The sequence below is a fragment of the Zingiber officinale genome, chromosome 6A (assembly GCF_018446385.1).
Source record: "Zingiber officinale cultivar Zhangliang chromosome 6A, Zo_v1.1, whole genome shotgun sequence".
Classification (NCBI taxonomy): domain Eukaryota; kingdom Viridiplantae; phylum Streptophyta; class Magnoliopsida; order Zingiberales; family Zingiberaceae; genus Zingiber; species Zingiber officinale.
The window spans coordinates 92,557,038-92,701,216 of NC_055997.1; the positions used below are offsets into that span (position 1 = coordinate 92,557,038).

General features: G+C 38.6%; 9 protein-coding genes and 1 long non-coding RNA gene across 15 annotated transcripts; 5 read left to right on the forward strand and 5 right to left on the reverse strand.

The window, feature by feature from the left end:
- Positions 1 to 24,133: 24,133 nt before the first annotated feature.
- LOC121995043 (bidirectional sugar transporter SWEET5-like) lies at positions 24,134 to 25,285 on the reverse strand. Its single transcript, XM_042548888.1, has 6 exons — positions 25,240 to 25,285; positions 25,116 to 25,152; positions 24,806 to 25,022; positions 24,551 to 24,712; positions 24,331 to 24,450; positions 24,134 to 24,247 (listed from the first exon to the last, which is right to left on the reverse strand). Exons 1-6 carry the CDS (start codon positions 25,283 to 25,285, stop codon positions 24,134 to 24,136), a joined length of 696 nt encoding a protein of 231 aa, XP_042404822.1.
- A 6,354-nt stretch (positions 25,286 to 31,639) lies between these two features.
- On the reverse strand, positions 31,640 to 32,790 carry LOC121995044 (bidirectional sugar transporter SWEET5-like). The gene is made up of 6 exons (XM_042548889.1): positions 32,745 to 32,790; positions 32,623 to 32,659; positions 32,311 to 32,527; positions 32,056 to 32,217; positions 31,837 to 31,956; positions 31,640 to 31,753 (listed from the first exon to the last, which is right to left on the reverse strand). Exons 1-6 carry the CDS (start codon positions 32,788 to 32,790, stop codon positions 31,640 to 31,642), a joined length of 696 nt encoding a protein of 231 aa, XP_042404823.1.
- Positions 32,791 to 37,591: 4,801 nt separating this feature from the next.
- LOC121995045 (bidirectional sugar transporter SWEET6b-like) lies at positions 37,592 to 38,719 on the reverse strand. The gene is made up of 5 exons (XM_042548890.1): positions 38,604 to 38,719; positions 38,294 to 38,510; positions 38,039 to 38,200; positions 37,792 to 37,911; positions 37,592 to 37,708 (listed from the first exon to the last, which is right to left on the reverse strand). The coding sequence occupies exons 1-5, from the start codon at positions 38,651 to 38,653 to the stop codon at positions 37,592 to 37,594; spliced, it is 666 nt and encodes a 221-aa protein (XP_042404824.1). The 5' UTR covers positions 38,654 to 38,719.
- A 5,126-nt stretch (positions 38,720 to 43,845) lies between these two features.
- On the forward strand, positions 43,846 to 52,740 carry LOC121995047 (receptor-like protein EIX1). The gene is made up of 3 exons (XM_042548891.1): positions 43,846 to 44,110; positions 44,210 to 46,738; positions 52,439 to 52,740. The coding sequence occupies exons 1-3, from the start codon at positions 43,846 to 43,848 to the stop codon at positions 52,738 to 52,740; spliced, it is 3,096 nt and encodes a 1,031-aa protein (XP_042404825.1).
- A 7,272-nt stretch (positions 52,741 to 60,012) lies between these two features.
- Positions 60,013 to 60,965, forward strand: LOC121995048. The gene is made up of 3 exons (XM_042548892.1): positions 60,013 to 60,541; positions 60,604 to 60,752; positions 60,840 to 60,965. Exons 1-3 carry the CDS (start codon positions 60,013 to 60,015, stop codon positions 60,963 to 60,965), a joined length of 804 nt encoding a protein of 267 aa, XP_042404826.1.
- A 15,235-nt stretch (positions 60,966 to 76,200) lies between these two features.
- LOC121994188 lies at positions 76,201 to 77,469 on the reverse strand. The gene is made up of 3 exons (XR_006115629.1): positions 77,031 to 77,469; positions 76,680 to 76,897; positions 76,201 to 76,260 (listed from the first exon to the last, which is right to left on the reverse strand). It is a non-coding gene; the product is annotated as an uncharacterized LOC121994188 (long non-coding RNA).
- Positions 77,470 to 91,552: 14,083 nt separating this feature from the next.
- Positions 91,553 to 92,191, reverse strand: LOC121995049 (glutathione S-transferase T3-like). The gene has a single exon (XM_042548893.1). The coding sequence runs from the start codon at positions 92,189 to 92,191 to the stop codon at positions 91,553 to 91,555; it is 639 nt and encodes a 212-aa protein (XP_042404827.1).
- A 1,301-nt stretch (positions 92,192 to 93,492) lies between these two features.
- LOC121994189 (piriformospora indica-insensitive protein 2-like) lies at positions 93,493 to 95,201 on the forward strand. Its single transcript, XM_042548308.1, has 2 exons — positions 93,493 to 93,709; positions 93,785 to 95,201. The coding sequence occupies exons 1-2, from the start codon at positions 93,509 to 93,511 to the stop codon at positions 94,970 to 94,972; spliced, it is 1,389 nt and encodes a 462-aa protein (XP_042404242.1). The 5' UTR covers positions 93,493 to 93,508; the 3' UTR covers positions 94,973 to 95,201.
- A 12,356-nt stretch (positions 95,202 to 107,557) lies between these two features.
- On the forward strand, positions 107,558 to 110,392 carry LOC121995050 (receptor-like protein EIX1). The gene has a single exon (XM_042548895.1). The coding sequence runs from the start codon at positions 107,558 to 107,560 to the stop codon at positions 110,390 to 110,392; it is 2,835 nt and encodes a 944-aa protein (XP_042404829.1).
- Positions 110,393 to 116,715: 6,323 nt separating this feature from the next.
- On the forward strand, positions 116,716 to 119,692 carry LOC121996941 (zinc finger CCCH domain-containing protein 1-like). Of its 6 annotated transcripts, XR_006116195.1 has the most exons (4): positions 116,716 to 116,865; positions 116,947 to 117,331; positions 119,264 to 119,358; positions 119,447 to 119,692. XR_006116195.1 is itself a non-coding variant. In XM_042551111.1 (2 exons), the coding sequence occupies exons 1-2, from the start codon at positions 116,832 to 116,834 to the stop codon at positions 117,285 to 117,287; spliced, it is 381 nt and encodes a 126-aa protein (XP_042407045.1). In that variant the 5' UTR covers positions 116,716 to 116,831; the 3' UTR covers positions 117,288 to 119,692. The 6 variants fall into 6 exon arrangements, 2 of the variants coding, with proteins under 2 accessions (XP_042407045.1, XP_042407046.1); XR_006116192.1 differs by having other exon boundaries at positions 116,947 to 119,358; XR_006116194.1 differs by having other exon boundaries at positions 118,279 to 119,692.
- Positions 119,693 to 144,179: the final 24,487 nt, after the last annotated feature.

Below are 144,179 nucleotides of genomic sequence, written 5' to 3' on the forward strand. Positions count from 1 at the left end.
TTAGATTAAATTACGACGGAAAGAAACTTCCAAAAAGGCAATAATACCAGTTTGGATCTTTACGAAAAACTGAAATCTGAAAAGAAATTAAAAAGCAAATCACCCCCTTGTCTGATTGGTGGTTGCACCAAATCAGAGCGGTACCTACTCTGATACCACTTGTTGGATCGTGATGTTTAGATAGTGGGGTGAATATCGATTACGAAAATTTTGATAAGAGTGAGCGCAGCGGAAAAGAAAATCAATGCTAACACAGAACCAATTTTACTTGGTTCAGAGCCTGTGTCGACTCCTACTCCAAGGCCCGCACACGAGGGTGCTTTCGATGGGCAATTCACTAGCAATTCGATAACTATTACAAACTAATACAGGAATGCTAATGAAAAACAAAGTAAAGCTATACCGACAGAAGAAGACATTAAAAGAATAGCGTTGTCGGAACTTCGCAGCGTTGCAGGAGCGTAGGAAAGCAGATTCTGAGTTGTTGTTGAAGCTCTGCCTCTGCCCCTTCTTTTATATGAAGCTCGGGGCGCCCTGGTGAGGCGTGGCAGGTCCAACCAGTGAGCTCCACGTGGTGACATCGCGTTTGGATAAATTTTGCCTCTGGGCGCCCGGACCACCTTTTTCCAGGGAACACCTTTCCTACAAAACAAGGTTAGTCCGAGGAAAATAGATAATGTATATCCTGCAAAACAGAGTGTTAGCACAGTTCATAAGTTTAACATAAAAGTTATGACTTAGATTCCGTCTTTCCGAGACCGGAATCTAGTCACGATCTCGACTTAGATATCTGAAATGGATCTAAGCCGGATCGACACCTAATGTTCCCTTCTCGGGAACGTGTCCTCACAATCACTCCCTTCCAGTGACTTACCTTTACTCACCAGCCAGACGTCCGGTCAGCCCTTCGACCCGTCTGGACTTCTCGCCAAGTGTCCGGTCAGCCCGTTGACCCGCTTGGACTTCTCGCCAGCTATCCGGTCAGCCCATCGACCTAGCTGGACTTCTCGCCAAGCGTCCGGTCAGCCCGTCGACCCGCTTGGACTTCGTGCCAGACATCCAGTCAGCCCATCGACCTATCTGGACTTATCCTGCACATTTGGTCAGAGTGTTAGATCACGACAAACCTAACTTAACCTGATTTGTCATTCATCAAAACCTGAGTTAGACCGTTAGTGCTAACCGCACCAACATATTTCACTTTGTTACTATATTTTGTAGTTAGAACAGATTTATTTTGGTGTTTGTTATGTTCTTATCACTGCAATTTAGCATTTCCTTATCATGTTTAGTAGTATAATTTCATTGAAGCTTAGTTTAAGTCTTATTTGATGCTTGGTTAATTGTTTAGTGTTTAAAGTTCTAAGTTAGGGTTACATCTTGTTGTAGATCAGATTTAATTTCGTCTCATTATTTCATATTTAGTTTAAGTGTGTTGATGGTTTAATTATGAGGTACAGTGACAATGCGTTATGGTTTGATCATTGGCACCTAGTTAGGTTTCATTTATGCATTAGATCAGTTTCTTATTTACTTGCTTGTCAATTGTTAGATTTAGATTCAAAGTTTAAATCCCCCCGTTTTCATATTAAAACCCCCAAAAATAGGAATAAAATACAATCCTAGATTACATCCTACTATTGGTTCCTCGAGAGATCGATCATGGGCTCGTTATTACAACATGATTATGTAGATAAGGGGTTCAGTGAATATACATTGTTAATTTGATTTACGAGGAGTAGCACTAATTTCTCCTTCAGGCGGAGAAGCCTCTTTACAGCAGTGTAAGCACAGAACATGAGAAGCTTAATGAAAACTATGATATGTACAAATGTTGATGCAAGGATGCTTGTTCTTTAGCTTCTGGACCAAGGTTGTATTTATAGCCTTGGTCGGGGCACCTAGAAGGGTTCTAGGCACTTGGAGTGGGATAGAATTCTATCCTCGATGCGTCGGTCAAAGTCCTCGTCGATTATGATAAATTTTGGGTTCCGGAAGCCCGGAAGAGTTCCAAGCGCTCGAACCCTAAAAGTCACCATGGTTGGCTTTTTTGGTCCAGGCCCTCTACTCTAGCTCTGCTCGCCTCGGTCTGGTTCTTCCACTCTGGCTCCGCTCGCTTAGGTGATTTCGGCCTTCTGGAATAGGGTTCACCCGAACCCAACTTCCGGCCTTCGAGCAAACTTTCGCTCTGGCTTCTCGTCCGCCCACGTACTCTTTCGCAGCACCTCATCCCTCAGACGCACTGAGCCTGACGACTCTCTCCCGTGTCGTCCTTCTCGCCAACTGCGTCTTTTGTTCAACTTCCTGTACTCCTAAGCTCCTACACACTTAGACATAAGGTTATGTTGGATCGTAAAGAATCGATAAAGGGGGGGTGAATATCGAAAAAAAAATCATCATAAAGAGTTAAGCAGCGGAAAAAGAGTAAGGAAAGGAAGAGCAAGGCTAACACAAGTTCTTTTACGTGGTTCGGAGCCTGTGTCGACTCCTACTCCAAGGCCTACATACAAGGGTGCTTTCGGTGGGCAATTACTAATAATTCAAAATCAGAGTTACAATGAAATTACAGGAATTATTAGTAAAATAAAATACCGACAATTATGAAAACTAAGACAGGAAGAAATAAAACTTGTCGGTGAGCTTTTGGCAGCGTCGCAGGAGCACTGAAGATCTGATCGTGAGTTGTGTTTTGAGCTTCAGCCTTGACCCTCCTTATATAAGAGGTTCGAGGCGCCTGGAACTCAGCTAAGCATAGATACTTGCACCAACTTCCCTTGAAATCCAGCGCACAAGCTCTGAGCATATCTTCTAAAACCTGATTTACTCGCTCTGTCTGTCCATCAGTCTGAGGATGAAAAGCTGTGCTGAACTTGAGTCTGGTGCCTAATGCATTCTGAACGCACTCCCAAAAGTGTGAGGTGAAGCGCTCATCCCTATCATAAACGATAGATTTAGGAACTCCGTGAAGTCTGATTACCTCCTTAACATATAGCTGGGACAACTGCTCTATAGAGTGGGACACCTTGATGACTAGGAAATGAGCAGACTTGGTCAATCGGTCTACTATTACCCATATGCCATCATATCCATTTGTGGTTCTTGGGTGACCTGTTATGAAATCCATGGATATGTCTTCCCACTTCCACTCTGGTATTGGAAGAGGCTGAAGAACTCCTCCTGGTCTCTGGTGTTCTGCTTTGACTCTCTGGCATGTCAGGCAGGTACTGACATATTTAGCAACGTCTCTTTTGAGTCCGGACCACCAGAACCTTTGTTTCACGTCTTGGTACATTTTGATAGAACCAGGATGCATGGAGTATGGTGTGCTATGAGCTTCTTCTAAAATCTTCTTTCTCAGTTCTTTATCATTGGGCACACAAATGCGACTTCCCTGACAAAGAATTCCGCTATCTGTTACTCGAAACTCTGATTTGTCTTCTTTCTGTAACCCTTGCTTGATTTTATGGATGTTTGGATCTTCACTTTACTTTCTCTGTATCTCCTCAAGCAATGTGGACTCTAAGGTCAATGCAGAGAGTTGCCCTTCAATAATTTCAAGTCCAAAATCTGACAACTCCTTCTGCAGTGGCAGGGCTAATGATGACAAAGACATCAGGGATGCACTGGATTTTCTGCTGAGTGCATCTACCACTTTGTTAGCTTTGCCTAGGTGGTAGAGGATTTCACAGTCGTAATCTTTGACCAACTCCAGCCACCTGCGATGTCTCATGTTTAAGTCCTTCTGAGTGAATAAGTACTTAAGACTTTGATGATCTGTGAAGATTCTACACTGAACTCCATACAAATAATGTCGCCAGAGTTTAAGTGCAAAAACCACAGCTGGCAGCTCAAGATCATGAGTAGGGTAGTTCTTCTCATAATCTTTGAGTTGTCTGGAAGCATAAGCTATGACTTTTCCTTCTTGCATGAGTACAACTCCTAAGCCCATCTTGGAAGCATCACTGTAGATGTTGAAACTCTTGTCGCTCTATGGAACAGTCAGAATGGGAGCACTGATCAATCTCTTCTTTAGCTCTTGGAAACTCTGCTCACATTTATCTGACCATTCGAATCTCTTGTTCTTTCTGGTGAGGGTTGTTAGTGGAGAGGTTATCCTGGAAAAGTCCTCCACGAATTTCCTGTAGTACCTAGCTAAACCAAGGAAGCTTCTGATCTCCCTGGCGTTCTTTGGGTCTACTCCAATTGCTGACCGCTTCTATTTTGGCAGGGTCCACTTGGATGCCTTCTTTAGAAATTATGTGACCTAGAAATGCTACCTGATCTAACCAGAACTCGCACTTTGAGAATTTAGCATAAAGCTGCTTTTGCTGAAGGGTCTACAATACTATCCTCAAGTGCGTGTCATGCTCCTCTGGAGTCCTTGAATAGACCAGAATGTCATCGATGAATACGATGACAAATTTGTCAAGGTGTTCTCTGAACACTCTGTTCATTAAGTCCATGAAGGCTGCAGGCGCATTAGTCACGCCAAAAGGCATGACTACGAACTCATGGTGTCCGTATCTGGTCCTGAAAGCTGTTCTGGGTATATCACTTTCCTTCACTTTTAACTGATGGTACCCAGAGCGCAGGTCTATCTTCGAGAATATTGTTGCCCCTCTCAACTGATCAAATAAGTCGTCGATCCTGGGAAGGGGGTACTTGTTCTTGATCGTCACTTGATTCAGAGCTCTGTAATCTATGCACATCCGCATAGATTCGTCCTTCTTCTTGACAAACAACACAGGAGCTCCCCAAGGTGAGTGACTAGGGCGGATGAAGCCTTTGTCAAGTAGCTCCTGGAGTTGTTCTTGTAACTCTTTTAGCTCTGCTAGAGAAATTTGGTACAGAGCTTTTGAAATTGGGCTGGCGTCATGAACCAATTCAATTTCAAACTCCGCTTCTCTGTTGGGAGGTAGTCCAGGTAGCTCTTCTAGAAATACCTCTGGATATACACAGACTACCTGAACATCTTCCTGCTTGGGTCTTTCTTGTTATCTTTGTCCTTCCAGTTCTGATTTCTTGACTGGGGTCCCTGTTTCCCCACTGTCTTGTCTTCGATCTTGACTAACTTGTGTTGCGTTTGTTGTGTCTTGATGCTATTCAGACAGTACTCACTAATACCCTGCTGACCAGCTCTTCACCAACCTATGGTTGGTGAGTTTCACTACTCACATTAGGTGTTATTTCTGGTCTCAGCGTTAGGAGCATCAGTCTGACTCGTTCTTTCACTGTACTTACTAACTATAGGCAAAGGTGAGCTAGCTTGTTAAATCTTTTAACCGCTTCTTCTACTGGTAGGTCATCTTGTCTGAATTCCATAAGCTCCTCATACTGTTTATTGTTGATCCGTTGACGAAAGACTTCTTCGTAAAACTCTGTCTCGAAGTCAACCCAGCTCATCTGGTTGACTGCTCTCTTACTCTTAACTCGCTCCCATCCCATACAAGCACCTCCAAATAGGCAGAAAGAGGCACACTTACCCTTCTCGACTTCTGGTCAGTCAAGAAGCTCCATTGTGCTTTCAAGTGTCTTGAACTAAGCCTGGGCACCCCAGGGCTCAGTCGTGCCTGAGAAGCTTTCTGGTTTCATCTTCAACCACTGGATGAGATATGCTTCTTGTCTTCTAGGTGTTGTGGCGACTTCCAGGGCAATTGATGGGACTTCAGTCACCACTGGGGTCTCCACATTAATGGTTGGGGGAGTGGGAGGAGCTGGCTTCTGATTGGCCATTAGATTGGCAATCACTTGCTGCTGCTCGCTACTTGTCTCTGAAGTTGAGCAACAACTTCAGAGAGAATAGGCCCAGGGGTTCTGTGCTCTTCATTCTCCTGATCTTGGTTCTCAGTACGAATGGTACAGGGATGTTCTCTTCTTGCCATCTAATTATGCAAAGAAAGAGACTTGCTATCTTCTCTATCCTTCCTAAACATACATATATATGGATCAAGAAAGGAGAAACAATAACTTCTATCATACTTAAGTACTCATAAGCAATTACTCTGTACTGCAATTAATAATAAGAAAAGCAGAATAAAGAAAGGATTTAAATACTTTCTTACTTGGAGACGGCGAGGATGATGCTGATGTGTGTGTGATGCTGGAGAATGGAACACTGCTCTGATACCAACTGTAACAACCCACCCTTCTTACTACTACTCTCTAAGGGCGACCGTTACCTAACTACTACTCTACTTACTAGTGTCACTGACGCTACTATTAGAGTCAGTTAGATTTATCACAGCCCAGAGGAATTCCTACCGAAAAATTTCGGCAGAGTCACCCTTGTACCGGTGACCAAATCATTAATACATACAATATATACGCAGCCACATGCGGCTGGAACACATTTTATTCACAACCACGCAGTAATAAATCAACAGTAAAAGAAAGAAACTACTCTAGCAAAGCAACCAACTACATCACTCCACCAATAATACAAGTGAACTACTTACAAGTGCGGAATAAACTTAAATACAGTTTCAACTCAAAATAACACTTAAGGAAATCTAAAAGAATTAAACAGAAAGTCTTGACAATTTTGCCAGCTAATTCTGGATCTCTCCACAGTCCAGACATCACACACCTTCATCACCACCACCATCCTGTCGCCTCCCTTTCATATCTTAGCTTTTCCTTTATCTACAGTAGGAGGAAAGAAAACAAAACTATAAGCGAAAACGCTTAGTAAGTACTAATCTATCTCACAAAAACATCGAAGTGCATAAAAGTAATGCAATAATACTGAAACTGTAATGCTAAAGCAAAGCTGCATGTACTCATGGTATACAAAAATAAAACTGAATACTAAACATGCTCACTAACTGACAGGAAAGTAATGAAACTACTATTGTAGGCTTAGGATTAAAGAACTAAACTTTTATTGATTCTAAGCATAAACTTGTTTTATTTTCTTATATCCTTATACTAGAAATTAATCTTTTAATTTCTCTTTCACTTTCTTCTTCTTACTTTTCTTATACTAGAAATTAATCTTTTAATTTCTCTTTCACTTTCTTCTTCTTGTTCTTCTTTTCTTTTCTTTTCTTCTTTGGGCTCAGGCTTAGTACCATCTTTGTTTTGCGCGCTCTCTAATAGTGACTGAGGTAGCGAGCCTCTAGTCCTATGAGGTAAAGACCTTGGTCATACCAGGGCCAAGACCTTGGAATTGGTCACTTGGATTTGTTTAACGACAACCTTGGAAGTCGGGTACTAGCCTCTTACTTTAGTTTACTTGTTATCTCTTTTTAACTAGACCTTGGTCTTTTTCTTTACTCACATTTCTCATAATCCTTTATTAGAGCTTATTAGAATCCTGTAGATATATCTAACAAGTGTAGGATTACAACTAAGCAAGCATGCTACATGAAAATAACACAAGGGAAGCAGATCTGAACTCTCTAAGCACGTTATAAAACAAGGCAAAGGAAAGCAAATCTGAACTTACTAATCATGCTATAAAATAGAGCAAAAGAAAGCAACTTTAAGCTTACTAATCATGCTATAAAATAGAGCAAAGAAAGCAACTTTAAGCTTACTAATCATGCTATAAAATAGAGCAAAAGAAAGTAACTTTAAGCTTTCTATACATGCTGTAAAATAGGGCAAAAGAATGCAACTTTGAGCTTTCTATACATGCTGTAAAATAGGTCAAAAGAATGCAACTTTGAGCTTTCTATACATGCTGTAAAATAGGGCAAAAGAATGCATGCTGTAAAATAGGGCAAAAGAATGCAACTTTGAGCTTTCTAAACATGCTGTAAAGTAGGGCAAAATAAACTAACTCTGAACTGTTATAACAAGGTTATTCTTGCCCTTAAAACAGTAACAAATAATCTATCCAAACTTACTAGTATACTAAGTTGTGCATGCTCATTTAGTGGCAAGGGAAACTAACCGTGCAGGGTTGTTCACGTTCATGGAGGTAGCAAACAAAACCCAGAACTACCTACTATTAACTAAGGGCTGTTTATGCCCATTTGCTCGGCCAAAACAAGAAAATGAACTTGCTGGAATTTATGGCAGCAGGTGGACATACACGGATACTACAATCAAGAGCTAAACTTCCTCTATACAATTAAACTCAGACAATAAATAGCATGCTCAATAGGTAGGTTACAGAAGGTAAGGAATAAAAGGGAAAACCCTAACTCATAGTCCTGTTCAATAGCAAAGGGAAAAACTAGAAAATACTACTCAAGTTTTACTAATAGTAAAATTAGAAATCTGCTCATTGAAATAAAACTATACTGCTATGAAAAGAAACTTTCATGCCCGGTTACTGGAAACAAACATGTTTACGGCTGCATGTTAAAAAGAATATCATTCATACTTAGTAAACCAGCAAGAAGAAGAGTCTAAAGCTGATATGAAATCTATGGGCTGTCCTTGTTCGGATCTTAACAGGAAATCTGCAGCTGAAATGCTAAACTAAGCCACAAAAATATCTAAACTATTTCATGCTCATTGCTTGGCAACAAAACTAAATTCCAAGGCTACATATATAATCCGAGAATGTCATCTCAACAATGCAAGGAAGAAAACCCTAGCATATTCTTCTACTCGACACAACAAGATCCGGAAGTAAGGAAACGAAACCCGAAAATTCGGAGCAACTCCTACCACAGGTGAGTAGTACTTACCGACGATTCTTGGACTTACAACCAAAGGAGAGGAAGGTCTAGGGTTTCAAAGCTTGAAAACTTGTGGCTTCTTCTTGTGCCCGCGCTGACCTTGCCGAGAGAAGTTCGGCTTGGTGAAGGATCCGTGGAGGATAGAGCTCGCCGGCGCCGGAGACCAAACCTGGTTTCTTCTTCGTTTCCGCCACGAGAGAGGAGAAGAGTCGCCGCTCGTGTCGGGAGAGGAGAGGGATTTTTGAGAGAAAATGTTTTGGTTTTCCGAAAATCCAAAACCTAATTCCCTTTCTTATATTCGGGTTTAATCAAAACTATGCTATAAACTTAATTCTCTCCTTATAAGGTTAACAAAATCGTGTAGCTCAGCTGGTTGGGTCGGTTTTGCTTGGGTCAGTCCGACCTACCCAAGGTTGTGGGTTCGAACCTCGTCTTCAACAGTTTTTGTCAAAATTTCTTTCTTTTTGTAAACATACTAAACGACCTCCAAAAATTACGTAAAAATACTCTAAAAATTTCTAGAAATCTCTAGAATATTTTAAAAGCATTTCCAAATATTTTTATGGACATTTGGAACTCGAAATAGGGAAAATTGGGTCGTTTCCCTTTTATTGTAACGACCCGGCCCTCTTGGCCCATTTGGCGACCCTCGGGTCGTCGACCGTCGGTCCTTATGTCGTCGGCCCATTTGGTGACCTCTCATGTCGTCGACCGACGACCCTTGGCCGTGTCGTTACTCACTAGGACTTTCCACCCCTGGCAGTGGATTTTTGCCTCCCCCAGGATTTGAACTCTAAACCTCCAAGCTTAAGTACTAGAGTTTATGAATCCTGGTAACCAAGTGAGATCATCTCACTTGGTTGGAGGTTTAGAGTTCGAATCCTGGGGGAGGCAAAAATCCACTGTCAGGGGTGGAAAGTCCTAGTGAGTAACGGCATGGGCCAAGGGTCATCGGTAGACGACATGAGAGGTCGCCAAATGGGCAGACGACATAAGGGCCGACGGTCGACGACCCAAGGGTCGCCAAATGGGCCAAGAGGGCCGGGTCGTTACATCTAAGATACCAAATACCTACATTTGTTGTTCCTTTAAGGTATCTAAAGATTCTTTTAACCTGAGTTAAATGTGATTCCTTAGCGCAGGTTTGGTATCTAGCGCACATACTAACTGCAAATAAAATATCCGGTCGACTTGCAGTTAGGTATAGTAGGCTACCTATTGCACTCCTATAATATTTTAGGTCAACCGATTTTCCATTTGGGTCATTATCTAGGATTGTGTTCACGACCATAGGCATTTTTATCTCTTTAGTATTTTCCATTCCAAATTTTTTAAGTAATTCTTTAGTGTATTTTTGTTGATAGATATAGTTTCCTTCATTTGTTTGTTTGATTTGTAATCCTAAAAAGTAAGTTAGTTTTCCTACTAAACTCATTTCAAATTCTTGTTCCATTAGATTTGTGAATTCATCTAAAAATTCTGAATTTGTTGACCCAAAGATAATATCATCTACATAGATTTGGGCTATGAAAATATCCTTTTGTATTAACTTAACGAACAGGGTTGGGTCAATTTGACCTTGGTTGAACCCTTTAGAAATTAGGTACGAAGTAAGTCTTTCATACCATGCCCTAGGGGCTTGCTTAAGTCCATATAAAGTCTTCTTTAATTTAAAGACATAATCAAGGTGTTCTAGATTTTCAAACCTAGGTGGTTATCCTACATAGACTTCTTCCTTTATCAATCCATTTAGGAAGGCTGACTTAACATCCATTTGGTATAGACTGAACTCTTTGTGGGATGCATAACTAAGTAACATTCTAATAGACTCTAGTCTAGCCACTGGGGCATACGTTTCATCATAGTCAAGTCCTTCTACTTGACTGAACCCTTTGACAACTAGTCTAGCTTTATTTCTTGTGATTTCTCCAGTTTCACTTAATTTATTTCTAAATACCCATGTTGTTTCTATTATCTTTTTATTTTCGGGTGGTGGCACTAAATCTCAAACCTCATTTCTTTCAAATTGGGCTAGTTCTTCTTGTATGGCAATTACCCAGTCTAGGTCAAGTAATGATTCAGCCACTGTTTTAGGTTCAATTTTTGAAATTAATGAAATTTGACTTAGGTTTCTAAAGGATGACCTAGTCTGAACCCTTAGATCTGGGTCACCAATTATTTGACTAGTTGGATGATTTGGGTTGACTCTAATGGTTCTAGAAGGTTGACTCTCTTGAGGTTGTTATTCTTCTTCTAGAAATTGATTGGTTCCCTCAGAATTAGTATTTTCTTGAACGAACCCAATTGGTTGAAGTTGGGTTTGTTCTTGATTTTGTTTGGATTCTTCAAATTTGACATTAGTAGTTTCTTCAATTCTTAAGGTAACCTTATTATAATCTCTGTAACCTCTACTATTTAGGGAGTATCCTACAAAGATTTCATTATCTACTTTAGATGTGAATTTTCCTAAGTGTTCTCTTGTATTTAAGATGAAGGATGGGCACCCAAATACCTTAAAGTATTTTATATTGGGTTGTTTATTATAATAGAGTTCAAAACAAGTTTTATTATGTGTTTTATTTAATGTTGTTCTATTTTGCACGTAGCAGGTTGTACTAACAGCTTCTGCCCAAAAGTACTTAGGTAGGTTGTATTCATTTAGCATTGTTCTAGATGCTTTAAGTAGAGTTCTATTTTTTCTTTCTACAATTCCGTTTTGTTGGGGAGTTTTGGGACACGAGAATTCATGATGATAGTCATTTTCGAGACAAAGTTTATTAAAGTTATGATTTTTAAATTCCCCCCCATTGTCACTTCTAATTCTTTTGATTTTAAGGTCTTTTTCATTTTCAACTTGTTTGCAAAAGTTTGTAAATATTTCAAAAGTTTCATTTTTATTTTTTAAGAATTTGACCCAAGTGAATCTAGAGTAGTCATCTATTATGAGTAGACAATATAACCTTCCATTTATTGATTTGACTCCATGGGAGTCGAATATCTCTAGGTGTAGAAGTTCTAATATTGAGTTGGTTTATGATTGATTAGTTGGTTTGTGAGTAGATTTTGTCTGTCTACCTTGTTGACAAGCATTACATATGGTTGAGTCTAAGTTAGGTAACTTTGGTAAGCCTCTAACTAATCCATTTAATTTGCTTATATTTCTAAAATTTATGTGTGACATCCTTCTATGCCATAACCAAGTTTCTTCTTTTTGTGTTAAATAACACTTAACTGAAGAAGTGGTTAAGTTAATTACATAGATGTTGTCTTTTCTAAAGCCTTTTAGACTTATAGTAGGATTATCTAGATGTTTGATTAAGCATTCTGTAGATAAGAATTTAACCTTATACCTAGTGTCACACAATTGGCTTATACGTAGGAGATTATATTTAAAGTTTTCAACAAGTAAAACATTTGTAATAATAAATCTATTTTTAATTCAATATTACTTATACCAATAACCTTAAGTTTGTTATTGTTTCCAAAGGCAACTGTTCCTAAACTCTTGTAAGTAAGTTGGGTGAATTTGGTGTGATCTCCAGTCATATGCTTGGAGCGACCACTGTCCAAAATCCACCTGGTTTCCAACCATAGGTAGGAATTAAAATTAGTCTAATTTTATTCCTTTAAGATTATTTTCAAGATTTGTCATTTTATGCGAGAATTTGAGTTAATTTTCAAGCAAGCAGACTTAAAGTTTAATTTAAAATATTTTTTTAAAAAAATTAAGTTTAATTTTAAAATGAATTTTTTAAAAAAGATTTTAAGTTAAAAAAACTTTAAGTTTAAAAAAAAATTTTTAAGTTAAAAAAATTAAGTTTAAAAATAAATTTTTAAGTTAAAAAAATATTAATTTTAATTTTAAAATAAATTTTTAAGTAAAAAGAATTTAAGTTTTAATTTTAAAATAAATTTTTAAGTAAAAAAAAATTATGTTTCATTTTAAAATGAATTTTTAAGTTAAGAAAAAATTAAGTTTAATTTTAAAATAAATTTTTTAAGTTAAAAAAAAATTAAGTTTAATTTTAAAATAAATTTTTAAGTTAAAAAAATTAAGTTTAATTTTAAAATAAATTTTTAAGTTAAAAAAATTTTAAGTTTAATTTTAAAATAAAATTTTAAGTTAAAAAAAAATAATTTTAATTTTAAAATAAAATTTTAAGTTAAAAACAATTTAAGTTTAATTTTAAAATTAATTTTTAAGTTAAAAACAATTTAAGTTTAATTTTAAAATAAATTTTTAATTTTAAAAAAATTTAAGTTTAATTTTAAAATAAATTTTTAAGTTAAAAAAATTAAGTTTAATTTTAAAATGAATTTTTAAGTTAAAACCAATTTAAGTTTAATTTTAAAATAAATTTTTAAGTTAAAAAAAATAAATTCAATTTTAAAATAAATTTTTAAGTTAAAAAAAAAGTTTAATTTTAAAATGAATTTTCAAGTTAAAAACAATTTAAGTTTAATTTTAAAATACATTTTTAAGTTTAAAAGAAAATTTTAATTTAATTTAATTTAATTTATTTTAATTTATTTTAATTTATTTTAATTTAATTTAATTTAATTTGGTTTAATTTAATTTAATTTAACAATTCTAATTGGGTCCTTAATCATCTCACCTGATCTACGTTTTCAATCAGGGAATCCTATAATTTTGTGAGATGAATTAAGTTCAATTTTAGGGTTTTATTTTTAACTTGTGTTAGATTCAGGTTTAGCTTTGGGTTCAACAGATAGACATTCTCTGGATAAACTTCTGGGCTATGGTGAGTCACTTGGATATCATTAGAGTAACCATGCTTTCGAGGTTTTCCAAATAGTCATATCCACTGGACTTAGTATAAAACCTTGGTCTAACTGGTTAGGATCCATAAAGAGTAGCTTCGGTCAGTTCCACTTAGCTAAATGCACCAGGTCGAAGCCATATCTTCCTAGACATGCATAGACTAAGCTTTCCTAACGTACTATCATCCAAAACTTCACCAGTACCATTTTTCAAGTTAAACTTGAGTCCCCTTCCTAATTGGTCCTAAGTACCCTGCCAGGTAGATTAGTTTGGGTTACCCTTCCAGGTACGTTAGTTTTGGAGGTGCCAGCTATTCTGGAGTCTCCCCCTGAATTATTGGCCTTTTAAATTAATTTTTTGTTTTAGATTTATGTCTATTTCTTTTATAGTTATACTTTACTTGATGATAGTCTAAGTTTTGGTGAGTTTTAGTATACTTGGGTTTTGAATTTTTTTGTCTAGGTTTGATTGAGTTTACATAATATATTTTGTCTTTAGGTATGTAATATTGATTAAGTCCTACTTGCGTGGTTAAGCGCGCTTTCGGAACCCAAGTTTTACTAGTTGGTTTGTGTTGGGTTATTAACGATTTAAATGTTTTGTTTGAACTTGACTTGTAGCCAAGTCCAATTTTGTTGTAAGTTGTTTTTTGGTTATTTAAAATTAGATCCAAGTTTTTGGATCTAGTTGTAAATTTTTCTAACATTCCTTTTAAATTGTTAATTTCTATTTTTAATGATGAATTCTCTTCCTTAAGTGTTAGATCTTGAGTTGGATTGTTATTCGTGATTTGTTGCTTGAGATTTTGATTTTCTTCAAGGAGCAATTCATTTACTTTTTCTAATTTAACTAATTTATTATTCAAACATGAAATAATTTTAAAGAATTTTCGATTTAAGTTGAGATATACCTCTTCGGGACCTTTGGAAATGAGTACGGACTCATGGCTCGATTCGGGTTCGGACCCGTCTTCTGATTCGCCTTCCGAATCAGCTTCGTAGGCCATTAGCGTAAGATGACTCTGGTGCTTCTGATCTTCGGCCTCCGATTCATCCGAGGAGGTGTCGTCCCACGTCGCTTTGAGGGCCTTCTTTTTGGTTGTCTTCGGTTTGTCGTTCTTCAATCTTGGACACTCATTCTTGTAATGGTCTTTCTTGTTGCATCCGAAGCACGTCACATTTCTTGATTCTGTTGGAGAATTGATCTTCTAAAGGTCCTTCTTGCTGAAGCTCTTCTTTCTCTTGGTGAACATCTTCCTTACCAGGTTCACTAGGTGCTCTTCATCGTCAGAGTTTTGGTCAGAATCTTCTTCAGGTTCAGGCTTGTTCTTCTTTTCTTTAGATGAACCTGCAAACAAAGCTATACCTTTCTCGGATCTAGCGTTAGTTTGTTCGTGTAGTTCTAATTCACAAAAGAGTTCGTCTAATTTTAATTTTGACAAATTTTTAGAAATTTTGTAGGCATCCACGATGGATGCCCACAAACTATTGTGTGGAAATGTGTTTAACGCGTACCTTATCAAGTCTCTATTATCCATCTAGTGGCCTATCGTGTGGAGCCCATTGAGGATATCCTTGATCCTCGCGTGGAGCTGACTCGCCGTTTCTCCTTCCTATATTTTTATATTAAATATTCTATTTAATAGTAAATCTCGTTTCGTTACCTTTGCGTCACTGGTCCCTTCGTGCAGCTCGATCAACTTGTCCTATAGCTCTTTAGCATTCTGGTGCGGTCCTACCCGGTTCAACTCTTCCCTTGTCAATCCGCATTGTAACGTGTTAATCGCCTTGTTCTCCGTCGACGCTTTCTTCTTCAAGTCTGAAGTCCACTGTTCCGGGTCTAGCAGAATTTCGGAGTTGTCAACGGGTGTTTTGTAGGCTTTCATGACGCTGAGCCACTGGTCGAAATCCGTCTTCAAGTAAACCTCCATCCTTTTCTTCCAGTACGGAAAGTCGTCCCCGTTGAATAGGGGAGGGCGCACCGTACTAAAACCTTCGATCTGAGACATGATGACCCTGCACACAATAAAGCAGCAACAAACACAATCCCAAGACTTGGTCTTGGATTAGTAGTGCGGGAAGAATTAAGAATAAAGAGAACCAAATTGGTGTTGCACCAATTTAGATTTAATTGCAAAGAAAAAACTTTATAAAAAGGTAATAATACTAGTTTGGAATTATGCAAAAAACTGAAAAGCTGGAAGAAAAAAAAATTGGAAAGAAATGTCACCCCCTTGTCTAACTGGTGGTTGCACCAAGTCAGAGCGGTACCTGCTCTGATACCACTTGTTGGATCGTAAAGAATCGATAGAGGGGGGGTGAATATCGAGAAACAATCTTCGTAAAGAGTTAAGCAGCGGAAAAAGAGTAAGGAAAGGAAGAGCAAGGCTAACACAAGTTCTTTTACTTGGTTTGGAGCCTGTGTCGACTCCTACTCCAAGGCCCATACACAAGGGTGCTTTCGGTGGGCAATTACTAATAATTCAAAATCAGAGTTACAATGAAATTACAGGAATTATTAGTAAAGAAAATACCGACAATTATGAAAACTAAGACAGGAAGAAATAAAACTTGTCGGTGAGCTTTTGGCAGCGTCGCAGGAGCACTGAAGATTTGATCGTGAGTTGTGTTTTGAGCTTCAGCCTTGACCCTCCTTATATAGGAGGTTCGAGGTGCCTGGAACCTTCAGGGCGCCCTGGTGGTGACATAGTTGAGCCAACCAGTGAGCTCCACGTGCTTCAGTGACGTTGGGGATAAAAGTTAGCCTCCGGGCGCCCGGACCTCTGGGAGCCTGGGTACCTCCCGGGCGCCCGGACCATGTTTTTCAGCAGACTCCTTCCTGCAAAAAAAACGTTAGTCCGAGGCACTCATATATCCTGCAAAACAGATTATTAACACAGTTTATAATTCAATAGAAAGAGTATGACTTAGATTCTGTCTTTCCGAGACCAGAATCTAGTCACGATCTCGACTTAGAGTTCCGAAATAGTTCTAAGTCGGATCAGCGCCTAAGTTCCCTTCCCGAGAACGCGTCCTCACAGTCACTCCCCTCTAGTGACTTACCTTTACTTACTTGTCAGACATCCGGTCAGTCCTTCAACCCATCTAGACTTTGCGTCGGCTATCCGGTCAGCCCGTCGACCTAGCTGGACTTCATGCCAAACGTCCGGTCAGTCTGTCGACCCGTTTGGACTTCGTGTCAGCAATCCGGTCGGTCCGACCTAGCTGGGTTTCATGCCAGATATTAGGTCAGCCCGTCGACCTGTCTGGGCTTCTCCAGCACACTCGGTTTAGAGTGTTAGAAAAACAACAAAACTAACTTAACTTATTTTGTCATTCATCAAAACCTGAATTAGACCGTTAGTGCTAACCACACCAACAGGTTAAACATATCAAAACAACCTTGGGATACCAACAATCTCCCCCTTTTTGATGTGAGCAACCCAAGTTAAGTTAGGGTAAACAAATATAAAATAAAATCAATAAATTTGTAATTCAAGTTCAAAAATTAATTACAAAAATTTAAAAAAACCTAAAAATCTACTTTCCCCTAGACTTAATCTTGCCTTCTCCTCATTTGATCACATAAAAAATGGGGTATTAAAAAAAATCTAAGGATAACTTTTATAAAACTCTGATTTACAAATAATTTTGAAAAATTTATCAAGATTTTGAAAATACTGAAAATAATTTTGATAGTACTAAAAATGCAATAACTTAAAAAAAATCTAAGGAAAAATTTTGTGAAACAATCAATAATTTCCTCGGTCAAACAAATTTTTAAAAAATAATTTTTGTAGAAATTTTGGTAAAGTAAATCTGACACATAAAAAAACTTTAAGTAAAAAAAAATTCTAAGTAAAAAAAAAATTTGAAGGAAAAAATTTTATAAGTTTAAAAAAAATTGTGCAATATATAGAATACATTTTGGTAAAGCACAAGTTTATAAAATAACTTGAAAAACTTTAAGTTGAAACAAAAATTGAGAATTTTTTTTTAAGTTAAATAGATTTCCATAGAAAAATTTAAGAATTTTCCAAAAAAAGATTGAATAACTATTCAAAGCATTATCTAATTTCAATTTTAATGCTTTATCAGTTAGTCAATTAAATATTTTATTTTAATATTTAACTTCCAAGCTATGGTGAGACACTAGGTCTTCTTGGTTATTGGAGGAACAACCACTTTCTAGACAAAGCCTCATAAGGAAATTAAAACGTTTAATTTTCTCGCTGAAAGCGCTAAGTCTAATTAAAGTTCAAGTTAAACAAGACTTTGAAACGCAATATAGATTCCAGCCAATTGGATTAACTAAGAATTTTTTAGAAACATATTTCTTTAAAATTTTCCTAATTTGTCCTTTGTGATATTTAAAATATCAGTTCAAATTATATTTTCTAATACTTGTACTATATGTGCATATATGTTTTTTCAAGTTTTTTATTTCTTTTTGTAAATTGTCATTTTCTAGCTTTAATTTATCAAAATCTTCTAATGGACAAGATTTTGCTAGAATTACTTTTAATTCTTTAATTTCTTTTTCTAATTTGCAACAATCTTTAGTTAACAATTTAACAAATTTAAACATTTTATCGGGAGGAAGATATCTCGTTGTCGATCTCATTGTCCGTGGTTCCCCCTAAACTGCTGCTTTCTCCCGATGTCACTTCCCCTTCATCAATACTCTCAATGCGCATTTTGAAAGAGCTTTCTTCGTGTTCGTCTTGATGACTTGCCATCAACGCAAGCCCGGAGAAAGTCTCAAATTTCGATTCGGACGACGTTTCATCCCACGTCGCCTTTAAAGTCTTGTACTAGTTCATTTGGACAGACATCTTCCCTTTATCCTTATCCTTGTTCCTTAACTTAGGGCAGTTATCCTTAACATGCCCTTCTTCGTTGCAGTGGTAGCATCTGATTGTCCTTTTCTTTCTACCCTGTGTATGGTTAGTTTTTCTTGATTTAAATAACTTTTTTAAAATGCCTTACTATCATTACCATTTCTTCGTCATCGAGAGAGGATTCTGACTCATGTTCGTCTCTCGTTGCCTTGAAGGCGATGTTGTGCTTCGTCTCCTTCGTACCTGCACATCTTGATTCATGCATTGCAAAAGTTGAAAAAAATTCTTCTAAGGTAATTGATTCTAAGTCCTTAGAGATATAGAATGCATCTACTAGTGATGTCCATTTTGTATTTCGAGGGAACGCATAAAGAGCATACCTTAGTGAATCTTGGTTGCTTACCTTTTTCCGAGATTTGAAAGTTCGGTGATGAGCTCCTTAATCCTTGAGTGAAGTTGTGCAATCGTTTCATCTTTTTCAAATTGTAGGTTGGTGAGCTGGTTGTGAAGTAAGTCCCTTCTCGTGAGCTTGACTTCGGACGTCCCTTATGTTGGTTGCTACTCAGAAAACCTAATGGTTCCACTGTACAAAATTTTGTACAAATGTCTGAACCTTTTCCTAGCTACCATGTGTTCTTTTAAATTAAACTTGGATCGCCTGCGGAACTTAACGCGTTTGATCCTAAGTTTAATTTATTTGTTCTTTTAGGTTTAGACTTGGATCTCCTGCGGAACTTGACACGTTCGATCCAAATCACCTAGGTTATTAATTTCATTAAATATTAATTTCCAAAATTGGCTTCCAGGACTGCATGGTGAGGCACATGGCCTTCTTGGATATGGGAACAACCACCACTGCCTAGACAAAGCCTTTTAAGGAAAGCTAATATTTAATTTCCTTAAATAATTTTATGTCAACCAAAAGGAACAATCAAATCACAAGGAAAAGAAAACAAAAGAACACAACATCGAAAACTAATTCAAAATACTAGAATCGCATGCCTCTTGTATTTGGTATTTTTACATGGAGATATAACTAACATGATGCGGAAAACAATATTAGTTATATCTTACTTAGTAGATAATGACCTCTTGATCTTCTACCGTATTCCTCTTCTAATCTCGGACGTTGTGTGGGCAACGATCTTCCGAGACGAGGACCACCTAGCACCTTCTTCTCCTTCCTTCAAGTTTCGGCCAAGCACAAAGCTTCCAAAGTATGAAGATCTTTTTCCACCAACCAAGCTCCAAGGGATGCAAGCTTTCTCTCCTTCTTCTCCAAGCTAAAATCCGGCCACCACTTGATCTCCAAGGAGGATGAGAGGTTCGGCCACAAAGATGGAGAGAAGAGAAAGGGAAGAGGCCGGCCACACCAAGGAAGAAAAGAGGGAGAAAAATAATAGAGGTTGTTCATCTTGAAGGCACCCAAAACCCCCTCTTTTATAATCCTTAACTTTGGCAAATAAGGAAATTTAATTACAATAAAATTTCCTTAACTTTCCTTGACATGAATTAATTAAGAAAAATTAAATAAAATTTCCTAATAGATCATGTCATGGTCGGCCACCTCATTGAGAGCAAACAAGGTAATTTTCAAGCAACAATTAAAATTTCTTATTTGTCTTCGAAAATTTTTAAAAAATAAAATTTTCCTTTAAAATCCCTTCATTGTTGATAAAAAAAATTTCTATAATTTTAATTTTTCAACATGTGAATAATTTACAAAGAAGAAAAATAAAATATCCTTCCAATCTACAAATAAGGAAAGAGATTTAATCTCTTTCTTTAATCTTTTGTAGAAACTTATAAAAGAGATATTTTAATTTTTAATCTTTCCAATAAATTATATCTTCCACATGAGAAAAATTTAAAATTAAAATTCTTTTCTAATTTAATAGGGTCGGCCACCTAAGCTTGGGTTCAAGCTAGGGTCGGCCACCCATGGACCAAGGTTTGGGCGGCCCTAGCTTGATCCTCAAGCTTGCTTGGCCGGCCCCTACACCATGGGTATAAAGGTGGGTATAGGTGGGTATAGTACTTTATAACTAAGAGGCTACGATAGGGACCGAGAGGAGGAATTGGTTTTGGTCTCCCGATAAAATTAAGCATCCCGTGTTCGCCCCGAACACACAACTTAATTTTATCAATAAGAATTCATTCCACTAAAGAACTATTATTGAACTACCGCACCAATCCCAAATTACATTTTTGGGCTCCTTCTTATTATGAGTGTGTTAGTCTCCCTATGTTTAAGATGTCGAATGCCCACTAATTAAGTGAGTTACTGACAACTCATTTAATTAATATTTTAGTCCAAGAGAAGTACCACTCAACCTTATCGTCATGTCGGACTAAGTTCACCTGCAGGGTTTAACATGACAATCCTTATGAGCTCCTCTTGGGGACATTATCAACCTAGATCACTAAGACACAGTTTCCTTTTATAATCAACAACACGCGCTATAAGTGATATCATTTCCCAACTTATCGGACTTATTGATTTATCGAACTAAATCTCACCCATTGATAAATTAAAGAAATAAATATCAAATATATGTGCTTGTTATTATATTAGGATTAAGAGCACACACTTCCATAATAACTGAGATCTTTGTTCCTTTATAAAGTCAGTATAAAAGAAACGACCTCTGATGGTCCTACTCAATACACTCTAAGTGTACTAGTGTAATTATATAGTTAAGATAAACTAATACCTAATTACACTACGACCTTCCAATGATATGTTCCTTTCCATTTTGGTCTTGAGCTACTGTTTATAATTTATAAGGTACTGATAACATTATCTTCTGTATGTGACACCACATACTATGTTATCTACAATATAAATTAATTGAACAACTACAAACAAATATAGATAATTTGACCAAATGTGATTCTTTATTCAAAATAAATGTTTACAAAAGCTTAGGCTTTCAGTATACACTCTAACACCTTGGTGTAGCTCAAGGAACTTCTCCCAAAACTCCTTTGTTGAGTCGTAGGTGTAGATTCGGTTGACTTCTTGTGGCAGAATGCCGCTCAGTATATGGAACTCTGCTTTGTCATTTTCCACGTAGTCAGCCTTCTCCTTCTTCGTCCACTAGTATTCTTCCTTACCCTCGGGTGCTACAAAATCGAATTTCATTATTAATAGTAATTCAAAGTCAGTTTTAAAAAATAATTGCATTCGATTTTTCCAGCTAGCGAACTCCCCCTCAAACTTCGATGGGTATATGATTGGTCCAGCCATTGATTTAATGCTTCGATCGACGGTTAGTCCTCCTGAAGCTCCTCTCTCTAATACCACTTGTAAGGACCGTTGGCCGGTTTGAAGGGGGGTTGAATAGCTCTACACAAAAAACAAAAATGAACCCTTCTCAGACTTAAAAGAACACTTGCATAAAAATAATTAAATAAACAAAAGGACAGAGGCTCAGAGGATTTACTTGGTTACAACCGGGGAGGTTGTTAATCCAAGGAATGGAGTAGCACTAATTTCTCTTTTAGGCGGAGAAGCCTCTTTACAGCAGTGTAAGCACAAAAAATGAGAAGCTAAATGAAAACTAAGATGCGTACAAGTATTGATGCAAGAATGCTTGTTCTTTAGCTTCTGGACCAACGCTGTATTTATAGCCTTTGTCGGGGTGCCTGGAAGGGTTCCAGACGCCTAGAGTGGGATAGAATTCTATCCCCGACGCGTCAGTCAAAGTCCACGTCGATCATGATAAATTTTGGGGTTCGGGCGCTTGGACCCTAAAAGTCAACATGGTTGACTTTTTCGATCCAGACCCTCTGCTCCCGCTCTGCTCGCCTCGGTCCAGGTCTTCCGCTCCAGTTCTACTCATTTGGGCAATTTTGGCCATCCGGAATAGGGCTCACCTAAACCCAACTTCCAGCCTTCAAACAAACTTCCGCTCCGGCTTCTCATCCGCCCGCGTACAATTCCACAGCATCTCGTCCCTCAGACGCACCGAGCCCGTCGGCTCTCTCTCGTGCCATACTTCTCGTTAGCTGCGTCTTTTACTCGACTTCTTGTGCCTCTAAGCTCCTGCACACTTAGACACAAGGTTAAACACAACAGGACCTAACTTAACTTGTTTGATCACATCAAAACAACCTTGGGGTACCAACAATTAGGTCCGCGGACCCAACTGAGCTTCGGTCAGTTGTCAGGTCCCGTGGACTCAACAGAACTTCCCGTCTGATATCGAGCCCTGCGGACCTATATGGATTTCCCACCAGCTATTGGGTCCCTCGGACTTAACTGGATTTCAGTCTAGATTCAGGTCCTTCAGACCAGTCAACTCCAGCACACTTGCAGTAGAAAGGTTAGACAAACATCATATCTAACTTTAACATATTTATCATACATCAAAATTAGATGATTAATACAACCTGCACCAACATATAATAATACATTCATAAGACTCTCTCTATATATAAAAATATAATTCATAGTTAAATTTGGTATTGGAGAGAATGTTCTTACCAGCGCAACAAGAAGCGAGGAATGCATGCAAGTTCCAAAAATGATACAGAGGATACCCACAACTAAGGATCTCTTAGTAGTTGTGTGGATCAACAAGAGTACTAAAGTTACTACAACTATCATGAACACCATCTCAAGTGCTAATAGTTTGATGACCTTCAACTAAATTATATTTACATGGTTAGATTGGTTAGGAAGAAGTTTTAGATGGTACAACAAATACGATAGAGGAACAAATATTGGGAATGTTATACTTACATGGCCTTGGCGAGAAGCATAGATTAAGAAAATGGTTAGGTAGAATACTTCAAAGGCTATGCCGATACCATTTAAATGTTGTAGTAATAATTACCAACGGAAACTTAATACACTAAATTTCGTCTCTATTCAACAATGAATATTATTTTCTCTTTGCTAATAATTTCAAATTAACTATGTTTTCTTTTTATTATTAACTATCATTTTTACAATGGCTCTATAATTCTATTTATATTTAGAGACGGGATTATAATGTTGTCTCTAAGTTAAAGACAAAAATACATTTCTGTCTCTAATTCCGTCATTAAAAAAATATATTTTTTTAGTGATTATAATTTCTTAGTTTAAATTCTCTTTAAAATTTATTAATTTTTGAAATTTGATCTTTAATTATATTTGTTCAATTACAAAAAAAGTTTGTAATTAATCAAGAATTAAAATTTTATGATATTTAAATATGAAATAGCACTGTCAAAATAGGTTTCATATTTTTTTTTTACAAATTTAATTTCATCATTTAAATTTTTTGAAAAAAGTTAAATTTTAAAATTCTAATGTTCTAATAAAATTCTTCAAATTAAAAAAGAGAAAGAGCTCGAAAATAATGATAAAAGTATATATTTAATTTTTATTTATAAATTTAAAATTAATAAAGTATTCTTATACGATATTATATTATTAATATATATAATAGATTTAGTTAAATATACCTATTAAAATAAGATCAATCATTAATCAAAGATAAATTAATATATTCTCAAGATAACTTTTTCTCTTTCTATTGGAATAACTTTTTTAAGAAAAAAAAATTAAAGATGTTGTTTGAGACTAATTATATACATTAAGAAATTTAGTTATTTGAAAAATTATTTTATATTTTTAAATTATTTTAAAAATTTTGAATGATAAGATCATATAATTTTAAAAACTCTTAGAATAAATCATTCAATTATAATTCGATGATCAATATATAATGTTTTTTTGTTAGATACGTTTATTTCGCACTTCATGACGCAATAAATCACATAGAGACAAAAAAAAAAGAAATTGATTTGTTTAATCATTAATGCAAATTAATACAGGAAAGAATATAAAAAACATATATTAATCAAAATTCAAAACTAAAATCTTTAGACGGGTAGCTCCACTTCAGCTCTAGCATCCTTATTCGATGTGGACTTGAAATAACAAGCATAGAGAACTAGTTGGGCAAGGCCAAAGAGAGTACCCAAACCATTTGGAACCTAATGAAAAAAAGTGATAGAAAAATATATATTAATCGATTGATCAAGATTATATATATGGGATTAACCATACAAATACTTACGAGGAGATTGATGTCGAAGGGGAGGAAACCATAGCTAGTCCAACAAACTCCATTGAGGAAGCTAGCCAGAGAAAGTGTGAAAGGCATGAATTCCACGCTTTTTGTTTGAATCACAAGTTTCTACAAAAGTAAAATAATAATTTTATGGGGCTCTCTCTTTCTCTATATATATAAAATATAATTCATAGTTAAAAAAAGGCATTGGATAGAATGCTCTTACCATCACAACAAGAGGGGAGGCATACATGCAAGTTCCAAAGATAATACAGAGGATACCCACAACTAAGGATCTCTTAGTAGTCGTGTGGATCAACAAAAGCACTGAAGTTACTACAACTATCATGAACACCGTCTCAAGTGCTAATAGTTTCATGACCTTCAACTAAATTAGATTTATATGAGTAGATTGGTTAGGGAGAAGTTTTAGATGCTATAAATATGATAGAAGAAAAAATAATGGACATGTTATACTTACGCGACCTTGGCGAGCAGCATAGATTAAGAAAACAGTGAGGTAGAATACTTCAAAGGCTATACCAATGCTATTGATGGTGATCACGAGAAGGCTATTGGGGTGGACAATGGGCAATCCATAGAAAAACCAAAGCAAGCAATTGAGTAATGTAGCAAGGTAAGGGATTGGCGAAAACTTCTTCACATCCTTGCTCTTGATGATTTGTACATACGTCGGCCTATAAATCATGGAAGAGTTGCATTTAAATTAACATACAATCTTTCTAAGTAATTATCAATAACAAGAAAAATAAAGAAGTTTAAAATCTTACATGGGCGACAAAAACAAACCACACGAGATTACATTCCCTGCAATGAAGATAAATTTTTTTTTATCATAGATCATGGAAGATGCATGAAATTATTATTTTTTTAAAGTATAATAAATGCATATACCTATTATTCCGATGATGTTGCGGATGATGCTTTGGTTCATAATCATCTTTAATTTATTGTAATATTGTTAACTCAAATTCTGCTTTGTAAATCAATGAAAGTGTAATCAAATCAAATACACCTTTCCATTTCATCCAAATGAATTAATTAAAAAGAAGAACATATTAAAAAACCAAACTAAATCAGATAATTTGTACGTACCAAAAAGGAGGAGGATGAGGCTAATTTTGCTAGAATTTGTAATATCCAACAGTATTTTGCTAACTCCTCTTCTCTTCCACGGTGGAGCTGTCCCTCTTTCTCTAGATCTTATGATGGGCATGCAAAGGTTGCATTTTATAGTCTAATTATATGACTTAGTTTGTTATATTTTTCATAATATCTATGGATAATGTTATAATCATTTGTTATTGTTGGACTTAGTGAATTTCACTTTTTTTTATTAAGATTAGATATTCCATTTTTAATATAAAAAGAAAAGTTCAAAATTATTTTAATTAATTAGCATAATAGATTAAAAAAACATGGTCTAATGAATGAATAAGTTTCAGTGAATCTAATGAATTAAATGTTATTTAATAATTTGATAGGTTCTTCTTGAATTATTAATTTATGTTTTTGTGTAATTTAAGCGAATATTTTGGAAAAAAAAAGAGAATTTTAAAGGTTTAAATTATTTAGATATTTAGTGAAAAAGAGTTTCATAAAATAAATAAAATAGTTTAAATAATATGGATAATTAAATTGTCTTGATAATAATAACGTTTTATTATTTAATATTAATTATCGATTGAGTCAATTATTAATGATATTAAATTCATAAGAAAAAAATAAATATCTCTTAATTTTATTATTAATAATAATGTTTTTATTATTTATTATTAATTATTTATTAATTCAACTAGTGATAGTAAGTTTATAAGATAAATATCTCTATTTTTTTTATAATTAATCATAATATTTTTATTATTTATTATAATTAACGTAACTAATGATAACAAGTTTATAATATAAAAATAAATCTCTTAATTTTCTTGATAATAATAATATTTTTATTATTAATTATTGATTAAGTCGAGTAATTAATGATGGGAGTTCGTAAGATAAAAAATAATTTTATATATATTTACAATAGTATGATATTGTGCCTAAGTTCTGGATTTATTTTTGAGCTCTACTTTAAAGAACTCGTACCAATCGAGATATTTTTCAATTTTTAAACTTATGATTTTTTCTATATATTTTCAATTTGTTCTAGATTACACTATATGACATCTGATTTTGACCCTAACTTTAATATTATTTATTAAAACAAAAAAAATTATATATCTCTATAATAATATTATATTACCCATTTTAAGTTAATTAAGCTCCTATAAATTTATTTTTGAACTTTACCTTGAAAAAAACTTCATTTTTCATGATTTGAATGTTTATTTTTTCCATCTATTATTAAACGTGGACGGTATTCCCAACCAATTTTTTCATTTGCAATATTTAAATATAAATATAAAAAAATTAATATAAGAAATTAAATATATAACTAATAAAAGATAAAAAGCTCTGTATTATTCAGAATAAGACCACAGATATCATATCTCTTACTATAACTTTTATATAAAGTTACATGGTAGTGTGTCTGACTCCAGATCAAAAGGTTGTGTGTTCGATTTATGTAGGATTCAATTTGGCAAAATTAATTATGGGCGAGCGCTCGTATTCTTTTTTGCCACCGTGGGACCACTGGACGATGGATTTCAGACCGCCCATATGAAGACTACTCTAATTTTTTATATGAAAATCTCTTTCAAATTTAATAATGTTTTAATTTCATCTTTAATTATTTCTTACTCATTTAACTTTGGGAAAAAAAGTTTGAAATTATTATAGAATTAGAATTTTATAATATTTAAAATATGAAATATTACTTTCAAAATAGTTTAAATATTTTCAACGTTCAAATAAAAATTCTTTAAATTTCAAAAGAGAAAGAGTCTGAAAATAAACCTAAAATTATATATTTATTTTTAATTTTTAAATTTACAATTAATATATCCTTGTACAATATTATATTATTTTTAAAAATATATAATATTATGGTAAAATAAATAATAGATTTAGCTAAATTTACTGATTAAAATATGATTAACCATTACTGAGCTTGATATATTTTAAGTCAAATATGATGGCTTTTTCTATCTAATTGGAATAGCTTCAAAAATATTCAAATATTATTATTTAAGATTAAATATATTTTATATACGTTTTGAAATTTATTTATTTGAAAAAAATTTGAAATTTAAATTATATTAAAAATATTAAATGAAAATATAATATAATATATATTAAAAATTATTAGAGTAAATTATTCAATTATAATTCAATGACCAATAAATAATTTTTTCCCATTAGATACATTAATACAGGTTATGATGAATGGACAAGGTGACGTGGCAGGTGACATGGCAATTAGAGTTAAGATAACGAGGTGGTTAAAGTCAAGGTGATGTGGTAGTCCTACTAAAAAAAGCAATATCCCCTCACTTGACCTAGATTAGTCGCCGAGTATTAAGGATCTTAGGCTAACCAAACCGGATTTTAATCTGGCCAGGAGGAGACGGTCAGTTCCTAAGTCGAGCAAACCAGCGAGACTAACGTCTTAAGGGTGGCCAGCTATTAAGGCGGTCAAGCTTAAGGTTGGTCGACCTTACATATCGACCAGAATGATTGGCTCACTCTACAACATACCAAATCATAAAATGAAAGTGCACGTATATCCGTTCAGCCTTAAAGTTGGGCCAACATGTACACTCTGATCGTACAAATATCTGGCCGTATAAATATTCGGCTAGGAAATGATACAATGTAGCTACATCTCTCTACGACCCCTTATTAACCCGTGCAAATAAGAGGGCGACTAGGCCTACAGCACCTATCCTTCTATTTCTATCCGGACGAGATTCTGACCATGTATAAGTTATCACAAGGGCCTCAGGAAGTAAGAGCTACTATATTATTATTATGGCTCAAGTAGATCCCCAACATGACAAAAGCACTATATCATCCTCTAAGCAAATATCACAATGCTATGTAGAGTATAATAGAGTGACTTAATAACCAAGCTCAATGATCGAGACACGCATAAAGATGGTAGGCCTTAATGTCAAGTTAAGATACTTGTGGTATAATATATTACAGGACAGATCAGGCAGAATATCACCGAACAACCTAAGTGAGCGGAGGGCTTAAGGACCAACCGAGATATATCCTGTGATTAGTATTCTAACAAGGCGATCGATTTAACGACCGACGATTGATCACTGGCTTAGAGACCGGCCGAGATATACTTATTAAACAACATCATAACGAGGCAAGCTTTAAGACCAGTTGAGACAAATACAGAATGCGTCTGAACGTCCCAACAAGGTAGTCGGCTTAAGGATCGGTCGAGTTAGGCTCAGCAAATAACATCATCCTAACCAGATAGCCAGCTTAAAGGCCGACCGGGTTATATTCAGCAAACTACATTAGCTTAATAGGGCGGCCGACTTAAAGACCGACCGAGACATATTGAGTTTGCAACATCATCTCAATAGGGCAGTAGGCTTAATTAAGGATTGGTCGAATTATGTTCAGCAGATAATATCTCGGCAATCCTGACAACCGACGGAGAAGGAAGCTTGCGACGGAAGAAAGTGAAAGCAACAAAGACGACGGCTACGGCTAATCGCGCGACAAGCGGCGGTACTGTGCGTGCTCGCAAAGAGGAGGGTGAACAGCGGAAGATAAATAAAAACTTAGATTTTAAATTAAAACATTAGATTAATAACTCCAATTAACTCCCACTTTAAATAGGTATTCTAAACAGACTTTATATCCTACCATTTTATCTCCCTAAAATCTAAAACGACTCATTTAAATTCCTAAAAAATTTCATAAAAGTCTATAAATTCACCTAAACATATTTCTTGATTAATTATCTATTTTTTTAATATTTCTAAATAAATTCATTTAGTTGAAAATTTTAATTGTTTTAATTTATATATATATTTTTGGTATTTTATATTTTGCCCCACTAATAAAAATTTGGTCCATAAATTTACTACTTAGAGAGTGTTTGGCTAAACTTATTAAAAACACCTTATAAGATTATAAGTTGTTAGGTCTTATTTCAAAAATAAGCTGTTAAAGTGTTTGGGTAAACTTATTATAATCAACTTAAATGTATCGATATGTTTGGTATTATAAGATCTTTTTATTAATAAAATTATCAAAAATGGTATAATACTATTAATAGAGGGTTTTGAGTTTTTTATTAATAGAGGGTTTTGAGCGAATTTTTGCATCGGGGGAGAGAAAATTGAAAAGAGGCGTTGGCAGAGAAGATGACATAGCGGAAGAGAAGTCGATGGAGATAGAAAGATATTAGGTTTATAAAAATTTTTGGAGGATAAGATGAGGATTTATGAAATTATATAAGGATATTTTAGAGAAGAAATTATTAAAATAAGATCTTTTTTAAAAAAGTAGGGTCTTCCATACTTTTTTAAAAATAACTTATAAGCTCCAAAATAACTTATTTTGACAGCTTATAAGTTGTTTGAAAAAAATTTTACCAAACAAATTTGAAAAACTTATAAGCTCCAAAACAGCTTATAAGCTATTTTAGAGAGCTTATAAGCTCAACCAAATACTCTCTTAAACTATAATACTAAAATATCCTCATCTAAAAGTAACAACTATGCAATACACATATATACTAGTCTATTCTAGTATCCTGAAGAGTCTATAATTGTATGAGATCCCTTATACACCACATGATCTATTAGCTACTTTTGAATTCCTTTGTGCATGTCCATAGTGGATCCTCCAGTGAGTGAATGGTACACTCCGTCCGCCTGTCTATCTAAAATTCTATACAAAGTGAAGTTCTACACGAAGCGAAGTTCTGTACACATAACTTGTTGAAAACTCCACCAAATTATCCAAAGAGTCAGTCTAACGAGTCAGTAGTAAATGGACGAACTTAATTAATGGATCAATGATCATGCAAATTCCAAAAATGATACAGAGGATACCTACGACAAAGGATCTCTTAGTGGTTGTGTGAATTAACAAGAGCACTAAAGTTATTATAACTATCATAAACACCATCTCAAGTGCTAATAGTTTGATGACCTCAACTAAATTGCATGTGTAGATTGGTTAGGGAGATGTTTTAAATGGTACAACAAATATGATAGAGGAAAAAATTTATGGAATGTTAATTACTTACACGGCCTTGGCGAGAAGTATAGATTAAGAAAATGGTTAGGTAAAATACTAATTCAAAGGCTATGCCGATACCATTTAAATGTCATAGTAATAATTACCAAATGAAACTTAATACATTAAATTTAGTCTCTATATAACAATGAATATTATTTTCTCTTCGCTAATAATTCCAAATTAACTATGTTTTTTTATTATCAAGGATCGTTTTTGCAACAACTTTATAGTTCCATCTATATTTAGAGATGGAATTATAATGTCGTCTCTAAATTAAAGACGAAAATATATTTCTGTCTCTAATTCCGTCATTAAAAAATATTTTTTTAATGATTATTATTTCTTAGTTTAAAATCTCTTTAAAATTTAATGATTTTTGAAATTTGATCTTTAATTATATTTTTTCAATTAGAAAAAAAGTTTGTAATTAATCAAGAATTAAAACTTATATGATATTTAAATATGAAACAGTACTGTCAAAATAGGTTTCATATTTTTTTTACAAATTTAATTTCATCATTTAATTTTTTTGAAAAAAACTTAAATTTTAAAATTCTAAAGTTCTAATAAAAATTCTTCAAATTTAAAAGAGAAAGAACTCGAAAATAAGTCTAAAGGTATATATTTATTTTTAATTTTTAAATTTAAAATTAATAAAGTATTCTTGTACGATATTATATTAGTAATATATATAATAGATTTAGTTAAATATACCGATTAAAATAAGATTAATCATTAATCAAAGAGAAATTAATATATTCTCAGGATAATTTTTTCTCTTTCTATTGGAATAACTTTTTTAAGAAAAAAAATTAAAGATGCTGTTTGAGACTAATTATATACATTATGAAATTTAGTTATTTGAAAATTTATTTTATATTTTTAAATTATTTTAAAATTTTGAATGGTAAGATCATATAATTTTAAAAACTCTTAGAATAAATTATTCAATTATAATTAGATGATCAATATATAATGTTTTTTTGTTAGATACGTATTTCACACTTCATGACGCAATAAATCACATAGAGACAAAAAAAAAAAAGAAATTGATTTGTTTAATCATTAATGCAAATTAATATAGGAAAGAATATAAAAACCACATATTAATCAAAATTCAAAACTAAAATCTTTAGACGGGTAGCTCCACTTCAACTCTAGCATCCTTATTCGATGTGGACTTGAAATAACAAGCATAGAGAACTAGTTGGGCAAGACCAAAGAGAGTTCCCAAACCATTTGGAACCTAATGAAAGAAAGTGATAGAAAAATATATATTAATTGATTGATCAAGATTATATATATGGGCTTAACTATACAAATACTTACGAGGATATTGATGTCGAAGGGGAGGAAACCATAGCTAGTCCAACAAACTCCATTGAGGAAGCTAGCAAGAGAAAGTGTGAAAGGCATGAACTCCACACTTTTTGTTTGAATCACAAGTTTCTACAAAAGTAGAATAATAAATTTATGGGGCTCTCTCTTTCTCTCTATATATAAAATATAATTCATAGTTAAATTAGGCATTGAATAGAATGCTCTTACCATCACAACAAGAGGGGAGGCATACATGCAAGTTCCAAAGATGATACAGAGGATACCCACAACTAAGGATCTCTTAGTAGTCGTGTGGATCAACAAAAGCACTGAAGTTACTACAACTATCATGAACACCGTCTCAAGTGCTAATAGTTTCATGACCTTCAACTAAATTAGATTTATATGAGTAGATTGGTTAGGGAAAAGTTTTAGATGGTATAAATATGATAGAGGAAAAAATAATGGACATGTTATACTTACGCGACCTTGGCGAGCAGCATAGATTAAGAAAACAGTGAGGTAGAATACTTCAAAGGCTATACCGATGCTATTGATGGTGATCACGAGAAGGCTATTGGGGTGGACAATGGGCAACCCATAGAAAAACCAAAGCAAGCAATTGAGTAATGTAGCAAGGTAAGGGATTGGCGAAAACTTCTTCACATCCTTGCTCTTGATGATTTGTATATACGTCGGCCTATAAATCATGGAAGAGTTGCATTTAAATTAATATATATATAATCTTTCTAAGTAATTATCAATAAAAATAAATCAAGAAGTTTAAAAACTTACATGGGCGACAAAAACAAACCACATGAGATTACATTCCCTACAATGAAGATAAATTTTTTTATCATAATTATGGAAGATGCATGAAATTATTGATTTTTTTAAAGTATAATAAATGCATATACCTATTATTCCGATGATGTTGCGGATGATGCTTTGGTTCATAATCATCTTTAATTTATTGTAATATTGTTAACTCAAATTCTGCTTTGTAAATCAATGAAAGTATAATCAAATCAAATACAACTTTCCATTTCATCCAAATGAATTAATTAAAAAGAAGAACATATTAAAAAACCAAACTAAATCAGATAATTTGTACGTACCAAAAAGGAGGAGGATGAGGCTAATTTTGCTAGAATTTGTAATATCCAACAGTATTTTGCTAACTCCTCTTCTCTTCCACGGTGGAGCTGTCCCTCTTTCTCTAGATCTTATGATGGGCATGCAAAGGTTGCATTTATAGTCTAATTATATGACTTAGTTTGTTATATTTTTCATAATATCTATGGATAATGTTATAATCATTTGTTATTGTTGGACTTAGTGAATTTCACTTTTTTTTATTAAGATTAGATATTCCATTTTTAATATAAAAAGAAAAGTTCAAAATTATTTTAATTAATTAGCATAATAGATTAAAAAAACATGGTCTAATGAATGAATAAGTTTCAGTGAATCTAATGGATTAAATGTTATTTAATAATTTGATAGGTTCTTCTTGAATTATTAATTTATGTTTTTGTGTAATTTAAGCGAATATTTTGGAAAAAAGGAGAATTTTAAAGGTTTAAATTATTTAGATATTTAGTGAAAAAGTGTTTCATAAAATAAATAAAATAGTTTAAATAATATGGATAATTAAATGAGTTAATTGTCTTGATAATAATAACGTTTTTATCATTTAATATTAATTATCGATTGAGTCAATTATTAATGATATTAAATTCATAAGAAAAAAATAAATATCTCTTAATTTTATTATTAATAATAATGTTTTTATTATTTATTATTTATTATTAATTATTTATTAATTCAACTAGTGATAGTAAGTTTATAAGATAAATATCTCTATTTTTTATAATTAATCATAATATGTTTATTATTTACTATAATTAATTATTGATTAAGTCAACGTAACTAATGATAACAAGTTTATAATAAAAAATAAATCTCTTAATTTCCTTGATAATAATAATATTTTTATTATTAATTATTGATTAAGTCGAGTAATGAACGATAGGGAGTTAATAAGATAAAAAAATAATTTTACATATTTTCACAATAGTGTGATATTGTGCCTAAGTTTTGGATTTATTTTTGAACTCTATTTTAAAGAACTCGTATCAATCCAGATATTTTTCAACTTTTAAACTCATAATTTTTTTCATATATTTTTAATTTACTCTAGATCACCCCATATGACATCTAATTTTGACCGTAACTTTAATATCATTTATTAAGACAAAAAAAATTCATATATCTCTATAATAATATTATATTATCCATTTTAAGCTAAGTTCCTATAAATTTATTTTTAAACTCTACCTTGAAAAACACTTAATTATTCATGATTTGAATGTTTATTTTTTCCATCTATTTTTAAACGTGGACGGTATTCCCAACCATTTTTTTTCATTTGCAATATTTAAAGATAAATATAAAAAACTTAATATATGTAATTCAATATATAACTAATAAAAAATAAAAAACCGAGTACTAGCTTAGTTCTCTATACCATTATTCGGAATAAGACCACAGATATCATATCTCCTACTAATCTTTTTATATAAAGTTATCAAATAATGGGTCCATGGTACTAATCTTTTTATATAAAGTTATCAAATAATGGGTCCATGGTTCAATTGTCAAGATCTTTTCTTGCGGCAACTATGGTAAGTATATCTACTTCGACAATCTCTTTCAAAATTAATAATTTTTTAAATTTGATTTTAATTATTTATTTCTTATTTAATTTAACTTTGAAAAAAAGTTTGAAATTAATATATAATTAAAATTTTATAATATTTAAAATATGAAATAGTACTTTCAAAATAGGTTTAAATATTTTCAAAGTTCAAATAAAAATTCTTTCAATTTCAAAAGAGAAAGAATCTGAAAATAAACCTAAAATTATATATTTATTTTAAATTTTTAAATTTACAATTAATATATCCTTGTACAATATTATATTATTTTTAAAAATATATAATATTATGGTAAAATAAATAATAGATTTATTTAAATTTACTGATTAAAATATGATTAACCATTACTAAGCTTGATATATTTTAAGTCAAATATGATGGTTTTTTCCTATCTAATTAGAATAACTTCAAAAATATTTAAATATTATTATTTAAGACTAATTATATTTTATATACATTTTGAAATTTATTTATTTGAAAAAACATTTTGAAATTTTAATTTTATTAAAAATATCGAATGACAAAATAATATAATATATATTAAAAATTATTAGAGTAAATTATTCCATTATAATTCAATGACCAATAAATAATTTTTTTCCATTAGATTTGTTAGATTTATGCAAGTGAATAAATCAATATTTTACCAAATCTCCTTTTGCTACCTATTAAAAAAATGTAATGAAACATTAATATAAAATTAATGACAATTCTATAATATTTTAATACTGATGAAGACATTAAACCCATTAATGATGACATTAAATCCAACATTAAATGACAATAATTTGGTATATAAGGAGACTGGATCTTGAGCAAAGTAAGAAAAATAGCGAGAGCGGAAGTAAAAGAGTTCCTCCATGAACAACTCGTGATAGCATTCGGGTGTATTATCAGTTCGCCATGAATAATCATTGCTTGGTTGCGTGCATGGTTTCTGTTATTGTATTCTGGGAAACAGACGATCCGAGAGAACCTCGAAGTACAGTCGGAGGTGAGACAAATCTGTTTCAAGGAAACTGTGTTGAAAATAGGTCTCGGTATCTTAGTCAGTGAATTTTTTTCCTAATTCGGCGATCGACTCCCGATTCAGTGATCGGCTCCTGATTCTGCTACGCACCGCATAAACTCTGCAACTTGAACCACTGGAAGGTTGGTAGAACCAGTACCGCTGATAGTTTGAGATTATCCACTCAAATAATCTCAATCGATAAATTAAAATTGATTTTATATAATTTTAATTCTATAATTTTTTTAATATTTCTAACAACAGATTGTCCAACACACCCTTCAAGTGGTTTACTTGGCCATCAAACACAATGCAACTAACGAAGTAAAGTGACAGATACTTTAGATCGAAGACATTCTATGTTACAAATGAGTGTCCTTGACTTGATGGTGATGCATGAGTTACAGAAAGGCATTGTTTTATTTGGCAAATTTGGAAAGAGTGTACTAAGAGCACAAAACTATATGAGGTCTGGGTTAAAGAAAACTATCCCAACAATTATTTGATATGAAAACAAGAGATCGATGAAAGCTTGATGCTAGCCTAAATGATAAGCTAGGTGAAATGTTTTAGTCTCTTTGGGGTAGTGCGATGGTTGAGAATTGAGATATAGGGATATAGGATGTTATCATATGAGATTTTGGAATCAAAATTCAGTGCGCCTGAACATGTCTTCTTCAATGTCATGGCCCTGCACTAATGCTAGTAGTCATTGATGATTTACTTCCTTCGTGTTGACCTAAGATGAATTGATGGGGGCGCTAGGACTAACGAATCACCCTTTGCTATATAGGTGAAATGTTTCAGCATGTTTTGGAAATTGTGCTCTAACTGAGTCAAAGTTCAACATATATGGACTCAGCATCTCACCACACAGAGCCGTCTCACTTGATCTTAATTGTCTTCAATTGGATTTTGAGAGTTGGATTCCACTTTCGACCCCACCGGATGGTTGGTTCCACTTCCGCATCATGTTCTATGTGAAAGTAAATTTATTATCAAAATCTTCAGTCGTCTCTTGAGGCATGTGATTTCTTCATCAATAACAATGATATTAAAAAAAAATCAGAAGATTACATAAACTCCTAACTAAATTCATAAAAGTTCATATAATTCAATTAAAATTTTGATTTTTTTTCATGAATTTAGCAATTCCCTTTTAAAATTTTAAAATAAATATCAACTATTATTGAATGTTTATGAAGATGGCTATCATTTGTTAGTTTAAAAACTCTTACAAATTTTATAATTTTTATAATTTTATCTTTAATTATCATGTTTTTTTTTACTTTGAAAAAAGTTTGAAATTAACATAGAATTAAAATTTTATGATATTTAAAATATGGAATAGTACTTTCCAAATAGGTTGATTTTTTTTTACAAATTTAATTTCATCATTTAAATTTTTTGAAAAAGTTAATTTTTAAAATTTCAAAGTTCAACTAAACATTCTTCAAATAAAAAAAAAGTTTGAAAGTAAGCCTAAAAGTATATATTTATTTTTGGTTTTTAAATTTAGATTTAATAAAACATCCTTATACAATATTATATTGTTAAAAAAATTATATAATATTATGGTAAAATAATAAATTTACTTAAATATATTGATTAAAATAAGACCAACAATTACTGAATTGGGAATTGATATATTTTAAGTTTATTATGATAGTTTTTTCTCTATCTAATTCAAATAACTTTTTTAAAAAATTAAATATTATTATTTGAGACTAATTATATATGTTATGAAATTTAATTATTTGAAAAAAATAGATTTTTAATTATATTAAAAATATTAAATGACAAGATCATATACAATTATACATTAAAAATTCTTGGAATAAATTATTCAATTATAATTCGATGATCAATAAATAATTTTTTCCGTTAGATATTTTTATTTCACACTTCATGACGTAATATATCACATCTAAACAAAAAAACAAGATTAATTTGTTTTATCATTAATGTAAATTAATACAGGAAAGAAGAAAAAAAACACATATTAATTAAAATTCAAAACTAAAGTCTTGAAATATTAGACTGGTAGCTCCAACTGATCAGCTTGAGCATTCTTATTCGGTGTGGACTTGAAATAACAAGCATAGAGAATTAGTTGAGCAAGGCCAAAGAGAGTCCCCAAACCATTTGGAACCTAATGAAAGAAAGTGATAGAAAAATATATGTTTATTTATCAATCAAGATTATTTATATGGAATTAAATATATAAATACTTACGAGGAGATTGATATCGAAGGGGAGGAAGCCATAGCTAGTCCAACAAACTCCATTGAGGAAGCTAGCAAGAGAAAGTGTGAAGGGCATGAACTCCACGCTCTTTGTTTGAATCACGAGTTTCTACAAAAGTATAATAATATATAAATGCATGAGACACATGCACTCTCTCTCTCTCTCTCTATATTATATATTATATATAAATATAATTCAAAGTTAACTTAGACATTACGGGATAGAATGCTCTTACCATCACCACGAGAGGAGAGGCATACATGCAAGTTCCAAAGATGATACAGAGGATACCCACTACTAAGGATCTCTTAGTAGTCGTGTGGATCAACAAAAGCACTGAAGTTACTACAACTATCATGAACACCGTCTCAAGTGCTAATAATTTCATGACCTTCAACTAAATTAGATTTATATAAATAGATTGGTTAGGGAGAAGTTTTAGATGGTACAAATATGATAGAGGAAAAAATAATGGACATGTTATACTTACACGACCTTGGCGAGAAGCATAGATTAAGAAAACAGTGAGGTAGAATACTTCAAAGGCTATACCGATGCCATTGATGGTGATCACGAGAAGGCTATTGGGGTGGACAATGGGCAACCCATAGAAAAACCAAAGCAAGCAATTGAGTAATGTAGCGAGGTAAGGGATTGGCGAAAACTTCTTCACATCCTTGCTCTTGATGATTTGTATATACGTCGGCCTATAAATCATGGAAGAGTTGCATTTAAATTAACATACAATCTTTCTAAGTAATTATCAATAACAAGAAAAATAAAGAAGTTTAAAATCTTACATGGGCGACAAAAACAAACCACACGAGATTACATTGCCTGCAATGAACATGATTTTTCTTCATCATAGATCATGAAAGATGAAACAATTGATTATTACATTACCTGTCACGCCGATGATGGTACGGATCATGCTTTGGTTTGCAATCATCTTTAGTATAGTATTGTTAACTCAAACAATGCCTTGTAAATCAATGAAAAATAAGATCAAATCAAATATACATTTCCATCTTCACCCAAGTTAATTACTCATAAAAGAAGAACATATTGAAAAAACAAAACAAATAATTTGTATATATACCAAAAAGAATGTGATGTCTAAATGGTATTGCGATAACTCCTCTACTCTTCCACGCCGGCACTCTCTTTTGCTCTAGAGCTTCTTTCTCCTGTATCGATGTAATTGCAAAGGTTGGTTTTTATAGCCTATTGTAGCCAATCATAAGTCACAGGAAGAGGACAAGTTCGTGATATTTATTATAATATCTACATATAATTATGTCATTATTCTTTGAATTATATTATTATTGGACTTGGTGAATTTTTTAAAGATTCAACATAAACCATTTATGAACCAAGTAAAACTTATTTTTATTAATAATTAACATAACGAATTAAAAGGAATGGTCTTTTTAGTTAATCTACTGGATTAAATTTTATTTAATAATTTGACACGGAATTACCATTTAAGGGAAGCTTTCGGAAATAGGAGAATTTTAAAAGCTTTGAATTATTTAAATATTTCATAAAGAAACGGTTAAATAATATGGATAAATTAAAAGAGTTAATTTTCCTTTATAACGAGTAACGATTTTATTGTTTTATTAATTATTGATTAAGTCAATTAATAATACCAAGTCAATTAATGAGTTAATTGAGTAAGTCAATTAAAAATAAATATCTCATTTCTTTTTTCATTTACAAAATATCTTACAATATTTAAAACCTCATCTCTTTTATATTATCTCGGCTCCTCTCTTCTACTTGGTCTCATCTTTCATTTTTTATCGAGAGTTCCAATGTCCTTCCCTTGGCAGCTAGCTCTTAATCATTTCTTTAAACTGATATCAACAATTATATTGCTAGATTCCATGTTATTACAATAAAAGACTCCTGAGCTTATCAACGGTATCTATTCGTTAATTATTGTTTAATTTTTATACCAGTGAATAAGTCCAATATTGCAACCCTTGGCGTGAGCTTAGTTTGATTCAACTTTCGGTATGATTAGCATATGAAATTAACATTTAGCTTTAATTTCCAATGAATGAATTAAATTGAACTAATAAGAAGCCTATTACAATATTGTCTATACAAAATTGAATCAAAACGGGCTACAAGGGCAAAGAATCAAAACGGGCTACAAGGGCTACAACTCCATAAATGTAGTCAGTATTTCGCAACCTTGAGTCTCTAAGAATAAGTTGCTGAGGTGTAAGAGAGTACTGTTGGTCTCTGTACTTCATTGTCGTCCCAATGTAAGTATAGAGGTTGGCATTTGGATCTTCACACTTGATGATTGCACTGAAGTTCTGGTAGCTGGAATTCGATTGTTACCCTGAGGTTACCTCAATTGATTGCTTTAACTTCAAGTTTGTTTCACCATCTAGATTCATGGTCTCAACATAACAAATCCCATCGTCATAACTTGAAGAAAGCACAACAAGATCAGCAGGAACGAAGTTATCTTTCTCCACCTTCACAATATCACCAACTCTAAGATTCCTCCATTCTGTAGATTTGAATGTGCCACCACCTTGTTGTAATTCGACTTTTCTATTATTCCCCCGAATCACCTCGATAGATATCCTGTGAAAGGAAATATTATCATCTTGATCAAGCATATTTTTGTCCTGAAAATTACACAATCTCCAACAAGATTGATATATAAAGACCTCATTAATCTAAAGCAGTTCATGAGAGTGCTTCATCAGTTATAAAGTACAATAAGCATTTCATATCAATTTTCAGTTAAGAACACAACTTCTGTTTAGAAAGAAAATTACTTATGAAGCATTAATTACAATGTCCCATATTTATATCCTTAGCTAAACCAAATACAGTTACCATTTTTTTAACAAACGATACGGTTACTTTATCACCCGAACGCCAGAAATCCATGTTGATCCTGTCCGAAAGTTGGTGAGATGGAAAGTTGGGATGTGACACTCTTGTTGATCGCCTGCAGATTCTGCTCTGACCGGCAACACATATTACGTCAGTGCCGAGCCAGGGGAGGAGTGATAACCATGATTTTACTATATTATTTTGATTCATTCATATATGGTTTGATGTTATGTTCATAGATAAAACCTATATTTCCATCACATTTCATGCATTGTCTTTATTCTTGGATTTAATTACAAATTATCTTATTTTTGTATTATTTGATGCTAATATTTGATTCTTATTTTGTAGGCATCAAGGGATCTTGGATTTGGATCTATTCGAACCGAATTTGTGCTCGAATCGGAGTTTAAATGAGAAGATCAAGCTGCGGAGCATTATGGACCGTTCATCAAAGATTTGATAGATCTGAACCATCCATTGAAGATCTGGTCCATCCGACCTAAGGGAGAGTAGATCCAGACCCTTGATCAAGATCAATACATTCGGATAGGATTTTAGGTGATTGAGCTCCGAAGCATCCCAACCATCCGATCAGATCTGAGATCTGATTTAATACGAGAAGCTATAGTAGCTTCCTTCGTCGATCTCCTTCGCGCTGAGCTTCGCGTCCCGCGGGCATCTCCTACGAGTTCTGACCCCGTTTTCCACCTCCGATCATCCTCTCAGGTGACATCATCAGTGTAGAGCTTCAAGGCAACTTCATCCCGATCATCTGGAGCCATCAGCGGGTGTTCCCTCCGACGGAATTCTACTTCCGGTGATACTTTGTTTCACCAGATTTGTTGGGTGTTCCCTCAGATATGTGCTTCTCCTCCCATCAACGACATTTGGCGGCGTTCCTTCAGTATTCCTGAGCTTCATCCGCGATCATCTGCAATCCACAGCTTCCATTCAGATCCAGAGATCCGGATTGCAGATTTCCAGATTTTCGGGCCATTCATAGGTTTAGGGTTGTTTCTAGCTCGCCGGAGGCGTTCCACCGGTGTTGCTAAGCAATTCTCAAGCTGATACGCTGCTGAGACTCTCCACTGATGACCGGAGTTGGGCGTTCTTGTCTCCGACCTCTTGTGTAACTGCAAGAGTATGAAGTTTGGTAGATTGATTGTGAGATTGGAACGGTTTATCATTTTAGTTCCTTTTATTACTGTTTTAGAAGTAATTAGAACAAATTTCGTTGATGTTTGTTATGTTTTAGCAAGTAATCTAACATTTCATCATCTTGTTGAAGCTTAATTTGTGTTTAATTTGTGCTTGGTTAATTGTTAAATTGGCTAGTTTTAAGTTAGGGTTTAAAGTTCGCTGTAGGTTAGATTTATTTCTATAGGGTTTAAAGTTTGCTATAGGGTTTAAAGTTTGCTGTAAGTTGGATAAAAGAGGGTGATGGATCATAAGTGACACAATCTAGAGTGTTGATCACGAAGAGTCGCAATCTGACCATTGGCGATCAAACCTAATCTGAAGTGTCAGATTGAATGAGTTAATCTGGCGACTGAGATTAAAAGACGATCTGAAGAGTTACAACCCTTCAGATCTGAAGGCTCAGATCAAGGGCTATCTGAAAAGATACAATCCTCTAGATTAAACGGCTCAAATGAATCCTCACCAAAAGATCCTCACCTCTTTATCTCTATAAATAGAACCATACAAATGTTGGAAAAAACATAGAAAAATAGTATAAGAGAAAAGCAAATCAATTCATTCATTCCATCTTCTGCATTCGGAGTCCAAAAAATTTATGAGAAGGTTCGTCGGTCTCGAAATTTGAAGTACTGCTATTTTGAGATAACATCGTTATATCTTGGGAAATGAATTGCTGCTATCCGTAAGTACCTATAGTAGAATAATCTCGTTTTACGGAGATAGTATTAAACACTCGTCTCGACGATATACAATATTAGTTTGCATCTTTCCGACGACAATTCCTAATAATGCTAACAATTGTAAAATGACTACAAGTACAAACTCGTTCAAGACCTAACACATACATGTGCCGATGCCGAACTAAGAAACTGAGGTCAATATTAGGCCATTTTCAATACAGCAAGCAGGATATTACAGTGAATAATTTTAAAGAAAAATATTTGACGAATTCTGCCCCAAAAGATTTTGCAAGTGGAAAATAGTACACTTGTGATGTCAAGTAAAAGTAGGGAAATATCATAAAGCAAAGTGAAATAATATAAAGCAAAAGTATCATAAAGCAAAAGTGAAATAACATAAAGCAAAAGTAGGGGAAATGGATTAGATTCCACGACATGTAATCCAAGAGTTAAAATACAGCAAGATGATGGCTACTAGCAATCTCCTTTGCCACATATATCATTATCTCTTTGCCACATTATCTCTTTATGTTGAGATTGCTTTCTATTACCGGTGGAGTAACCTTCTGATGCTAACAACGAATTCGATAGTGATTTTGATATTCATACGTAAATCAATAGAATCAATAATTATTCACTGCATTTTTTACGCTCACTCAAACGTCCTCTCTAATAATTGAATTATGAGGCTAAGTCCACTTCGTATCTCTATTAATTACATAATTATTGTCTATGGTGATTCCACCATGACATCAAATCCAGTTTGTTTGAAGTCAATAGTTTACAGTATGAGAACGTGAATTTTGTTCCATTTATATTTTTTAAAATTAATTTCACTTGTATAAGACACCATTATTATTATTATTATTATTATTATTAACTTAGTTTTATCGATTGCCAATTTACTATTGTTAGCTATCAAAATATTTTTTAATAGACACACTTTCTCAGATAAACTTAAAATCGATGTCTTTAAGGTGATATCATTCCACTTGACCTACAATTAAAAATATTAACGCTTTAAATTTTAAGTCTAGTAAATTTTTAAAGCTTTGACTTTTAAAGAAGAGAAAAAATATTATGAAATTAATCTGGTCAATTCAGTCAATTAATTATCTTTGTCTCGGTTTAATTCAAAAGACAGGAAGAGGACCACAAGGGAAGACTTGGAAAAAGACGACCGATTTGAAAGAATAATCAATAGAAAACATTGAATCAGGTGCACTTCTATATATATTAAACAGTAGGCTGTTAATTGCAATCCCAGCAGCAAGCAGTTTAATTACCAGATTCGATGAAGGCTGTGCTTCCGTACTCGTTCTACTTCTCTTTGATGCTTTGTGGGCTTATGAGCCTTGCCTTTTCTTTCAAAGAAGCAGCAGTAGCAACGCCTACAAGAGGCTGCTCAGAAGTCGAGCAGGACGCCCTGCTCGCCTTCAAAGCCAACGTCAAAGATCCTTCCAACCGTTTGGCCTCGTGGTCTCCACGAATAGACTGCTGCAAATGGAGCGGCGTCGTATGCAGAAGTAGCAAGGCCAGCAACGCAACTTTGTTCCAAGGCCAGCATGTCGTGGAGCTCAACCTTTAAAATCCAAACGTCCATACGGCTCTGCGTGGTGAGATACTGAGTCCTTCTTTGTTGAACCTGACTCGGTTAGAGCGGTTGGATCTAAGTGGGAACGACTTCGAAGGCACTCCAATCCCACATTTTATTGGCTCTTTTCAGAAGCTCAAGTATCTTGAGCTTTATGGGTCCAATTTTTCTGGAGTGATTCCATCTCAACTTGGCAATCTGTCGAGCCTTTATCATCTTGGACTGCAGTCAACAATGGATGCGATTCCAATTGGCTCTCCTTTGGATTGGCTCTCTGGTCTCTCTTCTTTGAGGTTCCTCGACCTTACGTTTGTGAATCTCAGCACAGTCTCTCAAAGTTGGTTGTCGGTGGTCAACATGCTCCCTTCCCTACGAGAACTCTATTTGTTCGATTGTAATCTTAATCACATTCCCTCTTCGTTTAGTTCTCATCTCAACCTCACTTCTCTCTTAATTCTTGAAATTAGTTACAATGACTTCAACTCCACTATTCCTAATTGGTTATGGAACCTCACCAAACTGTCAACTCTTTATTTTGATGGAAATTCTCTTTTTGGTCCCATACCCATAGAAATTGCGACATTGTCTCGTCTAAGAGAACTATACCTTGGTGGAAATAATCTTACCGGTTCTATACCCACAAGCATTGGAAACTTGACTAGTCTAATAAGTCTCAACCTTTTTCGGAATTCACTTTCGGGTCCCATACCTATTGAAATTGGTAACTTGACTAGTCTAACGAGCCTGGACCTTTCTTGGAATTCATTTTCGGATCTCATACCTGTTGAAATTTGTAACTTGACTAGTCTAACAAGTCTCGACCTTTCTTGGAATTCACTTTCGGGTCCCATGCCTGTTGAAATTGGTAAATTGACTAGTCTAACAATGCTCGACCTTCGTGTTAATTCACTTTCGGGTTCCATACCTATTGAGATTGGGAAACTTTCCAAGTTACCCGATCTAGATCTCTCTCAGAACTCTTTAGTGAGCATCCTCTCAGAACCTCATCTTGCAAACCTAACCAACTTAAAAAGTTTAATCTTGAGGGAAAACTCTCAAATTACAGTTTCATTAGACTATGACTGGGTCCCTCCTTTTCAACTAGAATTTATTGATTTATCCTCTTGTATAGTGGGTCCTAGGTTTCCACAATGGCTTCGCTCACAAAAATCCATGATAGAGTTAAGTTTGTCGAATACAAGCATCGAGGACAACGTGCCTAGTTGGTTTTGGAATATTTCATTTGCCACCTTTGGGTTTATTGATCTTTCTCATAACAAACTTTTTGGCACTTTGCCCTCATCCTTAGAGGGCATGACAAGACTTGATGTTTTGGTTCTAAGCTATAATAAACTGGAAGGTCTTATTCCTCGTTGGCCACCTCAAATCTTGGCGCTAGACCTATCTTTCAATAACTTTTCAGCATTACCATCAAAGGTCTCAACTCAACTCAACTCATCTTTTTATTTTAATTCTTTTTGGAGAGGATTTCAGTTAATGTCGTCAAATAATCAGATCAATGGGAGCATACCGTCTTATATTTGTAATTTGAAACAACTTGGTAGCTTGAATTTATCCAACAATCAATTATCCGGCGAGATTCCCAAGTGTTGGCAAGAAGCAGCTGCGAGGCTTTATTTTGTTCATTTGGGAAACAACAAGCTCAGCGGGGAGATTCCGGAGTCCCTTGGAAACTTGATTGGCCTACAGTCTTTGCATTTAAACAATAATAATCTTGGTGGGCATCTTCCATTGTCGTTGCAAAATTGCAGTGGGTTAGTTGTTCTTGATCTTGCTGATAATAAATTTTCAGAAAGTATACCGACGTGGATTGGACAAAGCTTGCAAAATCTGACTATTCTAAGATTAAGATCAAATGATTTTTCTGGCATTATTCCTGCAAATCTTGGAGAATTAAATGATCTTCAAATTGTTGATCTTGCCAATAATAATTTATCAGGAGAAATACCATATTCCTTTGGCAATTTTAATGCAATAACATCCAGAACAAGAACAATGGTTCAGAAAGTTTCAACTGAAAGAGAAGTTGATTTTATTCTATTCGGAGGAAGTGATAGTATATCAATTGTCACCAAGGGAGATGAATATATTTTTTCATCCATTCTTTATTTGGTGAAGAGTATAGATCTTTCAAATAATAGTCTTATTGGTGAGATTCCTATAACAGTGGGATCTTTAGCAGGGCTTCAAACATTGAATTTGTCGAGGAACAATTTAAGAGGCAAGATTCCATATACTATTGGTGGGATGATATCATTGGAAACTTTAGATTTGTCATTCAACAATTTATCTGATGTTATTCCTCAAAGTTTGACAACATTGACTGCTTTAAGTCATTTGAACCTTTCTTACAACAATTTATCAGGACAAATTCCTTCAGGAAATCAACTTCAGACACTAGAAGATGCATCAATTTATAAAGGAAATGTCTATCTGTGCGGAGATGTCATCCAGAAGAATTGTTCTAATTATAATAGACATAATTTGACAATTGAAGGGTATCAGAATAATAGATCGCAGTTATTACCACTTTACCTTGGCAGTTTTGCAGAATATGTTACTGGACTATGGGGTGTGTTTATCATCTTATTGTTCAAGAAGGAATGGAGGAATTTTTATTTTCAAATGATAGACAAAATTTATAACAAGGTTTGGGTAGCAATTAAGATAAGAATGAATAGATCTAATACTAGTTAGTTATGAAAAGTTCATGCATGTACTATTGATATATTATGAGAAGGATAATGAGTTATGTTTGTTCAAGAAATGTTTAGAGAAAAATCAAATATCAATGAAATTTATTACTCAAGGATCATTATATCTTTTCGGTGGCTTGTATAATTTTTTTTACATTAAACTTTTAATCACCAACTAAAATGTTGAAAGATGATTGTCAACACTAATTATTTTTTGACAATGAATGATGCAAAATATATTCACACAATTAATTGGTTATATGAATGTAAGAATATTTAGAACCAAGTATAATTTTTTTTTCATGATTAATGATGGCTATACCATATTGAGTTAAGATAAATCAATTTTAGATTAACTTAATCATGTTAGAACAGGTCGAGAGCTAGAGAATTGAATAGTTTCGTTCGCTTCTTTGATCTTAATTTATAGTAGAAAACTTGAAATAATACTAACATCTTTCGTTTTACTTGGTAGACACCTCTTTAAGGTGACTAATCCAAGAGTTCACTCCTCACTTCACAAATAAAATATGAAAACCTCCTTCCTGGAGGTGGAGATGCCTTGTACAAGCTCAAGTACAAAAATATAGCAAGAAAATAAGAACACAAACATAAAATACAATCAAGAATGGTTTTTAGGGTTTACAATGAGGAACTTTGAGTTTCTTTCTCTTTTCTTACTTTGGATCGCCTTTGGATCATGGAAAATGTAGAAGCACTTCTTCTCCAAACACCCAAGAACTGGTTGAAATAAAACTTGCTTCAAATCTTTGTGAAACCTCTTTTCTAGTGTTACCTTGACACTTCCTAATCGATTAGACTTACACCTAATCGATTGTCACGTTAGACGACCGTTCAAATACCTACAGAACAACTCTTTTTTGAACGCCTAATTGATTGGTAAGTCATACCAATCGATTATGAAGCATTTAATTAATCGATTGCCTCCAATCTATTCCAAGCTTTCGTGTGTTATCGTGAAAATACCCTCAATTGATTGCCCAATCGATTTCAACACCTTCTGTGTTGTCACAACAAAACTCCCAATCGATTACCTTAATTTATTAGGTCATTCTAAATCGATTAAACTAATCAATTCAATACCTTACTATGCTTCATGAAAATAACCCATAATCAATTAGGCAATCAACCAATCGATTAGAGCAGCTCCTAATCAATTAGGCAATTTGCCTAATCGATTCAATACCTCACGCGAAAATACTTCTAATCGATTACCCTGATCGATTACCATGAGCTAATCGATTAATAATCGATTCCTCACCCTTTTGTACTCTTGTAAAGAACTCCTAATCGATTACTTTGGGTTTAATTGATTGCCCAACCTTTGACTCAACGTGAGTTTAGGGTTCTTTTGCCTAATCCTAGAGTTATATGTAACTCTTTTGGGACTTCTCAACCGGTCTGGTGATGGAGGATGCACGGTATCCTCTTGTAGACTGGAGGAAGGTTCCATTCGCAGATGACCGCAGACCATTGAAATATTCCCTAACATACAACAGTTATTCTCTAACAAGTGGTTACAATTCCCTGACCCTGTTATCGTGTAGCACCTTCTATCCTGCCCGGGTATGACTAGGGTAACTCGTGATGATCTGTTAAAGTCTGATGAAAAGGCTTGATGAAAGGATGGGATATGACGAGAGCCTTCTCTTCCCCGTTGTATTGATCCAGACCTGACCGGGAGTAACAAGTCTCTATACATAGACTGGGTTGAGGAACCCCGACTAGTAAGGGCAAGTCGGGCATTACCCCGATTGCATGCCATGATTCAAGTCTGGACTCCTGATTTGTAAGCACCCGACCTGGCATTATACGTCTGATGACACCGGGTGGCCCTACCCCTTCTTTCCCCGTATGTTAACTGTCATCTCCCCTTTACTTCTGACTGTCACATCTTCTCAATTGTTGACTGTCACGTATCCTTGACTTCTGACTGCCACATCTTCTCGACTATTGACTGTCACATCCCCTTAATTTCTGACTGTCATGTCTCCTTGACTATTGACTACCACATCCCCTTGACTTCTGACTGCCACGTCTTCTCGACTGTTGATTGTCACGCTCCCTTGACTTTTGACTGTCACATCTCCCTAACTCCCGACGACCGGGTCCTACCATTATTCATCGTATCACAAGTCTCCCCCCCAAGTCTAGTCGAAAGAGGCTCAAGTTCGATTGACTAGACTCAGACTCTGGTTTCATTTATTTTGCCATTATGACTCTAAACACTCTCCTTTTCCCATATCTTCGGATGTGTAACATATCCTTGAATGCTGCGTCGTTTCCCAGATCCTCGGATGTGTAACCTATCCTTGAATGCTGCACCCTTTCCTAGATCCTCGGATGTGTAACATGTTTAATCACTTAATCAACCTCGGGGGAAAGGCCTCACAAACCCTTCGAAGCTGACTCCTCACATCTTCCTCTTTAAAAGGGGTTGACTCCCCTTACACCATTGTGCTCCCCTTAATAACTTCTCCTGACCATGGAATCTATCTCTGAGTCTGATGAGGTGTCATCCCTATGCCAACAACTAGCCCATCAGACTCAATTACTTGCCCAGAAGGATATTGCTTTAGCCGAGATGACGCAGGACAGGGATCTTAGTCTTCCCTCCGTCGAGAAATTGAAGAACTTTGGTTAGCTGCCAAATCTCGGGCCCGAGCTGAAGTAGCATTGAAACAGAAGGCTTATTCAGATATGGAGAGTCAGACCCAATTCTTGATCTACTTGAAAGAGAAACACGTTGCTTCCGTAACCCTTCTTCAAGAAGAAAATTAGCTTAAAGACGAAGTCATTGCTCAGCAACGTCGCATTATTCAGTGCACCAAGGTAGAGCTAACCCAAGCACGAGCTTATCTGGAGCAGGCAAGTCAGGCAGAGCACTTCTTCCCGGGGTGCCAACAAGCTGCTGGTACTAGAAGAGAATTCTGACCACGTAGATGTCTCCAGTGTGAAAATGAGATTTTAAGGGGTGTCTCTTATACTTTATCATCAAATGAATGCAAATCTGGTTGGGTTTTGGTCTTTGCTCATGTTTCTTTTTTCTTTTCTTCCCTGATATTTTCTTACTTTATGCAGACCCTAGGGGGTTAGTGAAGGCTTTGCTTGCTGATAACCCGACCGAGAGCAAGAGTGTAGAAAACTAACCTATGAGTTGTTAAATGCGAGAGTATGCTTGCTTTATAACTCGTGATGTGCGAGAGTCTAGAAGCGTGAGAGCATGCTCACTTATAACTCATGCTGAGGTGAGAGTCTAGAAGCGTGAGAGCATGCTCACTTATAACTCACGCTGAGGTGAGAGTCTGGAAGCGTGAGAGCATGCTCACTTATAACTCACGCTAAGGCGAGAGTTTAGAATCCCAACCGAGAAGTCGTTGGTCGTGAGAGTATGCTCACTTATAACTTGTGCTGAGACGAGAGTCTGGAACCGTGAGAGTATGCTCACTTATAACTCGTGCTGAGGTGAGACTCTGGAAGCGTGAGAGCATGCTCTCTTATAACTCGTGCTGAGGCGAGAGTCTGGAATCCCGACCGAGAGGTTGTTAGTCATGAGAGCATACTCACTTATAACTCACGCTGAGGCGAGAGTCTGGAAGCGTGAGAATATATTCACTTATAACTCGCGCTGAGGTGAGAGTCTAGAAGCGTGAGAGCATATTCACTTATAACTCGTGCTGAGGCGAGAGTCTGGAATCCCGGTCGAGGGGTCGTTGGTCGTAAGAGCATGCTCACTTATAACTCACGCTGAGGCGAGAGTCTAGAATCCCGACCGAAAGGTCGTTGGGATGTCGGATCAGGAACTAGTCTGGAAGCCTGATCGGGAATTTGGTCTAGAAATTTGTCCAGGAATGGTTCTGGAAGCCTGACCAAGAACTGATCTGGAAGATTGACCAGAATCTGATCTGGAACCCTGACCTGGAACTGATCTGGAAATACATCCAAGCATTGAGCTAGCGGCCTGACCGGGAAGTAGTTTGGAGGCTTGGCCAGGGCGTGATTTGGAGGCCTGATTGGGAAGCGGCTTGATGAGCAGCATTTGTGGTTTGAAGAGATTGTACTAGGGGACTTAGCCTAATATGCTCCTGCGACCATAAAGTGCAATACATAAGGCTTTAGTCAAATGGGTAATGCTAAATGGCCAGAATCTGGCCAGCCAGAGTACATGCATGCATGTATATACAAGGGCATTTTAGTAATATCATATTTATATATTAATTACATGCATGCATTATAATTGGAAGATAGAGATTTCTAGCTGGCCAGATTCTGGGCAACAAGATTTACTGTAGTCAAATTTAAACCTTACTCTGATTTCGAGGAGTAAAGGTACCGAATTTTGATCAACACTTCCCACCGCCATCTTCTTCGTTTCCCGAGGCCACTATATGGAATTTTCAGTTCTCGTGGCATGGTCTTCACAAAGTAAGGCGCTCCTGTTCGCATATCCCCCATCATGATTTTTCCGTCACTTCCATCATAAATGCCCTTTTATAGGGAGACGACACGTGCCCCATGAACTTTACTCGTTATAATGTATGACGCGCGTTTTTTACACGTGACCCCAAATCGCTTTCGCTTCTCGATCTGGTGACTGACGTGTGCTATGTTTTTCAACAGCCAGACTCGTATCTTGATGTTTCCTAAGGGTTTTGATTTAAAAATCCTAAAGGCTATCCGCCGTTATTCATTAGCGCTTCGTCTTCCTTTGACCTTTCCTTCTCTTCTTGCTTTTGTTCGCTCGCCTTTCTCTTCATGCCTTTCCTCTGTAAGTACTCCTCCTTCATCTTCCATTCCTTTTCTCGATCCTACAATGGGTGGCAAGATGGAAGTACCTTGGTATGTGTACTTTCGTTCTGACTTGGATAGGAGTGATCTTAGATCGATTAAGCCGAGTCTGCAACTTTCGAAGCCTACAAGCTCCATGCTTCGAGGCCCGATGACCATCCTTCTTCTCCTCCTCCCGATTTTGTGACCTTTTTCAAGGATTGGCTTATCGCCGGCCTTCGTTTTCCTATCCATCCTTTCTTTTCTTCTGCGAGCCGGTACTTCAACATTCCACTATCTCAATTCGCCCCCAATGCCTTCCGCGCTATGTGTGGAATGATGATTCTTTGTCGTTTGTATTAAATTCCCTTGACTCCATAACTTTCCTACCATTTCTAGACCCGCAAACGCTCAGAATTAGGCCTCTTCATGATGCAATCTCGGCTTGGGTACCAACTATTTGAGGGGATTCCTTCTTCAAATAAGGGTTGGAAGTCTCAGTTCTTTTATATCCAATTGCCTGAGTCGGTATCTTGGCCCATTGAGTGGTGTTACACTCTTCCAACTCCCTCCGAGCTACAGGACCACTAGCATCAACCGGACTGCCTCACAGCTTCTGAGAAACTAGAGGAAGTGTGACTTTGGCTTTCCTTGCTATTGCGATAGAGTGTGTTATAAATTTTCGGGCTTAGCCCTATCCGGACGCCTTTGGGCGCTCCTTTTGGTAAGATCTAGTGTCTCCCTTTCTAGGTCTTTGCTAACTAAGGTATCTTCTTTTTGTTTTGCAGAAGTTGTCATGTTTCTTGCCTACACCCTCGACTCTTCTAGGTTGCCAAGCGATATTCTGAAGAAACTAGGCCCAGAGATTTTGGAGGGCCATGAGGTTCCTCAGGCCAGCTCCTTAGCAGAGGCTTCCTCGCAACCATCTGGGGACCCTGAGACCCTCGGAACCGAATCACTTCCTACTGAGGCGATTGCTAGTGAGAGGGCTCCCTCTCCGCCTCCCGAGAAGTGTTTGCACCTCCAGCGCAAGAGGAAGCGAGTTATCCCATCAGTTCAGACCTCTCCATCAAGGCCCCCTCTTTCGTAAATCTCCTCCAAGGACAAGGCAAAAACCCCTACTCAGGTGACCCCTCCTCCGGCAACAGAGGCTATGACCTCTTCTCCTGTCCCCGTCTTTGTCCCAGAGCAAACCAGATCCCGAGTGAGAGACCAGCCTGGGGATTCCGCAACCCCCTCTCTTCCACCTTCTACTCCTAATTCGGCACTTGCTTCTTTTTCTCGCCCCAATGAATGCCTCAAGAGAAAGTATGCCTTCACCTCCTCCTTCTAGTTGTCGTCTCTACAAGTGCTGAGCCCATTCCTTCGGCCAACGCTTCTCCCTTCTGTGGTCAGGTGTAACTCCATGGGGCCCTGGTTGGCTCATGGAAAACTGCTGCTGACCAAATTTTAAAAGGCCCACCACTGGAGTTGGCCGACCTGTTCTTATAATGATTAATATCAGTGAGTTTTCTCTATTTATTTTTCATATCCTTGATATAATGCTAATCTTCTCCTACCCTTGACAGACCTATGCCATGGGTCTTAGCATATTGCAGTCGTGGTTGGTCTGCAGCAAGAAAATGAGTCTCTAAGGGCTCACCTTCGGGAGCTGGGATCTCCCACGATCACCGACCACATTTTTTATCTGACCACCCCTGATAACCCGATGCAGTACTATCTTTAGATTGTTAGGGAAAAGGACCAAGTCGCCAGGGACATGGCCCAAGCGGAGTCAGAGAATGTATTGACCCTGCAGACTGCCCTGAAGACGAGCGAATCCAAGCTTAAGTCTGAGGGACTGTGGCGTGCCCAGATCTTGGCCGATCTGGAGGAGAAGGAAGCTGAAGTGACCATCCTCTCTTTGCAGCTACGGGAGCTACAAGAGGCCCACATTACTCTGGAGAGGGATCTGGTGGCAAAAAAGCAAACCTGTCTACTAGCGTCGATCAGGAAGCCGCCCTTCAGAGGTAGTGGGAGGTAGCCAAGGCTACCCTCAAGTCCCTACAGACGGACCTCTCTCAGTCCAAGGATGAAGCTACCACGACGCATCAAGAGCTGACTCTGGTCTGAGTTGATGCATACAAGGCCAAGGACGAACTGAAAGACTATCAAGCCGGCAAGATTGCTCGCTTAAAGGCTCACAAGGCCGCCTTCATTGCCTCCAAAGAGTTTGGAGAGAAGATAGGCAGTCTCATTGACCGGATGGTCTGCTATGGTGGCGTGGAGGCTCTACTGCAGCTCTGTGAGAAAGGTTACCTCCGGTTAGCCTCTTCTGATGACTTCTTGGATAGGAGTCCCCTTCTCCAAGAGCTTCCAGATGACGTTTTTCCCTCTTTTGATGACTAGTCTATGCTTATCTTGTACCTTTCTCTTATATCTTGACTTTGACTTGAAAATTGTGAAGGGCATGTGTTTGGGTGGACTATCCTTGTCATGTATCATTCACTTAGTACATTCTCCTATGATCCATGCTATTTTCCACTTGATGTGTTCAAGTAGTCTGTTAAGTGTTTTATCCCTCTTGCAGGTGCTTAGTACCTAACATTTATGTAGTCATCAAACCATGTAACTGGGTAGGTTCCTTTACCTGATCAAGTATCTATTTTGACTAGCCAATTCAATGTCCCGATCAGGGTTATTGATTTAGCTATCCGATCAATTGCTTTGCCTGACCAGCCTACTCTAGGGTGCTCGACTGAGTTTCACGCGATCCAGCTACTCACCCGATCACGAGCCACGATACTCAAGAGTCTATTTACAGTACCGAGAGGGAGCTACTGTAGCATTGTCTATTCCCGAAGTCACAACAAACCCTTCTTCCCCTCGTGTCCCCCGCTTTAACTTTTTTTGACACGTTCCCTTGGCTCGACTTTTAAGGACGATCCTACGGCCATCATCGCTTTTAAGTTTATAGCTGACGCCAACCACTTTAGACACGCACCGCCTGATGGGCGCTGATGATGAGGCCCTCTAGGCCCCCTTTGATAGTTATAAATATCATTCCCCTTCCGTTTTACTGAACTTTTCGTCTTCAACGTAAGCCTTCCTCTTGTTTCGGGTACCGGCTATGCTCTGACTCTTGTGCTTTGTGCTCACCTTCTCTCATGGATTCCCCTGCGCCTGTCTATGCTCCCGGAGTTTCGACTTTCACCGGCGTGGATCTAGATGATCTCCGCTTTTCATATGAAATCCCCATGGCCACGCACATCATCATACCCTCTGAGGTTCACCCGGTCTCTTCCCCTCCGATGGGGTATGTGACTTTTTTCAAGGAGCAGTTTGTCGTCGACCTCCACTTTCCTATCCACCCCTTCTTCTCTGAAGTGAGTAATTATTTCCGCATCCCTCTTTGTCAACTTACCCCCAATTCTATGAGGATCTTGTGTGGATTCATCCTCCTCTGTGAAGTGTGTGTTGTATCCTGGACTCCTCGCCTATTCTACTGCTTCTTTACCCTATGTTTCCATAGTGAGGGCCTCTTCCGTCTCTAGGTCTGCACCCGAACTACATACTTTGCTCCTCTACCATCCTCTGACTTAGAATGGAGGGATAAGTATTTTTTCCTGCATTTCCCTCTAGCCGTGGAGTGGCCTACACAATGGCGATCAGCTCTTCCTTCGGCACCCTATCTAGGGGACTTTCAGACATACCCTAATTTTATGGAGGCCTCCGCGTAACTGGCAGGTTGGTGCTTAGACTTGCTGCGATCCTGTCAGGAATCTGAGTCAGACAAAGGTTGGATGAGTTGTCGCTGGTGTTGACAGGGAGGCGACTATGATGCTCTTATCGTATATGCCCCAGAGAATGAACCCCCACGTGGCGCTGACGGACGGCGATAACTGAGCTGGTGGTACTTGAGCTTTGTGCACACTCAGACAAGTACACGGAACGTTAAAGGCCAGAAACTAGGGAAAAAGCCCCCGGAGTAGGTCCTCTGACGCTCAAGTCAAGTACTTTTTCCCCAAAAGAACAATGTACGAAGGAAAAAAAAATAAAAGTAGAAGACAAGTGCGAATGTGTGAGAAAGCGTACCAGCGCAAGGGAAAGGACCTCCCTTTTTATATGACAATGCGTACCTCTGGAGACTGACCAATGTCAAAAAATGTCAGGTGTCAGGACCTGTCTGGTGATTGAGGACACATGACATCCTCCTGTAGACTGGAGGAAGGTTCCATTCGTAGATGACCGCAGACAATTGAAATATTCCCTGACATACAACAGTTATTCTCTGACAAGCGGTTATGATTCTCTGACCCTGTTATCGCGTAGCACCTTCTGTCCTACCCGGGTATGACAGGGCAGCTCGGGATGATCTGTTAAAGTCTGATGAAAAGGCTTGATGAAAGGACGGGCTATGACGAGAGCCTTCTCTTCCCCGTTGTATTGATCCAGATCTGACCTGGAGTAACAGTTCTGTATACGTAGACTGGGTTGAGGAAACCCGACCGGTAAGGGCAAGTTAGGCATTACCCCGATTGCGTTCCATGATTCATATATAGACTCCTGATTTGTAAGCACCCGACCTGGAATTATACATCTGATGATACCGAGCGATCCTACCCCTTCTTTCCTCGTCTGTTAACTGTCACGTCCCCTTAATTTCTGACTGTCATGTCTTCTCGACTATTGACTGTCACGTCCCCTTGACTTCTGACCGCCACATCTCTCTGACTATTGACTGTCATGTCCCCTTGACTTCTGACTGCCACGTCTTCTCGACTGTTGACTGTCACGTCCCCTTGACTTCTGACTGTCACGTCTCCCTGACTCCCAACGACCGGGCCCTACCATTATGCATCGTATCACTGACCATCAGAATAAATTCAGAAGTACAAGTAACTCGGATCTATGAAAATTTTCCACCGGTTATTTAGATAAATCCGGAAACACAAGTGTCGAAAGGCTCAGCCACCCAACATCTCAAATTTTTTATTCCATTGGAGGAAAATAACTTACCATGTAGCTACGTAGCTAAGAATTGATTAAACTATGGATGCTTAGGAGACTACATGGACTCCCTGTCACTGCATTATAGTCTGGGGATGATTTTCTCCTCTTCTATTAGAATAAAAGGTAATATTGTTTATCTCAAGGGGTACAATATCACCGACCATATGATAAGATACAGACAGCTAAATTACCATTATCCTAATACAACAATTCTTTGTGTGAACAACACTATTATAGCATCGACAGGGGAGATGGAATGACATCTACACTATTATACGACAGTATTGTACGTAGTAGTGCTTAGTGAAGATAAGTAATGACAATGACATTATTACACTTACTTTCATGTGAGGTAGAATATGAGTTCAAAGTCTCCTATAGCCTATTGATCTTCTACTTTTCTATGTAAAGGTGATCCCTCATCGCCGGCTCTAAAGTGAGATGAAGGGAAATAAATAACAAGCAATCATGTGGTTCATCACAGACCTTGTGGAAAATGACAAGCAATCATGTAGCGAATTATGGCATGCGACAGGGAAGATAGCAAACAAATCACCCTACAACAAGTTCTCATCTCATCTCATCTCATCTCATCTCATCTGTGGAACGGTCACTTCACTATGCCATTTTTGTTGAGAAAATTACAAGAGGGCAATTTGATAGCAAAGAGCTCCTCAAAGGATCAAAAGAGGTTAAGCATTGCGAAGGGAGACAATGTGATAGCTCATTTAAGATGAAACTTCTATTATTTTACTTTCATTTGAAAAGCACTCCCTCTAAAATAATTATATTTTATTGACTAGGAAAGTATTCTCCATTCGTAATTATTTTTTACTTGTCAAATATTATTATTAAATTTGTAAAAATATTTTTTTAAAAAATATTTCTAAAAAGGAAATGTTGAAGTGGAATTTTTACATAAATGGAATTGGATGCAACTTCTTTGATGCTGTTATTGGGCCAGTTAAGCCATTCTGGGCCAGTAGAAGCCATCATTGCGCAATTTTCAATTAGGCCCATTTCACTTCGAGCAATTAATTCAATTTAAAATTTTATGCCCTCTAAAACCGCGTGCCATTTTTAATAGTCTTGCGTGTTTTTTTTAATTTAGTGACTTGCATTAATTACACTTGCTCTGCTTGTGGTTCCTAAATTTTTCACAATTATTTTTTTCTCTCTTTTTTAAAAAAAAAATTTGAAGAGTCAATTATATTTTAATTTAGATAAGCTTAGTAGTGCCCACGATCACAGAATAATTAAGCCAATCTAAGATGGAGTCTAACCTGTTTCATCCTCCTACTTAATCCTTATTTCACACCTCACGTCCTTGCATGTCTAAGTTTCAATCTTGATAGTATTCGACAAGATTAACCATATTATTACTATCCTCGAACTAAGATGGCTCCAACTTGACGGCATATGTCATTTTTGTCACTTAATAACATAGTTAATTTGAAAAATTGAATACTAAAATATTAATCTTTAAAACTCAAGTGCATGTTTAAGTATCAACAATTTGTCCGTAAATAAATAGACTAATTAATTATCTCCTATTAATTACATACATGCATGATCTGCACTTGATCGACAATCAAAACTAGATTTCACTTGTTACGATGAACCTTAATGTCACTCGAGAGGCAGCTTTAGAAACTACCGTGATTACAATCTCACATTAAAAAAATTAAGGAGAATAATTAACCGAATCTTATTACATGAACAGAAGACGACTTCGTGTGACATGTATCACTGAAACGGCTGTGTCCCCACTCTTGCATTAAATGCCTTTAATTGCGTTTATTTAATCATTAATGGTGCCTCATTCTTTCCGATTTAGCTTCGTGAAAATTTTGCGCGAAATCAAGTCGATCATCTCTAATATTAATGGTTTAAATATCTGGATATATAGAAAAAAGAGTAAGAATGATGCTTCATGAGTTAGCGGACTATAAATGAACCAAATATTCATGAACAAACTTGGTATTCGGCTTAATAAGAATTTATTTATGTTCGTTAATGTAGCAGATCTATATATTTTTTTATTTATGTTCGTTCAATATAAACAAGATCAATTAAATAAATAAGCTTGAATAACTCGTTAAACTAAATAAACAAACTTGACATATATATGTTCAGCTCGTTAACGTTCGTGAATAATATTCGTGAACAGTATTAGTGAACAACAATGTTCACAAACCATATTTATTAATAAAATCTCTTTATGTTAAATAAACAATAAAATAAAATAAAATAAGTTCGGATTATTGAGATCAATAACCAATTAAATAATTAAAAGTTTCAAACAATCAAATAAACTTAAATTGAGAGTTCGATAATATCTAAATGAATCAAGCTCAAGGCAAGGTTGAATTGAGAGAACGATAGATAACATCTAAACGAGCCAAGCTTCAAATAAGTTCAAGCTCATAAAAAATAAACCAAGCCAAGTTTGAACAATCATTTCAAAAACTTAGTTTATTTTAAGTCCGGCTTGACTTAGCTAGATTATCTTATCAAATAAGCTTGAACATCCCAAAACTCTGACTCGGCTTGACTTGTCTACAACCCTAAGCACAGTTGATACTTACTTGAGCGGTTCCTCTAATAGATCTTGAGGTCAATTCTCAACAAGTACAAAATGTTTCATTAGTTGTCTAACCCTCTCTCATACAAAGAGTCGTTGTGTTGCTGGGTAAGTATTATCACTTTTTACTCCAAATGAGTAATAATATGCTCCTGAGGTAATAGTGTTAGGCCTTTTAAATGGTTAATCATACATCTAAAGATAGATATCCTATAGATTTTTTTCCAATAGGATAGGATGATAACCCTAAAAAAGTTGACCTTTTGGAAGGGCTATATATATACAAAATGCAAGCTCCTCAATGTATATCCTACAGATTTAACTCGCAAGTATATATGGATCTGGGCCAGAATTCTTCTTTTTATCTTGAAGATAAGAAGACGATATCTATAATCCTCACGTGAAGTAGAGATATGCGGCAAGCAAGCAGGAATCTTCGACGTGGGCACAGTGCGACACTTCCGGAGTTCCACTTCCTTCAGAGAATTTAATGCTAGTTAACATTTCCTCGCCCCACAAATTAAATAACAATATATATCGACTTCTCCTTAGCTTCATTAAATTCTGATATATAGCTTACAGATCATTTAATGAACACCCCATGTGCCTCATCCTTTTTAATCATAATTCAAAGTTGCACACACACGAACAACACGCCCATGTATGTCTATATATATACATACCAATTAACCCTTCTTCTGCATTGTCTCCTCAAGAAATTAGAAGTGATCGATCATCAGTACTCTTATCAATATCCTTCTCTGTGTTTCTCTCTGCATGTTTCCCATGTCGCTTACTAAAGATCCATCCTTGGAACTTGGCTCGCAAGCTTGGCTCATGCTCGAAGACGGAGAGAGCTCTGATTCGCTCGGGAGCTACTCGAGCAGTCTTCTTCCTTTCTTCTCCAACCACATCTGCCCCGGTGAGAACAGGGAGGCACTCTCTGTTGTCAAGTATGGGGCAGTCTGCGTTCCCAGCGCCTCGGTGCTCAGCTTCGAGCAAGAGGACAGGGACTGGATGGACGCCATCGATCAAAGTTGCAAACTTGACACCAATTCTAGGATCGTTCATGAGCAGGACAGTTTTGGGCTTACGTACCCATCTGCTCCTGAAAAGAGACAATGCAAGGTGATTAATCAATCTATTGTTGAATTCATGATTTTTGCTTTGGGTAGAGCACTTTTAACAGGAGTGCGTTGCGGTTATCGTGTTGCAGGATTCGTGCGAGATGCCGAGTCCGAAGAAGCAGTGCAGCAGAAAGATGAAAGAGAAGTCGATCAGTCCGTCCAAGGATTCACAGAGCGTAGCAGCGAAGGTGACCCTTTGACGCTATTTTTGAGAACGATTTGTTGAATTTAAGATGAATAATGCTAAAAGATTTGATCTTGTTGCAGAACCGGAGGGAGAGAATTAGCGAGAGACTGAAAATCCTACAAGAACTTGTTCCCAATGGCACCAAGGTTGATATGGTGACCATGCTGGAGAAAGCAATTAGCTACGTGAAGTTTCTGCAGTTACAAGTGAAGGTGATGGCTGATGATCACTCAGAAAATCTTGAATCTTTCTAATTATCTGCTCTCTGTTCTTAATTCAGGGTTTCGATTGGTTTGCAGGTGTTAGCAACTGATGAGTTTTGGCCAGCGCAAGGGGGAAGAGCACCAGACATAGGGCAAGTAAAGGAAGCCATTGATGCTATCTTATGCTCTCAGAGAGACAGGAACTCCAGCTCCAAGCTCTAAAAACTAATCAAGTAGGAGAAACCCCAAGAACAAGTACTGTGTTAAAAACAAAATCAGGGAAATTTTATTTCCTTCTCCTTTTTTTTTTATTTCCCTATTGTTTCTGACGTGTATTCAAATATAAGTTAAATAAACTGATTCCAGCAACTCCAGCTTTGAGTTCTTAATATTTTTTTAATAAAATCAATAATTACAATGAGCAACAACATTGCAAGAATTACAAATCTCTTCTTCACAATGAGCAATAACAGAAAATATGATAAATAACCTCACAAAAAAAAAATCCACTGACTACATAATATGTAATATTGAAACTTAATTAGGCTGATTCTATGCATGAATTATTCATAACTTTAAAAAAATAAATAAATAAACGTACATGTACCGGATTGAATGTGGTGTGATAAAATATTGACCGACAAAGGCTCAATTCTTGATAGAAAAATAATCATCCTGCGAATTAAAGACACATGCCTTTGACCCTTATCATTAATTATGCAGGGTGCAAAATGTGTACTATCAATTGGCATATAAAATGATTCTAAAAAATATCCTTTTATCTACTTGTTCTCTTCGTCACAGACGTGAAAGCCTCTTCTTCTCCTATATATGCTATATTATATACACAAGTTATGATTCAGGTTGTACTTTTATTCATCACGAAGCTAAATAAAAAAAGATCTTAATTTGTTATTTGTAGACGTAAGAATAAACATTACGTATAATGTTTCAATACAGTGCAACTACGAGAGTTTTCAAGTAGTATTGACTTCTACTTGCTTTGTAATTTGTATCGACCATTAGAGTTTTTAATACGGTGCAATGTCTATATTTAACAAAGTTGTTTCAATTGTAATTGTTGTAATTGTTGTAGCATGCTGTAACGCTGAATAGGCTGTAAATGAATCAAGCATTCGTGAACAAGTTTGGTGTTCGACTTGGTAAGAGTTTATTTATGTTCGTTCAATATACATAAGATTAATTAAACAAATAAATTTGAACAGCTCGTTAAGCTAAACAAATAAGCTTGTGTTCAGTTCGTTAACGTTCGTGAACAATGTTCGTGAACAACGTTCATGAACAATGTTCACGAACCATATTCATTAATAATACTATTTTGAATATGTCAAATAAATAATAAAATAAATAAATAAATTTAAATTATCAAGTTTAATAATCAATCAAACAATTAAAAGTTTCAAACAATCAAACAAGTTTGAATTGAGAGCTTAATAACATCTAAACGAACCAAACTCAAGCCAAACTTGAATTGAGAGCTTAATAACATTTAAATGAACCAAACTCAAACTCATAAAAATTAAACCAAGCCAAACTTAAACACTCATTTAAAAAATTTGGTTCATTTTAAATTCGGCTCGGCTCAGCTTGATTACCTTATTAAACAAGTTTAAACATCTCAAAGCTCGACTCTGCTCGATTTGTTATTTACCGCCCGAATGCTGAAACTTAAATATTTTCCATTTTTCAATGACAAACAATGAACTAAATGTTACCCTCACAAAAGGAACAGAATCCTTCACGATCAAAATGACTAATAATGGCCAACTTATATATGCAAGAAGTGGAAAGAATGATATGGTGCAACGCATGCAGGCATGGAAGCTTCAACACATTGACCAAGCATGCACGTGCCCATTAATTCCCAATCTCCACCTAAAAATTAACAGAGGCAAACAATTGAAAACAAAACACGAGGCATTGAGGATTCTAGGGTTAGGGCTTTGTGAGCGTGATAAGGCAATGACATTAATTGTGCATGTCATACCAAAGTTTTTTATAGCCAATTATTGATCGCATTAATTAGAGAGTGCACTTCGTGATTTGTTATGGCTTGGTTTAATATACAGAAAGGAAAAGAGATTTTGGCCTCTGAGGTACGTGTATGGTTTTTTGATGAATGGCTATTCTCTATGTGTGATTATAGAAATAGATTTGGAATTCCAAAGATATCGAGGTATGTGAACAAACAAAAGTCGGTCATTGAACCTGTTGGATTGAGTAGTCAAGTCGGACTAGAATGTTGGCATCCTCCAATGTTTCACTCTGTAGGAGTCAAGATCTAAATCTTTCTAGCTTGTCATTTGGGCCTTCAATCCTTCATACAACAGTCTAGTTCTTTGTACTGACCTCAAAGATGTGTAAATTTTGTTCTACTCTCCCAAATGTCTGAGGGTGAAATATTTCTGTGTATTGTTGTGCTAGAAAGGTCCTCAAGTTAATTTCTTTGGATATGCTTGGATGTATATACTGTTTAATCAATTAATTGTACTAACGAAACACTAGATTTATTGTACTAATGACTTGATTTACTTCATGGTGTGTGTATCTATATTGGATTTGTGTTTACCTCAATCTCACATGAAAGTTAGTGCAAGCAATTAAATATATGTCTCAAAGCCTTATAATTATCCCTCCTTACATCTCAATCATGCTTCTTTGATTGCTACCATATTCGAGGTGAAGTCAAGTTTTGATTCAAGATTTTGATAATAACTTTTAAAACCCTAACAAACTAACTAAGCTAAGCTAATTAACACCCTTAACCCTTTTCCCTCTTATATTAGTGTTTTTATATTAGATCTTCATGTCATATGCTTTGCACGTTTGATCCTCCCCACGCCGATCATAATTGTTCTCTTCACAAGAACAAGTTGATGTCCCTAAATAGTTTGATCATCTTGTTTGACTTTCAAAAGCCTTAAAGTAACATATTTTTTTAGTCAATTAAGAAATGAATAAATTGATCCTACTTTTTCTGAACTTTTATTAGACTAACAAGTCGATCATTTACATTAATGTATTGGATATAAAGAGAACATCCACGTATAGGTAACATGGGACTGAGTTCGTGTGTATAATTGTGTGATAAGTTCCGTAATTGTATATGGGATAGTTCCTTATTTATAGTTTTATTTTCCACAATAATTTGATTAACTTACAGATAGTTCAACGCCATGTGTTCAGTTCTGGTTGGCTTCAATTCAGTTTTGCATTTTAAGATATAACAATTTATACGGTTTAATAGATTCAAGAACATTTTGTTTAGGAGAATAAGAGTGAGAAATGAAAATAATAATTATTGATTATTTGAATTATAAGAATAAAAATATAAATAAGGGAATGAAATTTTATAATGGGGTAATGACTCATTCTCATGTCTCTCCTTTAATGAGTCATTACTCTATTTTCAATAATCAAAATATTTCCTTATTCCAAAAACCCTTATCCAAAATTAAAATTTTTCCCCTTAATATCAAAATATATTTATTTAATTTTTCTTTCATTTCACTTTCTCTCTCCTTGTTGTCTCTCATTGTATTTTTTTTCTCCTCATTCTAGCAACCACTTTCTTTCTCCTTAATCTCTCTCATCACACTTTCTTTCCTCTTTTTTTTTCTCATTACACTTTCTCTCTTTTCACACTTTCTCTCTTCTTAATCTCTTCCCTCTTTTTTTTTCTCATCACACTTTCTCTTTCATCATACTTCCGTTTTCATCATACTTTCTCTCTCCTCAATCTCTCACATCACACTCTTTTCTCTTTTTTCTCATCACACTTTCTCTTTCATCATGCTTTATCTCATTACACTTTCTCTCTCCTCAATCTCCCATCACACTCTCCTTTTTTTATCAACACACTTTCTCTCTCATCATGCTTTCTCTCTCATCAATCTCTCCCATCACATTCGCTTTCTTATTTTTTTCTCATCACACTTTCTCTTATCATATTTTCTCTCTCATCGTATTTTCTCTCTCCTCAATCTCTCTTATTACGCTCTCTCTTCTCATTTTTTCTTATTACACTTTCTCTCTGTTCATCCTCTCTCATCATATTTTCTCTCTTATCTTCTATCATCATGCTCTCTCCCATCACACTCTCTTTCCTCATTTTCTCTCATCGGACTTTCTCTCTATTCATTCTTTCTCATCACACATTCTCTCTCATTATTCTCTCTTATCATATTTTTTCTCTCACATTCAACTTTCTCTTATATATAATTTTTCTCTTATTTTCCTTTAACGATAAAAAAGAAAATTTTGATTTATTCCGATAGAAAATATTCAACTAACCAAATATTATTTTTAAGAGTGATATCCATGCTCATACCCATTCTCATTCCATAATACTATGATTTCCATTTTGATTCCTATTCCTAGGAAAGAACCAAACACCCCCTTAATCTTTTCTTTTCGATTAAAGACCGAAGTTAAAATCTGTTATCCATTGTTAAAAAGATTTAAACTTATTGCTCTTTCTTAACAAATCGCTATCGGGTAAATTATTTTAATACCTTGGTGGCCTTGCCTTAGCTTCCATGGTTATATCTTTTATTTCATAAGTGAGACTACAACGTAACAAGTAACAATGATTCGATCGGTAGGACTCATAATGCTCCTTTCAAACATGAAAATGATGAGTGCAAAACGCAATGAAAATTTAGCAAAAAACAAAAAGCTTCATGAATTCGACAACAGGTCTGAGAACCTTTACGAGGTGAGCTTGATATCAACTAGCATGCATGAATGGATAAAGCGAGGCAAGTGTAGACCGATATGAACTTTTAACATCCATCACTTGAATGATATCCTCATTGGTATCTTGAAAGAGCCCAAATAGTCATCATTTCACTTTTCAATTTCCTTACAGACGACAGAGGAACATTTTGGGCCTGCATGTTATAACAAGGTAGAAGAGGGGACAGAATATCGAAAACATGATATTTCTTTTCTATTTTTACCGGGGCATGATTAAATCTTTTTGGGGCCTGTAAGTTTAATTAAATTAACTACGATACAAGTTATTTGGGCCGTAATTCGAGACCTTATGATTTGTTTTTATTCATTAAGCCTCACTTTTCTATCGATGTTCAAAGTAATTAAGTTTCTTGCTTGCACACAATTCAACAAAACGGTAAAATCCATCAGGCACTCTAATGACTGTCCTCACACCATTGGAAAGATGTAAATCATAAATCTAACTTTATCACCCTGGCTCAATTATATTCTACAAATTTACCTATGCTGACCAGCTTAGCTATGCCTCAGAGCACTTGCATACATATTTGCATATATACATGCTAGCCAAAATGCTCTAGTAATACATAAAATTTTTGGCTTGCAATTGATGTACAGCACAAACACATGCATCTGTTTCTTCATGGCTTGAAAGTGAAGGATAAAGGAAAATGACATCGTTTTTTTTTTTTTGGTTATGTTAGGTTTTAATATCTGAGTTCTGTGCATCACTTGCCATTGGCATGCCTGGAAAAAAAAACAATTCACAATCAAAATATTGTGCAAATTAACTTATGTGTTCACGAGCGAAAATCAACCGTAAATTTTACACATGTACAGGAAAAAAGATTTAGAAAACTTAATTAATCAACCTGTTCTACAATGTGGTGGACAGAACCAACGACGCTTGCAACCGCAACCAGCTAACAAACGTTGACGACCAGGTAATATCGGTAATCCTGTGATCAGGTCAATCATTTTGCTATGGTGGAGGTCAAAATTCGAATGGATCAAGCGGTTATCCGTTCGGGTCATTTAAGATAACTGGCTGATCGAACTCTCCCGATCCCAAAGGTTATGCTCCCTCCGATTCAATGGCCCATTCTGTTAGGTCAGAGTTATTATCCGGTCAAGCTCCTCGGTCTCCGAGGGCTATTCTCTCTAAGCACGTGTACCCGCTCGATAAGTTGAGATATCCTACCGGTCAAATTCTCCTAATCCTCAAAGACTATGTTTCCTCTGACTCTGGATTCCGATCACCCAACTCTAAAATCACTTTATGATTAGATTTTTCTTATTCTATGTTGATCCTGAGACGGATTGACAAGATGTTAGAGACAAAAACAATCATTTTTTTATCGACCCTCGCTATTCAACTCCTTTTAGTGGGCCAAGCCCTAGAAGCCCAACAGACTCTATGCTTTGTGGGCTGGCACTATAAGAAATGTTGCATGCGGAGTGTTAGAGGTATGTGGAGCGGGATAATTATACTAATTCAGATATGAGATATGGATGATGATACTGATTATACAATAAATTATGACGATTTGACATTTCTGTTACTGCGACATGATACCTAATTAACGAGGAGAGCTTGTCATCGAGATATTATAAAAGGGTCCGAACCCACGAGCACAGGTACAATTTTAAGCATGTATACTCATATTTCCTGTTCTGTTTATCTGCTTTATCTTTTCATCTGAACGTTAGTGTGGGCATCCCCTAGCCATCCTCACTTTCTTTTTCGCCTCTCTTTCCTTGTCCCGCAGGTGTTGTTGATCCAAGATATTCTTCTAGTCAATATAGGAGCCAGCTCAGCGATGAGTCGTCATCCCTTAGTGGTTTCAGTAGGATCAGTAATAAAATACACAACCAGTGTCTACTTTTGTTTAGAAATCGGCACGCCTGTAAGAAATTTCTTGTCCAGAGGTGACGATACTCACACAAGTGAAGTTGTTCTTCATGCTTCTTGAGTTACCTTGTATCTGCAGAATTTCAAGGTGCAAGCGTTTCTTGATGGATTTATTTTAAGCTTCGAGGTTCAGTGCGTCGATGTAAACTTAGCGATAATATTGGATTGCCCATGAAGAATAAATGGACAAGAATTAATTAATGATCCTGGTTTTCTAAATTTAAATACTCATCAATTATGGATCTGCACCACTACAAGGAATCGCTACTCAACCTTTCATCAGCCACAGATCTGGATCATGTAGCCAGGATCAGGTAAAACAAAAAGGATCAGATGGAGCTGGAGAGGAGTCAGAACATTCATTTGAAGTTGCAGATAGTTCAGCACTTCAGCTGAAATCGATGGTATCCAAACAGATACGGATGACAAGGAGGTTGTTGCCGGGCAGTTTGCTCAGACTGACACTCAATTTGATAAATGAAAAATCTGTCCTCTGACTCTCTGAGGAAGTGAGTCCCAGTCCGAACCAGCAAAAGTCACAAGACGTCGAACTATCCAGAGTGGCAATTCTAAAAAGACAAGCACGGTGAAAAGAGTTGTCGAACAATCAAAACATTTCCTTGGGGAGATTTATGACAAGAGTGCGCAGAGAAATGAACAAGGAAGACTTTCTTCAGATATTCAAGAGGTTAATGACTGTAATTTAGTTAATTTCGGGCTACAGAAGAGTATTTATTATGTCTCATGCATATCATGCATGCAGAACAAGATGTGGACAGTGAGACTCCTTCTTGGAGCATTTCACATGGAGGACGTCGTAAAAGGAGACAGATTGTTGCTCCTCAGACTCGGACATTCAGAGAAAAACGTTATAATCTCCGCATTGTAGATTTTGTCGAGGACCAATTTGTTATCCACAAAATAAAGCTGAAGGATCTTTTATCAAAGTTGGCTCGATTGTTTGATACTTGTGCTGGTGAACTATGGATTCTTCGAGGAAAAGCTTCATTTCTATTTTTCAGATAGTGTCAGCTCTGTAGGCATTGTGGGAATTCAATCCTCAGAGACGCTGTGGCTTTTTGACGTTTTCTATCTAGATTGTACGTTACTTTTGGACATCATTTCTCTCAATAATAATATTTTGGTTCCCTTTTGTACTTATAATCCCCCTTTATTGTGAAATCTGCAAGTTATGTTTTTCATTTTCATAGAAATAACAAGCTGCTTCAGCAGCCCAAACAAATGGAAGCTAGCTCTACACAAGTTTCAGGATATGAAATGATGATCGAGTTTAGTTGATGAGGGTGCAAAGTCAATAGGAGTGCAGAAGACAGTGAACAAAATGCTATGAAGATTCAGATCTCCCAGCATGCCATGGAGGTTCAGATCTTTCAGACACTTGTTCGGATACGTCTCTGTCTCCCCCAAGGGGTGTTGATATTGTTAAATATCAGTTCACTAATTTGGGTCATGTTGAAGAAGGCTTTTGAGTACTAGCATTGTTGTCGGTTTGAAAGTCTGCTAGGATCAGTTAAAAATATCTCCTTTAGGCGTTGACTTAATGGGTCAGCGTTAATGATTTAGTCCTTTTTCTATTGTGTAATTAATTGGGGTTTTTACTTAGGGAACTACTGTAGTCCCTGACAATAAAGAGATGGAGATCCATGAGGATGATGCTAACAAATCTGTCGGACCAAGTGATCAGACTGGTGAAGATAGGGACATAGGGTAGTGGCAAATGAAGTGACGGCAATAGAATCAGAACCTGATAATCCTGTTGCCGAATCGAGTGAAGATGGCGACAGCGACGAGAAGTGGATAATTTCTCCTATTAACCCCAACATTTTAAGACTTTACGAAGATTTTGCTACTGATGTATCTACCTGTTTGGTTCATCTTTCATTTAGCTTATCACATGACATTTTCCTATCAATTTGCTCATGTGTCATGCAACAGACAGAAGGGACTAGCTGCGTGACTTATCTTTTACCTCCATTGATGGCTGAGTTATTGCAAAGATCTGCTTAACATCCAAGGCACCGGATGGATCTGAGAAGCTGCCAAAGATATTAAAGCCAGCATGGCAGGGCTTGGCTTGATGCACATTGGAGAGGGTGGTCCATTATTTCATGGGCCACTGCCACCTCATCAACATTAATGCAGTTCGTTGCTGATTCTCTCCGGAGTGGCGGTGTGTCGTGTTTGTAACTGTGTGTCATGACGATGCAAGTGGCCCTTGTTCTGTTGTTCCTCCCGTAGTCATGGATGCCCATCTACAACAGCGCGGCATGAGTTGTACATTGAGTACTCTCCAGGGTCAGTAGGAGAAAGATGGGCCATAAAGTTGCCCTGCCTTCTTGCTCTCACTGCGATGACAGAGCAGATCAGTCCCAGCAGAAAGCCTCAAACTCTCATTATTGCATAAGGTAATTCGAATGTGCGTACTCTGGAATTGGTGGTGTATATGTTTTGTGCATCAAGCCCCTCTAAGAAAATCTTCAAGTTCAAGGCTCTTACGGGATGGTTCTGATTGGTGCGATCTACGTGGGAAGAAATAATCATGGCAATGTCTATCGTATGCACTGTTACTCTGTCACCAATCCTGTTTCACCACCAACAAAATTCGGAAGTTTGTACAATTGAAAATAAAAAAAATAGCAGTTTTCTTTAAATTTGAAACTTGTACTCCACAATTGTTATTATTTCTGCCTTTTCATCAATCTGCTCAAACAAAATAAATAAAATATGTGTATAGATGTAAGATCCCAGTAGAATGGCGACACTACTTGCTACTTGCTACTTGCTAAATGGCAACTGGTTAAATGAAATGGGTGAATAGGGTAGGATCAGGCAACAGTTGACGGTACATGCAAGATCAGATAAAGTCCACGCTCATTCATGAGATCGAGCTGCTTTCTGGCCGTCCTACGCAAGCATCGAAACATCGCTTTCTGTACCTTTATCATTACACCTAATGGAGCACAAGGGCAGTCCCGCTTTCTCCCTTACATTGTTGAACCAGCAACGCCTTTCTAGTTACAGAACTCCAACGTCAAGACACTGCTTTTCACTAATTCCCCGGCCATGTCCTTACTGCTCCTCTTCTTCGCTCCTGCCTGCTACTTTAATATGTGCCATGTTTGTCGCTTCTACAACACTAAATGAGTGAGTCACAGTTCAACCATTTTCAGCTTAAATTAATCAAGTTTAGCCCATTCCATTATCAAAATGTCAATTGGATCAAATTGAAACTAAAAGATAGTTTTATAAACGAAAGAAAAGCATGAAGATCGGAAGCAGCATGCATAGGAACTGCCACACCGGAATCCAGCATTATCAGTAAATGTGTGAAAAGAAGAGCCAAATGAATAGACTTCTGCATGTATAACAAGAACGAGATGCAGCCACAGCAACAGCCGTAGAGGAACATGCACGTAAAGGACATGGTCCTCATTTAATTTTAGATTACAAGATTGTTTTTCATGTTTTAAATTAATTAACCACAATGCATAAATTAAAATTTATCCTAAATAATTAGTTTTAGATTCTTGTAAAAAAAACTTAATTATTAGAAATTAATGTTGAGGTCTTTCCAACATCAAACTTATGAAACTGAAAAAAGGGTTGGGCTATGAATTACCGACTGATCAAAGAACAATTCTCACGGGATCTTCCTTCGTTATATTTACGGCCATCCATCCTTTCCCCTACTTTACTCGCTTTACTCTTTTGTTTCCATTTCCATCTCTGATTTAACGAACTCCAATAAATGCCACCCTTTGAGATCGTTGTCCTCTCTTTAGTGTTTTTGGGTTTTAGAACCTCACTACAAAAGAACACTAATTTAGGGACAAAATTTTGGAACAAAAATAATTCGTCCCCAAATTGGGATAAATTTAGCAACAAAAATAAATATCGACCCAAATTTCCAACGAAATTTGCAACAAAAAAATTTCGTTTAAAGTTAGCAACAGAAAAATATTTCGTTGCTAAATTCGTCCCCAAATTTGGGACGAATAACAGATTCGTCCCAAATTTAGGGACGAATAACAGATTCGTCCCAAAATCTGGGACAAATCCAGGATTCGACCCAAAATCTGGGACGAATCCAGGATTCGTCCCAGAATTGAAAATATTTAAAAAAAAAAAAACACGGAGGGCTTATATATTGACCTAGAGACATCAGAATTCCATGAAATAAATTTCTATGGATTCGTATTATTATCCTGATCATAAATATATCATCATCCATAATTTTTAATTAATATTTTGAGAGATTCAATTTTTTAAATCAAATTAGGTCAAATTAGGATAAAAAATTCAAACAATCAATATATTTGGTCAAAAATATTTATAAATATATATTTACACTCAGAATAATGATACGAACGCATAGAAACTTGTTTCATAAAATTTTGATATCTCTAGGTAGATGTTTTTTAAAACATATATAGTTTATGATTAAATTAAAAGTTGTTATGCAAGGCTTGTTAGTAGATAAGTGATGGAAACATTAAATTTGGACCTAGAGATATCGGAATTGTATGAAATAAATTTCTATGAATTTGTATTCTTGTTCCGAACGTAAATATATCATCATCCATAATTTTTAATTAATATTTTGAGATATTCAATTTTTTAAATCAAATTAGGTCAATTAGGATAAAAAATTCAAACAATCAATATATTTGGTCAAAAATATTTATAAATATATATTTATGATCAGGACAATGATACGAACGCATAGAAACTTGTTTCATAAAATTCTGATGTCTTTAGGTCGAAATATAAGTCTTACGATTTGATATATATTTTTTTAAAGTTTGGGACGAATCCAGGATTCGTCCCAAAATCTGGGACGAATCCAGGATTCGTCCCCAAATCTGGGACGAATCCAGGATTCGTCCCAGAATTGAAAATATTAAAAAAAAAAGGAAAAAAAATGGAGGGCTTATATATTGACCTTGAGACATTGGAATTTCATGAAATAAATTTCTATGGATTTGTATTATTGTCCTGAACGTAAATATATCGTCATCCATAATTTTTAATTAATATTTTGAGATATTCAATATTTTAAATCAAATTAGGTCAAATTAGGATAAAAAATTCAAACAATCAATATATTTGGTCAAAAATATTTATAAATATATATTTATGATCAGGACAATGATACGAACGCATAGAAACTTGTTTCATAAAATTCTGATGTCTCTAGGTCGATATATAAGCCTTACGATTTGATATATATTTTTTTTACAGTTTGGGACGAATCTAGGATTCGTCCCAGAATTGAAAATATTAAAAAAAAAAAAGAAAAAAAACGGAGGGCTTATATATTGACTTAGAGACATCGGAATTTCATGAAATAAATTTCTATGGATTTGTATTATTGTCTTGAATGTAAATATATCGTCATCCATAATTTTTAATTAATATTTTGAGATATTCAATTTTTTAAATCAAATTAGGTCAAATTAAGATAAAAAATTCAAACAATCAATATATTTTGTCAAAAATATTTATAAATATATATTTATGATCAGGACAATGATACGAACGCATAGAAACTTGTTTCATAAAATTCTGATGTCTCTAGGTCGATATATAAGCCTTACGATTTGATATATATTTTTTTAAAGTTTGGGACGAATCCTGGATTCGTCCCAAAATCTGGGACGAATCCAGGATTCGTCCCCAAATCTGGGACGAATCCAGGATTCGTCCCAGAATTGAAAATATTAAAAAAAAAAAGGAAAAAAAAATGGAGGGCTTATATATTGACCTAGAAACATCGGAATTTCATGAAATAAATTTCTATGGATTCGTATTATTGTCCTGATCATAAATATACAATCATCCATAAATTTTAATTAATATTTTGAGAGATTCAATTTTTTAAATCAAATTAGGTCAAATTAAGATAAAAAATTCAAACAATCAATATATTTGGTCAAAAATATTTATAAATATATATTTATGATCAGGACAATGATACGAACGCATAGAAACTTGTTTCATAAAATTCTGATGTCTCTAGGTCGATATATAAGCCTTACGATTTGATATATATTTTTTTAAAGTTTGGGACGAATCCTGGATTCGTTCCAAAATCTGGGACGAATCCAGGATTCGTCCCCAAATCTGGGACGAATCCAGGATTCGTCCCAGAATTGAAAATATTAAAAAAAAAAAAAAACGGAGGGCTTATATATTGACCTAGAGACATCGGAATTTCATGAAATAAATTTCTATAGATTTGTATTATTGTCCTGAATGTAAATATATTGTCATCCATAATTTTTAATTAATATTTTGAGATATTCAATTTTTTAAATCAAATTAGGTCAAATTAGGATAAAAAATTCAAACAATCAATATATTTGGTCAAAAATATTTATAAATATATATTTATGCTCGGAATAATGATACGAACTCATAGAAACTTATTTCATAAAATTTTGATATCTCTAGGTAGATGTTTTTTAAAACATATATACTTTACGACTAAATTAAAAGTTGTTATGCAACGCTTGTTAGTAGATAAGTGATGGAAACATTAAATTTGGACCTAGAGACATCGGAATTTCATGAAATAAATTTCTATAGATTTGTATTATTGTCCTGAATGTAAATATATCATCATCCATAATTTTTAATTAATATTTTGAGAGATTCAATTTTTTAAATCAAATTAGGTCAAATTAGGATAAAAAATTCAAACAATCAATATATTTGGTCAAAAATATTTATAAATATATATTTATGATCAGGACAATGATACGAACGCATAGAAACTTGTTTCATAAAATTCTGATGTCTCTAGGTCGATATATAAGCCTTACGATTTGATATATATTTTTTTAAAGTTTGGGACGAATCCTGGATTCGTCCCCAAATCTGGGACGAATCCAGGATTCGTCCCAGAATTGAAAATATTAAAAAAAAAAGGAAAAAAAAATGGAGGGCTTATATATTGACCTAGAGACATCGGAATTTCATGAAATAAATTTCTATGGATTCGTATTATTGTCCTGATCATAAATATACAATCATCCATAAATTTTAATTAATATTTTGAGAGATTCAATTTTTTAAATCAACTTAGGTCAAATTTGTCACGCCCCAGGTAGTCCCTGTCCGAAGAAATTTCGGCAACATCTCCCCTGTACGGCGGACAATATGAAGCTCAGTATACATATATCTCTATACCTCGGCCACACACGGCCGGAATAATACAATACAATTAAGAAACAAACCACGCAGTTTATATCAACATTCCACACAGATATAATATATGATCAATCGACGCAGGTATATAAAGAAAGAACGATATAGAATCCTCGAAGATATATGTAAACATCCTACTCCACTACATCGAAGAAAACCAAATCCACGAAGTAATGAAAATATCTGCAGCGGAAAACAATAGTAGTAAACCCAAATGTTCGTCATAAAGTCCACAATACAAAAGTTCCACATCGCAAGTATATAAGATGCCAAAAACAAAAACATATCCCGACAATAGGGAAATCCTCGCGATAAAGGGGCTAGCGACTGGAATCTCTCCTGACGGCCTCAACCTGAAAAATAGTACAACGGGGTGAGTTCAAAGAACTCAGCTGGTAAACCAATAGACATGTACAGCAATATATAACTACCAGTAATGTCCTAAGGTACAGTCTCCTAAACCATAGGATCTATAGTACAGTTTCCTGACAGTACCAATCTATATAGTACAGTCTCCTAAGTATAACAGGTATGCAAGACTAAATAAACTGCAGTAACCAACAATAAGCATGAAATACAATCTACTGCAAGAATATAAGAAGTGCATAACTGAAATAAACTATACTCACCTGCGAGGCTCGGGCGAATGACTGTGAGCGTACAGATAAAATAGTCGAGCAAAATCATATAACTATGCATGTATCGATATGCGATCACCAAATGCATCAATCATAAATAATGCGATACATGCGTATGATGCGAATGACATGTCTGGTCACCCCTATTGCCGTACTCGGTAGTCTCACACAATGGTGAGGCCAGGGTGGGTTGTGACAACCGTGCACTCTGAGTCACTACTCCGATGAGTGACCGAGTGGACGGGATGTTGTCGAGTACACCTATCCTCCGCCTCAAACATAGTGAGGGAGCGTAACGCTCTCGTCTCCCGGTAATGAGGGGAGGGACCCGGTGTGCTACCATGCTCTGTCACGCTACCCGTGGCGTCTGGCGAGCACTAGGCGATCTACCCTACACACCACAGGTGTTGTGCCACTACCCACGGTGAACACGTTGTGTGCGGGTCCGCGTAGCCGACGAGCTCAACAATAATGGAGTCGTCAATCGCCCAGTGTGCAATCATGCAATATGGTGCATGCGGCTACAGTATGTCATACCTGAACATAGCCTCCTCCATATATGTGTGTGCCCAAAAGGTAAACGCATATATATAACCATGATATAAAATAGCATAAATCCAAAGACCTCACATATAACAAGGATATAAGTATCATGAATCCAAGAGCATGTATCACACATGTACAGCAACTAATCAGTAGAGTAGAGCACTATAGATATACATCTCTATGAACATATACACATGGCAAGAGATATAATATCCAATCCTGAAGTAAAGCAACTAGCAGATGAAGCATGTGATAGGTATCAACTAGCTAAGCCCAAGAGAGAGAATAATCTACTATCTACCACTAGTAAGTATATATAAGCTACACATATCATAAGACATTATCAAAAGATAAGTCAGAGGGTACCCGCCTCAAATAGAAGGTACAATCCGGTCCTGATCCAATATCGAGATGCTCGTCTCGAATCAGAGTCCTGTGTAAATAAATACATTTACATTTATTTAGCTAGAATACAAACAAATAGCTAAATAAATCCTAAACAGAAATTTAGGGACAAACCCTAACCTATAACCCTCCACCTTTCTAACGGTTAATTAGGAATAATTTCCTAATCCTTAATTACCAATTAGATTAGTTATCTAATACCTAAATTAAATCCAATAGTCGATTAGGGTTACTTGTCTTAACCCTAATCATTCCATTTAGGTTAATCTAAGCGATTAGATCTAATCACAAACAATCACTACTAGAATCCAAACCTAAATAATCAAATCCAACAATGGTCTACATCTAAGATCAAATCTACATCCAACTACTCAACCAATACATAAACCCTAATTCATCCACACTAAGATCAATCATCTAAAACAAGACAAACCCTACACACCTTACCTCGATCCAATTGCTGTTGATTGCTGGAACCAGAGAAGCTACTGGTTGAAGTGTTGCCGGAACCAAGAACAACTCCACAGCAAGAACAGAACAAGACCTCACCTTGCTGCTATCAATCTGATCAAGCAGGAGGTCAAGCGGTGGGGATCACCAATCAAGCAAGAACTCTCCTAGCCTCTGCCGACAGCTCAAAGGATCCCATCATCTTCCACCGAGACCTAATCAACCACAAGAAGATGAGGATAAAGAACAGGGTATCGGTGAACAGAGAAGAGATCGGGGGAATGGCTCCTGGCGATCTAGGGCACAGATCAAAGAACAGGAAAGAGGAATAAGGTTCGGATTGCTTACCCATTGAAGCCCTAATCGCCCCTTCCACGCCGGTGATCGGGTGGCACGGCTCGATCCAGATCCGGCCAAGGAAGAGATGGATCGCACTGTGAGCAGTGCGAGGAAAGGAAAGGGAAGGTCGATTGGCTAGGAGACAACACGAATCAACCCCCCGCCGTGCCCTAGTTGCCGTATCGCCGACGATCGATCGTTGAATCCACCGAACCGCAACCCCTCGATCGAAGGAGATCGGTACTCCACCAATCCCGTCGTGCTCCAGCAAGCTCCGGTGACTCTACTGGTTTCCGTCGAGGTCGACAGCCGCCGGAACCGTCGGCTGCTTCGTCCGCAAGAGAGAACAGAGAGAAGGGAGGGGAGATCGGGATCGCGTCGGGGCAGAGAGGGGAGGAAGAGCTCGGTTAAAGGTTTAAGTCGGGTTCGGGAAAAAGAAATAAGAAAGGAAATTTATAATTAAACTTTCCCTCACTTAAACGGGTATCCCAAACAGGCTTTAATCCGAATCCGAAATTGATCCCCTCAAAATCCGTCATACGAGCTCCGAAAAATTCCTAGAAAATTTCTAAAAATCCCGGAAAAATTCTGTAAGGCTATTTCTCAAATAACCCTATTATTTAAATTTTTCGAGATCTCACAAAATTAAGATAAAAAATTCAAACAACCAATATATTTGGTCAAAAATATTTATAAATATATATTTATGATCAGGACAATGATACGAACGCATAGAAACTTGTTTCATAAAATTCTGATGTCTCTAGGTCGATATATAAGCCTTACGATTTGATATATATTTTTTTAAAGTTTGGGACGAATCCTGGATTCGTCCCAAAATCTGGGACGAATCCTCAGAATCCAGGATTCGTCCCCAAATCTGGGACGAATCCAGGATTCGTCCCAAAATTGAAAATATAAAAAAAAAAAAACGGAGGGCTTATATATTGACCTAGAGACATCGTAATTTCATGAAATAAATTTCTATAGATTTGTATTATTGTCCTGAATGTAAATATATCGTCATCCATAATTTTTAATTAATATTTTGAGATATTCAATTTTTTAAATCAAATTAGGTCAAATTAGGATAAAAAATTCAAACAATCAATATATTTGGTCAAAAATATTTATAAATATATATTTACGCTCGGAATAATGATACGAACTCATAGAAACTTGTTTCATAAAATTTTGATATCTCTAGGTAGATGTTTTTTAAAACATATATACTTTACGACTAAATTAAAAGTTGTTATGCAACGCTTGTTAGTAGATAAGTGATGGAAACATTAAATTTGGACCTAGAGACATCAGAATTTCATGAAATAAATTTCTATAGATTTGTATTATTGTCCTGAATGTAAATATATCGTCATCCATAATTTTTAATTAATATTTTGAGAGATTCAATTTTTTAAATCAAATTAGGTCAAATTAGGATAAAAAATTCAAACAATCAATATATTTGGTCAAAAATATTTATAAATATATATTTATGATCAGGACAATGATACGAACGCATAGAAACTTGTTTCATAAAATTCTGATGTCTCTAGGTCGATATATAAGCCTTACGATTTGATATATATTTTTTTAAAGTTTGGGACGAATCCTGGATTCGTCCCAAAATCTGGGACGAATCCAGGATTCGTCCCCAAATCTGGGATGAATCCAGGATTCGTCCCCAAATCTGGGACGAATCCAGGATTCGTCCCAGAATTGAAAATATTAAAAAAAAAAGGAAAAAAAAACGGAGGGCTTATATATTGACCTAGAGACATCGGAATTTCATGAAATAAATTTCTATGGATTCGTATTATTGTCCTGATCATAAATATACAATCATCCATAAATTTTAATTAATATTTTGAGAGATTCAATTTTTTAAATCAAATTAGGTCAAATTAAGATAAAAATTCAAACAATCAGTATATTTGGTCAAAAATATTTATAAATATATATTTATAATCAGGACAATGATACGAACGCATAGAAACTTGTTTCATAAAATTCTGATGTCTCTAGGTCGATATATAAGCCTTACGATTTGATATATATTTTTTTAAAGTTTGGGACGAATCCTGGATTCGTCCCAAAATCTGGGACGAATCCTGGATTCGTCCCCAAATCTGGGACGAATCCAGGATTCGTCCCAGAATTGAAAATATTAAAAAAAAAACGGAGGGCTTATATATTGACCTAGAGACATCGGAATTTCATGAAATAAATTTCTATAGATTTGTATTATTGTCCTAAATGTAAATATATCGTCATCCATAATTTTTAATTAATATTTTGAGATATTCAATTTTTTAAATCAAATTAGGATAAAAAATTCAAACAATCAATATATTTGGTCAAAAATATTTATAAATATATATATTTACGCTCGGAATAATGATACGAACTCATAGAAACTTGTTTCATAAAATTTTGATATCTCTAGGTAGATGTTTTTTAAAACATATATACTTTACGACTAAATTAAAAGTTGTTATGCAACGCTTGTTAGTAGATAAGTGATCGAAACATTAAATTTGGACCTAGAGACATCGGAATTTCATGAAATAAATTTCTATAGATTTGTATTATTGTCCTGAATGTAAATATATCGTCATCCATAATTTTTAATTAATATTTTGAGAGATTCAATTTTTTAAATCAAATTAGGTCAAATTAGGATAAAAAATTCAAACAATCAATATATTTGGTCAAAAATATTTATAAATATATATTTATGATCAGGACAATGATACGAACGCATAGAAACTTGTTTCATAAAATTCTGATGTCTCTAGGTCGATATATAAGCCTTACGATTTGATATATATTTTTTTAAAGTTTGGGACGAATCCTGGATTCGTCCCAAAATCTGGGACGAATCCTGGATTCGTCCCAGAATTGAAAATATTTAAAAAAAAAGAAAAAAAAAACGGAGGGCTTATATATTGACCTAGAGACATCGGAATTTCATGAAATAAATTTCTATAGATTTGTATTATTGTCCTGAATGTAAATATATCGTCATCCATAATTTTTAATTAATATTTTGAGATATTCAATTTTTTAAATCAAATTAGGTCAAATTAGGATAAAAAATTCAAACAATCAATATATTTTGTCAAAAATATTTATAAATATATATTTACGCTCGGAATAATGATACGAACTCATAGAAACTTGTTTCATAAAATTTTGATATCTCTAGGTAGATGTTTTTTAAAACATATATACTTTACGACTAAATTAAAAGTTGTTATGCAACGCTTGTTAGTAGATAAGTGATGGAAATATTAAATTTGGACCTAGAGACATCGAAATTTCATGAAATAAATTTCTATAGATTTGTATTATTGTCCTGAATGTAAATATATCGTCATCCATAATTTTTAATTAATATTTTGAGAGATTCAATTTTTTAAATCAAATTAGGTCAAATTAGGATAAAAAATTCAAACAATCAATATATTTGGTCAAAAATATTTATAAATATATATTTACACTCGGAATAATGATACGAACGCATAGAAACTTGTTTCATAAAATTTTGATATCTCTAGGTAGATGTTTTTTAAAAAATATATAGTTTATGACTAAATTAAAAGTTGTTATGCAACGCTTGTTAGTAGATAAGTGATGGAAACATTAAATTTGGACCTAGAGATATCGGAATTGTATGAAATAAATTTCTATGGATTTGTATTCTTGTCCCGAACGTAAATATATCATCATCCATAATTTTTAATTAATATTTTGAGATATTCAATTTTTTAAATCAAATTAGGATAAAAAATTCAAACAATCAATATATTTGGTCAAAAATATTTATAAATATATATTTATGATCAGGACAATGATATGAACGCATAGAAACTTGTTTCATAAAATTCTGATGTCTTTAGGTCGATATATAAGCTTTACAATTTGATATATATTTTGTTAAAGTTTGGGACGAATCCTGGATTCGTCCCAAAATTTGGGACGAATCCAGGATTCATCCCCAAATCTGGGACGAATCCAGGATTCGTCCCAAAATCGGGGACGAAATTGGCAACAAAACTTTTTTGATGCTAAAAACCCTAGATCTAATAAGTTTGCCTCTAGTTTCCTTTGTTTCTTATCGTCTCTGTCCCGTCCCCTTCGTGTCTCTGCCACTGTGACCTTCCCAGATCTGCGCTCATTTTGGCGACAGCTTTGTACTCCGGCGGCGGCGTTGATCTTCGACGGTGGAATCCTGTGTAGGTATGCATCTTCTATCTCGGCCTCTCCCATGCATCTCCCCTTTCCCCTCTATGGCCGCGCGGACGATGTCACCCGCGGGTGGCTTCCGGCAAGCGCGAGTGGGCGCTAGCAGGCGCGAGTGGACGCAGGTGGCTGCGGAGAGGCCCGAGTTGTCGCGCCTAAGCGTGGCCTGGCCTAGTCGCCTCTCCTGGCTGAGTCGGCGCGCCTCACTGCGCCTCTTCGTGAGATGTCCGTGGATGCCGGCAGCCGCGAGTCGCCGCACCTGGCCGTTGACTGGCCGTGGCTGCTGGCAAGCGGGAGGCGACGAATCCTGGCATGGGCTGCTGTGGGTGGGTGAGTCGCAGCATTTGGTCACAGGTGGCTGCTTGACCGGCCTTGGCAGTGACTGGCCAAATCTGGACGTGGCCGCTGCTGCACATGTAGGGTGGCAGCGGCTGCCCACTGTGGCCGCTGTCGGACGATAGGAATGCGGCTGCCCATGCTGGCCGTGGATGCCCCCGGATGGCCGTGGCTGCCCCCGCTAAGCGCGGCAGCATGGAAATTAATATTGTATACATTTTTATTTAAAATTTGAAAGTTGCTCTTATAATTCATTGTGCTAATTTTTGCAGGTCTCGATCAATTTGCCGTGATACCAGTGTACGATCAGGACAATCATTTTTGTTCACCTCTTTTCGGTATTCCTAAGTACATTAATATACATTTTCTTATCTGTATATTAAGTTAATTTTAAATAATTAGGTTATAGTTCGGTGTTTAATTGTGTTCCTTCAATTTGATCTGATGTTCTTTGTTGCTTAGTCTTCAATGATAAGATTTAATTTGTAGTAACTTTTATTAATGATTGACTAAATAATTACATACAGGTAAAATGCAGAATCAAAGAAGTTGGATGTATAATAAGAATTTACCTAATCGTCAAGGGTTAACTAATGAGTTTATCACTGGTCTGGGACAATTTTTGCATTTTGCATCTAGTCAAGTTAAGTATATGGATGGCAAGAAGATAAGGTGTCCATGTAGAAAGTGTCACAATGGCAAATTTTTACCCACAGATAAAGTTGAAGAACATCTATGTAGATTTGGTTTTACCCCCAATTATTATAATTGGACATGTCATGGTGAACCGTTCATATCTAATGAGGATAATGAACGGAATTTCCAAGCCTCTGTTAGTGGGGATCAGAGTTATGATGAACAAGTAAATCCATATCAGAGGATGGTAATTGATGCAAGATGTCAGAATTTTATTCCCAATACGCTTGGTGCAAGTTCTAGTTTTCCCCCAACAGGTGAACAAATGTTTGTTTCTAATACATCACCGTTGGAGGAGCCCGATGTACCAGGTCTTGATGAAATATATCACAAATTTAATGAAGTGTTGAGTGCCGTAAATGAACCATTATGGGCTGATTGTGATACTCAAACTAAATTATCTCTCACCACCAGACTATTAAATATAAAGGCAGATCATAATCTCTCCGAAGATTGTTTTAATGATATTGTTCAAGCTTTTGATGATACATTGCCACGTGATCACATTTTGCCTCCTGATTTTTACAGTATGAAAAAAATGGTGAAAGATTTAGGTCTTCCGGTTGAAAGAATTGATGTTTGCAGAGATGGTTGTATGTTATATTGGGGAGATGATGCATATGCAGATGTTTGTAAATTCTGTAATCAAGATAGGTATAAGACAACCAGAAGGAGTCAACAACGACGTAAATCATACAGCCAGTTGTTTTATTTACCTTTAACTCCTAGATTACAAAGACTGTATGCATCAAAGGCAACAGCAGAACACATGACTTGGCATGCAACTCATAAAACAGAAGAGGGGCTCATGTGTCATCCATCAGATGCAGATGCGTGGAAAAATTTTGATAGAACATATCCAAATTTTGCAAAGGAGACTCGAAACATTAGATTATGTCTATGTGCTGATGGATTTGCTCCATTTGGTAAATCAGGAAGAAATTATTCTTGTTGGCCAGTTATCTTAACGCCATATAATCTTCCACCTGGGATGTGCATGAAAACACCTTATATGTTTTTAACATTGGTTGTACCTGGGCCGCAAAATCCAAAGAAGTTGATAGATATTTATATGCAACCCCTGATAGCTGAACTTAAACAACTATGGGATGAAGGTGTTCCTACATACGATATTAATTCTAACCAGATGTTTATAATGAAGGCTGCTCTTCTTTGGACCATAAATGACTTTCCAGCCTACGGTATGCTATCAGGTTGGAGTACTGCTGGGATCTTGGGATGCCCCATATGTATGGAGAGATCAAAGTCAATCAGATTGAAACATGGGAAGAAACTGAGTTATTTTGATTGTCATAGGCAATTTTTACCAACAAATCATAATTTCAGAAGGAATAAAGATGAATTCACTAAAAATAGGATTGAACGAACACTTCCGCCTTTGAGATTGACAGGTCTAGATATTTGGTACAGAGTGCTTCACTTTCCATCTGTTATTGAAAACCCTCATGGTACAACATATGATTATGGGCATACACATAAATGTACTAAACGGAGTATATTTTGGGATTTGCCATATTGGTTTAGTCATTTGATACATCATAATCTCGATGTAATGCATATTGAGAAGAATGTTTTTGATAATCTGATAAATACAGTGATGGATATCAATGGAAAAACAAAAGACAATCTCAATGCAAGAAAAGATATGCGACTCATTTGTAAAAGACCCACTCTTGATGTTGATGAAAATAGTAGGGGACCAAAGCCAAAGGCAGTTTATACATTAAATAAGGATCAACGACGTGTCCTATGTGAATGGTTAAAGTCTTTAAAATTTCCAGATGGGTATGTCTCTAATCTTGGAAGATGTGTTGATATCAAAGAATGCAAATTATTTGGCTTGAAAAGTCATGATTGTCATATAATAATGCAAAGATTGATTCCTATTGCTTTTAAGGAACTCTTACCACAATTTGTATGGGGAGCAATTACGGAGTTAAGTATTTTCCTACATGATATTTGCTCAACAGTTTTTGGACGTTCACACATGGAGAAGTTAGAGAGAGACATTCCAATCATTTTGTGCAATTTGGAAAGGATATTTCCACCCTCTTTTTTTGATTCCATGGAACATCTTTTGGTTCACTTGCCATATGAGGCTAAAGTTGGAGGACCCGTCCATTTTCGGTGGATGTATCCATTTGAAAGGTAAAATTTCTTTTTTCCTATACTTTAACTCTTTGAATGGAAAAAAATTACTAATTATGCTGGATTATGTATTAATAGTTACCATAATTTATTAAATTTTCAACAGATTCTTATATCATTTGAAGAAAAAAGTGAAAAATAAAGCACGTGTTGAAGCCTCTATTGTTAATGCATACATTGTGGAGGAAGTAACAACTTTTGCATCATATTATTTTGAATCTCATGTCCCTAGCAAAAGGCGAAAAGCGGGCAGAAATGATGAGGGTCCTATTGATCCAAATGTCAACTCATTTTCAATCTTTAACTACCTTGGTCGACCAAGTGGACCATGTAAACAAAGATATTTAACTGGCAAAGAATGGCGGGCAGCCCAAACCTATATTTTACTAAATTGTCCAGAAGTATCGTCGTATTACGAGTAAGTATATATTTATATTTTAATTCTTTTTATGCCGTAAATTGGTTGTGTAATAATATGTTTTTTTTTAAGTAGGAGATTTCAAAACTTATATTCTGAATTGTCGCCACAAGAGTTCGATAGATTTTGCGAAGAAGAATTTGCTGCATGGTTCAAATCATATGTACATTTGATGTTTTGACCTTAGGTTCAAGGTAATCAAGCTCACCTTGAGCAAGAATGGCTATTCCATCTGTCATGGGGTCCAAAATCATTTGTACGCACTTGGCCAGCATATTTCATAAATGGATATAATTTTCATACTCAAGAATATGGAATGGGAAAGAATACCATGAATAGTGGGGTGTGTGTATCGTCATCTAATGAAGGAGGTCCAAGCAATGATTTTTATGGTTTGTTGGATGAAATTATAGAAGTAGAATACCCAGGGCCACAAATGCAAGTAATATTATTTATGTGTCGCTGGTTTGACCCTGTTAGAGGGATGAAGGTGCATCCACATTATAATTTGGTTGAAATAAATCATAAGAGATTTTATAAGAGATATGAACCATTTGTATTGGCACAACAAGCAATCCAAGTATTTTATTCTGCATACCCGAGTTTAAAACGTGATAAGATTGATTGGTGGGCTGTTTGTAAAACCAAAGCACGAAAAAAAATTGAGGCACGTTGGGAAAACATTGCATATCAACAAGAGGAAGTTGCAAACACCTTTCAGACTGAGGAATTTATTATTCCAACTTTACGAGATCCCAGCGGTGTAGTGATAAACGTGGATAGAAGTGAAATTGATGATGTTGACGATGATGATGATGATGAGGAGGAGGAGGAGGAGGAGGAGGAGGAAGAGGAAGAGGAAGAAGAAGAGGAAGAGGAGTCGGAGGAGGAGGAGGAGGAGGGGGAGGATGATGATAACTATAATGATGACTTTGATTTTTGATGATGGGTAAGTTTTGTTAGATTATTTAAAGAAATTTACCATATTTTTTTTTATACTGTCTCATTTATAATTTTATTTATTTTATTTGTTAATACATTGTATTTGTTCCTACAGGTCATTTAGAGGTGACTATCTCATATTTTTTCCTCCTTATTCTATAAGCTTTACGTAAAAATGGTAAGGTTTTTAAATGTCCTTTTTTTATGTATCATATCTATAATTTATTTTATCCTATATTGTTGGAATTTTCAGCATATATTTCGACGTGGTGGGCGTAGACGGAGCTCATAGGACCAAACAAATTCATCACCTGCCAGTGTACCTATGCCACCCCCTGATCAGGCAGGACCATCACATGTGCCATCTCCACCGGCTTCAAATTCGCCGCTGCCATTACCATCCCCAGCGCATTTACCAACCCCCACAAATCTTCCTGACTCTGCAAGAAGCTCATTTGCTGAGTTTAGAAATGATAGAGAATTTTTAGTCCCCATCGGAGATTCGTAAGTACTATAAAATATTTTATTTTTTTATTTATCTTAATTATTTAACATAATTTGTTTGTAATTTAATGTAGATTTGAAAATCCTGTACAAGTTGTTCGCGAGATTAATAGAATTGTGAATAACCATTGGGGAGGAGAGTCGATGACATATTCAAGCACCCCACCAGCCACAAAACAACTATGATGGAGCGAGTTCAAGGTATATTTTCTTGAATTTAATTCAAATTTAAAATTAATATATAATTAAAAAAATTTCTATTTCAGCGGCTAAATAATTGGGACCCTAATGATGAAATGGAGATCCACAGAATATTTAAAAAAAAATGTGGCGATCACATCAGACATGTATTAAGTCACGCCAAGCATCGGGGGAAAAAAACCAAACTTCATCACCGAAGAAAATTGGGAGAGGATCACCCAGTTTTGGGCAACAGAGGAGAGTAAGCAAAGGAGTGACCTGAATAGAATGAATCAATCTCACAATTCTGGTGACTCATCTGCTATATATGCAGGAGGCTCCATTAATATAGATGAGCATAGACGGAGATTGGTAATTTTTTAACTCTTCCACAAATTAATTATTTATATCAAATTATTTCATTATTTGTAATTATGTTTTTTTAGACCAAGGAGCTAGGGAAGGAGCCCACTTTCATTGATACTTTCACCCGCACTTTTAAAAAAAAAATAACACTTGGAGTGGGGCGAGAGCAAAAGCAGTCAAGGTTTGAATAAATTTTTATTTACTTAATTGTACTCTAGGTAGATGTCTTAATATTATATGTGTTTCTATTATATCTAATCAATATCTTTATGTTTTTTAAAAAATAGGACAAATATGATGAACTTGAGCTAGCCCAATCATGCTCACAAGCTGGTGTCGATAGTCAGGGGTCTGAGGAGTCTGTTGGCAATAATTTGAGTTTATGGTTGGAGGCTAGTGGAGGACCAAAAGGGGGAAGGATTTTGGGAATGGGTTCCTTGAGCAGAACCCAAAGAATAGTTAGATCATCTTCCTCCTCAACAACACTTAGGACCCAAGTAAATATCTTGACTGATGAAGTTAGCAATCTGAAGGAAATAATATCACAAAGAGACCAAGAAAGGGTGCAAAGAGACCAAGAAAGGGCAAAAATGGAGCAAGATATGAGAGCATTGCGCCGACAGCAAGAATTTATCATGCGACACCTTCAGTTGAACTCCGCTCTAAGTCAGGTTCCTTCCAATGACGACGATGATGATGGCTATGATGATAACGATGATGGTGGTGATGGTTGTTCCTGATTTTAATTATGTACGCTGATTAAATATCTCCTAATTAGTGTTTTCAACATTAATTAATAGTTTCTTAACTTCTCTAATTTTTATTTTAATTAATAAGATTGATTTGTTTTTAACAGGGCTGGTGAGACGAAATGTATGCTGGAGAAAAAAGTAAGTATTATGTAATCTAATTTTATTGATTTATTTATATTTTTCAGTTGCATTTGAAAAGTTAAATAAGGGTATCATTCTTTTTAATAATTTATTAAAATTTGCTACTACTGCATTATTAGTTCACATAGGAGGGAATCAATTAAAATTAGGTCAGCACGAAGAAAGAATGAAATCATTTAAAATTTTATCAAATTAGATTGATATAGACGGATTTGCTACTACTGCATTATATATTGACGGATTTGTCAACCATATCTTCTGGAGGTCATTTGATTGATTATATTTGAAACAAACTAATTCAGTGATGTCTTTAACCAATGAGGAAGGTGTTTGGAACCAATTTGATATTAACTAGTTTGTGTTTTATTCATTTGAGATATTTTCATATGTTAGGATTTTTAAGAATACATCTCATGCTATTCATGCCAAATGGAAATAGGATATGTGTAGCTTTTATTTGCTATGGTGAAATATGATGTATTATATATTTAAGAAACTGTTAGCTAGCTTCAAAATACTTCTTATATTTTAATTTACCGTTGCTATGAAATTGATAGTTGATACCGTTGATAAATATGACCTTTTTTTGAATGTTCAAGGAATTTCTGATTACTTGTATAAAGGTGCTACTCAATATAATTCGGATTAATACTTTCTCCCTCTACATCTTTTATGTGTGTTTGACATCTTCAAATACTAGGGTTACTGGTTGGATCTGTTTTATGCCAACAATACAAGTTATATAACATCCTCAAGCACCAAGCCTCAAACCAAGTTTGTGATGTCACACTCCCATGCAAGCAAACTAATTATGATATTATTACATTTTAAGTAATTAATTAGTTTTCTGGTTACATATGATCTAGTTTATTTGTTTGTTTTTATGTAGGAAAAGAAGACTTGATGGGGATGAAAGCTTTTGTGGAATGAGAAGATAACTTGATGTATCTTGTTGGATTGATGGACTTGTATGGAAACTTGACTTGTATGGAAAATTGACTTGTATGTTGAATTTGTGAAATATTTTTGACTAGCTTAAAGAACAAATTATGATATTGTATGCCTTGTTGAGTTTGAATGAATAGATGTATGTGAATTAATTAAGATGTGTTATTATTAATTAGGATGTGTTGATGTTAATTATGATGTGTTGAATGTGTTATTTGAATTTATTGTGTTAATTATGATGTGTTAATTATGAATGTGTATGGATTGAATTGTAGAAAACAGGTATATCTGGAATGGAGTTTTGATGTTAGGAACGAAAATGGCAACAAATAATTTTTGTTGCCAGTAATTTCCCAGAATCCCATATAAAAAGCAACGGATTTGGCAACGAAAATTTAATTCGTTGCCAAATTTTGTTGCCAAAATCGTTGCCAAATTTGAAACAAACATCTTATTCGTTGCAAAATTAGGGACTAACTTAGCAACAATAATTAATTCGTCACTGAATTTGTCCCCAAATTCGTTGCAAAGTTTGCAACAAAAAAAATTTTCGTCCCAAAATTATATGAAATATTGCAACAAATCAGGGTTTTTGTTGCAAATTTGGCGACGGCTTTCGCAACGAAAATAAAATTCGTTGCTAAATTTTGTTGCCAAATTCGTTCCTGATTTTGCAACAAAATTACTATTCGTTGGAATCATACACAAAATTTGGGACAAAATTTGCAACAAAAAAAAAATTCGACAAAATTTTTTGACCCCAAATTCGTTGCTAAATTTGCAACAAAAAAATTTTTCGTCCCAAAATTATATGAATATTGCAACAAATAAGGGTGTTTGTTGCAAATTTGGCGACGGCTTTCGCAACGAAAATAAAATTCGTTGCTGAATTTTGTTGCCAAATTCGTTGCCGATTTTCCAACAATATTACTATTCGTTGGAAAATCATACACAAAATTTGGGACAAAATTTGCAACAAAAAAAATTTCGACAAATTTTTTTGACCCCAAATTCGTTGCTAAGTTTGCAACAAAAAAAATTTTCGTCCCAAAATTCTATAAACTTCTACCGTAACTTTGCGACGAATTTTGGGACGAAAATAATTTTCGTCCCTATTTTCGTCCCCAATTTCGTTGCCAATTTTGCAACAAACATAAATTTGTTCCAAAAGTTGGCATCAACCTGTTTGGAACGAAAATTTTTTCGTCCCAAATTTCATCCCCAAATCTTTTGCAACGAATTTTTTTTATAAATTCGTCCCAAAATTTGTCCCAAAATACAGTATTTATTGTAGTGCCTCCATAGTTGTTGGAGTTCTTCAAGAATTCTGTTGATGTTATTAGGATGGTAAACAAGCTGAGTCAAGCCGAATTTTGAGATTTCAAACTTGTTTAATAAGGTAATCGAGTCGAGCCGAGCCGAGCTAAGTTTAAAATGAATCAAGTTTTGAAATGATTGTTCAAATTTAATTTGATTTATTTTTATGAACTTGAGATTGTATGAAGTTTAGTTTAATTTTGGTTCGTTTAGATATTATCGAGCTCTCAATTCAAGCTTGACATGAGCTTAGTTCAAGATTGGCTCGAGCTTGGTTCGAGCTTGATTCGTTTAAATGTTATTGAGTTCTTAATTTAAATTTGTTTGATTGTTTGAACTTTTAGTTGTTTGATTGATTATTAAATTTGATAATTTAAATTTATTTATTTTATTTTATTATTTATTTAGCATATTAAAAAAATTATTAATACATATGGTTCGTCAATATTTTTCACGAACATTGCTCATGAACATTATTCACGAACGTTAACAAACTGAATACATATGTGGTCAAGCATATTTATTTAGCTTAATGAACTATTCAAGCTTGTTTATTTAATTAATTTTATGTATATTGAACGAACATAAATAAACTCTTACCAAATTGAATACTAAACTGATTCACGAACCCTTGTTTCATTTAATTTACAACCCTAGATGTCACAGTAGCTTCATACATCTCCTCCACTGTAAAAAAAAAAAAAATCAATAATTTTTTTATGTATTTCATATTTTTTTCATAAATTATTAATTTTGATATTTTATTGTTTTATTTTTTTTAAAAAGAATTAACAAAAAAAGGGAGAGCCGCATCTTGTAGAAACGAGGGAACTCCCTCCCACCGTCCCACTATGAGAAAGAGCTCTCTCACTTAGGGCATCCACAGTAGTTAGAACTCATTGTGAGCTCCTTCATTGTCACGTTTGCGCCACATCAAAAGTTAAAAACCTCATACCTATTTTCACTATAAAAAAACCTCTCAACAACTCCCTCATGGGTCTCACACTTTTCATTATATATAATTCTCATTTCTCCTTCATATTTTACATTATACACCATTAATTTTTTATAAAATTTAAATTTATAAATTGTTAACATGAAACAACATTAATAATTAAAAAAAATACATAAATATTACAGTGCATCAAATAAAAAGACATAAATTATAATAATATAAAAAAAACGTAAACTCATCTACACCAAACCATGTCTCTGTTTAATTTTTTCCACCATTTTTTCATGTAATAAAGTTGTCCTGGTATCATCTCACTGGTATCCTTCATAAGAATTTCATAATCCTTATGAAAGATCTCGGCTTCCTGCAAAGCCATTTTTTGGATTTGATATTCTTTAATATCTTGTCATTCTTTGTCGATGCTATGTTCCATTGTGTCGCCCTCTCTGGCTTTAGATTTGCCCTTTCTCTTCGTTGCCTTTTGCCCTATAGGACGAATGCGGACTTCAGAGTCATTTAAATCAACACTTGTATCTGAATTTGATGTTGAGGTGTTTCCTCATGATTCGGATGTCCTTGCCTTCTTGTTAGAGTAATGAGCAACTGATTGTGGAGTATATTTCTCATATTCTTTGAGAACCCTCCACACATGCATATACTTAAAATCCTTGCCTTTGTTGTTGGCTTTCCATATATTCAATGTATTCTCCAACATATTCTCGTCACTCCAACCGCTTTGCCGATGAGTATGAAAATTATTATAAGTTGCAGAAAATTCATTTACCATCGGTGCAAACCTATAATAATGTGATTTTAGCCGCTGATAACTTCTCGTCATAGATCCAGTGGGGCGATGTTTGTTGTAGTAATCAGCTATACGTTTCCAAAAAGCTTGATCCTTCTGGTCATTACCAATGATTGCATCAGTGTTTATAGTTGCCCATGATTTCGTAAGGACCACATCTTCATCGAGAGACCAAAATCTTCGTTTCGATTCATTTTCCTCCAGCTCAACTTCACGCTCCTCTTGTGATGAGGGTGGCGGCAATTGAGTTGTAAGAACAAATGATAGTGTTAGAGATTCTTTGTTGCTGATAGATGGATCAATAGTTGCCCTTCTTGATTCATTCGAATGTATGACAGGTGGTTGAGTAGGAGAAAATACGTAAGGATAAGACATCCCAAGTTGGCTACCCATTGCTGCCCAATCTTGGAATGGATACATACCAAATGGAGTTGGGGCGGCGTTACTTGGATTCCACGTCTGCAAAAAATTTTGAGAACTTTCGGAATTTGGAAAATTTGGATAATATTGTGGAACATATGAAATATTTTAAACATTTGGAGGATATTGTGGGTGAGAGAAAATATGAGGATATTGGATATTTGGAGAAGTGTGAGTATTTTGAGAATATGTATTTCCTTCCGTATTTGAAGAATTTAAAAGATTCGTAAAAGAAATATTGAGATTTTCATCCATCTCGAATGCAAATAGGGAATGAAAGGAAGAAATGAGTTGAAAGTAAAGATAACAATGGAATGAATGAAATAGATCTCATATTTATAGATTTTTTTTATATATTAAATAATTAAATTAAAACGTTGAACAACGGCTAAAAATTAGCCGTTGTTCAATGACATGCAACCTGTAAATTAGCCGTTGCTCTCTTATTTTTTTTTAATTATTAAAAAAAATAAAATATAAAAAAAATAAAAACCACGAAGAAGCGACTCTGTAATCACATAGCCGCTTCTTCGTGTAAATGAAAAACCTCCCTCCCACTATGAGAGGGAGGTTTCTCATTTATGACACGTCACAGTGAGAGCTCCGAAGAAGCTCTAACTGTCGATGCTCTTAAGCCACCTAGATAAGGAATTCCCATGGATGCTCTTTGCCCTTAGCTTTCTTTTGTTTCATTCTTTTTGGTTTGCAAACACTACCGGGGATAAAGCCACCCCAAAGGTTGGATGGACTCCAGTCCAAGTTTGTTTTTAGAAAAGTTAGTAATATGTATTGATTTTATTTATTTTTATTAAGCTTAAGTCCTAGTTAAATTATTTTAGCCTTTAATTTATTTTAATTTTTTAACCTGTTAACTTTCTTTTAGTCCAATAAAATATAGAAAACTTAAATAACTAATCAATTTTCTCTATTTTCATATTCAAAACTTGACAGTTATTTCTTGTTAGGAAATGTAGCCCTCCGCTGGTGTAATCATGCAATCTTAAAATTGATTAAGAATTTTTATTTGTCACGCCATATGATTTATTTTGATATTAAGTTCGAACTGTAAAAGTGAACCAATTTTAAATTCAAACACCCAAGCTCGTGGCTCCATTTCTACTTAGTTATTCTTGGATTTTTCAAGATATTTGATAATTTAATTTATTAGATGGGGAGAGGTCCGAGTTATTTCCGTCGACAGTGAAATTGTCTGGCTTCACGACACGAGCATAATTATAAGTTCTGCTTCTTCTCTTACTGCAAAACTTCAACATTAGGAGAGGAGTGGGGATGTGGAGGATCACTTCTCCGTGGGCTTTTCTCCTCCTAAATCTCCTTCTCTTCCGTGCACTGGCCGAAGCAGAGAGCTCCAATGTTCCAATGGACAAAGCAGAGCAGGAAGCCTTGTACGCAGTGATCCAAGACTTGGTCGGAAAGTGGTGGAACGGTTCAGATCTTTATCCTGATCCTTGTGGCTGGACGCAGATACAGGTTCTTACTGTTTCTCAAAATATTTGATGCCTTTTCAAAGATTTCAAACATTGATTTTGAAAATCTTGACTGCAGGGAGTTTCCTGCGATCTGTTTGACGGTTTGTGGTATGTCACTTCCTTAAACATCGGCCCGATCCTTGGCAACTCCCTGGAGTGTTCATCCGACGCCAAGTTCAATCCACAGCTGTTCCAGCTCAAGCATCTCAAGAGCCTCTCCATCTTTGATTGCTTCTCCTCTCATCAACAGCAACTCACCATCCCACCAAGCAATTGGGAGAGACTGGCTTCAACCTTGGAGAGCTTAGAACTCCGGTCGAATCGCGGACTCACCGGGAATATTCCACCCAATTTGGGTCAGCTCAGCAACCTCAACTCCCTAGTTCTGGTGGGAAACTCGTTAAGCGGTGAGCTGCCAATGGAGCTTGCCAACTTGGTCAATCTAAAGAGACTGATGCTATCTGTAAACAAGTTCTCCGGTCAAGTTCCTTCTGCTCTGTTCGCCAACATGGCACATCTATTGATCCTGGACCTCAGCAGCAATCATTTGACTGGTTCTCTCCCTGCATCCCTCTGCAATCTCAGCTCACTCTTGAAGCTTGATCTCAGCAACAACCAGTTCCAGGGAAGTCTTCCAGCAGAGCTAGGAAAATGGACGCAACTCACTCTACTAGACCTCAGGAACAACTCCTTATCAGGTGCAATGCCAAAATTAGGATCACTCCGGGATTTGCTTCTGGCTTACAATCCATGGGGAGGAAATCTTTTGGAATTAGAATGGGGAGATTTGCAAAACCTCTCTACATTGGATCTGTCTCATATGGGCTTGACCGGTGCGATTCCTAAGGCCATTACGGACCTGAAGATATTGAGGTACGTTGCGTTCGATGGGAACCAGCTCAGTGGCACTGTTTCTTCTAAATTTGCAGACCTGCCTTCTCTCACCACGTTGTACCTCAATGACAACAACCTGAGTGGAAAGCTCCAGTTCCCTCGAGGATTCTACGAGAGGATGGGAAAGAGATTTGCGTCTTGGAACAATCCAAATTTGTGTTACAGTGCCATCACTTCAGGGGATGTACCTCGCGGTGTGGCAAGATGCAAGCAAGATCAAGATCACTCGACAGAAGAGTTCAAATCCAATCAAGGGGTAGACGAGGGAAGTTTCGATGAGCATTCTGGGTTGATGGCCCCCTTGATTATGACTCCTGCTGCATCAGCTAGTGCTCTATGGTGGGCAATTGTTTTGATCATGATGTTGTAGAATTGTTAAATTACTATACACCATGTAATTTTGTTTTGTTGGGCAGCAGCTACTTGCAAAGAAGCAAGAACGGTAGCTTATGGGCTTGGCTATTTTTCTGTGACAGCTACTTAAAAGTGGAGGGCTGATGGATGTCTCGAGAGATGTTGTCAGAAGTTTTGATTTTTGTAACAGACGTTAGAAGCTGTTATCACGTCGATCTCAATAAAAAGTATGTAACATTAATATTTATTAAGCATCACAATAACATCATTATAACATCCAACATCTCATAAAAAAATATATATAAAATTTACTGTCACATCATCATTATAATAATATTTTTTTTTACTCATATTTTTTTAAATATTAACAGTTATTATTTACGGATCTCATATTTCACTCAATCATATTGATGCGACAGTAAGAATGGGGGACTCACTTCTTGAAGGGTCTTAGCTTGAGAACCGATGAAGGGCTGACTAAGCGGTTAATGGCCGAGCCGATCAGCCGGGTTGGTCCGAGCGGAGTTAGAGATAACTCATCCATGGGGTTGGGTGTCCGACGCCAAGGCAGGAGGATCGAAGGGTCAACCGGGAGCCCGAACGGCAGGGGCCAAAGAGCCGAGCGGGCAACCCGCTCGGACAAAATAAGGGCGAGGGGACAAAAAGGTGGCCGAGCGGCCTATGCGCTCGGCTCGGGATATGGGATATCGGTAGAAGCATGTCTGATGATTAGGCCGTACACAAGATCGCACGATGGAGGATCTTGACGTCACATCATGGAAAGGTTGATACAGTAGCAATATGGCCTCAGGGACGCCTTTTCTGACGGATCCATATCTGGGCATGGCCCTTCTGACAGACCCATGCCTGGGCATGGTCAAATGCAGGTGATTGCTTTGATTGGCGCGCCCAGGCTTCTTCGAGGGGTCTATATAAGGCCTCAATTTCTTCACCGGATGTATGCACGTCTTCATCTTGAGGCCACCTTTTTGTCATTCCTCGCCTGACTTGAGCGTCGGAGGACCGTCGCCGGGACACCCCTCCCGGCTCGGTTTTGTTGCAGGTTCGCCGGAGCACTCGAGGATCCAGCAGAGAGCGCCACGTGCCCAGCGTCCACTGACTCTTGGTTCGGACAGGATCAAATTGGCGCCGTCTGTGGGAACGCTCCTGCATCCGATCGGAGACAATGGACGAGGCTGGACGACAACACACGGTGACGCTTTCAACAGAAGAACTCGACGCCCTGGTCGAGATAAGGGCCGCCAAACTCATGGAGCAAAAACAAAAAGCATCCGCCGAGCGGGCGTAGCAGCAAGCAACATCTGCGTCTCATGGCCGAGCGGAAGCGCCTCCAGCCACCGTCGCATTCCATCGGGCCTTATTTCGCACTCCTGAAACCATACCAGCCCGAAGAGATAGAGGATCTTCCTCAGATGAAATGCCAAGGCGGGATGACAGGAAGGGGAAAGCTCCCCGAGCGGATCAATCGCCAATTTTCGGAGGTTATCCTACGAGACCCTCTGCCCAAGCACTACGTGCCTCCGACGATCGGCGAATACAATGGAACAACGGACCCGGATGATCATCTGGGTAAGTTCGATAATACAGCCACGCTCCATCAGTACACAGATGGAGTAAAGTGTAGAGTTTTCCTTACCACCCTCTCGGGATCGGCTCAACGGTGGTTTTGAAGGTTGCCAGACGGATCCATCACGAGCTTCAAGGAATTCCGAACGGCCTTCCTCCACCACTTCGCCAGTAGTCGGCGTTATCAAAAGACAAGTGTCAGCTTATTCGCCATCAAGTAAGAGCTGAGAGAATCGCTTCGAGGCTATATTCAGCGATTCAACCAAGTGGCGATGGATATCCCAACGGCCACATCGGAGACGATGATGAATGCCTTCACGCAAGGACTTGTGGATGGGGACTTCTTCCGGTCGCTCATCCGAAAGCCGCCCCGAGATTATGATCACATGCTACATCGGGCCAACGAATATATAAATGTGGAAGAAGCGCAAGCCGCTCGGAAAAAGGAAACTCCAGCCGAGCGCGCACCTGTTCATGCCGAGCGGAAACAGCACACCGCTCAGCAGCCACCCAGAGGACCGAGGGCCGAAGCAATTCGATCCCCTCACGTCAGATCGCACGTACAAGAAGTGGCTGCCGCTCGGCCCAAGCCAAAGAAGAGGTGGACCCCTATGTTCTGCAAATTCCACCAGACGGATACGCACAACACGAGGGATTGCCGAAGCCTTCCCTTTGTGTCCAATCCTGTTCCCAGGAAAGCCGAACGACGGTCGCCTCCCATCGACAGGAGACGTAGGACTCATGAAGCTGACCGGACCCGCACCGAGGGACGACACCAGCAGACACCCGATCGGCACCGATCCCCGAGGCAGGAGAATCGCCGGGCGTCTAGAGAATGGTCACGACCGTCCGCTCGGGAGGAGGAAAATAGGAGCAATACTTCCCGGGGCGAGATCAACGTTAGGGCGTCCGTCAGCTGCAGATCCACGCGGTCGGCTGCAGCCAAGAGCGGGCAAGTGGGCCGGAAATCACTTTCGGACCCGGGGACTTAGAAGGAGTTGAAGTACCCCACGACGACGCGCTGCTCATTAAAGCGGTAATAGCAAATTACACCATTCACCGCATATTTGTTGACACAGGGAGCTCGGTCAACATCATATTCAAGAAGGCGTTCGATCAGCTGCAAATTGATCGAGCCGAGCTGCTGTCCATGACGACCCCGCTCTACGGGTTTACAGGCAACGAAGTTCAGCCGGTCGGACAAATCCGGCTGGCCACCTCGCTGGGAGAAGAGCCACCCCGTTCGGGCACCACACCATCCGATGAATATGCAGCCCGGCTCCTCAGAAGAAGAGCCGGTCGGTTCACACTCATCGGAGATCAGCTTTACAAGAAAGCTTTCTCGCGCCCTTTGCTGAAATGTGTAAGCTCGGAGGACTCAGCTTACATCCTCCAGGAAGTACATCAAGGATCATGCGGGGATCATCCGGGCGGACGCTCATTGGCCAAGAAGATCCTCTTGGCCGGATACTTTTGGCCAACTTTACAAACAGATGCCGCTCGGACAGTATCTACATGCCTTTCATGCCAGAAGTATCACAACTTCTCCCACCGACCGGCAGAGGAGATGAAGGCATCAATCATCTCATGTCCGTTCGATCAATGGGGAATGGATATTGTGGGTCCATTTCCGATGGCGACCGGGCAGAGGAAATTTTTACTAGTGGCGGTAGACTATTTCTCCAAGTGGGTGGAGGCCGAGCCGCTGGCAAAGATCACTGAACAAATGGTTAAAAAATTCATCTGGCAACACATCATTTGTCGGTTCGGCATCCCTCGCCGACTAGTGTCCGACAACGGGCGGCAGTTCACAGGGAAGATGTTAGAGGATTGGTGCAAAAGCTACGGCATTGAGCAACATTTCACGTCCGTGGCCTATCCTCAGAGCAACGGTCAAGCTGAAGTCGCCAACCGGGAAATTCTTCATATTCTGCGCGTTCGGCTCGACCATTTGGGAGGGAGTTGGCCGGATGAAGTGCCGAGCGTCTTGTGGGCCATCCGAACGACGCCAAAAGAAGGGACGGGAGTCACACCGTTCCATTTGGTATATGGCGGTGAGGCTGTCATACCGGTCGAAGTCGGCGTTGAGTCAGCCAGGATCCAGAGCTATGATGATGACAACGCCGAATGAAGAAACATGGAGCTGGACTTGGTAGAAGAGGAGAGGGCAAAGGCGTCCGTTCGGCTGATGGCATACCGTCAGCGGATGAAGCAAAACTACAACCGGCGCGTAATTCCCAGATCGTTCCAAGTCGGCGATCTTGTCTGGAAGAAAGTCAAGCCGGTCGGCGACGTCGGCAAGCTTGAAGCTCCATGGGCAGGCCCTTTCAAAATCATCGAAAAGCTCCGCTCGGGCGCGTATTATCTGGAGGATGAGGACGGACGGCAGCTAGATAGGCCGTGGAGCGCGAACCACCTCCAGCCTTACCGGGCGGGGTGAAAGGTGTATCACTGTAAATCACCGTGTATTTCATTTTTCGACTAAATACTTGAAATGCAGAGATGAAAAGTCAAAAGAGCGAATATAAGGCATTATCATCGTAACCCGAAGACCCCAGGCCGTTCGGCCGGGCTGCGTATAGAATAAAAGCAGCATTCGAAATCGAAGACCCCGAGCAGTTCGGCCGGGCTGCATACTAGTGTGGCAGGAAGGAAACCAAAGCCCTGCGCTGCTCAGGATGATAGAGGGAGGTTATTGCCTGGAGCTAAGGCCGGAGCCGGTCGGCCAGGTATATGGTTTTCCGAGCCAAGTGCTCGACAACGAAGGCCCCGAACCGCTCGGCCGGAGGTATACGGATCGAATTGGCGCCAAACGCTCTAAAAACGGAAGCCCCGTACCATTCGGAAGGATATAAATTATCCGAGCCAAAATGCTCGGAGTAGACCCTGAGCCGTTCGGCCAGGAGTACGTTCTTGGGTAAAAGGGGCATAGGGATATGAAGGCCTCCCTGCCGATCAGGTTCGCAAGCGAATGACCCGTGCTGTTCGGCCGGGCATAAATATTGTTCAAGCGCGGGATATGAAGGCCAAGGTCGCTTGACCTGGTAAGGAGTCAACCTCGAAGGCCGTCTAGCCCAGACGTTAAACTGTAGAGACGAGCCGACGTCTATAAATCCCCGAGCGGAAGGCCGACGAGCACCGTCGTTAAAGATCGAGAGCCGCGCCGATCGGCTATAAACATCCGCACCGACGAGCACCGTCGTTAAACATCGAGAGACGAGCCGGCGTCTATAAATCCCCGAGCGGAAGGCCGACGAGCACCGTCGTTAAAGATCGAGAGCCGCGCCGATCGGCTATAAACATCCGCGCCGACGAGCACCGTCGTTAAAGATCGAGAGCCGCGCCGATCGGCTATAAACATCCGCGCCGACGAGCACCGTCGTTAAAGATCGAGAGCCGCGCCGATCGGCTATAAACATCCGCGCCGACGAGCACCGTCGTTAAACATCGAGCCGGCCCGTCGGTTATAAACATCCCGGGCGGACGAACGGTTAAACATCGAGAGACGAGCCGGCGTCTATAAATTCCGAGCGGAAGGCCGACGAGCACCGTCGTTAAAAATCGAGAGCCGCGCCGATCGGCTATAAACATCCGTGCCGACGAGCACCGTCGTTAAAGATCGAGAGCCGCGCCGATCGGCTATAAACATCCGCGCCGACGAGCACCGTCGTTAAAGATCGAGAGCCGCGCCGATCGGCTATAAACATCCGTGCCGACGAGCACCGTCGTTAAAGATCGAGAGCCGCGCCGATCGGCTATAAACATCCGCGCCGACGAGCACCGTCGTTAAACATCGAGAGACGAGCCGGCGTCTATAAATCCCCGAGCGGAAGGCCGACGAGCACCGTCGTTAAAAATCGAGAGCCGCGCCGATCGGCTATAAACATCCGTGCCGACGAGCACCGTCGTTAAAGATCGAGAGCCGCGCCGATCGGCTTTAAACATCCGCGCCGACGAGCACCGTCGTTAAAGATCGAGAGCCGCGCCGATCGGCTATAAACATCCGTGCCGACGAGCACCGTCGTTAAAGATCGAGAGCCGCGCCGATCGGCTATAAACATCCGCGCCGTCTAGCCCAGATGTTAAACCGTAGAGACGAGCCGGCGTCTATAAACCCTCCGAGCGGAAGACCGACGAGCACCGTCGTTAAAGATCGAGAGCCGCGCCGATCGGCTATAAACATCCGCGCCGTCTAGCCCAGACGTTAAACCGTAGAGACGAGCCGGCGTCTATAAACCCTCCGAGCGGAAGACCGACGAGCACCGTCGTTAAAGATCGAGAGCCGCGCCGATCGGCTATAAACATCCCGAGCGGAAGAACGAATATCAAAGTAAGACCGTGGAAACTACAAATATTAAAAAATTCAGGCCCGATTGGGAGTTGGTCCTTCGATACTCGGCTTTGAGGACTTCACGCAGGCAGGATACGTGCAAAGTGAGTAGGCTAGCTCGCTCGGACCCTATGCAATGTGCCAAGCCGATCAGACGCGTGAAGGAGAACCCTTAAGAGCGGGATTGACTCTAAGTATCAACGTTAAGCAAACAGAAGAATATTATGGACAATGAGTAGGAAAACAAACAAAGGAGCAGCGTTTCTTTAGAAGAAGAATTATGCCGAACGGCACGCACAAAAATTTTACATCCGCCGAGCGGATGAAATACAGAAGGTACTCGAAATAACCCGCCTCACTCAGGGTCTTCAAAGCTGAAGAAGGCGTCAGGAATATCATCAATCATGGCCGCCAGGTCGGAAGCGGGAATATGCATCCCCTCGGGAAGGTGGCCCCCTTTCTTCAAGTATGTCACGGTGACCTTGACCGCTTCGGCGAAAGTGGAAGAGACGTTGCCTCCGAATTTTAGGCCGAACCTCTCCGAGTGGAGGTATTCCTGGCGCGCGGCTGCTAGGCGACTCGGCTCACCCTCTTTATATTTTCTGAGTACCGCTCGGGAAGCGGTTAAGGTGTCTTGAACAGCCTTCAAGTCCACCTCGGCCTTTGTGCGCTCTGCCGAACGGATCTCTCGCTCGGCATTCAGCTCGGCCTCTAGCTTCTTAGACTGCTGATCTAGGGCTCGGACTTCGACTTTCATTTTATCCAGATCAGCAATCGCTCGCCTCTTCCGGCCACTGGCGCGCTTCACGTCCCTGTCCCGCTTCTTCACCAAGTCTTCGAGTCGGGCCACCTCCGCAGCCAGATCGGCAGCCTTCTTCTGTTCGGCCTCGAGGGTTTGTTTCTCCCGCTCGGCCGACGGACCCCCCGACAATTGAAGTTTTTCCAGGAGACCCTCCAGCTCGGCTAGCCGACGGCTAGTGGCGATTTACTCAGCCCAGCGCTGTAAAGGAAATAATGAAATCAGGAATCAAATAGTGGCATGGAACAGGAAGAAAAATGAATACCTGAGTGGCCTGCTGCATGTTGTTGTCGCCAAGCTGCTTGGGCGTCATGAGGGCCGCTTGAATCTGCGCGTCCTCAAAAAGCTTGGCAAGCGGGCCCGTCAAGGTTATTTCGTGAACGGGGCTTGAGGGCCGATCGGCGGACAGTAAATATTCCTCCGATGGGAATCGGAGGGTGGTCTTGATGGTTGGGTGGCCGGCCGGCGCTTCTTCAGCTGCAGTCGCCTGGCCAGAGGACTCCCCTATGGTGGAAGTTTCGCCCAACCGATGTAAGCGGCGACGAGTCCGGGGAGGAGAGTCGGTGGGCTGCGCAGGAGGCGATGTCACAGGAGTCCCGATCTGCGACGGCGTGCGATCGGGCGAAGTAACGCCGATCGGCTCATGTGGTTCCCCCTCTTGGGGTGGCGGAGGACCGGAGTCTCTTCGACGTTTTCGCCGAAGTTCTAGCGGTGGATCCCCGGACGGGGGAATTCCCAGCTCGGCGGGAGCCGAGGAAACAGGATCCGCCTCAACCTCCGTTGAAGCGGATGGGGCAGCATCTGTTTCAGGGGCGGACTGCGCCCCCCCCTCTCCCGCATCTGCCGGGCGGCTGGGGATGAGACCCCGCTCGGCGAGCTCCTTTTTGGTGGCCGCCTCGATCTCCACGGCCTTCAGTTTCAGATGAGCGGTAGCTTTGGAGCGCCACATGACTTCAGCTGCAATAGGAGAAATTAAAATCAGTTAGATAAAAAAGGTGAAGGGAGTAAAGAGTCTCTTACCCATACGGTAGGGAAGATTGGCCCGAACGGGAGATAACCCAAAAATATATAACACCCCCTTGAGCAGCAACTGGTCGATCTTGTATCGCTGACCAGACAACCAGTTCGCTGCATGAAGATAGGCTGGATTGCTTCTGAACTTGCCGAGCTCCGGCTGAGTCGGCACAGCGGTCTGCCACCTAGTTCGGAATGCTGGCCGCTCAGGAAGTCGGATATAAAAGAAAAACTCCTTCCAGTGTTTGTTGGAGGTCGGCATGTTATCAAAAAATTTAAAGCCTATTCTACTTTGGAAAATGAAAGTGCCCGGCTCGGATTGTTTGGGGTAGAAGAAGAAGTGGAATATTTTGGGGTCAAGAGGGATACTGTGCAGCTTGAAGAGGACGACCACCCCGCTCAGCAGCCTAAAGGAATTCGGCACAAGTTGGCCGAGCGGGATGCGAAATAGTTACAAACCTCTACAATAAAGGGATGGGTAGGAAATCTAAGGCCACCTTGGAATTGGTCTAAAAAGAAACAGATTGTGCCGATCGGCGGATCATGCGGTCGGTCAGTCGGGTCGGCTATAATTATTTCATAGTTGTTGGGAATCCCATACGTCCGAACAAGGCGCCGAGCACCCTCCTCATCAAGCCGACTCTCCATGGTCATATACCAGGGACCGTGAACGTTGGTGGCGGGTTCAGAGGAACTTGCCATCTCGGAGAGGCAAGAGGGTAGCAAGAAATCGAAAGAAGGGGAGCGAAAGAGGCGAAATGAGCAGGGAAAACCTAGTAAGTGAAGGAAGAAGACTCACTGAGAAGGAAACGGGCGGAAAAGATCACCGGGGAAAAGGTAGCAGCCGGAAACTGGGACTGGATCGTCGGAGGCTACAGCGGCAGGGGAGGCAGACGGAGGAAGCACGAGCAAGCATGCGGCGAAGGGAGAAGACGGAGGCTTTATATTGCCGAGGTTGGTTGGCCTCCGCCGTCGGATGCAGGTCACGAAAGACGAGGCCTTCATCCGACCGTCTATTTCAAAGCAATCGCGTCCCATCGTACTAAGCATCGCCGCCACGTGAGAAGAGCCACGTGGCGCCTTGCCACTAGGCGCAATTAATGCGCGTCATACCGCGCATGCTGCGACTTAATGGGAAGGATTTGCGCGATTTTCGAGAAGATTTAAGCAAGCAAACGTCCACGTTGAACAACAAGGCATCCGAAACGAAGAGCCGAGCGGCTGAATCCGGCATAAGGGCCGAACGGCTAAAAGGAAGATTATGGAAGCGGCGACCGCCCGCTCGGACACATATAGTCCAGTCAGTCGGACTCACTGCCTCCTTCGACTAGACTTGAAGGGAAGGCAAGTGATCCGGCAGTAAGAATGGGGGACCCACTTCCTGAAGGGTCTTAGCTTGAGAACCGATGAAGGGCTGACTAAGCGGTTAATGGCCGAGCCGATCAGCCGGGTTGGTCCGAGCGGAGTTAGAGATAACCCATCCATGGGGTTGGGTGTCCGACGCCAAGGCAGGAGGATCGAAGGGCCGACCGGGAGACCGAACGGCAGGGGCCAAAGAGCCGAGCGGGCAACCCGCCCGGACAAAATAAGGGCGAGGGGACAAAAAGGTGGCCGAGCGGCCTATGCGCTCGGCTCGGGATATGGGATATCGGTAGAAGCATGTCTGATGATTAGGCCGTACACAAGATCGCACGATGGAGGATCTTGTCGTCACATCATGGAAAGGTTGATACAGTAGCAGTATGGCCTCAGGGACGCCTTTTCTGACGGATCCATATCTGGGCATGGCCCTTCTGACAGACCCATGCCTGGGCATGGTCAAATGCAGGTGATTGCTTTGATTGGCGCGCCCAGGCTTCTTCGAGGGGTCTATATAAGGCCTCAATTTCTTCACCGGAGGTATGCACGTTTTCATCTTGAGGCCACCTTTTTGTCATTCCTCGCCTGACTTGAGCGTCGGAGGACCGTCGCCGGGACACCCCTCCCGACTCGGTTTTGTTGCAGGTTCGCCGGAGCACTCGAGGATCTAGCAGAGAGCGCCACGTGCCCAGCGTCCACTGACTCTTGGTTCGGACAGGATCACATATTAAAAATATATTTTAAATATATTTAAAAAATTTAAATTATTATTATTATTATTAATCTTACTTTTTAAAAAAAATAATTTTACTATTTTTGAAATTTAAATTATAAATCTTATATTTTACATATCCCAATTTTAAATTTTAAAATTTATAACTTTTTAATACATAAAATTAAAAAAAAAAATAAACATGGGTGGGCCACACTGGCCCACCCCATCTTTGCTTGAAAGCGTTAAAGACGGTAAACATGTTCAAATAAAGGGGTATTGTAACACCTTTTTACAATATTTTAAATAGCAAAAGAGTGTTATAACACCCCCAATAATATTTGCATTGCAAGTACTCTTATTTATGAGTCTCATAATACATTCAATTATCTTAAAATTATATCATATTAAATAAATATATTTTAAATATGTTTAAAATATTTAAATTATTATTATTTTTTAATAATAATTTTATTTTTAAAAATAATTTTACTATTTTTCAAAAAAAAAATATTAAATTATTTTTAATATATTTATTAAATAAAATAGATGTTTATTTAATTTATAATTTTTTAATAAATAAAATTTTTAAAAAAACACATAGGGTGGGCTGGCTCACCCCACATTGCTTGAACGGGTTCAAGTGAAGGGGTGTTATAACACCCCTTCACAATGGTGTTTAACACCAAGGGGTGTTATAACATCCATTAATATATGCATTGCTGATGTGCTAAAGGTAATGTATTGTGGATACTCTAAGGATGCCTTTGGTTCAAGTTATCATGTATAACCTTGATTATGTGATTACTAAGTAATCGCATAACCAAGGTTATAAGGAATAAACACATAACAAAATATTGTTTGGTTCAACCTAATGCAACAAAAATTTATTTGTTGGAAGGTTTTAATGAATAATCTATTTAATATTTTACTATATTACCCTTAGTTACAAAACCAACCATATATTATTATTATTATTTTTAAACTCTACATTTTTTTATTTTTTCTTTTTCACATTTTTCTTTATTTTTATGTGTATTTTTTAAAGTTTTTTTTAAATTTTTATGTTTTTTTTTATTTTTTTACGTTTTTTTTCTATTTTTTATTTTTTTCTATTTTTTATGTTTTTCCTATTTTTTTTATTTTTATATATATTTTTATTTTTTTAACATTTTTTAAAATTTTTTACGTTTTTTTTTATTTTTTATTATTTTCTATTTTTTATTTTTAATGTTTTTTTACATTTTTTTATTTTTAAAGTTTTTTATTTTATTTTTTTATTTTATATTTTTTCTTTACATTTTTCTTTTTTATCACATTTTTTCTAGGATTTTTTGGATAAAAAAATTTGGTCAACCCCGAAATCAAGAAAAACCTAATATGCGTTTGGTTTGCCCCATTTTTATTTTCATTTTCTGAAAAACGTGTGTTTTTCGTTTTTCAGGAAATGACTTTTCTACGTTTTTCGTTTTATTAGAAAACGTTCTCTCATTTTCTTAAAAATGAATGTGGAAAACGTAAACCAAACGTGTTTTCTATTTTATCATAAAATGAAAAAAGAAAACAGCGTGGAAAACATAAACCAAACGCCCCCTAAGTTTTCAGAGGTTTTCAGATTCTAGGTTGTATGCCTTTTTTGCTGACGTGTCGGGCATGAAACATTATTCAGGAATCATCGATTACGTAAACCAAACAAGGTTTTTGTTGATAACCTTGGATAAATAACTAAAGCTATTAAGGATAACCCCCAATCAAATGCACTCTAACGGCTAACAATGGATAGGTAGTAGAATGAGATGTTGTATCGGAGGTGGATGTTTTTTTAGAGGATTGTGATATTTTTTTATAAATTTTATAATTCAGATATCTAATTCTTTAACCCGATTAATTTTTAAAATGATTATCTAATCCAACGAAAATTTTTCATCGATCATAAGAATAAATTAGAAAATACTTATAAAGTTCTATCTAGTTTTTAAACTTATTTTGATGAAAAATTTCCTCAAGTAGACCGCAACCTTAATTATCGATTTAAAAATGTAACCATCGCACCATTTTTCCCGAACTGTCGCCTCGTGGTGTTTGTAGGCACAGAGGGTAGCATCTTCTTCTTAATAATAGGTGTCAGTATCCAATTCTTGATCATTATTAATCAATTATTAAAAGGTAATCACTAAAGATTATATTACAATCCATCACAAAATAGATGGAGGACCCCTCCATGAAAAAGTTATTCTTTAAAGCAGATTTTAATTGTATGCAAATTTATTTATTTATTTTATTAAATTGAGAAACAGTCCGCAATCCTTTTTTTTTTAAAAAAAATTGAGAATCAGTCTGCTTTATTTTTCTTCTTCAGTATCTAGTGTGACATATGAACATATTTTCCTTGGCTAAATTTCCACTTGATGACGTTCAGAGCAAATTAGATCAACGCATGTAGTGCTAATTAAACTAATTAATTAGCGTATTCTATCTCCCACAATCTTGATAGCGATAGCACAAAACTCTGACTAAATAAAAGTCATTTCGTTCATATCTAGATGTTCTGCTTAGATGCGTAATCAATGACATTATATTCTTCTCTGCAAACAGTGAGCAATTTGTGGCTAGTTAATTAGTTTAAGGTAAACTAAGCAAACTCAGGTACGGTGTCTCTATCCTGATAAATCTTTGATTGCAATTTCTTTCTTCTAATAAAATATATATGATTATAATTTCTTTTGGTTTAAAATCAAACCATTCCAAAATAATTAATCCCGACTTTATTACTTTATATGACAAGCCTGAGAAAGCGTAGATGAAGCAGGCAACAATGGCACGACTCTACCACTCCTTTCTCTGCCTCCTTGTGGTTCTAGGAGCCAGCATCCCCTTCTTCCCAATCGCGAAGGCCACGACAATAGCAGGGTGTTCGAAGGCGGAGAGCGACGCCCTTCTCACCTTCAAAGACGGTGTCATCGATCCCGCCAACCGCTTGTCTTCATGGCAAGGCCAAGTAGACTGTTGTAGATGGAGCGGCGTGGTGTGCCAAAACATATCCAGTTATGTGCATGTTGTGGAGCTCAACCTCGAAGACGATGACTACTTCAACTACCAAACGGCTTTATCAGGTCAGCTCCTCAATCCATCCTTGCTCTCCTTGACATATTTGAGTCGACTCAACCTCAGTGGCAATGACTTCGGATGGACCCAAATCCCACAGTCTGTTGGCTCCTTCAGTAGCTTGAGGTATCTTGATCTTTCTTGGACAAATTTTGGCGGGAGAATTCCTGCACAGCTTGGAAACTTGTCGACCCTCCTATATCTTGATCTGAGCTCGTACTGGTCCTTCTCTGCAACTAATTTTGTGCTGTATAGCCAAGTTGATAGCATGGAGTGGCTAAAACAACTCACTTCTCTGAGGTATCTCAACATGAACGCTGTGAATCTGAATGCAGCCTCCCATGAATGGCTACAAGCAGTGAATATGTTGCACTCACTGGAGGCATTACATTTACCAAACTGTGATCTTGCCATGGTCCCTTCTTCTCTTTCCTTTGTCAACCTCACGGCTCTTGAGATTCTTGACCTCTCGGCCAATTTATTCATGTCCACCTTACCAACTTGGCTGTGGGAATTCAGCAGCCTCTCGTATTTAGATCTAGAAAGTAATGAATTCTATGGCCTCGTACCTGCTGCAGTTGGGAACTTGACGTCCCTTGATACTTTGATCCTTGGAGAGAATAATTTAGATGGAGGAACTATTTCAGCATCAATAACACACCTCATCCATCTAAACACCTTTGATTTCAGCTATAACAACATGAGTGGTGGTGTTCCTGATTGGCTAATGCTCATGACAAATCTCACTCACCTTGACCTCAGTTTTTGCTCCATGAAGGGTCTGTTTCCCGTTGAGATTGGAAGCCTTTCCAATTTGGTCTATCTTGATCTCTCTTCCAATTCATTACAAGGTACTGTCTCCGAACTCCATCTTGCCAATTTAACGACACTGGAAACATTGTATTTGTCCAACAACTCCTTGTCGATTTTGATCAATGAGGAGTGGAATACTACAATGAAACTCAAACACATCGGATTCAGTTCTTGTAACCTGGGACCTCATTTCCCTCGATGGCTTCAGCGGCAGAGATCCATTGTGTCACTGGATTTGTCGAATGCGAGCATTAAAGCAGCTTTGCCTGATTGGTTGTGGAGTTCTTGGCCAGCCCTTGGTGCATTAGATATCTCTCATAATAACATAAGTGGGAGTTTGCCACAATCCTTGGAAGGCATGGAGGAGCTGCAAATCATTATGGCAAGTTCTAACATGCTTCAAGGTGTTGTTCCAACTTGGCCGAGTTCGATGCGAATACTGGATCTTTCTAGTAATTCATTGTCAGGGTCACTACCAACAACATCAGCAGCAGAACATCTTTCATTTTTGTTACTAGCAAATAATCAAATCAATGGAAGCATGCCATCCTACTTCTGCAATATGACATATTTGTATTACATTGATATTTCAAACAACCAAATAGAAGGGGAAATCCCTCCATGTTGGAATTCATCAGAGCTCATTTTCATGAGGTTGTCCAACAATAATCTCTCAGGATCGATTCCTAGCTCTGCCATGAGCCAAAATTTAAGATATTTGAACTTAAACAATAACAGCCTTTCAGGAGAATTGCCTCCATCATTGCAGAATTGCAGTTTGCTGACTGTTCTGGATCTTGGTGAGAACAAGTTATCTGGAAACATACCGATATGGATCGGAGTTAGTTTGCAAGAACTATCGATCCTCAGGCTTCGCTCGAATACTCTCTCCGGTAGCATTCCTCCACAGCTTGCACAGTTGAGTAACCTGCACATCGTTGATCTCTCCAATAACCAACTATTGGGGTTGATACCGAGCTCATTTGGAAATTTTAGCGCGATGATTTCCACTTCGAAATATATTACTGTCCCACGCTTGTTTGGCATACAAAGCTTCCCAAAGTTCATTTTTCGGCCAACAGTAAGCATTACACTTTCTGCAAAGGGACAGGAACTCGGATATTCGACGAGCGCCCTAGATCTTGTAAAGAGTATAGATCTTTCCAGTAATGATCTAACTGGCAAAATCCCCCAAGAACTCGGAGCACTCGTGGCACTTCAAACGTTGAATCTGTCAAGAAATAAACTGCAAGACAGAATTCCAGATATGTTTGCTGGGATACGGTACTTGGAGACACTTGATCTGTCATTCAACAATTTGTCAGGTGCCATTCCTGAAAGCTTGTCAAGATTGAGTATGATCAACCACTTGAATCTGTCTTACAACAACTTATCAGGAAGAATACCATCAAGCAATCAGCTCCAAACGCTTGATGACCCCTATATTTATGCTGGCAATGCCTATCTCTGTGGACCTCCAGTTTCGAACAATTGCTCGGCTACCGCTGTTGTGGACAGAGAAGCCATGGATTATGGGTCTGAATTGGCTTCCTTGTATGTTGGCTGTCTAGTTGGATTTCTTGTGGGACTTTCTGGTGTGTTTATCCTTCTATGCAGGAAAAGTTGGAGGTATTACTACTTTGAAACAATTGACAAATATTATCACAGTTTCAGGGTAAATCAATGGCGATTTCCATCTTGCAACCAACACCGTTGAACTGGGGGATGCATTGTTTGTGCTTAAAACAGAATCTTGCAGCATTAAATAAATATTGTAAATGATTAGAACAATATAATCTAATGTGGAAACCGAACCTCGTAGATTGGACAATGATATCGATGTGTGTTTACTTGTTTTTAACTTGCCCTCTATTTTTTTATACATGTGATCTCGTCCAACAATGGTGGCTAAACATTGAAAAGATTATAAAAGTTATGTTGATAAATTTTGGGTTTATCCTGAAAATTATGAGGGAAGTTGTTCCTCTTGGTAAACTACAAGCCCCGGTGACATAAAAATGAAAAAAAATCTTTACAAGGCATTAAAAAGTCATGAACCTTACAATGAAGTCTATAAATATAGGTGTGAACTAATAAATGTGGGGGTATTTGAATATAAATATTCAAATTGGAGACTCAAAGAATTAATTGCATACAATGCATCGATATACACCAATATATATAATACATTTGGTATCTAAGAAATTATGAAAAGGGCACTAGTATAAAATGATAAGTCTTGAAATGACTTAATATCATTAAAATAGTAGATCTCTATTGGTGAAAATTTTATTGAATATGGAGAATTGTACAGATCCACTAGTTAAAAAAGGTCTACTGAAAGATCAACTATATTACATGTCTGAGGGCATGAGTCTAAAACTCAACATTAAAATTGAGTAGTGACAACCAACCATGTTGATTGGAGATCTCAAGATCATGGTTCAAAGGGACAACTAAGCTACAAGCTTTGAGACACCTAGGAGTAATTACTCAAACTCATCATTCCTAGAGACAAAAGGTGCAACTTGTAAAATGAGTGAAGGATGAACAAAAGTTCTTAATGATCCTATATTACATCACAAGGGGTATAATAGGGTATTACAGGATACTCTTAATAGGAGATCACCTATATAAGTGTGAAGATGGACCGTTTCAATAAAACACTTATGAATCCCAAGCTTTGTCCATAGCCAAAACGAATACAATAGAGAATCAGTAAAAACCTAGGGGCTATTGTGTGGATATGATTGTCTTGGTTTACAATAACGGCTGAACAATTTAAGACATCGTTCATTGGACATCCAAGTAAATCCGATTGTATTCCACTACAGAAAGTTTAAAGTGACAATCTACCTTTCTTGATACGATAGTCTTCTGATGAAACTCTTGTTTGAGACTTGAAATTTATCCATAATTTCTATTCATGTGGGGATTGTTAGAAAATTAGTTTTAGCAACCAATAAACTAAATAGAGATAAGATGAATATTTTACAAGTAGCTAGACCATCGTAAACCAATTTTCCGAGTGAATGAGAAATTAATATCTAATGAAGAGTTGATCCGATATGATTGGATGGAAGTTTGACTGGCACGCGAGTTGAATTTATGGATGAGATTACATGAACACTAACTCTAGTATGCGGAATTATTGTTAATTGAATCAAATTGATTAATTAAAAGATTAGTCCTGATTGTGATATTAGTTAATTGATTAATTAATATTTATAATAAATTAAGTAAATAATTAATTAGGTTAATTATTTGAATTAATGATAATTGACAAGATTTAGTGAAAAATACACCCCATGTTTTTCACCTTTTGGAAAAAATCTTTCATCTCTTGGGAGTAACCCTTCATCCCTATAAAAGAAACACCATTTCTTCCACTGAAATCACTTAATTCTCAATTTGTGAATTCTCCTCTTGAGTTCTCTTCTCTCTCTACTCTCTCTACTCTCTTAGGAGTTTCAAGGCTTCGAAAGTTCGACAGAGTTTGAAATTTGGAATGTTCTTATTTCGAGAAGTAAATTATTGTATCTTGGGAGACGATTGCCAATAAATCGTAACCACCTGGGCGGGATAATATCATCTTAAAGAAAGAAGGTCTAGTCTTCACCTCGACCTTAATACTCTTATACTTAGAGATAAATTTACCCAAAAGGGTTATATCGATATCTGAAGGGATAATTCGACGACCGACAAGATTAGGTCGGTAATAACGATATCAAGAAGAGTATGTCTCTTACCATTTCGATAACTGAACGGGGATGTCAAGAGTATAAATGGGACAAGATCCACATCATCATGCCAAACTCCACTGATTAGAGTTATCGATTCATCATCGGGATAACTAACTAGGACTAACTATTAAATCGATGCCAAACAGAACAATCTCCATACACCAAATTTCTAACCAGATGTAAGATCCCAACAGAATGGCGACACTTCTTGCTACTTGCTAAATGGCAACTGGTTAAATGAAAAGGGTGGATAGAGTAGGCTCAGGCAACAGTTGACGGTACATGCAAGATCTGATAAAGTCCACCGTCATTCATGAGATCGAGCTGCTTTCTGGCCGTTCTACGCAAGGATCGAAACATTGCTTTCTGTACCTTTGTCATTACACCTAATGGAGCACAAGACACTGCTCCATTAGGACCAGCAATGCCTTTCCAGTTACAGAACTCGAACGTCAAGACACTGCTTTTCAGTGATTCCCTAGCCATGTCCTTACTGCTCCTCTTCTTCGCTCCTGCCTGCTACTTTAATATGTGCCATGTTTGTCAACTTCTACAACACTAAATGAGTGAGTCACAGTTCAACCATTTTCAGCTTAAATTAATCAAGTTTAGCCCATTCCATTATCAAAATGTCAATTGGATCAAATTGAAACTAAAAGATAGTTTTATAAACGAATGAAAAGCATGAAGATCAGAAGCAGCATATATAGGAACTGCCACACCGGACTCCAGCATTATCAGTAAATGTGTGAAAAGAAGAGCCAAATGAATATACTTCTGCATGTATAACAAGAACGAGATGCAGATGCAGCCGCAGCCGCAGCCGCAGCCGCAGAGGTACATGCACGTCAAGGACATGGTCCCCATTTAATTTTAGATTACAAGGTTGTTTTTTATGTTTTAAATTAATTAACCACAATGCATAAATTAAAATTTATCCTAAATAATTAGTTTTAGATTCTTGTAAAAAAACTTAATTATTAGAAATTAATGTTGAGGTCTTTCCAACATCAAACTTATGAAACTGGAAAAAGGGTTGGGCTGTGAATTACCGACTGATCAAAGTACAATTCTCACAGGATCTTCCTTCGTTATACTTACGGCCATGCATGGAGCATCCATCCTTTCCCCTACTTTACTCGCTTTACTCTTTTGTTTCCATTTCCATCATTGCTCAGATTTAACGAACTCCAATAAATGCCACCCTTCGAGATCGTTGTCCTCTCTTTAGTGTTTTTAGGTTTAGGACCTCCATAGTTGCGGGAGTTCTTCAAGAATTCCGTCGATGTTATGAGGGATGTAAACAAGTCGAGTAAAGTCAAATTTTGGGATATTCAAGCTTGTTTAATAAAGTAATCAAGCCGAACCGAGCTTAAAATGAACCAAACTTTTGAAATGATTGTTCAAACTTAACTTAGTTTATTTTTTATGAGTTTGATCTTGTTTAAAATTTAACTTAATCTTGGTTCATTTAGATATTATCGAGCTCTCAATTTAAGTTTGGCTTGAGCTTAGTTCAATCTTGATTTAAGCTTGGTTCGAGCTTGATTCATTTAGATGTTATCGAGCTCTCAATTCAAGCTTGTTTGATTATTTGAAACTTTTAGTTGTTTAATTAGTTATTAAACTTGATAATTTTAATTAATTATTTTATTTTATTTTATTTTTATTTAGCATATCAAAAAAAAATTATTAATAAATATGATTCGTGAATATTGTTCACGAACATTACTCATGAACGTTCGTCATGAACGTTAACGAGCTGAACACATATGTGTTCAAACTTATTTATTTAGCTTAACGAACCATTCAAGCTTGTTTGTTTAATTAATTTTGTATATATTGAATGAATATAAACAAACTCTTACCAAACAGAATACTAAGTAGACTTGCCAACTTGGTGTACAACTCGTTAACCGGTGAGCTGCCAATGGAGCTTGCCAACTTGGCCCATCTAAAAAGACTGATGCTATCTATAAACAAGTTCTCCGATCAAGTTCCTTCTGCTCTGTTCGCCAACATGGCACATCTATTGATCCTGGACCTCAGCAGCAATCACTTGACTGGTTCTCTCCCTTCTTCCCTTTGCAATCTCAGCTCACTCTTGAAGCTTGATCTCAGCAACAACTAGTTCCAGGGAAGTCTTCCAATAGAGCTGGGAAAATGGATGCAACTCACTCTACTAGAGTGACAACTCCTTATCAGGTGCAATGCCAAAATTAGGATCACTCCGGGATTTGCTTCTGGCTTACAATCCATGGGGAGGGAATCTTTTGGAATTGAGTGGGGAGATTTGCAAAACCTCTCTACATTGGGTCTGTTGATACGGTGCATGAAGCTAGGGTCCGATCAGTAAAAGTCAAGGAGACGTGGCGGTCAGAAGTCAAGGGGACATCGAGGTCAGAAGTCAAGGGGGCGTGACAGTCAACAAACAGGGTATGACCACCCGGGCCCTTTCGGTATATAATACCAGGGCGGGGTGGGGTTAGCAGGTCGGGAAACTAGACATGCGGTACGATGCGCGATCAAGGTAATGCTTGACCTGTCCTCACCGGTGGGGTCTCTCAAGCAAGTCTGCATAAAGCCTGGCCTGTCCTCACCGGTCAGGTCTCTCAAGCAAGTCTGCATAAAGCCTGGCCTGCCCTCACTGGTCAGGTCTCTCAAGCAAGTCCGCATAAAGCCTGGTCTATCCTCACTGGTCAGGTCTCTCAAGCAAGTCTGCATAAAGCCAGGCTTGTCTTCACTGGTCGGGTCTGTCAAGCAAGTCTGCATAAAGCCTGGCCTGTCCTTACCGGCTGGGTCTCTCAAACAAGTCTGTATAAAGCCTGGCCTGTCCTCATTGGTCGGGTCTTTCAACCCAGTCTGCACATATCAACCTATTACTACAGAAGTTAGCTCGAAGTTACCTCAGTCATACTCGGGCGGGTCAGAGGGCACTACACGACAACAGGTCAGGGAATCGTAACCGCTTGTAAGAGAATAACTACTGTATGTTAGGGAATATTCTCATGGTTGGAGTCATCTACAAAGGGAACCTTCCTCTAGTCTATAGGAGGATGACACGTGTCCTCCACCCTCAACAAGTCCTGACACCCGATATTCTCTGACATCGATCAAATTCTTGAAGGTACGCATAGTCATATGAAAAGGGACGTCCTCTTCCTTACGCAGTTACACTCACTCGTACATTCACACTTATCTTCTAGTTTTTCCTTCTGTTTTGTACATTTTTCTTCTGGGGAAAAAGTACCTGACTTGAGCGTCAGAGGGCCTGTTCCGGGGATTTTTTCCCTGGTTTCTGGCCTATAAGGTTCTGTGGGCTTGTCTGAGTGTGTGCATAGTTCAAGTACCACCAGTTAAGGCATCTGCGTCATCCATCAACACCCGAGGGTCTGTATTAATAGGTGCGTTCTAGAAAGGCATCCCCGTCATCCCTCCGTCAACTCCAACGACAACTCGGCCGCTCTTCGTCTGACTCAGATTCTGGACGGGATCAATTTAGCATCGTTTGTGGGAACACATTTACCTATTCTGGAATATGAAGATGGAGGAGACCAACAGAATCAACGTAACCATGACGGCAGGGGAGTATGAGTTGTTCAAGGAGGCTAAGAAGCGAGCGGCCTTCGAAAAACAGACCACCGCTTCTCGACCTTACAAGATGCCAGCAGCTTCTAAAGATCCGACCCACGTTTTTGACCGAGGGTCTAAAAGAAAATAGCCTGAGGAGTTTCCCCTGGCCTTCTATTGAGAGCCAGGCTTGGATTACTATCCCAGAGGCCTGGATGACTACCACAAAAACGAGCAACCGCAGGCTTCCATGGTGGAGAGCTCCCCGCCCAGGGACCTGAAGAAAGGAAAGGCCATAGTCTTCAGGGAGGAGCCTCCAGTGGAGCCTGAAGAGCAGGTGCCCTTCTCTATAAGGGTACTTGAGGAAAAGTTACCCAAGGGATATAAGCCTCCCGCCATAGGAGAATATGCGGGCGCTATGTGAAAATATGCAATAGACTTCACCACTGTTTACTTCAGTAATTAATAATTACGAAGTAATATATGATAATTAACTTTGCTAATAAATTTGATGTAGTAAATATAATTTTAGACTTCATAGATTAAAAAAATATAAACCCCACTTCTAATATTTTACTTTATAATATATATTCGATGAAGTAGTAAGTTATTAAATAAAATTAATTTGTCTAAATGATGAAGTAATAACTTTGAATAAGTTAAAATTTTTCCCATGTTGAACCGATTTATTATGTTTCCATCTATTCTCTGCTAAAACCCTAAGTCCTCCTTCTGTTTTTCACTAAAAGCACTTCACAACCTCCTCGACGCAAGCTTTGGCATTTTTTCCCCGATTCAAGCCTTCGCGTTTTCCCCAATGGGCAACCTTCTCATTTTTCCCCGATGCACTTCACTTCCGTTCCTCTCTACACTCTAGGTTTGTTCCCTCTCCCAACCCCTTCTTTCCTTTCCTTGCTGCTCTATTAGGGCTCTTCATCTCTATAGTGCCTAGCCACAGGAAGAAGAGGCAACATGAGCAATTTCTACAATTTCTTTCGCAAGCCCAAGGACACAAAGAATATTCGCAAGAGGAAAAAAGTTGACTTCGATGAGGAAGTCTCCATCGATGATATTTTGTCTTTCGATCCAAAGATGAAGAAGTTCGCCGAGCTTTCCTTCTCTTCGTCTTGCTCCGAGGTTGGCTTCCTGTTCCAGTTTGATTCGTCCATGGAGATCCAGGTCAAGCATGATAGTTGCACCATGGCTGCACTCGAGATGAAGACCGAGTTCTCCAAGGATGCCTGCACCATCAGCGAGTGGGTGCTGAAGAGGGCAGAGGAGGCTCTCAAGGGCAAGTAAGTCTGGCAGAGGAGCGATGATAAGATATACAAAGGGATCCACAGGTACACTAATTACATTCTGCTCTAAAGTAATGTGATGTTTATGATGCATCTATTGGCATGTGTTTTTTCTGATAATGATTTCCTTGAACATGTATACTATTCACATGCATTGTTCAATTAAGGCATTATATTAAGGGTTCGATCATTTAATCTGCATAGTGTGTTTATTAGTTGTGCTTATTGTGTGAAGATTGTAGTATGAGATTTCTCATGTATTTTAACCAGTTATGTGTCAACATCTTTTCTTCTGTTACTAAGTAAAGCACTTACATGTAGAAAGGATATTTGCTATACAAAATTCATGCGTTCCAATTTATCATAAATAGTCATATCGTTCTTGTAAGGTGATTCCAGTGTAGGTTGCATGTTTCTGGTGGCTGGATTTATTAAAAGCAAACATAAAGATCCTACTATAAAGTTAAATTATTTAAATACCGCTTTACTTTGTATTTGGACATCCAAGCTTAGCAGTGATGGCATAATGCATGTTTGTTCATATCTCAATAACAATATCTTTATTTCTTTGTAGTTTATACATCATCAAAAGCTAGTATGTTAGATCCTAGGGGATTTGAAACCTTTCATTATAAGATTAGTCCCATAACTTTGATTCAATAAGCTATATGTGTTCTTACACTAACACAAGACTCTTTGTTCAACATTCTCAAGATTTATCGCATTCAAATGATTTGGAATTTGTTTTTCCCATATCAAACTAAACTATGAATGTGATTGGACCTTTTACTACTATAGAATCATTTAGTGTCAATATGTATTAGAATATGATTCACTGGGTTAAGATCTGTAATTTTACTAGTTATTGGTGCTTAAAAAGTAGAAATTTTGTTGTTAAGTTAGGATGTCCTTGCAATTAGTTTTATTCTTTTAAACTTCATTTTGACACCTTAATTTGCATTCATTATATTTACAATTATATATATTTTTAGATAGCATCATGCAAAGAATAAGAAATGTTTTGTCAGCAACAAACCAACTCTTGGCATCTTCAATACCACACGTGAGATACGAAAAAGATGGCTGAAGATACATAAGAGGAGCTGACAATGATATGTGTCAAACCAAAGGTTACATATAAGATTCTAGCATTGGTAGAAAAATTATGCTTTCTGGAACTATTAGACACTCTTATTGGTCACGTTGATCATCTATTAATTTAATATACTGGATTATGGAAAATAACTGAAAGTTTAACTTCATGAGGAAACGTGGTTAGAGATCTAATATTAACTTCTGATCTAATATAATTGAAAGTTTAACTCCTGGTCTAAAATTATATATCATGTTTTTTAAATCTTTTAAATAGTTGGACCAAAATGAAGCATTTGTACTTTTGTTGTTAATTTGCTTTAAAATGAAGTTTAAGCATTGTGTTGTCGATTACTTTGGTTCTTTCTATCTTTTTTAATATAAAAATTGACTTTAGCACTGTTTATCTTCTAATACTTTTGAGATGTCTTAGCATTATTGATGAACTATAGTTAACATGCTTTGCTTGGTTCACATACTTTGTTTTGTTCACATGGGGTAAATTTAGATTTGACCTTAATTTTTCTTAAAGACGATCCTTATAGAGAAGGGTGATTATGCTTGATGTTAGATACTTTTGCTAATAGATGATGTTACAAACTGATGTAGGATTATGAATATTCTTGTACCCATCATCTATGGTATTTTTTTTTGTATGTTTACCTCATATGTACCCATCATTTATGGTATTTTTTTGTATGCTTACCTCATATGTTCAAGTTTTATGATGATAATTATGGTTATCTTGTATGTTCTAGCATTTTTTTACCATTACCTTACAATTACCTTGCAGTTATCTTTACAAATGTAGTTAGGAATCAATTAATAATTTTTATTATTTGGATTGTGACTAATTATATTACATTAAATTTTTAATTTTATTAGGGTAATCTAAAATAAAATGGTGGTTTTGAATGTGGATATTGTGTAATGTGGTACATAAAAGAGATAGTGTTAGATGAAGATCCACAATTGGAGAGGTAGGTAAATTTCTTTTTTATGAAATATCTTCTTTATGTAATATTGAGTCATTTTGCATTTACCCTTAAACTTCTGTTAATGCTTTAGTTTGCAGTATCAAAAAACAAACAGTATTACAATTAATTTCAGTATGATGAAGTCAGAAGTAAAGGAAGTGAATTCGTCTGGTTCTATGTGGATGCCTAAGTGTAAGCTGTGATATAAATTTTGAATTGTAATTAGAGATTTATGGATACAAAAGCTTTTGGGCGAAGTTAGTCAAACTTGTACTTTTGTGAATATACTTTTGGATTATATTTAGAGATTTGTTGATAAAAAAAGGTTTTGGGTGAAGTTGGTTACATGTCTTTTATGAATACACTTTTAGATTGTGTTTTATAGATATTTGTGATATATTTGTTCAATTTTGGTGGTAAAAAATATTATGTATTAAAATATTATGATATACACTTTTGTCAATTAAAATTATATTGTAGTAAAATATGATCAATTACTTCAACACTATGAATAAATGGTGGAGTAATACAACACACAAAACTTTGACAAATTTAAATAGTAGCGTAGTTAAAGAAATTATTTACTTCGCTAGTGATCAAATTTGTGAAGTCATTTGCACAAATTACTTTGCTAAATTAAAATTTTTGTTGTAGTAAAATATCTTCTATTACGTCTACACTACAATGAAGTAATATACAAAATACTTTGATCAAGTTAAATTATGCAAAAGTAAAATTAAACATTTATTGCACTAGAATATAAAAGTTATGAAGTCGTATACATATTATACTTCATCAATCAATGTAACCTATAAAGTAATATATCATTAATCACTTTAGTACTTTTTCTGATCTCGATGAAGAAATAGAGTCATTTTTACTTTGAAAACTGTCAGATTTTAAACCGATTTTAGACTAGTGATAGACTTCAGTAATTGTGTGGTGAAGTAATAAATTGACAATTTTACTTCACGTGCGTCTACTTCGGTAATTATCTACCTATTACTTCAGATAATATCCGAAGTCTATTGCTGATTTTCACATAGATATATGATGGTAGCAAGGATCGGGAGGATCACCTCCATAAATTTAGGAACGCTGCTCTATTGCACCAGTACAACGACGCTATCAAGTGTCGAGTGTTCCTGAACACTCTATCCGGCTCGGCACAGAAATGGTTTGATGGATTGCTGAGTGGGTCCATCAACTGTTTCCAGGATTTCAAGACGGTCTCCCTGCATCACTTTACCAGCAGCAGGAAGTATCAAAAGACAAATCATTGTCTCTTCGCCCTCAAGCAAGGGCCAACAGAGCTCTTAAGGAGCTATATCAAGCGATTCAATCAGCTAGCTCAAGACGTTCCGTCCGCTACCTCCGAAATATTGATGAGCGCATTTCCCATGGGTTGGTGGAGGGGGAGTTCTTCTGAGACCTCATCCGAGACCTAGTAAAGAACTTCAATGAAATGTTGGGAAAAGACGCTAGCTATATTAACGTAGAGGAAGTTCAAGCGGCCCGACGGAAAGCGAACAAGGTGACTGCCCTCGCTAATAAGCCAAAGAGGAGGCCACCCCAACCACCTGCTCAGCCTCTTCCACACGCCCGGTATGTCCGACCACCTTTCCCTCCCAGTCAAGATCCTAGATTGGCTCAACGGGTAGCGATAGTACAAGCCCCAGGCCTAGTCAGGGAGGCTCGCGTTATTGCACTTACCATCGGTCCCATACCCATGCCACCAGCGATTGTTTCCAGTTTGGCCGCGATGCCAGGCGAGTAGCTGAGCTCGACCTACCTCCACCTGAGTTTGCTCCGCAGGTTCAGCGGTCGATAGAGAACCAACGTACCACAGCAGGACAGGCAGGAATACCACATCCGGATCATGCTAGGCAAGGCATTCAGCAACCCGATCGTGGTCCAAAACAAGGAGAAGCCCGCGAGGAGGAGAATAGGGGAAACGCGGCCATCCGGGAAATTGGTATGATCTCCAGAGGACCCACCGATGGAGATTCAGCTAGGGCCATAAAATCTCATGGGTGCCGATTGGAAGTACACGCCGTGGGGTGCAGTCACGAACAGGCTGATGGGTCTGTCATCAGTTTTGGGCTACAAGATCTGGAAGGTTTGGAGCTTCCCCATGATGATGCTCTCATAATCAAGGTTGTCATCGCCAACAGTCGGGTTGCTAGGGTTTTCGTTGACACGGGCATCTCTATCAACGTGATGTTCAAGAGTGCCTTCAAGAGCATGCAGATCGACGCTAGTGAGCTTCAGCCTGTAGCTACTTTATTGTATGGATTTACCGGCAATGAAGTAAGACCCATGGGACAGATCAAGCTGGCCATATCCTTAGCCAGCGAGCCCTTGGTGCAGACAAGGAGGAGCACCTTCATAGTGGTGGACTCACCATCCTCATATAACGTCATCCTGGGAAGACCATCCCTACATGAGTTCAGAGCGGTGGTCTCTACCTTTCACCAGAAAATCAAATTCCCTATGGGAGATCAGGTCGGGGAAGTAGAGGGAAGCAACTGGTCTCTCGCAGGTGCTACATTGACATGATAAGGGTGGAGGCCCGTAAGGCTCAGCGAATGGGGGTGTCAACGCCATTCAGAACCCCTTCCAGCAAGGGAGGAGCCTATCCCTTGGGAGGAGGTTTAGCTCTATCCTGAAAATCCAGAAAGCCTTACTCGTATATCAAGCGATCTTCCCATTGAAGTCAAGACGGACCTGGTTTAGTGCCTGACTTGCAATAGGGATGTCTTCGCCTGGTCTCCTGACGAGCTACCCGGGGTCAAGCCTGAGGTGGCTGAGCACAAACTGCATTTCCTGGCTGATGCTCGGCCAATCAAGCAGAAGAAGCAGAACTTTTCAACCAAGCAGAATAAGATTATTCGAGCTGAAGTGGACCAGCTCAGGAAAGCAAGACATATTTGAGAGGCACAGTTCCCGTCCTGACTCTCTAATGTGGTCCTTGTAGCTAAGCCCAATAATAAGTGAAGAATTTGCATCGACTTCCGGGATCTCAATTGCACCAGCCCAAAGGACTGCTATCCACTCCCATAAATTGACCAGATGATGGATTCAACAGTCGAATGCGAAAGGATCTGTATGCTGAATGCTTACCAAGGATATCACCAAATAACCCTGGCACCGGAAGATCAGGAAAATATTAGCTTTATTGCGGAAGACGGTACCTTCTGTTACACGGTCATGCCTTTCGGACTTAGAAATGCAGGAGCTACTTATCAAAGGATGATGGACAAAATTTTTTGAGAATAGGTAGGTCGAAACGTGGAAGTGTATGTGTATGATATCCTCATCAAGTCCACTTTGTCCATAGATCTGATTGCCGACATCGAAGAAACGTGCTACACCCTAAGCCAGTATGAACTTAAGTTGAACCCATTGAAGTGCTTGTTCAGAGCTCGAGGAGGGAAATTATTGTGAGTAACGGCACGGCCGAGGGTCGTAGGATGACGACATAGGGGGTCGCCAGTTGGGTCGCCATTGTGGCCGCCCAAGGAACCATCAGGGGTCGCCAGTTGGGCCGCTAGTGTGGCCGCCCAAGGGGCCGAGGGGTCGTGACGTTACAATTACGTGGGGGTGGCTGCTCTCGGACAGAAGAAGAGGTTGGTCGGGATGCTGCAGCGGTACCCTGAGTCTCGAACACTGAACCAGGGCCCATAGGTCGGCGTCTGGGTCTGCGCGAAAGGAGTTGGCCATCAGAATCCGATTCCCCCGGTGAAATCCGAGGTCGGCGAGCAAGAGGCACGGGGCCGTGTTGGGCAGGCTCCGTAGCGAAGCGCACGTGTGTAGTAGAGCGTGAAGTTGACTGCGAAACGGTTGAAGCAGACATATATCATCAACCTAGATTACTAGGACACATTTTCATTCTATAATCAACAACTCACCATATAAATAATATCATTTCCTAATTTATCGGGCCTATTGATTTAACGAGCTACATCACACCCTTTGATAAATCAAAGAAATAACTATTAAGTATACGTGCTTGTTATTATATCATGATTAAGAGCACACACTTCCATAATAACAGAGGTATTGTTCTTTTATATAATCAGTATAAAAAGATACTTCATCAAATGGTCCTACTCAATACACTCATAGTGTACTAGTGTAATTTATTAGTCAAGATAAACTAATACCTAATTACACTACAACGACTCCAATGGTTTGTCCCATTTCATCTTGGTTGTGAACAACTATTTATAATTTATAAGGAACTGATAACATGAATTTCTGTGTGTCTCCTCACACCATGTTATCTTCAATATAAATTAAATGGACAACTACACTTAGCATAAATGTAGGCAATTTGACCAATGTGATTCTTATAAATATTTATACAAAAAGCTAGACTTTTAGTATACACTCTAACACCTAGTGAGTGGAACTTGGACAATATTCCACTACTAACATATCTGGAGTTTGAGTGAGATTGTCAAATCCAGTCATCTTCTGAAGTTGCATGGCAGTTGGAAAATATTGCCTCAAAAAGACTTCTCAAACCTTTGCAATGTGATTGGTCCCCTTTTAGACATGGAAGGTGTAATGCTCTCCCACCACTTTGCAGCTTTGTCTACCAAGAATAGGGTTACAACCTCCAGTTTAATTTCTTGGGGAACTTCTAGCAATCGGTGATGGTTCTCTATCTCCTTCAACCAGTTTTGCCATACCTCTGGGTCTGAGTTCCCATCGCAGCTCGAAACTCTTGCCCTCCGAAGGGACTCATAATGATGTTTAGTCCTATTAGGCTGAGGGGCTAGTGGTGGTGGTTGATTAGTAGTTGGGTTTACTAACCCTTGAAGTATGATCGCCACTATTATTACTATAGCCACTAGGTCTTCGCAACTTAGGCCTTGTACTCTTGGTGGTGGTTGTTCACTACCATCTATTTCATTGTCATTTTCTCTTGGGTAAGCGTAGCGTGGATTACAGTTAGCTCGTGGTGTCATTTCCTACAAGATCATGATATTCTAAGAATAGCTATTGGGATGCGTAATGTAATTCTAAAACAGAGTAGAAAAGATCATTTTAAATGATTTTAATACATAAATAAATAAATAAAACATAATATTAGAATATGAAGTAATCTATTATAACTCTCAAATGTTTGTTGCCAAGTTTATTATCTCTCCGTCTCCTAAATCCTCTTCTTCCATAAGATCCTCTTCGGGATCTTCTTCCTCTTCCTCTTCCGCATTATCGTCTTCTCCTTGCTGTTACTCAATAATTTCAATTAAGGTCGCATTTTGATCACCAAGGACTTCAATAGTGGCTTGAAGTTCTAACACCTAGTTCTCCATTTGATTGTAGTAACTATCGTTCTCTTGGTGGATATAATCCATCTGTTGTTGTAGATTTTATTTTTGCTCTAATAGCGAACTCTTGAGAGTAGTAAGTCCTCCAATTATTTCTTGGGCCCCTTGCAACTCCTCTAGCGTCTTTGAGTTGTTTCTTTGCAGCGTGGTGATAAAAGGTAAATCGTGCTACATCTACTTAGAGGCGATCTCTTAATTCTAGTAAGTCGGCATTCTCCATGGTTCATACGCAAAGGAAATTTTTAGTTCCTCGATCTTTATCACTAATTGTCTCGTTACATTTGCTGCATTGACTATTGTTCTACATCCAAAATGTCAATGTAATATCTTCATCTAGGTTGGCTAATGATTTGAATGTTTAATGTACCCTATACGTATATATATAAAACTTAAAAAGTTTCATAACGTCAACATACCCATAGGAACAATGGATAATGGTTGAAATTCAAAACTAGTTAACGTATAAATAGAAAAAGAGAAATGTATAATGGTTGAAATTCAAACCTTCATCAAATTAACATAAATGAATCATGTACATATATATAAAACTTAAAATTTTACCAAAAATTTCATAAAGTTAACGTATAAATAGGAAAATGGATATGGGTTGAAAGTCAAAATTTCATAAGGTTAAAATAGGAATTTTAGAAAAATAGATACATCATCCTTAAATGATAGAATTTTATAAAAGTTTGCTGTTTCAATTATGAAAATAGTGTGTTTCAATTGACCTACTCAACTCGGTCAGATTATGAGGTTGGATTGGGTTGTTTTAAGTCGGAGTTTCTTTTTAGTTATTTTCTTTTCAACAGAAACTCTAGTCAGCTCGATTATAAGAAATCTGTCTCTAATACTACTTCAATGTCATGCCCCGTGACCAACAATTGACATTGGTGTTGCTTTTAAACCCAAAATTTGAAAACAATATAATCATCCTTAGTAGTATAGTAATTGCCAAAGAAAATCAGTCTTTTCATTCCTAAAATAAATAGTACACTATTTTCACCATTCGAACAAATTAAATTACATTCATTTAAATTAAGAGTTCATTATTATAACAGAATTCTAATCTTCCTGTCAGTAATTGGAGTGGATTCACCATCTCCTGAACTCGACTTGCTCTTGATCCTTGATCTCATTCTCATGTCCAATTTCATCTCTAACTGAAATGTGTTGTAAGCGGTGAATGATTTGGAAGTCACTCAACAAGCGGGGGATAAAACATAAATAAAAGCAATAGTTTTTCAGTAGTAAAATAATAATAATTTAACATAGGCACTGAATTAAATCATGTTTCTCGTACCTTAAATTGATATCAACCCTCTAGAATTATCCCTCCTAGAGTAGAGGTCGGTAATCAGTAATAATTCAATAATTCAGAATATGTATCCCCCCCCCCCGGTCGCCTCCGCCGCCGCACACATCCACTAACCCTTTCCACATTCACTAACCCCTTTATTTCCACATTCCCCATGATCCCACTAACCTCATTATCTCCATTACTACCATTATCTGAGAGCTACAACTACTCGGATTTTACAATCTTCACAATAACTCTTGAAATTATCTATTTGTGCTACATAACTTGAATGAATTATTAGTATGTGCACTTATATGACAAGACACTCTTATGAATTTGTGGATAATTATTTTATAAAGGCAAGTATTTATCGTTAATCATTTACTTTTCTCTACATATATAATTAATGATAAAGTTCCACGGATAATGAGTATATTAATCTAAAAACAGTTTTTAATCGGATAGATATGTAGAGTGGACATGGATATCTAGATCAACGCTGAGCATAACTAAGTCGAGATAGACTGAGGGATGGATATCCAAGTTGTACTTGGGGGTGCATTGAGTTTAGAGGTACACTAGACATGACCCGCTGAGAGGAGACCACATATTAAGTATCATTGGTCATTCCTCTGATAAATGAGTGTAACTGATCTTTTGACTTGATACCTTTATTTATTTTATGCATGGAGTTATGTACTTTGATACCATTAAAAGTAGTAATCAAATTATGATTAATATAGTTGTTGGGTGTATGGTAAAGCGTAGAAAAAATAGTGTTGAGTCAATAAAAGATTCATCGCTCTCTTGAATTAGAGAGTTAATATCCTATCCGCTTGATAGAGATATTAGTGACTCAAAATCCATGACCATGGGAAAAATGATTTATCATTCAAAAGGAGTCTATTATATCTTGGAAATCAAGTAAAATAATTAATTTGGTGATGATGCATAGTGCAACGAATTAATTTGGATGTAGGCTAGATGAAGAGATTGAATTACACAGTAATATGTTCTTCGTGGTTTATAATTTATGACTAATATTTTGTTATGTTGGGTGACTAAAAATTGTTGCTAGATGATTATCTTAGTCTGTGTATGGATTTACACTGTCTCCGTGTATAAAACGTAAAGGATCACATGCATAACAAGTTTACCTGAACATTATCTGTAAGTGATTATTTTAGTGGATACTGAAATTAATCAATTTATTATTTCTAAATTAGAATTAATTAGATCATTAATTAATTCTGAAATATTGGAAGCTAGAACATATCAAGAATAATGGATTTATTTGATCTAAAGAAGATAGAATGGAGTTAGTGGTAGCTATAATCATGATAACTAATAGAGAATTTGAAGAGCCACAATCATGATGATTAATGAAGAATTTGAACAACCATAATTATGATGGTTAATGAAGAATTTGAATAGTCACAAGCATGATGATTAATGAAGAATTTGAAAAGTCATACCTCTTCATCTTCCTTGGAGGCTAGAAGTAGTCATCTTTGGAAAATACTTTAAGGAACTCTCTCTCCACTTCTCCTTTGAAGCTTTTGGCAATCTGCTCCTTCTCGGAGACACATCTTCAAATCCATAGTGCTTTCAAAAGGTTTTGTCAATCCAAGAGGCTAACACTTAACGGATCGTGTCAAGTTCATGATCTAGTGCATGTGAATATCACTAGAGGAGTCACACGTGGGACTCTCATTTGTTTGTGATATCATTCATGTCTATCAAGGACTACGAGTTATGTTTTATTTTATATTATTTTGCTTAAAACTATATGTACCACGAAGAGATCCATGATTTAAGGGGGAAAAAAAAAATCTGATTTTAATATATGTATTCCGCCGCGCTCCGATTCTAACAGTGGTATCAGAGATAATTCGTGGTTAGATCATATAGTACGAAACCTCTTATTCAATTTTTTTTTTGAAATTAGTATTTCGAGAGATTTCAAAGAAATTTTTAGTTCTTTATTTCAAGTTATATGCCTTAACATTTCAAGATTGAAATGAATATTGTCTATCAAACCTGTAAAGACATACATGTTATAATTTAGATATAAATTTTTTATGACATAATTATATTACCATGTTAAAATCTCTGAGGCCTATTAGTTTTAAAATACTATCAAGGATTATTTTGAATAATAAACCAAGAATCAAGACACAATGAAAAGTAATGGTAAAAAAATATGATTACTTCAAGATTAATAGAGATAAATCTCGTAATAAGATTGTGCGAATGAACGAGAAGTTATTTAATGGTGAGACACTTTTAATAATTATAAAATCCCTTAAATTTATTAAGTCAAGATTTGTTAAGTGCCCTCAATTAATAACTATGATGATAGTTAGAGTTTTACATGAGTCAGTACAACTCAGCCACGGACTTGTGTAAGAGCATCTATAATTTATCATAATTATTAGTGGGCAACTTAACTCAAATTTGTTGACTTGTTTAGCTTAGCTAAGATCAATTGATTTGAGGGGCACATGTTGAGTTTGAAACAATCTAAGACTTGACAAGAATATAACGAAAGTCACATAGATTTGTGATTGGCAAGTTAAGGCATACTTGATGAATATAATATGTAGATACCACTCAGCTGTGTGCATACTATATGATTTAGGGCTTCAGTCCTACTAAGAATTGTTACCAACCAATTTCTAATTCTAATAGTGGGGGTTGTTGGGCCTGAATAAAATAATAGAAATTATAAATATCTTTTATTAAATATATTCCATAAATACTAAAACTTTTCTTTAAATTATTATATTTTAGATGCAAACACAAGTACCTTTTCACTATAAAGCATTCTTGAGAAAGAGAATAGCCTCCTCAATTCTAACTACTAAGATTGGTATAGGAAACTAAAAATCATCCTAATACATGAGAGAAAAATTTATGTGTTCGAAGATGAACCGATGAAGGAACATGTGCCTGACGCTCCAAGGGAAGATCAATCATATTATTCTCTGTATATGGAAGATGCACTGGATATGCAATGCATCATGTTATCTTCTATATCTCCCAAGTTACAGAAATAGCATGAGACATGAGTGCTAGGGAGATTGATCAGCACTTACGTGAGCTCTTCCAAGAAAGTGCAAGAGTAGAGAGGTATGAAACCTCTCGAGCACTATTCCATACCATGCTGGTGGAAGGAAACCAAGTTGGGTCACATGTACTCAAGATAATTAGGTACATAGAGAGGCTCGAGAGCTTAGGTTCCAAATTAGACCAGGACTTGGCTATTGACCTAGTCTTGTCGTCATTGCCTCCATCACTTTCCCAATTCATGTTGAACTTTATAACATGAACAACATGGACAAGAGTTTGATTGATCTGATGGCAATGTTGAAAACTGCTAAGAAGGATATGAAGGTAAATCTTTCACTGCATGCAATGATGGTCAGAAAGATCAATAAGCACCCTAGCATTGGGAAATTTAATCCCAAGGCTAATGCAGTGAAGAAGCCCATATATCAATCTCAGAAGAAGCTTAAGAAAGGGATGCAAGTGCTCTAATCTGATGAGAAGGAGGTCATGTGCTTCTATTGTGGCAAGAAAGGTCACTGGAAGAAAAACTACTACATTTTCATGAAGAAGAATGTTCGTGGAGCGGATGCTTTAGGTATCTTTATGATAGAGTGTAATTTTTTGTTTCTTCATCATGAGTCATAGATTATAGAAGTAGTTCTCATATTTGTGTGAATATATAGGGTCTAAGTGACTACGGACGATTATCCAAGAGAAAGATGGACCTACGAGTAGTTAATGGCATGAGGGTTGCTGCAGAACTTATTTAACAAATTTGCCTGGTGGACTTATTTTGAATTTAGAAACTTGTTATTTTGTTCCTAGTTTCTCAAAGAATATCATTTTGATGTCAAGTTTAAATGCCAAGGGATTATATTTCAATTCAAGAACAAGTTATATTCTTTTTATTTAAACAATGTGTTCTATTGGAATGGTTCATTGAATAATAATCTTTATGTTCTTAACTTAACCAATTTATTATATTGAAAGCAAGAAACAAAAATTGTATGACTTAAACTTGACATATCTCTGGCACTGCAGACTTGGTCATGTTACCGAGAAACGTATCGCTAGATTACTCAGTAATGGATATTTTGACTCATTTGAATTAGAACCCATAAATACATGTGAAGTATGTTTATAAGGCAAAATGACCAAGAAACCTTTCACCAAGATAGGTGAACGGGCAAAGGAATCACTGGAACTCATACATAGTAATGTATGTGGGTCATTGCAAGTTCAGGCTAGAGGAGCGTATCTACTTCGTGACTTTGACTGACCATTTATGCCTCATTAAGTATATATATATATATATATATATATATATATATATATATATATATATATATATATATATATATGATCCGGCGGTAAGAATGGGGGACCCATTTCCTGAAGGGTCTCAGCTTGATGACCGATGAAGGGCTGACTAAGCGGTTAATGGCTACGCCGAGCAACTGAGTAGGTCCGAGCGGAGCTAGAGATAACCCATCCAGGGGCTTGGGTTTCCGATGCCAAGGCAGTAGAATCGAAGGGCCGAGCGGGAGCTGCTCGGCTGGAACCAAAGGGCCGAGCGGGCCGTCCGTTCGGCCAAGATAAGGGCGAGGGAACAAATGTGGCCGAGCGGCCTATGCGCTCGGCTCGGGATATGGGACATCAGCAGAAGCATGTCTGATGATTAGGCCGTACACAAGATCGCACAAGGGAGGATCTTGCCGTCACATCATGGCAAGGTTGATACAGTAGCAGTATGGCCTCATGAACATCTTCCTGACAGATCCATATCTAGGCATGGCCCTTCTAATAGACCCATACCTGGGCAAGGTCAAAGGCAGGTGGTTGCTTCGATTGGCGTGCTCAGGCTTCTTCGGGAGGTCTATATAAGGTCTCCATTTCTTCACCGGAGGTACACAAGTCTTCATTCTGTAGCCACTTTCTTCATCTATTCCTCGCCTGACTTGAGCGTCGGAGGGCCGTCGCCGGGACACCCCCCGGCTCGGTTTTGTTGCAGGTTCGCCACGTCCCCAGCGTTCGTTGACCCCTGGTTCGGACAGGATCAAATTGGCGCCGTCTGTGGGAACGCACCTGCATTCGAACAGGAACAATGGACGAGGCTGGACGACAACACACGGTGACGCTTTCAACAGAAGAACTCGATGCTCTAGTCGAGATGAGGGCCACCAAACTTATGGAGCAAAAACAAAAAGCATCAGCCGAACGGCCGGAGCAACAAGCAACATCTGCGTCTGGTGGCCGAGCGGAAGCACCTCAAGCCACCGTCGCATTCCCTCGGGCCTTATTTCGCACCCCTGAAGCCGCACCAGCTCGAAGAGATAGAGGCTCTTCTTCAGACGAAATGCCAAGGCGGGATGACAGAAAAGGGAAAGCTCCCCGGGCGGACTCATCTCCCGAGCGGATCAATCGCCAATTCTCGGAGGCTATTCTACGAGACCCTCTACCCAAGCACTACGTGCCTCCGACGATCGGCGAGTACAACGGAACAACGGACCCGGATGATCATCTGGGTAAGTTTGATAACACGGCTACACTCCATCAATATACAGATGGAGTAAAGTGCCGCGTCTTCCTTACAACTCTCTCGGGATCGGCTCAACGGTGGTTTCGGAGGCTGCCGGACGGATCCATCACTAGTTTCAAGGACTTCCGAACGGCCTTCCTCCACCACTTCGCTAGCAGTCGGCGTTATCAGAAGACAAGTGTCAGCTTATTTGCCATCAAGCAAGAGTCGAGAGAATCGCTTCGAGCTTACATCCAGCGATTCAACCAAGTGGCGATGGATATCCCAACGGCCACATCGGAGACGATGATGAATGCCTTCACTCGGGGCCTTGTGGATGGGCTTCTTCCGGTCGCTCATCCAAAAGCCGCCCGAGATTATGATCATATGCTACATCGCCAACGAATACATAAACGTGGAAGAAGCACAAGCCGCCTGGAAAAGGAACTCCCGCCGAGCGGGCACCTATTCATGCCGAGCGGAAATAGCACGCAGCAGCCACCTAGAGGACCGAAGTCAAGCAATCCGATCCCCACGCCAGTCGCACGTATAAGAAGTGGCTGCCGCCCAAGCCAAAGAAGAGGTGGACCCCTATGTTCTGCTCCTTCCACCCGATGAATACGCACAACACGAAGGATTGTCAAGTCTTCCTTCGTGGCCAATCCCGTTCCCGTGAATGCCGAACGACGGTCTCCTCCCATCGACAGGAGACAAAGGACCCATGAAGCCGACCGGACTCGCACCGAAAGGCGACATCAACATACACCCGATCGGCACCGATCTCCGATACAGGAGAATCGCCGGGCGTCTAGAGAACGGTCACGACCGTCCGCTCGGGAAGAGGAAAACAGAAGCAATACTTCCCGGGGCGAGATTAACATTATTGCTGGCGGGCCGACCGGGGGAGACTCCAACCAAGCCAGAAAGGCGGGCGTCCGGCAGCTACAGATCCACGCAGTTGGTTGTAGCCAAGAGCGGGCAAGTGGACCGGAAATCACTTTCGGCCCCAGAGACTTAGAAGGAATAGACGTGCCCCACGACGTGCCCCACGACGACGCTCTGCTCATCAAAGCGGTAATAGCAAATTACACTATTCATCGCGTATTTGTTGACACAGGGAGCTCGGTCAACATTATATTCAAGAAGGCGTTCGATCAGCTGCAAATTGATCGAGCCGAGTTGCTGCCCATGATAACGCCGCTCTACGGGTTCACGGGTAACGAAGTGCAGCCGGTCGGACAAATACGGCTAGCTATCTCATTGGGGGAAGAGCCGCTCAGGAGGACGCGAACAACAAATTTCGTGGTGGTGGACTCTCCCTCATCATACAATGTCATTTTGGGACGACCGGCGCTCAGTGAGTTCCGGGCGGTCGTCTCCACCTTCCATCAGAAGATGAAGTTCCCCGTCGAAGACAAAGTGGGAGAAGTACGGGGTGATCAGTTAGCAGCTTGGCGATGCTATATCGAGATGGTCCGAGCAGAATCCAACTCTGCTCGGAAGGCACCCCGAATCGAGGTAAATGCCATCACTGAAAAGCCACCCTCTTTAATTTATGAAGAAAAAGAGGAAGTACAGATTCACCCGACCCGATCGGAGGCTACAACTTTTATCGCCTCTGATCTGGAGGAGGAACAGAAGAAGGAACTGATCCAATGTCTCCAACGAAATCATGATATCTTCGTCTGGTCGACACATGAGTTGCCCGGGGTTTCGCCAAGCCTAGCGCAGCATGAATTGCATGTCCGACCGGATGCTCGGCCAGTGAAGCAGAGAAAAAGGGATTTCAGTGCCGAGCAGAATGCTATAATCCGGGCGGAAGTAGAAAAACTTCTGGAGGCCGGCCACATACGCGAGGTGCAGTTCCCGAGCTGGCTGGCCAACGTGGTATTGGTCTCCAAGCCGGGCGGCAAGTGGAGAGTCTGCATTGACTTTCGGGATTTGAACAAAGCATGCCCCAAGGACTTCTATCCTCTGCCCCGGATAGATCAGTTGGTGGACTCTACGGCCGGCTGCGAATTAATTTGCATGCTTGACGCCTATCAAGGATATCATCAAGTGCCGCTCGCCCAGGAAGATCAAGAAAAAGTAAGCTTCGTAACGGCCGACGGCACATATTGCTATAATGTGATGTCGTTCGGATTGAAAAATGCCGGGGCCACCTATCAACGCTTGATGAACAAGGTGTTCAAGGAGCAGATCGGGCGTAATCTGGAAGTCTATGTGGACGACATTCTTATCAAATCCGTCCGAGCGGCCGACCTCTTCGAGGACATGGAAGAAACCTTCCGAACGCTTCGCAAATATGGAGTCAAGCTAAATCCCCAAAAGTGCCTCTTCGGAGCAAAAGGAGGGCGTTTCTTGGGATATATAGTGACCGAGCGGGGAATTGAAGCCAACCCCAGCAAGGTGAAAGCTCTGCAAGACATGCTTCCTCCCAGAAACACAAGGGAAGTGCAACGGTGGATAATCGCTTTGTCCAGATTCATCTCCAAAATCGCCGACCGAGCCTTCCATTCTTCAAGATCCTGCGCAAGGCTACTAAATTCCAGTGGGATGAAGAATGTGACAGAGCTTTGAGAATTGAAGACATATCTTAATTCTCCTGTTAGCCAAGCCGACGGGGTGAGTCATCAGATATTTATTTGTCGTCAATCGAGCATGTCAGAGGCTCAAGACTTGTGAGGGCAAGCAAGAGCAGATGTGTATTTTCTAAGCCATATTTTAAAAGATGCCAAATCTCACACCGGCTCGAGAAGTTGGCCTTTGCTTTAGTTCTAGCCGCCGCGCCTTCGACCGTATTTCTTGGCTCACACCATCATTGTCCTGACGAACAGTCCACTCGGAAGAGTATCGTAATCCGAAGCGTCCGGACGGCTCATCAAGTGGACGATGAATTAAGTGAATTTGACATCCAATATCAACCCCGCCCGGCGATCAAAGCCCACTGGCTGATTTTGTGACCAAGTGCAAAGGCCGAGCCGCAAGCTATGTGGAGAATATATGTGGATGGGTCCTCTACTCAGCTCGGAATTAGAATATTGCTGCTCTCACCTCAAGAAGAGAAGATGCACCTATCCGTCCTACTGGATTACAAAGCTACCAACAACGGAGCGAGTATGAGGCCCTCATAACCGGATTGAGCAGCCCGCATGTGGGTGCCACGAGTGACTCTCTATTCGACTCACACGCTCAACAACTTTCTCGACACCTTTGAAATCAAAGTGTTCGCTTAAACTCTACGCTGAGGCCTTTGAAAACTCAAAGCTACTTTCCGAGAGGTTCTTATACGGAAGATCCCCGAACGGAGAACCAGGCAGACGAGTTAGCCAAACTCGCAAGTTCGATAACACCGGTTCCTTCAAGAACCAATTGAAAAGTGTCGGTGGCACACGCCGATCGGATGCAAGGCCTCACGCTTCCAAGCGATCGGAGGACACCTATTATAGAATTCCTCCGTTGGCACCACACCCTCCGATGAATATGCGGCCCGACTCCTCAGAGAAGAGCCAGTCGGTTTACACTCATTGGAGATCAACTTTACAAGAAAGCTTTCTCGCTCCCATTGCTGAAATGTAAGCTGGATCACACATCCTCCGTGAAGTACATCAAGGATCATGCGGGGTCATCCGGGGGCGCTCATTGGTCAAGAAGATCCTCTTGGCCGATACTTTTGGCCAACTTTACAAACGAACGCCGGACAAGATTCACCGCCTTTCATGCCAAAGTATCACAACTTCTCCCACCGACCGTCAAGAAATGAAGGTTTCATGCCCGCTCGACCAATGGGGAATGGATATTGTCGGTCCATTTCCGATGGCGTCCGGACAGAGGAAATTTTTACTAGTGGCGGCCGACTATTTCTCCAAATGGGTGGAGGCCGAGTCGCAAAGATCATGAACAAATGGTTAAAAATTCATCCGCAACACATCATTTGTCGTTTTGCATCCCTCGTCGACTAGTGTCCGGCGGCAGTTCACATGGAAGATGTTAGAGGATTGGTGCAAGAGCTACGGATTGAGCAACATTTCACATCCGTGGCCTATCCTCGAGCAACGGTCAAGTGGCCAACCGAAATTCTCAGATCCTGCGCGCTCGCTCGACCACTTGGGAGGAAGTTGGCCGATGAAGTGCCGAGCGCTTTATGGGCAATCCGAACAACTCCTAAGGAAGGAACGAGCGTTACACCTTTTCATCCGTGTACGGAGGTGAAGCGGTCATTCCGGCTGAGGTCGGCGTTGAGTCCATCCGGTCCAATGTTATGATGAAGGCAATGCCGAGCGGAGGAATATGGAGTCGATTTGGTCGACGAAGAGCGTGCCAAGGCATCCGTCAGCTGATGGCGTATCGTCATCGGATGAAGCAAAACTACAACCGCGCGTCATCCCCGATCATTCCAGTCGGCGACCTTGTCTCGAAGAAAGTCAAGCCGATCGGCGACGTCGGCAAGCTTGTGGGCAGGTGTCCCTTCAAAATCATCGAAAGCTCCGGCCGTATTATTTGGAGGATGAGGACTGTCGGCCGCTAGATAGGCCGTGGAGCGAACCACCTCCAGCTTACCGGGCGGGGTGAAAGGTGTGCCAATGTAAATCATCCTATGTACTTTTTTCAACTAATACTGGAAATGCAGAAATGAAGAATCAAGAGAACAAATATAAGGCATTGGCAAGAAACGAAGGCCACGAGCCGCTTAGCCGGAGGTAAATGGGTCGAGCCAAGCGCTCGAGGATCAAAGACCCAATACCTTCCGGATGGAGATAAATTATCCGAGCCAAAATGCTCGAAGCAGACCCTGAGCCGTTCGGCCAGGAGTACGTTCTCCAAGCTGGGTAAAAGGGGCATATGGATTATCCGAGCCAGGCACCCGAATAAGTGAAGGCCTCCCAGCCGATTAGGTTCGCAAGCAAAAGACCCATGCCGTTCGGCCGGGCACAAAGACTGTTCAAGAGCGAGATAAGTTATGAAGGCCAAGGCCGCTCGACCTGGTAAGGAGTTAGCCTTGAAGGCCGTCTAGCCCAGACGTTAAACCGTAGAGCCGCGCCGACCGGCTATAAACATCCGCGCCGACGAGCCCCGTCGTTAAAAATCGAGAGCCGCGCCGATCGGCTATAAACATCCGCGCCGACGAGCCCCGTCGTTAAAAATCGAGAGCCGCGCCGATCGGCTATAAATAACCGCGCCGACGAGCCCCGTCGTTAAAAATCGAGAGCCGCGCCGATCGGCTATAAATAACCGCGCCGACGAGCCCCGTCGTTAAAAATCGAGAGCTGCGCCGATCGGCTATAAACATCCGCGCCGACGAGCCCCCGCGTAAATCGAGAGCCGCGCCGATCGGCTATAATAATCGCGCCGACGAGCCCCGCGTTAAAATCGAGAGCCGCTACCGATCGGCTATAATAACCGCGCTGCTCAGCCCAGACGTTAAATCAGAGCCGCTACCGACCGGCTATAAACATCCGCGCCGACGAGCCTCGCTAAAATCGAGAGCCGCGCCGATCGGCTATAAACATCCGCCGACGAGCCCCGCCGTTAAACATCGAGAGCGGCGCCGATCGGCTATAAACATCCGCGCCGACGAGCCCCGCCGTTAAAAATCGAGAGCCGCGCCGATCGGGTTATAAACATCCGCGCCGACGAGCCCCATCGTTAAAAATCGAGAGCGCGCCGATCGGCTATAATAACCGCGCCGACGAGCCCCGCTGCAAAAATCGAGAGCCGCGCCGTTCGGCTATAAAAAACCGCGCCGTCTAGCCCAGACGTAAAACCGTAGAGCCGCGCCGACCGACTATAAACATCCGCGCCGGCGAGCCCCGCCGTTAAAAATCGAGAGCCGCCGATCGGCTATAAACATCCGCGCCGACGAGCCCCGCTGTTAAAATCGAGAGCCGCGCCGATCGGCTATAAACATCCGCGCCGACGAGCCCCGCCGTTAAAATCGAGAGCCGCGCCGACCCGCTATAAACATCCGCGCCGACGAGCCCCGCCGTTAAATATCAAGAGCCGCGCCGACCGGCTATAACATCCGCGCCGACGAGCCCCGCCGTTAAAATCGAGAGCCGTGCCGATCGGCTATAATAACCGCTACCGACGAGCCCCGCTGTTAAAAATCGAGAGCCGCGCCGATCGACTATAAACATCCGCGCCGACGAGCCCCGCTGTTAAAATCGAGAGCGCCGATCGGCTATAATAACCGCACCGACGAGCCCCGCGTTAAAATCGAGAGCCGCTACCGATCGGCTATAACAACCGCCGCCCAGCCCAGACGTTAAACCAGAGAGCCGCGCGACCGGCTATAACATCCGCGCCGACGAGCCCCGCCGTTAAAAATCGAGAGCCGCGGCGACGGCTATAAACATCCGCGCCGACGAGCCCCGCCGTTAAAAATCGAGAGCCGCGCCGACCGCTATAAACATCCGCGCCGAGCCCCGCCGTTAAAAATCGAGAGCCGCGCCGATCGACTATAAACATCCGCGCCGACGAGCCCCTGCGTTAAAATCGAGCCGCGCCGATCGGGTTATAATAACGCGCCTGCCCAGCCCGAGTCGTTCAGCCAGGAGCCGCGCCGAGCTGGGATAAAAGGCGTATGAGCCGCGCGTTCGGCCGGGCATAAACATTCGCGCACGAGCCGCGTTAAAGGCCAAGAGTCGCTCGACCGCTAAATAACCTCGAGGCCGACGCGCCCGCCGTTAAATCGAGAGCCGCGCCGATCGGCTATAAATATTCGAGCCGACGAGCCCCGTCGTTAAAGATCGAGAGCCGCGCCGATCGGCTATAAACATCCGCGCCGACGAGCACTGCCGTTAAAATCGAGAGGCGCCGATCGGCTATAATAACCGCGCCGACGAGCCCCTTCAAAATCGAGAGCCGCGCCGATCGGCTATAAACATCCGCGCCGACGAGCCCCGTCGTTAAAAATCGAGAGCCGCGCCGACCGGCTATAAACATCCGCGCCGACGAGCCCCGTCGTTAAAAATCGAGAGCCGCGCCGACCGGCTATAAACATCCGCGCCGACGAGCCCCGTCGTTAAAAATCGAGAGCCGCGCCGATCGGCTATAAAAACCGAGCAGAAAACCGACGAGCCCCGTCGTTAAAAATCGAGAGCCGCGCCGATCGGCTATAAAAACCGAGCAGAAAACCGACGAGCCCCGTCGTTAAAAATCGAGAGCCGCGCTGATCGGCTATAAAAACCGAGCGGAAAGATCGACGAACACCGTCGTTAAAAATCAAGTCGGTCCGGCGACTATAAATACCCCGAGCGGACGAACGAATATCAGAGTAAGAAATCGCGGAAACTACAAATATTAAAACATTCAGGCCCGATTGGGGGTTGGTCCTCCAATACTGGCGTTTGTTGACTTCACGCAGGCAGGATACGTGCATAGCGAGTAGGCCTCCTCGCTCGGATTTTATGCAATGTGCAAGCCGATCGGGCGCATGAAGGAGAACGCTTAAGAGCATGACTGACTCTAAGCATCAACGTTAATCAAACAGAAGAATATTATGGACAATGAGTAGGAAGACAAAGGGGCATCGTTTCATTAGAAAAAAAAATTAATTATGCCGAACGGCACGTACAAAAATTTTACATCCGCCGAGCGGATGAAATACAGAAAGTACTTGAAATAACCCGCATCATTCCGGATCCTCAAAATTAAAAAAGGTGTCCGGGATGTCGTCAATCATGGCTGCTAGTTCGGGAGGGGGAATGCTCAGGTCAGCAGGAAGATGCCCCCCTTCTTAAAGTACGCCGTGGTGACCTTGACCGCCTCGAGGAAGGTTGAGGAGACGTTGCCACCAAACTTTTCGCCAAAGCGCTCCGAGCGGAGGTATTCCTGGCGCGCTGCGGCTAGCCGACTTGGCTCTCCCTCCTTATATTTCTTGAGTGCCGCTCGGGAAGCGGTTAAGGTATCTTGGACAGCCTTCAAGTCCATCTCAGCTTTTGTGCGTTCGGCTGCACGGATCTCCCGCTCGGCATTCAGATCGGCCTCTAGCTTCTTAGACTGCTGATCTAGGGCCCGGACTTCGACTTTCATTTTGTCCAGATCAGCAATCGCCCGCCTCTTCCGGCCACTGGCGCGTTTCACGTCCCCGTCCCGCTTCTTCACCAAGTCTTCGAGTCGGGCCACCTCTGCAGCCAGATCAGCAGCCTTCTTCTGTTCGGCCTCGAGAGTTTGTTTCTCCCGCTCGGCCGATGGACCCCCTGATACTTGGAGTTTTTCCAGGAGATCCTCCAGCTCGGCCAGCCGGTGGCTGGTGGCGATTTGCTCAGCCCAACGCTGTAAGGAAATAATAAAATCAGGAGTCAAACAATAGCATGGCACATGAAGAAAGATGAATTCACCTGTGTGGCCTGCTGCATATTGTTATCGCCGAGCTGCTTGGGCGTCATAAGGCCTCAAAAGCTTGGCGAGCGGACCCCAAGGTTATTTCGTGAATGGGCTCGATGGCCGATCGGCAGACAAGAATATTCCTCCGATGGGAATCGGAGGGTGGTCTTGATGGTCGATGGCCGGACGGCGATTCGGTACCGCTTGTTGCGAAGACTCTATGGTGGAAGTTTCACCAACCGACGAAACGGCGACGAGTCCGGGAGGAGGCCAAGGTCAGGCAGAGGCGAGGTCACCGGAGTCCCGATCCGTGATGGCGGCAGCAGCGGTTACGCCGATCGGCACTGTGGTGCTCCCTCTTGTGGCGGCGGAAGGCTGGAGTCTCGACGCTACCGAACTTCCAGCGGTGGATCCTCGACTGAGGGACCCCACCGGGGCCGAGGAAGATCCGCCCAACCTCTGCGGATGGGCAAGATCTGCTTGTGGGCGACTGCGCCCCTCTCCCGCCTCCGGGCGGCCGAATGAGACCCGCCGGCGAGCTCCTTTTGGTGGCCGCCCAATTTCACGCCTTCGGTTTCAAATGAGCGGTAGCCTTAGAGCGCCACATGACTTCAGCTGCAGTAAACGAAATTAAAATCAATTAGACAAAAAAGACTAAGAGAGTAAAGAATCCTTACTCATGCGGACGGGGAGATTTGCCCGAACGGGAGACAATCCGAAAATATACAACACCCCCTTGAGCAGCAGCTGATCGATCTTGTATCGCTGACCGGACAACCAGTTCGCCGCATGAAGATAGGCTGGATTGCTTCTGAACTTGCCGAGCTCCGGCTGAGTCGGCACAGCGGTCTGCCATTTGGTTCGGAATGCTGGCCGCTCGGGAAGTCGGATATAAAAGAAAAACTCCTTCCAATGTTTGTTGGAGGTCGGCATATTGTCAAAAAATTTAAAGCCTATTCTACTTTGGAAAATAAAAGTCCCCAGCTCGGATTGTTTGGGGTAGAAGAAGAAGTGGAATATTTTAGGGTCAAGAGGGATACTGTGCAGCTTGAAGAGGACGACCATCCCGCTCAGCAGCCTAAAGGAATTCGGCACAAGTTGGCCGAGCGGGATGCGAAAATAGTTACAAACCTCTAAAATAAAGGGATGGGTAGGAAATCTAAGGCCACCCTGGAATTGGTCTAAAAAGAAACAGATTGTGCCGATCGGCGGGTCATGTGGTCGGTCGGTCGGGTCGGCTACGACTATTTCATAGTTATCGGGAATTCCATACGTCCGAACAAGACGCCGAGCACGCTCCTCATCAAATCGACTCTCCATGGTTAGGTACCAAGGGCCATGAACACCAACAGCGGGTGCAGAGGAGTTTGCCATCTCGGAGAAGCGAAAGAATGGCAAGAAATCGAAGGAAGGGAAACGAAAGGGGCGAAATGAGCAGAGAAGATCTAGTAAGTGAAGGAAGAAGACTCACTGGGAAGGAAACGGGTGGAAAGAATCACCGATGAGATGATCGCCGCCTAAAAACAGACACTAGATTGCCGGAGACCGCAGCAACAGAACGAGGCAGAAGGCAACACGCGAGCTAATATGCGGCCAAAAAAGGGAAGGAGGCTTTATACGACCGAGGACGGCCAGCCTCCGCCGTCCGATCTAGGTCACGAGAAACGAGGACGCCCTCGGGCCGTCCGTTTCAAACGGGGGCGTCCCATCGTAAGTGACGCCGCCGTCACACAATTGTCGACACGTGGCGCCCTGTCACCGAGTGCAATTAATGCGCCCATACCGCGCATGCTCCGACTTAATGGAGAGGATTCGCATGATTTTCGAGAAGATCTAGACAAGCAAATATCCACATTAAGCGACAAGACAACCAAAATGAAGAGCCGAACGGCTGAGTTTGGCAGAAGGGCCGAACGACCCCAGGGATATTATAAGCTACGGAAAGGCGGCGACCGCCCGCTCGGACACATATAGTCCAGTCAGTCGGACTCACTGCCTCCTTCGACTAGACTTGAAGGGAAGGCAAGTGATCCGGCGGTAAGAATGGGGGACCCATTTCCTGAAGGGTCTCAGCTTGATGACCGATGAAGGGCTGACTAAGCGGTTAATGGCTACGCCGAGCAGCTGAGTAGGTTCGAGCGGAGCTAGAGATAACCCATCCAGGGGCTTGGGTTTCCGACGCCAAGGCAGTAGAATCGAAGGGCCGAGCGGGAGCTGCTCGGCTGGAACCAAAGGGCCGAGCGGGCCGTCCGTTCGGCCAAGATAAGGGCGAGGGAACAAATGTGGCCGAGCGGCCTATGCGCTCGGCTCGGGATATGGGACATCAGCAGAAGCATGTCTGATGATTAGGCCATACACAAGATCGCACAAGGGAGGATCTTGCCGTCACATCATGGCAAGGTTGATACAGTAGCAGTATGGCCTCATGAACATCTTCCTGACAGATCCATATCTAGGCATGGCCCTTCTAATAGACCCATACCTGGGCAAGGTCAAAGGCAGGTGGTTGCTTCGATTGGCGCGCTCAGGCTTCTTCGGGAGGTCTATATAAGGTCTCCATTTCTTCACCGGAGGTACACAAGTCTTCATTCTGCAACCACTTTCTTCATCCATTCCTCGCCTGACTTGAGCGTCGGAGGGCCGTCGCCGGGACACCCCCCCCCCCCGGCTCGGTTTTGTTGCAGGTTCGCCGGAGCACTCGAGGATCCAGCAGGGAGCGTCACGTCCCCAGCGTTCGTTGACCCCTGGTTCGGACAGGATCAATATATATACTTAATGAGGCATAAATCTAAAACTCTAGATAAGTTTAAGAACAAGGTAGAAAATATGGTAAGAAGATTAAGGTCCTTCAGAGTGATCGAGGTGGCGAGTATTTAAGCCAAGAGTTCATTGATTACCTAAAATAGTGTGGGATAATTTCCCAACTTACACATCCTAGAACGCCAGAGTGGAATGGTGTTTCAAAAAAGAGAAATCTCATACTCATGGATATGCTTAGATCATTGATGACTAATGCAAATCTTCCAATGTCGTTCAAGGGCTATGCCTTAGAAATAGAAACATACACACTTAATCGAGTTCCAACCAAGATAGTAGATAAAACTCTTTATGAATTATGGTTTGGAAAGATACAAAATTTGTTTTACCTTAAGATATGGGGTTATGATGCTTCCGTGAAGAATAAAAATTCTGATAAACTTACAGCAAGATCCATAAAATGTACGTTTGTAGGTTATCCCAAAGCTACAATGAAATATTATTTTTATCTCCCAAGTAATCACAAAGTTATTGTTGCTTGATACGTTACTTTCTTAGAAAGAAAGTGTAAACCTATGCACGTGAGAGGGGGTGAATTAAGTGATTTTAAAAACTTCTCTTTCTGTTTTGAAATTAAGTACACAGTGGAAAATAGAAATAGAAAATAAACAGCACAAACTCAAGCGATTACTTGGTTCGGAGCCTTCGATGACTCCTACTCTAATGCCCACGATCCCTCGAACTATATCGATGGGCAACTCACTAAAAACCTTTTTCGAAACCGTCAGAAAATAAAACCGAATACAAATGATCAGAGGAAGTATAACAATCTTATACTTCCTCTATCAGTGTCGTACCTAAGATTTTAATAGCCTAAGTCAAGCTTCAATAAAAAGGGCCCCCTTACAACATCTTACTATTATTTTAGCTTAAAAAATTATCTACACTTCAAAATATAATTCTCCTTTCAGCGTGCTACTAAAATTTTTTAGTGAGCCTACACAATATACAGTAAAATAAAGAGTTGAATAACATAAATATTTCAAAATATAATAATAAAAATAAATGTTACCGATAATTATTTAATACAATACGTCTTGCTTTCATTTTAGCTATAAAAGTACAATGTGTAAGTATCTCGTGGTGGTTTTGATGTGATCAACCAAGTTAAGTTAGACTCTGTATATTTGATGTCTTACATCTGAGTGTGCATGACTTAGGAACGCAAGAAGTCGAGTGGAATCGAGTCGACGGCATGGGAATCGAGTCGACGGGCTTGGTGCATCCGAGGGACGAGAAGCTGCGGAAGATTACACCGGTGGAGCAAGAAGGATTCGCACGTCACTTCCGGGGGATGAGAAATCAGAGCGGAAGACTATTCGAGGAAAAGGCCAGCGTTGGGTTCAGGTGAGCTCAACTCTGAAAGGCCAGAGGATCACCCAAGCGACCAGAGAAGAAGCCAATGACTGGAGAAGGCGCTGAACGGTTAGCACGAGGTTGACTGATTCGGGCGTCCGAACCACCAAGG

What these genes read in the sequence shown, in the direction of transcription:
- LOC121995048 (XM_042548892.1), top strand. Translation starts at nt 60,013, where the DNA reads ATGTCGCTTACTAAAGATCCATCCTTGGAACTTGGCTCGCAAGCTTGG. An exon ending in CACAGAGCGTAGCAGCGAAG is followed by an intron (nt 60,542 to 60,603) that starts GTGACCCTTTGA and finishes TAATGCTAAAAG; the next exon opens with ATTTGATCTTGTTGCAGAAC. An exon ending in TTCTGCAGTTACAAGTGAAG is followed by an intron (nt 60,753 to 60,839) that starts GTGATGGCTGAT and finishes ATTGGTTTGCAG; the next exon opens with GTGTTAGCAACTGATGAGTT.
- LOC121996941 (XM_042551111.1), top strand. Translation starts at nt 116,832, where the DNA reads ATGCACTTCACTTCCGTTCCTCTCTACACTCTAG. An exon ending in CGTTCCTCTCTACACTCTAG is followed by an intron (nt 116,866 to 116,940) that starts GTTTGTTCCCTC and finishes TATAGTGCCTAG; the next exon opens with CCACAGGAAGAAGAGGCAAC.
- LOC121995049 (XM_042548893.1), bottom strand. Translation starts at nt 92,191, where the DNA reads ATGGGTAGCCAACTTGGGATGTCTTATCCTTACGTATTTTCTCCTACT.
- LOC121995045 (XM_042548890.1), bottom strand. Translation starts at nt 38,653, where the DNA reads ATGTTCATTGCAGGCAATGTAATCTCGTGTGGTTTGTTTTTGTCGCCC. An exon ending in GGTTTGTTTTTGTCGCCCAT is followed by an intron (nt 38,511 to 38,603) that starts GTAAGATTTTAA and finishes CATGATTTATAG; the next exon opens with GCCGACGTATATACAAATCA. An exon ending in ATGCTTCTCGCCAAGGTCGT is followed by an intron (nt 38,201 to 38,293) that starts GTAAGTATAACA and finishes AATCTAATTTAG; the next exon opens with TTGAAGGTCATGAAATTATT.
- LOC121995050 (XM_042548895.1), top strand. Translation starts at nt 107,558, where the DNA reads ATGAAGCAGGCAACAATGGCACGACTCTACCACTCCTTTCTCTGCCTC.
- LOC121995047 (XM_042548891.1), top strand. Translation starts at nt 43,846, where the DNA reads ATGAAGGCTGTGCTTCCGTACTCGTTCTACTTCTCTTTGATGCTTTGT. An exon ending in CAACGCAACTTTGTTCCAAG is followed by an intron (nt 44,111 to 44,209) that starts GCCAGCATGTCG and finishes TGACTCGGTTAG; the next exon opens with AGCGGTTGGATCTAAGTGGG. An exon ending in ATATGTTACTGGACTATGGG is followed by an intron (nt 46,739 to 52,438) that starts GTGTGTTTATCA and finishes TTTGTTTTGCAG; the next exon opens with AAGTTGTCATGTTTCTTGCC.
- LOC121994189 (XM_042548308.1), top strand. Translation starts at nt 93,509, where the DNA reads ATGTGGAGGATCACTTCTCCGTGGGCTTTTCTCCTCCTAAATCTCCTT. An exon ending in GTGGCTGGACGCAGATACAG is followed by an intron (nt 93,710 to 93,784) that starts GTTCTTACTGTT and finishes TCTTGACTGCAG; the next exon opens with GGAGTTTCCTGCGATCTGTT.
- LOC121995043 (XM_042548888.1), bottom strand. Translation starts at nt 25,285, where the DNA reads ATGATTATGAACCAAAGCATCATCCGCAACATCATCGGAATAATAG. An exon ending in CAACATCATCGGAATAATAG is followed by an intron (nt 25,153 to 25,239) that starts GTATATGCATTT and finishes TCTTCATTGCAG; the next exon opens with GGAATGTAATCTCGTGTGGT. An exon ending in ATGCTGCTCGCCAAGGTCGC is followed by an intron (nt 24,713 to 24,805) that starts GTAAGTATAACA and finishes AATCTAATTTAG; the next exon opens with TTGAAGGTCATGAAACTATT.
- LOC121995044 (XM_042548889.1), bottom strand. Translation starts at nt 32,790, where the DNA reads ATGATTATGAACCAAAGCATCATCCGCAACATCATCGGAATAATAG. An exon ending in GGTTTGTTTTTGTCGCCCAT is followed by an intron (nt 32,528 to 32,622) that starts GTAAGTTTTTAA and finishes CATGATTTATAG; the next exon opens with GCCGACGTATATACAAATCA. An exon ending in CCTTCGACATCAATATCCTC is followed by an intron (nt 31,754 to 31,836) that starts GTAAGTATTTGT and finishes TTCTTTCATTAG; the next exon opens with GTTCCAAATGGTTTGGGAAC.